At 45.1% G+C, this 122380-nt stretch overlaps 1 protein-coding gene across 1 annotated transcript; it reads left to right on the top strand.

Annotated features, from left to right (window-relative positions):
• Positions 1-34877: 34877 nt before the first annotated feature.
• LOC119436280 (nose resistant to fluoxetine protein 6-like) lies at positions 34878-116836 on the top strand. The gene is made up of 15 exons (XM_037703084.2): positions 34878-35304; positions 80045-80280; positions 83513-83621; positions 84488-84575; positions 86876-86979; positions 88257-88430; positions 89750-89846; positions 92634-92726; positions 96279-96444; positions 99171-99250; positions 102480-102599; positions 103661-103781; positions 104822-105005; positions 111372-111514; positions 116218-116836. Exons 1-15 carry the CDS (start codon positions 34878-34880, stop codon positions 116596-116598), a joined length of 2523 nt encoding a protein of 840 aa, XP_037559012.1. The 3' UTR covers positions 116599-116836.
• Positions 116837-122380: the final 5544 nt, after the last annotated feature.

The raw sequence follows: 122380 nt of genomic DNA, 5'->3' as shown, positions 1-122380 counted from the left end.
TAATTCCAAGTGTCCGATGCACTTTGTAACGAGAGGCAGCACGAAGCGTTCCCTCCCAGAGTCCGTCGCTCTTCATAACGCTACCGTTGTGACCGAGTGTTCGCGGTCATCGAATGAGATATGTTCACGTTTATGTTTGCCAGTGTGCGCGTGATACCATGCTTGTCAATTTAATTAAGAAGCGAATGTTTACTGCAGTTTACATGACTGACAAAACTACTAATCGTACTTCGTGTGGTTTTATAATAATTTGCTATCGCTAGGAATGCTTCGCCTTTCGGGAAAAAGTGCGACTTTTTCAGAACGCTGCATTCAATGTTGTCCGCTTTTGATGTCTCATAGTTTACAAAAGAGTGATATTTCTTTCAGGGGCCGTATTCACAAGGCGTTCTGTTTCGTGCGGTATTCTTAGCTACGAATTTACAATAGCCAGAAGATAATGCGATAGCGATGGTATGCATTAATGATGCGTGTTTGAGAGCAAGGGGGAAAGCCAAGTGTGAACAACCGATAAGAAAAGAAAAAAAAATGTCCCATGGCATTATGCTGGCGTTGTACACGTCCGGTTCTAGACAGCGAATCACCTTTCGCTGTAGCTTCACGCATCCCTCTTCGGGATGACTGCTACCGCTGACGTGCACGGCTTATCCCGCTCTCCGTGAGCAAACTAAGGGAACTGAAAAGGCAATGAACAGTGAATTCCACTATGTACAGGGGCACACCATAAAGTACTTAATTTATTTTATTGGGGGCTTGCAGACATCAACATTTCCACAATAGTGCTTACATTTGTATTGAACTGACCGCGATGCTCAGTATCTCAAAGATGATGAAAATGTATAGCATCTATGGATCTATCTATCTGCCGTGGGTCAAGAGGGTTTAAGAGGTCAGAAGAGCGCTTCCAATTAATTCTGACCACCTTGAGTAAACTCAAGGTGGTCAAAAATCGTTCGTTCACAGCGAAGCTGTATATGGCTAGGCGAAACCAATATCCGTCCATCCGGTGGGCGCAGAAATGTGGGCCGATTTGTGGTGATTGTGCAGAAATGGTACAAGCGCAATGGCACATACCCCTGTGGACTCCGGGTGGTAGGCTCCGGGATCGGTAACGCGCCCTTGAACGACCCTTGCCACACATAAGAGAGAAAGAGAGGCGCGCCATTGGCTGCGCCGTCAGTGACGTCGTTCTCTCCGTCGCAGCTGAGAGCGCTAGCAGCAATTTCTCTCCGACTTCAACATGGGTAGACCACGCATCGTACGAATTCCTGAGCAGCAGGCAGCTTACGATTATATTGTACCGCGAGAGAGATCGTGTTCGCCGTGCCGATGCTGCAGTCCGGGCACAAGAATAGGCCCGGGTGGCCGAGCGCAAGCAGCACAGCAACTGCGTACCGAGGATCCGGCAGCCAACCAAGCCATCGTTTAATGAACCGTCGGGATTAACCCAGTGATAAACACTGGGGCCGGAAGTTTCAGCTTCGCTGGTTAACCATCTGTGCGGAGTGCTGGGGCGGTGCTTTTTTCTTTTTATCGTGCACTCAAACCACTGTACATAGAAGCGTTTTCATTATCGCAATGTGGCCACAGGGACCCGATAAAAGCTATTCCCTGACATCGCCCTCAGCAGCGTAACAACACAGTTGCTGAGTCATTGCAAAAAAGTTCAATTTTATTTTTCATCGTTCACACGAAACGCAAGATAACTCGCTTGTACTGCTTTTACGTATTTGAAATACTCTACTGAAAATGCTGTATTTTAGATTTCTGTTCTTGTTTTTTTCTTCGAGTTGGGCTAGCTGGTATGACATCGTTCTGTTTACGGCGCTATACTGTTCACACAAAAGACAACATAAATGAAACTGACACAGATGTGCAATATCGTTCAACTCAGGCACAGAAAGCAGAACGATGTATTTTAGATACTTTTGTGAGTTTTTTGGTGCTTCACAAATACTTTTACGCAATTGTGTGTTTAGTACTGGGGCACAAACACTTATTTTGTGCACTTTCTCACGATAATTTTTAAGGTACTTCAATGAAAGTTGAATGGTTGCAGCTGTATCACTCATTTGAAGAGCCATTATCATGACATCATCGTGTGGCGAAAAAGGCATGCCTCCGCTGATCTTTACGATGGAAATGTGCGACAGTCTTGGCATGACCGCGTTGAGCGAGGCGGCAAGCTTTGCTCTGCAGTTGACTTGCTTCGCACTATAGTATAATATGGTGCAGCAAGGTCCGGCACAATACAATCAGTTTTCTTTCCACATCTCGCCGGCGAACTACATTGAAAGTTCAGCAGCGCAATAACTAAGCGGATACCTTAACACAATGAGGAGCAAGACGATGCGACATCGATATCGCAGTCTTGTACCAAATGAAAGACCTTTCACTTTTGTCCGTGAATTGCTTCCATGCAGTTGGTTTCCACCATGGCCTCGACCTTCATCAGCGCTTCGTGTCACAAGAGCAGTGCGGCACTTTTTGAAGACGTCCGAGCTTGTGCGACCGCCTTCGAGTGCGCGGTGAACGCTGTTGTGCGTGCGCATGCGTGTGCACTTGTTCTTCGTTTGCGTCTCTTTTTCTGCCCGCTTCCCCTGCTCCCAGTGTAGGGTAGCAAACCAGGTGAAACCTGGTTAACCTCCCTGCCGTGAATTTTCTCTCTCACTTTCGCCCTGGTTTCCACGTCGGTGGCTTCTACAAAAAGAAGAGGGAGAGGCTATTTAATGCAAATTCCGCAGCTTTTCCCGAAGGCGAACCAAAATATTCGGTAATTGTACCCTTTTCTTTGCTTGACAAAATAAAGCGGATCGATGATGCAAAATGTACTAAATTAAGTTTTTTTTCCCAATATTTTGTACTCTACTAAGATACTTTTGAAATTGGGATATTTAGAACTCTACTGAGTGAATTGTTTACCTTGTATACGTATTTGATCATAGATACTCAGTATCTTCCGTGCATTGTATTTTTTACCCACCGTGGTTGCTTAGGGGCTATGGTGTTGGGCTGCTAAGCTCGAGGTCGCGGGATCGAATCCCGGCCAGGGCGGCCACATTTTGATAGGGGCGAAATGCGAAAACAGCCGTGTGCTTAGATTTTGGTGCACGTTAAAGAACCCCAGGTGTCGAAATTTTCTAGAGACCCCTACTACGGCGTGCCTCATAGTCAGATCGCGGTTTGGTCACGTAAAACCCCATAATTTAATTTAATTTTTAATTGTATTTTGACACGTAAAACCCCAAAACATATTTTTGTTTTTAGACAAAGAGCTAGCACCACCTACTGTTCATATTTTCTAGCGCTTCTAAGTATGTTAAATCCGGGAGGTGCTATCCCGGCGTCATTCATGTCACTATGTAGCCATGTTTCTGTGACATGAACAATTTGAGGTAAAGGGGATGCGACCAAAGAAACAAGATCTGTAAATTTGTTATTAAGTCTTGTGCTTTAACATTCAGGATACAGAGGTCAGAGCTGGCATGATGCCGTTGTAGCGAGGGTTCGTTCGTCAATCCGTTGTAAGAAACCGAATAACGTGACTAGGGAACTTTATTGATTTTGTTAGAGATGGCATCGTAGATCATCCACAAACGCGTGGTCTCATCTCGGGCCTTCAAATGTAACCGGTAGCTTTGAATGCGGCGGTAGCAACCTATAGTTTGTTTTATTATTTTTTTTAGGAGAGAACGCACATGCTCAGAAATATTCTCGGATACACGAAATTCGATACCTTGTAACTTGAAACTATTCTGCCAAAATTTTGTTCTATCATTCTTATCATTTGCTTCTGGAAGCAAATGGTAAGCGCATGTTTAAAAATTTTTAACTAAATATCTACTGTGTGATCGTGATCGTATTTATCTGTTTTGTTTCTGATATAGTCAAGGCTCTAAATATAGTGAAAACTGTTTCCTCCGATACATGCATTACCGCAACGCGCGATAATGTTCACGTATTCACAGAGGAAGGAAGGGTCCTCCGCCGCAAGCGCCAGCACCTACTGCCGACCGGCGAAACCTTCCGAAGGCGCACGCGTTCCGACAGCGTGATGACTTCGGCGAATAAAATGCGAATTATGCTGATTGCAGTGGTGGAGCCGCCTATCCACATGCACCCAATGCGGCAAGCACCACAGCAGCATCGAGATGTTCGACAAGACGACGGCGGCCACCACAACGGTTGACCTATGACAGAAACGTTGTGCAGGTGTCGTGATCAGCGTCCAAGCAGCGTGCAATGATCGTTGCCGCTTCAGTACACTGTTCTATTCGTTAACCTTCTGATGGAAACTTTTAACTGCTCTGTTTTTTGTTTTCTCAAACGAAAGAGGATGTATAGGATGATATCGGCATGTACTACACGTGCCGATAAGCACAAGTTATATTTGTGTTGTCATCTCGCGATCCAGGCATGTATATAAAGCCTTGCGCAATAAACATGACATGATTTTTCCCGTTACGCTCGAACTGTCAAGATGGCCCAATGGTGCCTAACGATGCACCTTCCTGCACGCTCGCACCTTCTCCATTCGCCAGGCTGGCCACACAGCAGGTCAATTTGTCGCACATCGGGGTATCCCACAGGGATCTGTGCTCGCACCAGTCCTTTTCAATCACCCTCCTTCCTCTAGCTTGGAAGCTAGCGACGATATGTAACGCACAATACATAATGTATACAGATGACATCACCGTTTGTTCAGTTCATCCTGAAATCTGCCGCCAAGAACAAGCGCTTCAAGAGGCCCTGAACGTAACACACAACTGGAGTGCTCAGATAGGGCTTGAATGTTCCAAGGACAAGACAACGTACATGTCAGTAGCCAACAAGTATGGGCGCCGTCTACTGGCACTCCGGCCTCTTCAGTTAAATCTGGATCAGCAGCCACTACACGAGGCTTCAACTCTCCGTGTACTCAGCCTTGAAATGGATGCCTCCGGATCTGAGGGACCATGGGTCAAAAAGGCAAAGCAACAAACCTCAGAAACGATACAGTTGATACGTCGGATTGCGAAGAATTCCGGCGGAGCGCGCACCGACATGGCTCGCCTTCTTGTCCGTTCCATACTGCAACCACGACTCGTCTACAGAGCCCAGTTTCAACACTTCACGAAGACAGAATGGGCTTGCCTTGAGGCCATTAATCAGGAATCCATGTGGGCCATAACAGGACTACCACGTCTAACTCCACTGCCAACCTTACAGGCGGAGTCCCAACTCAACACTCTTGACGAACTGGTGCCCCAACGTCGATGCGCGCGCGCCCTTAAGCCATCGAAGCTATGCTCGGCTGCTGCACTGGCCCGGTACATGGGACATGAAATAGACAATCCAGCTTCTATGACACCCGATGTAGCTCCGTGGAACAGGCTACAATTAAGTGAAAATAAGCCTCTTGGTCGTCTGCATAGCCCGGTTCCTCGCCAGGCGAACGCTCAAGTTTCCCGACTTCGTCGTCCCGATGATAACCAAGACGATGCGACTTTCGTAGCATACACTGACGCCAGTGTTAATGGTACCACGATTCACACATCCCTCGTGTGCCCATTGATACCAGAGGCAGGCTAGACGTGCTCGTATGTTGCCGATCCTGCACCGCCGGTCTATCTTGCCGAGCTTGCCGCCATACGGGACGGCTTCGCCGCGTTGCTCCCTTTTGTCCAAGCTGCTCGATATTCTCAGCTCATCATACGCACGGACTCTACTCAAGCCATCCACGACATACGTAGGGTATCTCGATCCTCTCTTCTCTCGGATAGCATTCACTGTCTTGCTGCCACTACGAATTTAGCGATACGCGTCCAGTGGGTGCCTCGAGCATCCCTGCCGCGTCTACTTGAAGCAGATTTGGCAACCCACCCAGAGACCATAACGTACCCACTTCCGCATTTTCCTGAAAACGCCTGCGTGCAACTGTTCCAGGAAAAAGAAAACCTCCGACGTAGCACACGAGCCATACCATACCTCCGTGTGGGTCAGACCTCCTTGGTGGGTTAACCCGCCCAGAGGAGGTTACGTTACGGATGCTGCGTGTCGGCATCCGTAACGGCATCCGTGTCGGCATCCGTGACCGCTCTCTGGGCAAAAGAGTACCGCGGTCCCTATGATACATCATGCCCATTTTGTGACACTACAATTCAAAATGAGACAGTGACACACCTATTATGGACGTGCCTAGGACTTCACCTAAGCCGTCTCCGCCACCTACGGGCAACAGGCCTTCGGCCTGGCCGCCCATCCGACCTTGAACGTTGGATTCATGGACCATATCATCGTTCACTTCTATATTTTTTGCATGAGTCAAGTCTGTTCGTGTATTTTTGACATGCTTTGTATTATGCCTAAGGGCAAGCTTTCGAAATTAAAAAAAAGCAATGCATTTCTGTTTAAAAGTGAAGCCGATTTTAAGGGGATCGGTGTAAGCTTGGTCTTTGTAAGCTGGCTTTCCCACGTTAACTGTTGCAGTGAAGCCTACTCAAAGAAAAATGCGATGAGAACGGGGCCCGATAACGCTGTCGCGTTCCACTCTTAAAGGCGAAGCTTAAGCGTCCTCCAATTTTTTACCTCTATTTCGGCAAAATATTTTTTGCTGGCTAAGAAAGCCTCAGATAGGGCTGTAGGTACACATAAGAAATAAACATCACATTAACATTGTTATTATGCCTGCCGCTTTCTTTCTTTCAGTTTACAAAGATGATGAGGACCTCGTTCTCACAGTCAACACAATAGGAAATAAAATGGTGCAGTAAATTTCGGATCAAAACAATTTATCTATAGTATGAAGCTTTTGGGTGAAAAGAGGTCATTTATGCATAATTTTATTACAAATTAGAAAGTCAGTGGGAGGAAAAACAAAGCGACGAGGAGAATGGGAGCTCATCTGTAAACGAGATGAGCTGTATAATAAAGGTTGGGCAACCCTGAACATCAAACAGCGGTGGTTTCATCTTATGATAGCAGCAGCGGGTACCAGCTGAGCGTACAGAGAAATGAAAGCGTGGCGCAACCACCGGGCGCAGCATACGTGGGCAAGGTAGCAGCAGCAGATAGCGATCGTCAGAACGTACGTGCACAGACATCTTAGCATCGTGCCGGTGCTGCTGCCGCCTTGCCCACTGAATAGACGATCCGGTGGCAATGCTTTAGACCAAGCCGTCGACGCCACACCGGGAGGCTTCATGATGATTGGACGGTCCAGTGTAGCGTCATCGAACAATACGTTGTTCACATGGCCCGTTGGGTCACTGGACAAGCCACGACTGTCTCTCAGATGAAATAAAGTACAGTCTGCGCCGGCGCAGACCAAGATTTGTACGTGTTTGCCATGCAGGCGTGGATGACGGTGCCAGAGGCGCGGAACCGTATACTAACAGCAAGGCCCAGAAAAAAAAAAAAAACTGCACAAAGGATAGACAACGTCTAGCATTGTGCTGCTGCTTCCTGGCCCACTCATGTCATATATGAATAAGGTCATAGTATATTATACATGTTAATGTTGAATACTGTATCATACGGAAACGAAGTTGGGTGCAACATAAAGAATTAATCGTAGCATGATTTATCCAATCAACACTTTCTTTACTATCGCAACGTTTATAACTATCCGTATTTTTTTTCAAATATTTATTTTTTTCACAATCTTACTAATTATTCTCCCCCGCACGACATAAAACATCGCAACAAATACATAACGACATAAAACATGCACATATATAATGTCGACTCATGGGTATCTCTAAAGCACACGCGCACATCTTAATATGATATTCAAAGGCCTCTGATTTTTTAAATATTCATTATGTTTAGTCTTCCCCATTTGACTGCTGGTTATGTGTCAGTGATAAAGAAAGGAGCTTATTAATAAATCCTGGAGAGTTTCGGTTGTCATGGGCAGGTATGGCCTCATCGTCTCAGGTCACGGCCTTTATATGAATATGGCGAGCGCGAATGCAGGATTTATTATTAAGCTCCTTTCTCTATCACTGTTTCGTGCTTTAGCCTTTAATGGCTTACCAAGTTTATCCTGAATATATACGGTGCTTCCATGCTATAAAATTTCAAATTTGCATAATTGCTGCGCGTAAGTTCCGCTATACCTAGGGCTCAGTGTTTTCGGTGTTTATTTTTCTTGAAAATCGGCAGGTGTTTATCGGAGTTTATATTTCTGGCGGAAATTCGGCGTTTATCGGAGTTTATCCCCAATTCTCAGAAATTCTGAGTTTTGCATTATTCTCAAAACCCGAAAATCATAGATCAATTCATATCTGCATACTAAAATATCAAAACACACGAAGCACATTTTATTTTTCCTAGAACGTTTGAATGGACAAAAACGTGTACGCACAAGCGAAATACTTGAACACAGAACACCTTTAATTTTGCGTATAACAACCTTAGCTTAAAGCTTATTGTAAAACACGCAAGCATACTTTGCGAGATTGCTGTCAGTGATCGAAGCACGTTCCTTTCTATTGACGACTCTCAGCTTTGAAAACGCCCTTTCAACTTTAGCGCTAGAAACAGGAAACGCCAGAAGACGCAGCGCGCAGCGAGAATACACGGGCCACTCGACATTGTGAAGTCTCCAAAACGACAGGGGTTTAACAATGTTACGTATTTCATAGAACTGATAGTTCGCAAAATCACTCAGGAGCTGGCTCAAGTCGTCTGTTTCAAGAAGCAGTGCACGTTAAAGAACCCCAGGTGGTCAAAATTAATCCGGAGCCCTCCACTACGGCGTGCCTCATAATCAGAACTGGTTTTGGCACGTAAAACCCAAGAAAGAAGAAAAATGTTTCAAGAAGCACTAATTTAAAAATAGGCGCATAGTTTTCGAACGCGCAGGGAAGCTCATGCTTCACATTTGGGTTCACAATTTGAACACAGTACCAAAACGATTCTTTGGTGTACTGGAGTTGATCGCACAGGTTCCTCTCAGATGTCTGTCTACACTTTTCGGCGACAGCAGCTTAGTATGCGTTAAAGTCTGCGACAGTCGTTAAGCGTTAATTGATTCTCGTCAAGGAGGTCCAATATACTTGTGACATCTGATGCGAAGACCTCGGTTGGATCCCGCCATTGACTGATGAGTGCGTGCAAACGAACCCCCAGTATGGGACAAACTTGGTGTATCAGGGTACTCTCGATCTGCCTCAAGTTCCTTAATGATTGAGATCACGGCACACGCATTTGTCTTCAGAAACCTCATCTTAGCGAGCAAGTCGTGCACAGCTTCAGGCGATGAAACAAGACTCTTGAGCTTCTCACACTTCGTCCCCTTGGCTTCGTCGCTTCTCAAGAAAGACAAAATGGCGCGCCAGTAGTCCAAAATATCTTCTAGAGCTTCATAAAAAGAGAACCACCTCGACGGAAATACGGTTTTCAGTGACTTGATGGTCATACCCATGGCCAAACAAATCGGAGTTTATCGGATAAATCCAAATTGTCAAAAATTTTACCGGCGAATGTTTATCGGATTTTTTCGGATAAAACCGAAAACACGAAGCCCTATCTATACCTTTTTGTTTCCTTTTCCACGCGGCATATTGCTTGCGAGTACCGACATTTTTAGGTTGCAACTCAATTACCGTAAATAAATTTGAAGCATTGAAAAATTTTGATACTTTTCTTGTTTCTACCGAAAACTTCGAATTATACAGGCTCAGATTGACAGTGTTTTTAGGTTCTCAAAAAATTAATTTTTGCTCGCTGCCCCAACTGCGCCGTGACCGTCCTTGGCGTTGGCCACGAATGTTTAAGGTAGTTGAATCATTTCTGAATTTTCAGTATATATATTTTGAAATAAGTATTATCGCCAATCCGACTTTTTTTTTATTGTCGGCATCATGTATATCTCACGACAAAGGTGCGTTACGTGTGCGGATTTCTCGTATCCGAAGTGCACACGATATGGCGTCTTCAACGAAGGAACACTCGCTTCACGAGGGCCATCGCGCGAGAGCCGTCTATTCGGGCTACAAGCGCCGAGAACCGAAATGGAGGGAGAAGGTAAGTGAAAACAAACAAACGCGCTAACAAAAATAATCGAAGCAGTAAGTGGCCGCTTACCTTAGCGCCAAAGACAAGCAAAACGCGGGGTACCGGAACTGCGTGAAAGAGACAGATACAAATCATACGCGCGAGTTCCTGGATCCCACGGATTAACGAAAGGAGGCCGCCACACCGCGTTGCATCAATTTGCTTTGACAGGCGCTATTTTCGGACGGCAGAAGATGCCCGGGACGTCAACGGCACTGGCGCGCACGCGCGTGGCGTCTCTGCGTCTTCGCTCACCCGACTGGCTTGCTGCAGTGGCCGACCCTTGACTCACTGTTTGTTCTTTGCCCCTGGAAGCGATGCTCGCACCTAGAGATGCGAACAGTGGGATCAGCTCCTGTAGAATACGTAACCTTATGCATTTCTGGTTAACATCCCTGCCTTCTCTCTTCCGTTCCTCCTCCTATGCATATCAATGGAAAACAACGCTTCAGGGAGGAGCGTCCACAAATAAAGCAATTGCGGAATGCTGTAATGGCAAGTAGCAGTGGAGGTGTATACTTTGGCGTCACGAAATGAAACGTTGACAAATAAAAAAAAGAACAGAAAGAAAATACAGCGTGCCTTTGCATTTCTGTATACGTTGGTCACTGTGCGCGTGCTTGATATTGACACGACTTGGGCTGGGACGCGTGTCGTTTGGAGACTGTACAGCACATTTAGCGACCGCCTTTCGCATAAACGTATGTATTAGAATTGTGGCCTCACGTTCTTTTTTTTTTTTTTTTTTTTGAAGCTGAGAAAGTCACTGTGCACCTGCCGGGATGACGTAGTGGCTTTGGCATTGAGCTGTGCTACTGAACCCGAGGGCGTGGTATCAAATCCCGGTCGCGGCGGTCGGTCGCATTTCGATGGGAGCGAAAAGTAAAAACGCCTGTGTACAGCGCATTGACTGCACTTTAAAGAACCCCAGGTGCTGAAAATGAACACGGAGTTCCCACTACGGCGCGCCTCATATTCATACCTTGGTTTTGGCACGTAAAGACCCAGAATTTCATTTTATAAAGCCACCGTATAATGCGGCCACAATATTTAAAGTTAGATCTAAAGGCTTTGCTATAGGCGCCTATAATAGACAAGACATGCATGTGTTTTCTGACGTTCGAATGCCTTCTTTATACTCTCCGTCCTCTCGTCTGTATTTTGTTCCCTCGGGACCATCGGAAGTAGTAAGAAGGGGCATAGGGAATTGATACTGGTTTCTCAGAAAAAGAAAAAAAAAAGCTTCTAAGAAAAAAAGAAAATCCTAGTCCGGTGATTGACCTCAGCACTACCGCTCATAAAAACGAGTTTGAGTTTCAATTTGAGTTTATTCATCCACATGGTACACGAGAAATCTACCGTTTGAGTAACCGAGTCAGAACTACCAGATGACAAGGCGAGGACAAATTAATTGGCGGCGCTGGCGTATTATAGGCGCAAAGGAGTTGTTAGTTCTACGGAAATACGCAAAATCTGCGCAACGTGCAAGGCGGCATAAGTAGCCATAGCGTAGTTACCGTCCCTGCCCCTAGCTCTGCAACATCAAAGTCATGATCTTTATAAGTATTCTAATTATATGCCCGAGATGATAGCGCCCCACATTAGTCACAAAGACAGGCTGGCGTCGTTTTTTGACGAAAATTCCGCTACCACGTTACTTTGTGTCCACTCGCTTTGCAGTGTCGACTGGTGAAGTGCTGAATATTTACGAGAGTGACGATTTGAGCTTGTTGGTAATTTATCTAGGAAAGAGCGAACTGTAGTACAATAAAGGCGAAAGAACACGAGAAAGCACGCGGGACGTGAATCGCTAAGTGTGTGTCTTCCACGTGCCTTCCTTGGGGCTTTTTTTATTTATATATATTTTTATTTATTTATTTATTTATTTATTTATTTATTTATTTATTTATTTATTTATTTATTTATTTATTCATTCATTCATACACCCTAAAGGCCCACTCGGGCATTACATGGGGGGGGGGGGGGGGGGAGTCAGTTACAATTACAAAAGTGCAAAAAAAAAGAACATTAGTAAGATACACTGATATAATTATATACAGAAAGAATAACATAAACAAGTAAGCACTCAACACAGAAATAATCGCACATTCAGGAAAATCAATGGCAGATACAATATTCCTCGGTAGTTTATTCCAGTGATATATTGCCAAAAGTAATGGTGAATGACGATACAGATTAGTGCGAGCAAAAAAGGGTTGCACTTTAAATGGGTGATCGAAACGCTGAAAAATACTGTGAGCTGTATTGATGTGAGATTCGCGGAAGAGGACTTTACTATGATAAAGCGCGTGAAAATGTGATAACAACGTTATTAGTCGGCGGTTTTGAAGAGAGGGCACTGAAAGTGATTCCTTGATATCCCTAACACTGTAGCTGAACGAATATTTCTTTGTTATATAACTTGCTGCTTTATTTTGTATTGCTTCGAGTTGATCGATCAGATAGGTTTGATGCGGATTCCAAATATTGAATGAGTATTGTACCTTTGAACAAACAAGCGTAGTGTATGCTAATAATTTAGTAGCAGAGTTCGCCAAGTATAAGTTACGTTTGCTTGTCCCAAAACTTAGTATTTATGTCTTAAGTCGCCCATCGCGGTGGCACATTGGCTATGAAGTTCTGTGGCTGAGGGCAGGATTGCGGCTTCGATTCCCAGCCGTGGCGGCCGCATTTCGATGAGGGCTATGTGCAATGGCGCTCGTGTACTCAAATTTAGGTGCACGCTAATGAGCCCCAGGTGGTTAAAATTATTTTGAGCCCTCTACTACATCGTCTCTCATAGCGCAGTGTTGCTTTGGGACTTTAAACCCAATCAATCAATCAATCAATCAATCAATCAATCAATCAATCAATCAATCAATCAATCAATCAATCAATGAGGTATTATCTGGAAACTCCGAATAATTTCAGCCTGCGCGTGTAAAGTACTCCTGGTTCTCTATGTACTGCGAGGTTCCCAAATTTAGTCCAATAATTCCACACATTTTTTTGTACCCTTTCTGTACAAAACTTACGGAACTGATGTGTATTTTCCGTCGAAATAATAATGCGGGAATCGCGAGAAATTCCTCTGCTGCCTACAAGACGTATAAGTACCGTTTGCGGCTCCGTGAGCAGATAACGGTACTTAATGGCTTGTTTCTTACTTTCGATAAGATCATCTCTTGGTATTGGCATTATGTGGATGAACGGGCAAGGGAATATAGTGGGTTGTATTCTTGGGCAGCTGGAGAAATGGTGCGAGATGCGCAGTGCACGAATGTACCTCCAGCTTTTTTTAATTCGTTGGTATGCGGACATCTAAAGTCACTACAATCCGTGCATGGAATAATCAACAAGATGCGTTATATATTGAAAATATATTTGGAAAATTAAGTTTGGAGGGCGCTTAAGATTCGACTTTAAGAGTGGAACGCGATAGCATTCAAAGATCCCTGAATGCTTGTCAGGCTTTCCGGCAACTGCACCTTTCTTTTTTATCCACCTTAGCCTCTGCCATTTTACGCTCCCTACGCTGCCAAGGAGGCGAGCGCCGTCTGGATGGTGTTATTGCAAGTAGTCTACTCGGGCGCGCCGCTGTTGGTATGGTAGAAATGTTGGAAGAGAGGTTTGTGTTGGAGTTTCCTCGTAACAGAATTATGTTTTTCTCGTACATTCAAATCACAATCCTACGCTCTCATGTGTGTAGGTTGTGGTTAAATTGTACTTTAAGATTTTTTTGACGGCTTTTACTTTGAAAAATTCAATTTTGTTCACTAACGCCTCTGAGGCACCAGGAGGGCATTCGTGGTCGGGGTGGTTCGGGATGATTTTCTCAGCCGCGGACGCCGCACGCCGACACCGGATTTTCTGCGACACGGATCCCTAACCCTATGACGTCAATACATAACACCACCATTGCTAGTCACTTTAACATATTACTGACACATTACACAAATCACAGTTTTTGACAGAACACCATAACTGAAAAGTTAAGGCGTGCATTGAAGGCACGTTAAAGATCCCCAGGTGGTCAAAATTAGTCCGGAGTCCACCGCTACTGGTTGCCTCATAATCAAATCGCGGTTTTGGCTCGTAAGACCCCAGAATTCAATTCAATTCAAAGGTTAAGGTGTGCAAAACAAATGCGGCAACACTAGATGCTGGCATTTCTGACCATCGAACGGTGCCTGTGGCACTGCAGCCTAGCCTTGTATAGTATATACGTTGTAAATAGCCTACTGAGCTCAGGTGAATAGCTTTCACCTTAAAATTGAAGAAATAAACTTTCGCGACCATTCTGACTCATGAAAAACGACCAATATGGTCATTTCAGGCACAAATCTGGTTTTTGTCGGCAACAAAGCATGAACGACCTGGAATCAGGTCTCATCGCATCGCATGATTGGCACTTCAACCAGAAGCGTAAAACATGCGAAATATGCTCTATGGTATTGAGGCGACAAGTGTCATCATCATCTAGGAAGGTGTTGCTCGCACAGGGACAACTCAGTGAGCTGTTCCTTATTATTTTTTTTACTGGTACCAGCTGCAGGACAATAACGGATAGCCCCTACAGATACCTACTGGTATCAGCTAGGACAAACAGGATACTGCTACCCACTGAAACCCACTGGTCCCAATTGAGACGTACTGGCAATTGGTCGCAACTGGGAATTTATTCATAAACCAGTTCAACTGGTCCCTGCTGTTTCCAGTTGCAATATTTTCCACCTGAATTCACATTTGTTGGTTTGCGTCTCTCTGCAGGCCGCTTTCGTCTCCGTGGTCTTACAGAAAGTTCTTACCGTAGATCGACAGTGATATCACATTGCTTTAAAGCTGTGAAGCGTTGACAATGTGCAGCGAAATTAATTTGGAGCGCTCTGACGATCCACCGCACCTCGTAACGTTCACTATGTTGTACTGCATGAGGTCAGCCTCGAACGCGAGTGTTCGTGTTCCGTCGAAAGCTGCTCTCGCAGTGGTACAAGCATTCAAACGTATCCGTTCTCGGCCGTGTCATAAGCGATATTGGTTTCAGTTCGTTGCGGCCCTGCGAAAAGCTTTCATATATCATCGTCGTCGTCGTCGTCGTCATCATCATCATCATCATCATCATCATCATCATCATCAGCTTATATTTATGTCCACTGCAGGACGAAGGCCTCTTCCTGCGATCTCCAATTACCCCTGCCTTGCGCTAGCTGATTCCAATTTGCGCCTGCGAATTTCATAACTTCATCACTCCACGTAGTTTTCTGCCGTTCTCGACGGCGCTTCCCTTCTCTTGGTATCCTTTCTGTAACCCTAATGGTCCACCGGTTATCCATCCTACACATTACATGGCCTGCGCAGCTCCACTTTATCCGCTTAATGTGAACTAGAATATCGGGTATCCCCGTTTGTTCTCTGATCTACACCGCTCTCTTCCTGTCTCTTAACGTAAGGCATACCATTTTTTCCATCGCTCTTTGTACGGTCCCTAACTTGTTCCCGAGCTTCCGAGCTTCTTTGTTAACCTCCAAGTTTCTGTCCCATATGTTAGCACCGGTAGAATGCAATGATTGTACACTTTTCTTTTCAACGAAATATATACCCTAACGCAAAAAAAGAGAGAAAAGAAAAAGGAAGAAGACAAGAAGAGAAAAGAAAGCCTGCGCCTTTGGGATTAATGCGTAACCATTGTAGGGCTTCTCTCTGAAGTCTGTCCGTCCGTCTGTAAGACGTGACACGATGCGCTGCATTGGTATACATGGGTCTTAAGGGGGTGCATACGACAATGCCTTATGACTACATACGACTATAATTACGATGAAATTAGCCTAAATAAGACTCCTTAAGAGTAATGATAGGTAATAAAGCCTAATTAAGAATAATTAATTACGAAAGACTACTAATTATTGGTAAATAATGCAAGGCTAATTCAAATTATTGCGGTAAATAATTAGCCTAAACAAGAACAAATAATGCTAAATTAATTATAATCAAGAATAATTAGGGATCTTAGTATTATAAGCTTGATTTGGATTGTTTAATGTAAACTGGGTTAAGGCTAATTAAATAATTAATTGATTAGGCTTAAGAATACTTAAGCCTAATCAATAATAATTACATTAATATTACTTCAGCGTAATGACGATTAATTTCGGGTAAATAAGAATAGTGAGATTAAATAAAATTAGTCTAGGTTAAAATAATTAGCCTAGTCAAGAGTAATTAAGGTTAAATACATTACACATAATCATGATATAATAAGGGTGCTTAAGAATAATTACGCTTACTTTCGATTAAAAAACTAGATATAGGTTAATGCTAATAAGAAATAATTAGGAGAAATTAAGATGAATTAAGCTTAATTGTGATTATTTATGATTACATTACTTAAGCTCAATCAAGGTTAACAATGGTAATGGAGATTAATTCACATTATATTACCTAACCCTATTTCTAAATAATTACGATTACATTAATTTAGCCCAATAAGATTAATTATGGTCAGTTAGGTTCAGCAATTAGGTAATTGCAACAGGTCATTTCAGTACCTGCAGCACACTGTGTTATCCTAGACACAGTGAGCCACTGTATGCGTAACTCGGCCACTCAATAAATCGTTCCTTGCATGAATGCAAGATGAGCGACTGGAAATAATGCTCATGCATCATAGGACAAAATGAGTCCTACTAGGGAGTTTCTGCAGTAATATTTTGATGCAGCCCTGGTCTGCAGGCTGCGCGGAATTTTCGCCAATTGGCGTAAAGGTCATGCTGGTTCCGTCCTTTTGTATCTTGTCCCAATTTTGTAGTCTTAGCGTTCAATAGTCGTCACAGTAGCCTCAGGTTTAATGGGGCGAAATCTGATAACGGTTCGGAAAGCGAACGGTTCACTTGGCCTCATGTGAGTGGTAATAATTGTGCTTGCGTCAGCGGTTCTCAGAGACAGCGGGGCGGCACCGCAAACTATGAACACGTCACGTATCTGTCAATGATTTTCAAAGCGAACCCATCTCCGGCTAAGAGCGGAACCGGCGAAGATCTAGTTCGCTTTGGGTTCGGTTGCTGTGGCTTGGCTCTTGGCATGCGACCATGGCCGCGCTGTCCCGGAGACCCGCGGGCGTCGTGCGCACGTGCGTTGGTTGCCTCGGAGCCCATGACATGCCCTCGGCGCCTGCTTAGCGTTGCTCTCCCGCTGTCGACGATGCATGGAGGTGGCTGGAGGTATGCGTTCGAAGAGATGGCGGAACATCATTTGCGGCGTTACTGTAGGCTTTCAGAGCAGACCTTTTGCTGGCTGTTCTACGAACTCGAGGAGACTCGGCTACCAGTGACCATTGCACGGAGAAGAAGGAATTACGCGCTATGGTTCCTCGCCACCGGCCTGAAGCTCCCAGAGGTCTGTCGGAAGCGAAGATTCATTGGAATGGTCCGGATCTCTGTCGACGACACTCTTCACGACGCTGCTCTCGCAATTCCTGTCATTGGCCTGCAGAAGGGCTGGGGCAGCTTTCCTGTGACTCCGCCTGCCAAAGCCAAAGATACATTTCCATGGCGAGATCGAATTACGGGTGCTATCACCAGCGTCCACAGCACGCAGATCGCCATTTAGCAGCAAGAAAGATTTAACCCAGGCAGCTCCAGCACTTCCTTTGCTCCGCTGGTGAGACTGCGGAGTCATGACGGGAAGAGTGTAGAGATTTCGGATTTGGCTGCCCTTTTTTGCTCTAGTTTGTGAGTGCCGCGCTTTCGTTCTCAATTTCACAGTGCAGTGATTTTAATTCACGCAGGCAATGCAAGACCTGTATCTTGTAATGTTCGATTTGATTTTTCTTTGTTTTTAACAGCGGAGCTGTTTAAGCCGGCCGTAATGTGTGCCGCTTGATACTGCGTTGCCTAGCTCGGGAGAGAGGAAGAGAAAATGAGAGCGAGAGAGAGTGCGCGCGTCGCGCGCTATGCTCGGGAGAGAAAAAGAGAAAATGAGAGCTAGAGAGCGAGAAACAAATTGTAGCAGCACCAACGAGGCAACGCGCAGAGATGCTGCCGACGCCATCCGCGCTTCTCCGTTTCCCCGCATTAGCGCCGAACGCTCGCGGTGTCCGTGACTGCAGCAGGCACCTTTGGTGGCGGATCGGCCGAGCTCTCACCAGTTGCGTGCTACTGCGCATGCGTCGTGACGTCATTCCGGCGTGTCGTCTGCTGCGCCCCGCCCGTACACTGTGCATTGCTTTCGCCCCACTTCCCCTACGTGTGCTCGGACTGCAAGCTCTCTGGAAGTTATCTGGCTAGCAGACGACAAAAAGTGGCAATGAGCGTTCGCCGCCATCTTTGTGGGTACTTGACGGATTGCAACGCGGGCGCTTGAGGACTTTTACTTCGCTACTGGCTTGGGGTCGAACGCTAGCGCGTGCCGCCTCGGCTGATTTGGTTTTAGACTTGGTCTCAGTGAGCACTCGCGTACTCATCGGCGCGATTCCCGACGTAGGCGCGGTGCATAGATCCCTGATTGCATTACTGCTAGCGTTATCTTACTAGGGTTACAAAGCACCGTTCCGCCTTGCGGGGCGGTACGGCGGCGAACCATTTGAACCTTTCTTTTGTGCGAGTGTGTGTCCCGTGAAGGCTTCTTCCCGGTCGAGCAGCGCGCTGCGCTCTCGATCATGCTTGCATGGTATCCTCATCGTCTTCCGCGCAAGTTGTCCGCGAAGTTGTAGACGCTCATTCCCACACATTGTGGTGCCTTTTCGGTTCATCATTCTCTGGTGGTATCCGTTTTCATATCGCCCGCGTATATGCGGCGATATCTCTTTTTTTTCTGCAGTTAGCGAAGGCGTCGCAGCTAGCCCATGTTCGCTCCGTTTCTCCGTCGTATGCTTGGGTGGTAGCTCGAAATCGATATAGGCCGTTGATGTCAAACGAATGCACTGGTTGAGATGAGTAACGGCCACACGTACATTACCTTTATTAATATTTTCATGATCGACCAATACTACTTTTAGTGTGAAGCTTTTCACTGGTCAGAAGGGGCGTGTATTTTCATGCGCCATCCGCTGCCCCAGCCAAAACAAACATTCTGAAATCGAATTCAAACATGTCGGCACGAAATTTTATCCGTACAAGACGTATCCGATATCCTGCTTTTTCGTGTCTTGTCAAATGATTTCAAATGTCGCCGGTGGCCGACGTGATCGCCGCGAGCAGGCATCCTCGAGCGATCGCTTTCGCTATCACTTGCGTGTGATTTCGCGTCTTGGCATCGGACGCATCGCACGCCGTTTGTTGCGGTGTGCAAAGTGAGGTGTCAGTGCGCGTCCTGTGCCGAGTCACGTGAAATCTTGCAAAAGTGATCGTATTCCCGAATGCAACTATATATTTTCGAGCTGGCAACGCAGAAATAGGCCGACTACGCCGAGCGCGCGGCGCCCTCGCCGGCCGCTGCCATGCTGGTAGCGTGTTTACGTTTATCCCGCGGCCAGCTGTCCGGGTGTTCGATTTTGCAAACTTCGGGCAACTTCGAGTTGTCTTGGGATCCCAGCCCACGTGACTTCCTATCAGAACCGGAACTAGCTGGCTGCCGTCTGGCTGCCAGCGTGCTGCCAGAACTCCGAAAATCGAAGAAGCCCACTATCTGTCGGCTAAGAATGAAAAAGTTACAGTTTCGCGTTAAAAGGCGGAGCATCGGTTGCGATAGCAAATTAGTCGTCATCTATAGAAAGTAAGGATAGTAGTTTTATCGGCCGTGTAAGCTTGTAAACAGAGGCATACTAACTCAATGAACAAGCATGGTGTCATACGCACACAAGCAAACATGAACACATCTCCCTCGATGACCGCGTAAACTCGCTGTCAAAACGCTGGAGTGAGGAAGCGCGGCCGTGAGAGAATTTACCTTCGTGCTGCGTCTCGCATCAATGCGAATTAAGCCGTGAAAACAAAGCGCACGGCGGACTGTGTCCCCTACGCAGATGACTTTCAAGCTACGGTGGCGTCCGCCCGCCTGGACCGCCAGGCTCCGGGGGAAGGATAGGGAAGGGGGGTGGGAGGCGTTTTACACCGGGCGGCCCCGGCGGCCGCGCGGGCCGCTGTATCTTGAAAGCCATCTGTGTAGGGGACATAGTCCGCCGTGCGCTCTGTTTTCGCGGCCGTCTGAAGTAGAACGCCCGCCCCTCCCCCTCTCTACCCTCCCCGTGGCGCGCGACGGAAGACGGCGCGCTTCCTCCCTGCCTCCTTCCCCTCCCTCCCTTGATTGAGCGGCGATCGCTGGCTCACCCTCACACGCTTTCACTCGCACATACAGCATACGGCGCGCGGCGACGATTTTATCGCCCTTGGACTTTATACGCAACTTCACGGGGACGGCGATGGCAGAAATGCGCCTGGAGTGTCAATATAATTGATATCGCAATAAAAATGACATTAGTAAATTGCTTCAATCATTGTGTAAGCACCCGGCGCCGCGCATTTATACTTTAAAACTTGCAATATATTATTCAATTTATATTTGATATTTGATGAACTACCAGGAACATTCTGTAGTTCTTCGATTAACGCGCAATATGATGACGCGCACTTCAGAGGCGGCACCCTCTCGTTTATTGGCCGCGTCCTCCTCTTCTTCCACCTCCTGCTTGGTAGCGGCGCATTTAGTGACGCCAGCGGCGAAGTGAACCGTTCGCTCACCGAACAGTTATAAGATTCCACCCCTGAACGTCGTATTAACTTCCGGCAGTTGCCAACCAGCACATTGTGTTTTTGCTTCTCTAGCTTACACGGAAACTCAACACTACAGTGTGACAAACGTTTGTGATAGCGCTCAGCTTGCACTACGAATCTTCTGAAGACAAGAGAGCTGCAGCGCGAAAAATAAACATCAGCTGGTTCCTGCTTCCTGGCATTAGATACACAACAAGCGGAGCTGCATGTTTGCCTGCGCCACACAGCGGGGAAGCTGCGAGCTAACAGTGCGGACGCTTTGGAAGGGTGCACGTTCGTTGATCGCCGAAGCGTTCGATAATATTGCGAACATGTCTTGGCACGTAAGACCTCCGAATTTAATTTTTATATTGCGAGCAGGTGAATTGCTCCGTTTATAATGGCTGAACGACCTGCTATGGTTAGATGGACAAAGTAAATTGTCGTGTTCGAAACCACCGCTGAGGTGCCATGCTTATTCGCCTCATCTGTTGGCAAATTCGCTGGCAAATTCGCATGTAAGTCTCCGGGTCTTGCACATACACTATGCGTGGCTATCTGCGCCGTTTTGCTCCGACTGATTATGCCTCATGGCTTCATTAAATCGATGGAACGTCAGTCTCACCAGCCTCCACATTGACTAGTATAAAACTAAACATAGGAATAGTCGAGAAAAACAGAATACGTCGTGATGAAAAGACACTGAGAAGCAATAGAAAGGGTCGGTGGACCTTCCCGACTCGCCGAGCTACCAAAACATGATTTTAGAAAACAAATTGAATAAACACAAAGTTACCATTGCTGTGATGGCTTTTTTTTCTGGAGCGCCTTCAACAGAGGTATTTCTTTTATTCGCAATCAGCCAAGAATCGGGGATAATATTAGTTTTTATTTGTTCTTCATTGATGACATCACCGTTAAATGGCGCATAGCGTCTTCGTGACGTGCAATAGCTAGGTTGATGGAATCTGCTATCTGCAGGAACTAAAAACCGGCGCGCTTTATTATTCGGCGCCGTTTATTATTGAATGAATGTCAACTCGTCGCGCTAGCTCAGTGGCTATGGCGTCGCGCTGCTGAGCACGACGTCGTGGGTTCGGTCCCGGCCGCTGTGACCGCATTTCGACGGAGGCGAAATGCAAACGCACTCGTGTACCCGGTAATTATGTGTAAGTTAATTAACCCCGAGTGATCGAAGTTAACCAAGAGTCTCCCACTACTGCTTACCTCCTAATCATATCGTCGTTTTTGCACGTAAAACCTCATACTTTTTTTTAGATCACAGAATATCTGGAGAAAGTTTCCTGCGCAGCGTAGTGAAATAATACAGTGGTTGGGCGTTCACAAGTGCGCGCTGTCTTGTTCGCTCTCACGCAGACGGAAGTTCCAAGGTTGTATCTTGTGTTTCGTGCACGCGACGCTGTGTGGGACATCGGCATAGTTCGGATTACAAAGAAAACAATCAGTGAAGCGTAGCCACCCACCGGACACGCAGTGCCGAAAACGAGCATCCACGAACAAGGACTTTTCATGCACAGCGGTAGAAAGGGCATCTTCTCTTGGCGCGTAGTATATTTGCGGAGAGCCAGACTGGTGTGACGCCCGCGTACTGACGTCTCAGATAAGCGCCGTCTTCCTTGTTTACAGTGAATGCTGTATTCTAATTGGGCAGCGCACTTTTATCAGCGCTCGTCGAGCTTGAATGTCCGTGGACGGGAACTAGGTCCATGTGCTCTCAGCGTGGTTCAGGAAATATACTCCGTCTGCAATAGCAGAAATGATACTAGCTGAACCTTATGAATTATTATTGGTAACTGCACGTGTATGTCCTGTCCGGTACTGTGTTTCACAGTTTGTCTAGATTATGTCGCACGTGCCGCCATACATGTGTCCCGTATTGGCTTAGGTTACCATGATAGCTTCATTTGGACCGCGGCATGTGAGTGCAGTATGAAGATGCGACGCCTCTCTCATAGCGAGACGTAGGTTGTCCACATTTTTCACCAATGTATAGATCTACTTGTTGAAAAAGACATCAATGTCAACCGGATAATTAAGGAAAATATGTACATATGAAAATCCTAAATGCCGCTGCACAAATGGTCAAAAGTTAACACCATATAGAAATTGCAGGCGGCCAGTCGCACTCTAGCCGTGATTTGTTTGTGCGGCGCGATTGATCAGTTAATGCGTCCGACATATACACGCAGACAACGTGCACTGGTACAGCATCGTATGGCCAAGTACGATGCAGTGAGCGCATCAAGCGTCTGGTCTTGCCAATGTATGCGGACGTATTTCTCGGACCAACAAATCACCCGTTATGGTAGCCGATGACACATCAATAGGAATATTCGCATGTGTGTCATTTCTTCTGAGCGCGTTTGTGCGTGTGCGTTTGTGGACAGCTATCGATTGTCCTCCTCCTAAGCATGTTTGTAGAGGCCTTCGTTTTTTTTTCGTTTTTTTTCTTCTGCTTTCATGATGATCAGCCGTCGCGGGAGCTAAGGAACCGAGTCGACAACTTTATACTCAGCAGAAGAACGAAGCCGCTTAGTATACCGGAGTAAATACGAAAAAGTTGAAGGATGATAACGAAAATACGCAAAATCTAGACTCACAGATCTCTCGCCCTCTCGCGCCATTAAAAAAAAATTAAAAAAAAGAACAAAAACGTTCAGAGCCCTTCCAATACTGTGAAGATGGAAGCCAGTGAAGCTGTGACTATGGTGGGTCTGCTGTAGTGAAGATTGCTATAGTGAATTTATATATTCCCATTATTGACCATATTGAGCGTCTTTAGCATGTTCGTCAAAGAGCAAGGACACGGGCGTCTTGTTTTCGCGCGGCGCGATGGCTTAGTAGGGCATTTGCTGCGCCAAGTACGCCCCATCGTCATAGACTGGCGTATGAGCCACAGCGTTCATAGCTGCGGCACACTGCACGGCAGCGTCACGATCCTGTGAGATCTCTCCCGCTCATGCTCTTGGCGGCTCATGCTCACATATCCAACGCGGGTATGAGCCACACGTGATTTCTTTCTTACCTTCCATTCTTTCTTTCTTTCTTTCTTTCTTTCTTTCTTTCTTTCTTTCTTTCTTTCTTTCTTTCTTTCTTTCTTTCTTTCTTTCTTTCTTTCTTTCTTTCTTTCTTTTTTTTTTCTTTCTTTCTTTCTTTCTGTCTTTCCTTCCTGCTTTCTTTCTTTCTTTTTTGTCCCTGGCTCATACCCGCATATACAATGCGGGTATGCGCCACACGTGATTTTATTATCGTTAATCGTGACGTAACTGACGAGCATGGGATGTTATTGATGTCATGGCCTATCAGCCATGTTAGTCATCCGTATTGACACGTGTGCTAAGGCACAACTGGTGGAAAACCACCACGCACATGGAGCCGAAATTATTGTACACGCCGGTGCATTAGCGCAAGCTGTTGGGCCAGTTGGTGCATGATGAACTCTCCCACTCATGCGTAATTTTCAATAAAGCACAATTGAAAGTCCAGCGTCCATCCGTGTTTAACGCCTTTTCCTTGTGTACGCGTCCTTGTGTATTCGCTGGTACCCCCGTTTTCAAGTTCATTGCACACGCCGGTCGCTTTACGGTCGCGATCTGCGCGTGCCGAGCACGCGCTCCCAACGGCACGAGCGCAAACCGAGGGCCTGCTAACGAACCAGCTGTGGAAGACGACGACGCTCGAGCCAACGCTGATGATGACAGTTTTTTCTACTCGTGGACATGATCATGGGAAGCCTAGCCCTTAACAGCTTTGCTCTAAAAACAGAGAGAGAGAGAGAGAGAGAGAAAGAGAAGATCCTATGGCTATTTCACTGTAGATGTTGCATTGATCTGGACACTTCCGGATACATTCGGGTAGATTGGGACACCAGCTCGAAGGGTAAGTGCTTCCTAGAAAAATGGGCGTGAAATAAATACTTTTTTTCATGCCTTGCATGTTCTGCGCCCGTACTCCTGTACTCGTCTTTTTTCACTCCTGCCTGAAATGGCCAAAAAAGCGTGTCTGCGTGTGGGATCGATGTTTCAATGTTGCTCAAAGCACAGTCATCTCTTGCAAGAAAATTTTTTTCTGTTCGTTTATTCGGCTATCGTCTCCCATCTGTTATCTGTTGCGACCGGCTGATCATAAAGGGCAGAGTTAGGCATGCACAGCGAAGTGTGGCTTGTAGACACATGGAAGGTAGACGTTTGACATTCGTCTTGTTATCAAGCAAGATGACTAGAGAGGGCAAAAAAAGAGCATCAATGTTAGTTGTGCTCAAAGGATAGAATCAGACGATAAACACATAAAAAAGACGCAGTGGGCGTTGGGGGCAGCCGGGCATATAGAGCGCTGTCAAAGAACGTCAGTTCATTTCGAACGCCCGTCAAATGCTACGGTATACGTTTGCTAGCCTGCCCAAGTGACACAGTCCCGGAGCGCTGCACTGCGGAAGTGCTTTTCAGGGAAGACGGACGCTGACTTGTTTCCGACGCCTCTGTTATTGACACAGTCACCCGTCATCGTTTCTTGTTTTCCTCGATATCTCTTCTTTTCTTGCACAAAAGGCAACCAGAGTAAACATGCATCGCTGACAAAACGTTACGCACGTGTCAGTCCCACTACGCTGCACGTCAGCAAATGCTACAATAGTTAAAAGGGCACTCGTGTACAATGGAAACTTCAATGCCGCGTGGGCCTCTTAACGTTTACTTGCGAATGCTGATAGGACACGCTCGTCATTGCTTCCTGACAACAACCCTGACCGAATTTTTCGTAATTCCACATCACGTCACGAGGAAGTGATACGTTCAGTCCTCGTTCACAGTGACGTTTATAGAATACCTTCATTGCTGCTGTTTAATTAGACCGATCGTATATGGCTTCACACGATGTGTTCCATCACTTGGGCTTGAATAAGCTCACATTGTGTCATGTACAGTCAACCACAAAAGTTTGCGGACCACGCGAGCGCGTGGCCAAGAGCCTCTTCGCGACACTTCCGCTACGTCACCAGCGATCGACAGCAGCGCTACGTTGAAGACGCATCCCTCCTTAAATCTATGGCCTGTCTATTTTCGCACTGTGCGCAAATATTTTCTACCTATCTCTTTCAACGTGACGCGCTCTTTGTTAGCCAGGGCTACTTGCTTATATTTTGAGAGCAGAATATCAGTACAAGTAATCAGACAGCGTATTCTTCGGCTGTTATCAGTTCTATTTTCGCGTAGCCACGCTGTTTTTTTTTCGTGAGTGCGTGAGTGAGCGGTGAGGCAGCCATGGGACACAGATGCTTAGTCAGTAGGCAGAATTTTTCCGTTCCTCCCCCATCGCTAAGTGACAGTAGCGGCCGGGATTTGATCGCCTGCGCCCAGGTTTTGCTGCGCAAAGCCCGAACCACCGCGCTGCTATAGTGGTTACATTTAGAAAAATAAGAAATAATCGGGTGCGATGACTCTTTTTATAACCCTTTGCGACACGGCGTCCTCGTTTGGGGACTCGAACTTCGGAGGCGCGTCCCACGCCACGTGTTTCTTCGAATGACCTAAAACTCAGTGTGCACATTCGTGTCCGCTTCCTGATGGGACAACTAGCGGTCAGTTAACTTCATTGTCCTGCGTATTGCTGCAGATGATCACTTTGCTGGAGACACTACCATGTTAGACAATCGTTCGACGTGCCGCGTTCCAAGACCAACGTCAAGAGTATTTTTTTTTCTCCGGTCGACACGAATACAACCGAAAAAGCAAGTGTGCATGCGTTTCGGGCCTAATAGTTGATTCTTTTTATGCAAGCATTGAAGCTGACGGATTTCAGAATAATTAGATAATGAGTTATACGCTAATTAATTTTTTTTACTACAACTCGCACAAAACAGCACATTGCTTCGTCTTCTTTCTTGGAATGTAATAGTGAGCGTCTTGAAATGATGCCATGCGCATTTGACGCATTTGCAGACAGTGCATCATAATTCGTGTCTGAAGGGGATGAATTTATTCACAAGACATTTACAGAGGTGTCATGAAACATAGGTCTCTCAATGATCTAGTAGGAAGTGAAATGTCCGCCGTTTTCTAGCACCTTATTGATGCGTGTGGGCATCGACTCGTACAAAGATTCAGTAATCTCCGGTCGACCGCGCGGGCTTTCCCATTCTTGTGCGATCGCTTGCCACAGCGTATCGGCCGTGCGGCCGCGGTTGGCTCGTGTGGACAGCCGTTTCTTCAACATGCCCCAGACATTTTCTATGGGATTCAAGTCGGCGCCACATGGAGGCCACTCAAGCTGGCAAACAGCATGTTCTTCTAGCAATGACTGGACGATACGTGCTTTATGGATCGGGCTGCGGTCGTGTTGAAAAAAAATAGCAGCCATCGCTGAAGGGACCGTCCAGCGCATACGGAACGAGGTGTCTAGTGATGACGTCGCAGTACCGTGACGCAGTGAAGGGCCCTTCCAGACGCACAAGGGGACCAAGGCCATCTTTGCTGATTGCTCCCCACACGCTCACGGAACACCGTCCACTGGATAGAACACTCTGTGTGTAATTAGGCAGATATCTGCAAGGAATAGCATACAATTGGGTTCCAGCGGCGCGTCTAAAAATGTTGTGATTCCTCTTGCGTATGGACTTTATAATGCTGTTATAGAGTTGCAATAGAAAACGTGCAAACATCATTAGATAGTACTGAAAGACCCACTGGCAGCTTTTAATTAGCTTCAGAGTAAGTAGTACTATGAAACAATCGTTAGTGTTTTCAACATAATACCACTACAGAAAAATCTCGTAATGTCCAAAAGCTCATTTTACGTAAAACATGTTGTGATGCAGAATTAGCTTCGTGAATTAACTGCCAATACACTGTAAACACACCTGCAGTTTAGTGGACGCCAAACCCGCTTCCGTTGGTCCCAGCGCGTGTAAAAAGTTGACTCGTCGCTAAAGATGACATCGCCCCATTTCTCTGTTGTCCAATCTTTCATTGCTGTAGCGAACATGAGTCGTTCTTGTAGCTGGCTGTCTGAGAGGCAGGGCTTCTGTGCTGCTACGAAAGACTGCAGGCCAAGCTCACTCAGCCTTCTTCTTACAGTCTCAGACGATACCGTGAGCGAGAGCGCTTCTCGGATATCCTCTGCACTTTGAAAAGGATCAGCCACGATGGCGGCCGTAATCAGGCGGTCCTCTTCCTCAGTCGTGGCCCTTGGACGCCCACTGCGCTCCATATCTGTGAATCTGTCATCGTCGCGGAAAGCTTGAATAATCCTATTCACGGCAGTCCGGCTCCTGTTGGTTCGGCGGCAGATTTCGCGCTGAGGTATTCCCTCTATAAATAAACGCACAATGTGCCTTCTTTCGTCAAGTGGAACACGCAGCGGCATCTTTCCAAATAGGCAATCACCACGTGGCCTGAAGCAAGTCTACTACGTTTTCAGCGACTGATGCGAAGATGCGCCTATGTGTGAAAGAAAATTTTCTATGCATCCGCTTTTTCTTTATTTTTGATGACAGTGAAACACCTCCCTACCCTTTCTCTCAAGACGCAGAAGCAGCAACGCTCATTGGACCAAGATGCTGCCAACCAAAGTGCGCCAGTAAACGTCGCGTAAAAAAATCGTCGCAGCGCTTCGTGAAACTTATCTACCCACTGGCACACCAGTCGACAAAGGTTGCAGTGATTGCTCCGATACTGCTATCAAGCCAGATATGTGGCGGTCTTATCGCAGACAGCGCTCTGCGTCAACACAACGAACTAACAATGTCATGCACGTGAATAAAAAATTAACAGGCAGGCGAGTACCAAGAGGGCTCATATCCGGGAGAGCGCCCCTGTCGCCGCTAGGTGGCGTACCGCTAGGTGGCGCGGATAGGCAGTCTGGCACGCGCTCGCGTGGTGCGCAAACTTTTGTGGTTGACTGTACCTGCAATATGTGGGAGTGATGTAGGCGTCTATACTGATGGCTCAGCAAGGTCCTGTGCCTGAACAGCAGCATTCGTCATCCCACAACTAATTTATACAGCCAGCTGGACAATAAATCAGCATAACTGCAGTTACGACACAGATGGTAGTTGTGTGATTTGCGGCTAACCCCAGAGTTCATTCTTTGTGGCTGTATCCTATTTCCGCGCTTAGATTAACCTTTTCTTTAACGAAACGTTTTTAGACCGTTTAAAGTTCTAAATCAGAATACTATCGCATACTCCCTCTACCTCGTATCTTTTTTTTTTCGAAATGGCTAAATGAGTAAACAACTGGTGGTAAAAGTTCACTTATTTTTATTTATTTTTTTCGTTTGGGTTACCATGCGGCATATCGTCAGTATGAAACAAAATATAAGCATGCATGCCCGTTTCGTAGAGATACTGCAATAGTGACTTATAAAATGTGTTGTCCGTAATCTATCATTCATTATCTTCAGCTTGATCACTGTTCAATTTCGCACCTTTTAAATACACTTACGCGTATTGTCTTTGTTCCAAGGCACGTCCGAAGTAGATGGCGGGCATCCGTTGTAGACGCAGGAGCGGAGCACTTCAGGCACTGGACAATGTCTTCGTATTGTTGACCCCGAGCACAAGTGGTGGCTGGTGTAAGGGTCGCCCCGGCCCGAAGTCTCCGCAGGGAGACTTCCTCCACCCGAGAAAGATTGTGAGAAAGGGAGCAGACGCGCGGGGACCATGCGGGCACGCGTGTCACGCCGGAGGATGAATTTTCGGGCAATGAAAACAAAGCGGGAGTCAGAGGGAAAGGAAAGAGTAGGAGCTCCGGGTGTCGAGAAAGACTGAACAATGCAGTCCGCAAGGACACTGCGGTGGTCGTGACCATGTACCTGCACCCAGTGAACAGTAATGTTCACATGTGTAGAATTGTGAATTTTGTGTATCTGCTCACAAATACGCAACGTTTTTGTTAGTTGTTTGAGATACTTAACTGCGCCGAGGCTCTCAGTATAGATGTTGGCTTCGTAGATGCTAGGCAAGTTTACAAGTTTTTCTATCGCATCGTGTATAGCCTACAGCTCAAATAATAAGAGGTCTGAAACGTCCGTTGCATAGCTGAGGGTGTGTCGGACTTGAGAAGGCTATTTGTCCGTCTCTTGAGTTAACCGCCGCGTCCGTGTATATCACACAGCGTCCCTTACGTATAGTCGTTTCAATTGTTGCAATCGGTTGAACCCGCTGGCGGAGCTTTGTCGTCTTGTTAATAATTACTGATGTATAATTCCATGGTGAAATATTATACAAGTTCGTAGGCATGTCACAATCTCCATAGAATGAGGCGCCTATTGGCTGTCAATATTTCGGAGCTTCTCCACTATACACAGCGAGGAGGTCTGTCAGTGTATAAGCGCCGTGAGGTGTCTATAGATTGCCATGTGCGAACCTGTTTGTGTACACGAATTGCGCGCCGTAAAAGTAAAGGTACACAGTCAGCCCAGTTATTTGGGGAAACGGTAGTCGGCTAACTGAGCACTCAAGAGAACTGTCTCATTGCATTTTCTTGTCTCGACACTGACAAATCTTCCGCTGACAACGAATTTATGTTACACACGTGCGCGCGCTCGCACGAATTGCGAGCGCCAGTAGAGATTACAGTGTGTCAGTCGCTTATATCACCAATGAAAAATGCGAAGAGAACGGGCCTCCCCGTTGCAAAGAACTGTAGCAGCAGAGGGTGATACGAATTCACTCTAAACCACACTCCAGTGAATACAGCGTAAGCTCACATATCACCCTCGTTCAGACAGATATTAACAGCGATTGTTCATAAAACTATTCGCTCAAGGAAAATTAAAATAACAGTCAGTAAAAAGAACCTACAGCGCCTGCAGGCACATAGCTTCGAAAATAAGGCATTTATTGGCGCCCACTTAATCACTCCTGTGTGCATGCTGCGAGTTGTGTCAGCGTGTGTGCTTTGCACGTATTTTCTGGATCCGTACGTCAAGATGAAAATGCATTTGTTGGCTTGAGGGGATGAACTATTTCTTCAGTGGGTCAATTTTGAAAATTGTCGAGACATACCTACGGAGAGTGAATGGCACCTCTGACCCGAAAACGAGGTCGCGCATAGGAGTAGGTAAGAACAAAACAAAAACCAGCACAAAATACAAGTAGTTAGAGAGTAAGTGGGGGGCGGGGGGGGGGGGTAGCAAAGGAGGAGAAAAGATAAAGGGAAGCAAAGAAAAACATCTGTGCCAGGCGCTGTTGCGGCGTGACCTCACCCGGCACGATCGCGGTGGGGCTTGTCTGATCTGGTCCCCCAGCGTTGGCGGCCGTCACTTTCAACTCGCCCGTGCAAGTTTGCAATGAAAGTGGCTACAAGGAGGCTTCCCACGCACGCGTACGTACAGACGGCCGAGCATGGGGACTGCATCTGCACGGTTGGCACTTGGTGTGTCCTTGCAGTGCGTGTGTGTTGAAACGAGTGCCATTTTCTGATATCAGAAGTACAAAAACGCTGCTATACTTCAGGGCACTTGTTTAAAGCATACAACAGCACCTTTGAAAACTATGGTTGAAAATTATTTTCGCTCAAGCTCGAGACGCACGTGCTACGCCAAAAGCGAGGTGTTTCCCTGCAATTTAAAATTCTGGCCGAAACACGCGGGATATTCTGTATGAAACATGGACTTGTCTGACAAGCACGTGTTCTCAAAGCTACAAATCAAAGTGAAGAAACACAGCACAAACTGCAGCGCAGTGACCTTAACAACATCTGTTCGAAAGCAGAAAAGAGAAAAAGTATGCAGAAACTCCACTAAGTATGCGTGAGCATACCCCCTAATGTCAGTTGGCCCACCCCAAGTTTCAAGTTCACCCAACTCCAAATTTAAGTTTGCCCACTCCCAAATTTATGTTGATCCACCCCCAAATTTAAGCTGGCCCAATCCCAAATTTTAATTGGCCCACCCCGAAATTTCAAGTTGGCCCACCCCGAAATTTCAGTTTGCCCTCCCCTACTATAGGCTTCCCCATGCATTTTTTATGGAGTCCTATGTATACCTATGCGCATGCATAAATCCTATCATATGGGTATTCTTTCTGATAACTTTTTTGGTTTAAATTGTTTCTTATCACTTATAAAGCTACCAATCATCTACATTTACACTATTATAACGATTAAATTTCTTAACTTCGCAAATTACGCATTTTATACAGATACAAGACATTACACGTTTGGTGTGACAGACTGGGGTACCCGCCAAAGAATGCGTACGCATTAATATTGAGCAAAGAAGGCTGAAGGTGGCCGCAAAACAAGCACGAAGTGAGGAAGCTCGAAGTCGAAGTACGCTTAAGATTTCGCTGCAGCTATTAAGTTAACGCATGATTCCAAATATTTCTTCAAAGGGAATATTGCCATCCACTCGATAGTAACATAGGGAAATAGCGAACAAAATCTAGATGTTTCCTCGTAATATTTATATGGCCGTCACCGTAGGAGAATTGGTAGTGAAACGCACGCGTAATCTGGAAGTTGTGGGTTCGTCTCCCACCGGTGGCAAGTTATCTTTCCGTCCACTTTCATTCCACCCCCCCCCCCCCCCTTTTACGTATTATTTTGTACATGTCAATTTCAACCACAGCTTATACTTTCCCTGATGTTTTCCTTGTCTAATATATATATATATATATATATATATATATATATATATATATATATATGAAGGAAGTATTTATTTGGGTCCAGTGTTTAATAAGTTAGAAGAAGTGCAGGTGCACGTAGAAAAGCAAAAACATTTTAATTTCAACGTTTCGGCCGGGGTCCGGCCTTCATCAATAGTCATGATGAAGGCCTTGATGAAGGCCGGACCCCGGCCGAAACGTCTAAATTAAAATGTTGTTGATTTCTACGTGCGCCCGCCCTTCTTTTAACACACACACACACACACACACACACACACACACACACACACACACACACACACACACACACACACACACACACACACACACACACATATATATATATATATATATATATATATATATATATATATATATATGTATATATAAGACTAATTATGTAATTAGGCGGCATGAATATATATATATATATTCATGCCGCCTAATTACGTAATTAGTCTTACTTAACTAAGCAACTTCTGAAGTAATATAATTCGATGAAAAGCGTACTTGAGAATATTGTACAGCACAATGAAAAACTCCTGATACAGCTTTGTATTGCTCACTACGTGCTACATAAGAGTGTTTTCCCGAGCGTGAAACAAGCCCGCGTATACACGCAAAGGGCCTCGAGCGGGCAGTCGCGCGGCAATTTTGACAACGCAAGCGCTTATTCGCTACAGGTCACATTACCAGTGTTGCCATTATCAACAGCATCTGCCCATGCTGCCAGGACTTGCGGAAACAAGTAGCCGAATGTACTTCTGAAACAAAGAACGCCCCAAAAAGCACTTTCAGGTGATAAAAGCAACAACAACAACAACCACAAAAGAAAAATTAGGGCGATAAATGGGATTCATGCTGCAGTAATGCGTTAACATTATCTTCCCCCGTAGATGGCGCGGCGTTCATCGTTACTTTTAACTATGGAGCACAAAGAACACAAAAGCAGCCACTAGCGCGACTATTGGAACGTGCGACACGTGTCCATCTTTCTTACGAATGAATTTCTTATGAATGAGTTTTGGGGTTTTATGTGCCAAAACCCCGATTTGATTAGGAGGCACACCGTAGTGCTTCATTAGACCGTAGTCTGGATTAATTTTAGCCACCAGAAGATCTTTAACGTGCCCCCAGGACACGGGCGTTTTTGAATTTCGCCCCCATCGAAATGCAGCCACTGCGGGTGGGATTTGATCCGGCGACCTCGTGCTTAGCAGCGCGACACCATAGGCACTAATTAAGCCACCGCGGCGGGTACATTCCTTAATCCATAACTCGTGCTCGTACACCAAACGGGTAAGAGGACCTGAGCGCGCAGGATCAAGTAGGCATTTGCCTATAATCCGGTCCCTACAGATGACATGCTTCGGTGGACGGAAATGGTTTCGGCGAGTAAAATACACTATTAATGGTTTAGTAATGTTCAGTGCCGTTATACGTTCGCTATAGTCCGGGCGGTGATCTTCTCGAGATCCTCTTGGAGGGATCGGAAGTTCATGATTGTTAGAAATAGTGCAATGAACCACACAATCGCCCTATATGAACTGACGTATGCTAAGACATATAATAGTGGGAAGATCATTAATGTAAATTAGAAAAGGAAGGTTTCGAAAGACAGTGCATTGAGGCACTCCAGAGAAAACAGGACATCTAGCAGAGGAATAATTGCTAGCATACACGAACTGCCTGCCTATTACTCCTCAAATTACGGATCCAGCTTAAAGTAAGAGGTTTGCGACTTAAGCGAGAGAGATAAAACAAAGAAGCCGTTGATGCGAGACTTTGTCCAGCATCAGCAGTGATGTCTCGCATTAACGACTAAGAGGACTTAACAAATCAAGGTCATTCAGTTCGAAAAAAAAAAAGCAGTGCAAGTGAAAAGAGAAAGCTTCGGCGAGAAACGGCGTGACCTGGAAAACATTTGTACAAGACGGATGACGACGACAAACAAGCGCTCATTCTTGTCAGGCTCGCAGCCTCGTGTGCCATACAGGCGCCGGAGACGCGGACGATAGTCAGCAGGGTGAAGGAACTATAAAGAAACCAAAGGCGAACGGCATTTTCTTCTTCTTTTCTATTTGCGTTGCACGCCGTTTCTGCCAGAAACGATGAGCGCTGTCGCTTGGCGCGGCCAGAGTATGTACGCTGCAGCTGACGCCGCGTCCAGGTGACCGACTATAATGGCCCGCGCCGCCCTGTGGCCTGATTTCGCGCTCCTGCAGGCATCCCGCCATTGGCTGCAGGTCGGCAACGGACGACGGCAGCGGCGGGCATCGGCACGGCAGAAAGGGAGAGCCCGGGCGTCTTCTGTGATGCCGGTCTTCGCCGCCGCAGTGGACCGCGCGCGGAAAAAGCCTTCTTCGTACACTGGTTTTCTCCCACCTTCCCCTCCCACCGCGACGCGGTCGCCGCTTGCTGGGGGCCCCCCGCGAAAGTTGAACGAGACTCCTCGGCGCGCATCCTCCAGGCGCGATCGCTCTTCGCGAAGGTCCGCACGTTCTCCCAGCGGTTGAGCGGGCATGAACCGACGGTCGCCACAGCCCCAGCGGCCGCGCCGACGTCGCGCTGGCGTGACCGTCAGCAGTGCCACGGCCGGCGTCTTCGTTGTCTGCGTCGTCTTCGCGGTCGCCAGCTGCTGCGTCAGGGTCACGCTAGCCGAGGAAAACGTACCCCCATTGGGAGATGGGACGGAGGCCTCGACTTTCGGAGACGACGGCAGCGCGGCGAGAAATGATTCCGCCGACGACGCCACGCCGCAGCCGCCTCCCAAGCTCACCTGGGAAGGATTTATGCACAACATGACTACCAGCTTCGCGACCGTGCTGCACAAAATCTTTCCGCTCATGGTCAGGGCCAGCTCGGAAGTGGAAGTCGGCCCCGAATGCATGGCCAGCTACTTCAAGCTCTTCCTTGGACTCAGGAAACTCAAGGGCTGGGCCGTCCGACGTAAGTTCTGAGCTGGCAGTTTATTTTCTGCGCTTCGAGCAGCCTCGTTTATCGTTTATTTGGCTTTCGTATCGCTACACAGACTGTCTGTGGCATTTTAGTAGCACGTTCTGGCGGGCTAGTTGGTTCATAGCTTTTAGACGTTTATAAACTGCGCGAAAAAAAACGAGGACACAAGAAAGAAAACACGCACGTGTTGCGCTCGTGGTGTCGTGTGTGTTTTCTTTCTTGTGTCCTCGTTTTTTTCGTGCAGTTTATAAATGTCTGTAGCCATTCGAGAAGCGCACCTTGTCGCTTTCTTCGTGCCTCACTTTAGGCAAGTCTATGTGTAACGCGAATGTTCACAAACCACACGGTTAGACTCAACGGTCGCGTTAGTTGGACATAGAAGGTCCTGGTCATTTCTGTCAGTTCCTCGCATATGGTAGTAGATCATAATCGAAAACAAAGCTAAGAGGCAAAATTTATCTTGAGGTGACAGATATCATCTAGCCCCGTACCACACACATATAAACAAGAGCCAAAAATATAGCGAGCGAATATGGAAAGAGTCAACATTAGAGATGTTTCTATTGAGGATAGTAGCACAGCGTTTTAGGTTGATAGAGAGCCAGATGTATTTAGCGAGGGCAGGGATAAAAGAGAAGGGTCAACCATTCTAAACGTCCGGAAATCGGTGGGGGCATGCTTTCTTAGAGATTCAATTGTTTTAATTTCTTTTATTATTGTTATTATTTGGAGGATGAAACTCCATCGGCAAATCTTATCAGGCGCGAAGTTGAGCTTCACATGCTCCCGCTATCCAAACAATCTGCTTGGTTCACCAAGATATTTTCCACTGTTGCATTCTCACCTGGAAAGGCAATGCACCGTTTTTTATTCGTTTTTGTTTGCATCATGTTTTTGCCGATGCCTCTGGTGTTGTTGCGGTTGTAGTACCGTCTTAAAATGGCACTGCACTCGAGGATGAAGGTACGATTGCGTAAGATTCATGTTAGCTGTACATCTACCAAGGGGTGAAGTCGTGCAAGCGGGACTCGTGCCAAGTTCGCGCCAAAGCGTCAAACAGCCGAGAAACGTATTAAAATTCTTGCTCGCCGGGAAAATGTCCGAGGCCCTTGGACTCGAAATCGGCCAGGTCACTAGCCTTCTCGCAACGGTGAGATCATCGGTCGCTATTTAAAAGCTTGATGCGGAGGAAAGGAAAGTTGCGGACTTGGTGCATGGCTAAAAATACAACACGTGTCAATTCGTTTAGGCGCTAAAACGTCCGGGCTCGTCGAACAAAACGTGAGGGCACGGGTACGCCCAGGGCGCCGATATATGGCTAGACGGCTGCGAGCGGGCTCCTTTTTCCTTCTTTTATATAATAGCCGACGCACGGCGAACTGTCTGCTCTCGATCTCAAAGCAGCCAGAACGCTTTCGCTAACCTACAAGCTTACTTAATTCAACGCACCATATACATGCTGCAGGGGAAATGCGAATATGTCTGGACCTATTTTTTTTCTGCTTTGTTTCACGATTGCTGCAATTTTCTCCGTTCAACATTTCTTAATTCCAAACAGAACGCTACTTTGCAAGATTCCTTTGGGGCTATTGACATGGAGGGGCTATTCCCCAGCCTTTTCAATTAAACACACTGCAAAAAATCAAGGCGGTGATCTGTCATTTGCCACGTTCTTTTTTTCGCGGGCGGCTGTCGAGATATTTCTCTCGGTGGATGCCGTTATTAGCTGACCCCTCGTGAAGCACGTACAGGTAGTAAGGACCCTGCAAACCCAACTCGAAACATTTTGTATACCAAAAAGCGTTGCCTAAGAAGCCTTAGAGAGAAATGTGTTGGTACGCGATGTTCAATTAAATGTGCACGATTGGGTTAAGGTCGGTGCTTAGGGCTGTGAGGACTAATGTCCTCACAACCCTAAGCACCGACCTCCCTCTAAAATGGCAAATTAAGCTGTGATATCACAATAACAAAAAAAAAAGCTTGTGTAGGTGAAATGAGCCTCGGACCTGCTCCCACACTCAAAACAAAGTTGCAGAGGTCTAGGCACTTGGTCATCCGATAGTTGTTAGTCATCTGTTGGCATACGGCTCCGTTCCTTTTTATTAATAAATATGTGTGTAGGAGACATTGGTACCATTGCATGCTGATGCCGTACACTCCTTTCCGCTTAGCCATACATAAGTGATGGCAAACGTAGGCCCGTCCTAAAGGATACAAAAACAACAAAAATAACAGATCCCACGTACTGTGCAAATCGACTTTATGCGAAACATTTTGCAGTTTGGTTTGCCGCTGGCTATCCAGTATCGTTTGGGGTTCTACAAAGCGTTACCAGATGGACCAACATGTTTGTGTAAAGCGAGTATGTTCGTATGTGACGCGAGCGTGTGTGTGACAATATCTGCGAGACGACGGCCTGACGACTGATTTATTGTATCCCGGTGAAGAAACGTTACAATCAGTTCCGTCACGACCTGGTCTGATCCCTCGAAGGCGGTACAATGTCACGTAGCTTCTCAATGCGCTTGGTGCCACAGGGAAGGATGGGGGAAAGTGGCGCGCTCTGGCTTTTACAAGCAACTTCTTGCTCTGCGACCTGACGCACGCGAAGGACACGGCTAACTTTGATAATTATTCGCGCGTGCCATTCTTGCATCTGTGACCTAATGGAAAGTAGCACGCACGCGCCTGCAGTCGCTTTTCAAAGCAGATTGTTGCTACGTGACGGGACGCACTCTCTAATCGTCTCAAACCCTTAGCTGGTGTTGGTACAAGAGAATTAAGCACGCCTATAATAATCTTAGCACCGGGCTTTTGTGCTGGAGAGCCCTGATTAAAGCCTACTTCGATATTTTTGAGAAGCCGAGAGGATTCTACGTACCTACCGACCTACGTCAAAACACTAAAGTGTAAATAATATCGGAACTTGTTTACGAGCAGTTCGCAAAAATGTTCGAACGAGCGCATCGTACAGTGCAAAACGCACAATTTAAAGCACAATTCAGAACACATTCACTTAAATTTTATTAAAAAGTAATAAGAATTAGAACGACTTGACGCACATTTCACACGTATGTATAGTTCAAGAACGCGCAGTGCAATAGGCTTACATGATGCACCTATGGTGCTGGGTAATAGAACCCTGGACGCAATCATGCGATGCACGTTCGGTGCGCGCGTTCAGTGCGTTGCGCGCTCAAAGCAGACGTGTACCTGCTTTCTCCGATAATCGTTAAACGCGAATTCTTTGCTTTTGTCAGGAGTACCGAAAGTGGGGGTATAAGGGAACGTGCACCTCGTGCATTTCCATGGTCATGCAGTCTCCGTTTTCGAATGATGATCTGCACGACTGCCGCTGAAACCGCTTGTGCAACTCCTGCTGTTCGTTTCAACATTTGTTTTCGAGTATGAAAAAAGATCGTGAGAGTAGGCTCCCAGTGTTTGCAAAAGGATGCCTTTTCGAACGGCACAAGAAGGGTCTGGCTCATTGAGAGGTGTGTGTGCCTTGCCTTGACAGCCCCACGGTGCCTCCTCTTCTCTGTGTAAGAGCTTTTGAATGCATGTCGCAAAAAAAATTGCAGAGTTGAAGTCAGTCGATACTCAAAGCATAACATTTGTGTGCTTCTAACCAGTTTCGAGAACAACGCACTTAAATTTTGCCGTGACAATGTATGACTATTCTTGTTAACGATTTTCTGTACCACATTTCTCCACAGTGCGGCCACGTGGGACCTCAAACAACAATGATTTTAACTGCATGAAGACTTCGAGTACATATCTCTTGAAACTGGCTCGAGGCACAACGTTTCTAGCAAAAGGTTATGCTCTGATGACTTCAATTTTACAATTACAACATATTTCCCTAAGTTCACCAAGGTAATATGAATAAAATTTTGTAATTAATAATGGCATTGGCGATAATCGAGCAAATTCTGATATCCGCCACTAATTATGTCGCCCGAGCACAACCGTTACCTTTAAATCTTAGAACAGTACCAGCTTATTTCGTAACAACTCTTAAGCAGTTTAGCACCATAACTCTTTCGTTTTGTTACCAGGCTGCAATATGACTTTCACATGTCCTCCGAATCCAATTTTTTTCTGAATTGGTTCTTTTAATTTTTTTTCAAGTATTGGTGTCCGCATAAGAATATCCGTATTTACTTTTCTTTAAATGGCTTTAAACCGGCAATACCGTAGGAGCTTGACATTTTTTTTTATTTTCTTTGGATTTTGAGGGCCCAAAAAAAGCTATGAAGCTCGGTCAGTAAAAAGTACTTTTGGCTTGAATCCCTGATTCTTAGCAATCTAAGATAATAGTCGCAGAACTAGGCGATATAGCGAAAGCTTGACACGTCCGTTTTGAGTAGGAAGCGCATAGGGCACTCGGGTAATGCACAGGCAACTTTAAACCCGCTGTACTCTAGACCGCTTTTCAAGTCGAGAATACTTGGACCATGGCCGCATCCTTCGCTGGTGCAAAAATCTGTTCGCGCACTAAAGCAATTATTGAAATTCACCGGCCTGAGTGCGAAGTCCTCTTGCGCATCTACCGTCATGCGCGTAGTGCTCACACCCCATCTTTTCCTTTTTCTAATCCTCCTTTTCTTTATCCCAAATCGAGGGTAGAAAACCTGGCGCTCATCTGGGTGACCTCTTCCTTTCCTATTCTTGCTTTCTCTCTCTCTCGACGCAAAATAAAACGCGAATAATGCAAAACAAATGAGAAGGCGTCCTCGTGTTACCACAGTCGCCATTATGTGCAGCATCGGCGTAATTCTGACTGAGGCGCGCGGTTTGTGTATACATGTGTCGCGACCGGCTGTTTAGCGATGACACATCGCACTGTGAAGTAGTCCTTGATATGAAGTGTGCTAAGATATCGATTGCGAGCACTCATAGTTTTTGATTCCTGTCCTTTTAGCTTTCGCCAAAAATCTACGGAATCTACCGCTACGGAAGCGACAGAGAAACAGAAATTTGTACCCGACTTGTCTGGCGAGGCAATGGGATCCCAATCGCTGAAGTGATGTCGTGGCTAGGTGAAACTTTTTGACGCGTTAACCATTGTACTATTGCGCATTTTTTATCTATACACAGAGAACATGAAACCGGTCAGATTTAATTATGGCGTTGACAAATTGGTATACACACTTTTGAAACATTCACGCGTCCGACAAATATAAGCTGACTGGCAATAGATCCTACGTCATGCACGCATTAGCTTCATCTCCTGCAGGGATACACGGTTGAAAATGCTCGGTCAATCAAGCATTTTCGTGGTATCAATGAAAGAACATGTTATTTGATCACAGAATGGCATCGTATTGTTTAACCGGACGCACCCGTTGTTCGTCGAGTTGACTCCATCCTATGTCTAGAAATTTTATAATCTCCTGATTCCACCTTCAGCCTTCACCGCTCCCCACTTCATTTCTTTTCTTTTGGCAACCATTGTTACTCTACCCGCCGCGGTGGCTCAGTCAGCTAAGGCGTTGCGATGCTGAGCACGAGACCGCGGGATCGAATCCCGGCCGCGGCGGCCGCATTTCGATGGAGGCGAAATGCAAAAACGCCCGTGTGCTTGCATTGTAGTGCACGTTAAAGAACCCCAGGTGGTCAAAATTAATCCGGATCCCTCCACTACGGCGTGCCTCATAATCAGAACTGGTTTTGGTACGTAAAACCCCAGAAAGAAGAAGAAGAACCATTGTCACTCTAATAGACCTATGTACTACTCGACTTGTCGAAATCCACTTTTTTCCGTTAACCTCAACTAGAATATCAACTACACGAGTTCATTCTGTATTTCAAAGAAGTATTTCTGCATCTGAACGTTGCTTCCATCATTTTTCTTTCCACCGCCTTCTGAGCAGTTCCTAATTTTCTCTCTAATTTCCTTGTTATCCTCCAAGTTTCGGCCCAATAGACTAGTACAGGTAGAATGCACATACTTAAGCTTCTGGTAAAGACTCGCTAGTGCTTGCCACACGCGTTCCAGCCCACTTTTACATGTCGCCAGGTTTCTTTCTTCCAACCTACGACTGCTTGGACAAGATTAACATACTCCATCACTACTTCAAGAGGCTGACACGAACTTCGCACTTTTGTTTCCTTGCAAGGCTATTGAACGTTAGATTTCGCAGTATTAATCTCTCAAATTACGCGTAGCCATTCCCAGTTCAGGTCTTAAATTATTTGTTGTAAGACATCTGCAGTGTTGTTGTTTTTTTTTAGCAGGACAATGTCAGCTGAAATTCGAAGGCTGCTGGTATATATTCCTCGTTAATCTTACACTTATTGCTTCAATAGCTCACATCTTGAATACTTCTTGCAATGATGCATTAAGTAATAATAGTGAGATTGTGGCTTCTTGCCTGGTCGTCCTTCTCATCTGGTAATGTTTCAATTGCAACAAATTATGGAATCTATGAACTTGCTTGCTTATGTTATCTCTGAGTTTGCTTCCTCAACGCCATCACTACGCAATGCTCCATTGTCATTTGTTACCTCTACTGAACTGAATGCACTTTCGTAATCTATAAATGCCATTTCAAGGATTTGTAATGTTCTGCACACTTCCAGATAATCAAATTAATAGCGTGGATATGATCTGTTGGAAGTAACTTCTCATGAAACCAACCTGTTTCCTTGGTTTTTGAAGTGTTGCTCTGATTCTATTCGACATCACCTTAGTGAATATATTTTACAATAAAAGCAGCAGACTAATTAATTTTTGATTGTTCAATTTTTGAATGTCTCTTTACTTATGGATTAATATTATATTGGCATTAATCGAAGCCTCTCGTACATTTGATGCCATGAGGCGCTGTGGTTAAAGGGTCGCATTCTTTTTGAGTACAATATCAGCGCCTTCTTTGATGAGATCTACTGTTACTGCATCGTATTCTGGTGCTTATCTCTTAGACATATTTGGAAAAGCCATTATAGCTAGATCCGTAGCTAGAATTGAAACTTCCATATATTTTCAGGAATGTTGTCTAATGACAGGTACTGTTGTATTGTACTGTACTATTGTTCAGGGTACTCAAAAATTACCATTATGTCTCCTCAGCCACCTCTATCATGGCCTTGAAATTACGAACGACATTGCCGTATTTATCTTTGACAACATGCATCTTGTTGCTGCCAATGGCAAGTCTCCTTCTTGCCGATTTCATGCTTCCTTAGTCATTTACTGCTTCTTCAATGTTTCATATGTTATAATTTTGAATGTCATTTATTTTCCGCTTATTGATCAATTTTGAAACTCCTTTGCTGTGTGGTAAAGCTTGCCTGTTTCATACCTGTGTGCCTGACCTCTGACTTCAGTAGCACCCTGTGGTGTTATTTTAGCTGCGGTATTATTTATTACCTCTATCATGTACTCAAATTAATGCTGCAAAACATCATATTTGTTAGAGAGCTACAGCTCGAATTTTTACGGTTTCCCCCTGATTGCTAGAGCTTGGTCTGCCTTTTCCCGACAACTTTCCTAATTCCTTTCCACAAGTCGAGGAAAGCGTCAGACCTCACTAATCAATGATCATGACAATTTACCGTACCTAAAATATGAACATGAACTGATCAGTTTTGATCAGTTCATTGTGTAAAGTCGGCATAATTTCTTGTTTCATGGTTTGGAATTTTCCATGTCGACTTCCGTTCACTTCCGTTCATTTCTGGAATAGAACATTCATTTTGAGCGCACGATTATTTTCCTCAAACTCTGCCGACATATCACTTCTACTTTATCTGGAGTCAAGGACATAGTTCGCAATATGTTGTTATCCAGCCTGCGTCTCCCGAACTTTCGCATATTGTAGCCACCCATAACTACACTATTCCGAGTTTTAACGTTTCCCATCTTTAATTCTGTTTCCTCACAGAATTTTTGAAATTTTTAGCATTACGATTGGACGTTGGTGCCAAGTGTACTACGTTTCATTTGTACCGCTTGCTCCTTTATATTACAATGACCACTGCTCTTTCGCAAATGCTCAAGAATTCATTGATTCACCTGCCCAGCACCGCGTACTCGTAAAGTCAAGCAATGCATTGCACCGACACACTAGCATCTAGTGCCGAATGTATTGTGACCATTCACCGGCCAATACAATCATGTCTTTCAGACAATAGACTAGTGTTTTCGCGAAAACAGTACAACTATCTTTATCGGGTTTCAGTGTTTATTTACAGTGAAGTAGTCTGCATGCTTTTCGCTGTTCGACAATCTACATCTGTCGAACTGAGGATATCTTAACGTATCTTTATAACGCCCCCATTCCTCAAAATTGTAAATTGTATATTTAAGTATATTCGGAACTCACGAATGTTATAAAGATGAGTAATATCGAGACGTAAACAAATCAAAAGTGAAAAAAAAAACTACTAGAATATTTTAACCCTCTGTGAGCGTGTACCAAAAACTTCGTCAGCTGTTAGGCGTTGAAAGCGCACCAGGAGCATTGAAAATTTTTGAAGTGTGTTTATAAAACACAGGGAGTGGGCAAAGAGCTGGAACAAGCAACGAATGAAACCAAGATGTACTTTTTTTAAATAATTTTTTTAAGCGCGAGCCAGGATGAGTGAGTGGCGGCTGAATAACCTGCGAATAACTTCTTGGTCCAATTAGTAGCGGCCGAAAAAAAACAAAAAAAAACCCATTGACATGGAAAGCGGCGACCGACTATACAAAAAATAAATAAATAAATGAAGTAGCGGCCAAAAGGGCACCATTTCACCGTCAATAATGGCGCGGATGTCTGAGTGCCCCATTTTGATACAGCGTCAAACGTTCCTTGACGAATCTGTTGGTCAGTGTTTCATGTAAAACACAATGTCCCCTGCTGTTGGTCCCGTAGTAAAGAAACACGTTATTCTGCACGCACATATTCTTTCAAGTGCGTTGGGTACCTTCATGTGGATGAGTTTTTCGAAAACCGCTGGTCGGGACCCCGTAACAAGGTGCCGTGTCTTGGGAGAGACCTCAGCCCGACACACCACACCGATTGTTCATAGGCCTGTCTGACCGACTGTTCATAGACATTGTTTTGACCAGGAGCACTTGGTCAGAGCAATGAAATTTCAGATTAGTACATACTTATTTTACAGAATTACCGTCTCTGAGATTGTCCTAGAACTGAGATTTTAGATTTTGAGTTGTTTTCCGCATGGGCTTGTAGCGGGGATAGAGAGCTGAAAGCTTCGTGGATAAGCAAATATGGGCCTTCATATGACGGCGTTCACAGCTGCTAAGTTAAACATAGACATACATTCGAAATCCCATTTTCACCGGCATACGCTTGAATGCTTTGATTGGAGCATTGTTCTCCTCTCTGCTCGCGACCATCTTCCAAGCTGCACATCTCTTGATGACAAGCGCACATCGCGCAACCCAATCCGTGCAAACGCAGCTGAAGGGAACCATCGAAAATTAATCATTGACACACGCAGAGGCAGATGACATTTACTGCTTTTGTGGATAATATTATGATTCATAGGGGTCCGTTGCAGAAATGGCGCTGTAGAGTCTAAAACGTTTGAATAAGAATACGGACATGTTACCACCCACGCAAGGATTTCGTGGTGTCGAGCTGATGCTTTATGGGGTGAATCTTCCGCGGTGACCCACATTAATTCACACGAGGGAGACCCGCGTGCTCGTAAACTCCTCGTCTTCCCGAATCCAAATAGGACGAACGCTGCTTCTCACGAGTATGCTGTTCCAAAATCATTCAACTTTAGGGGGCGCGTGGGATGCAATAATGTCGCATTCTTGCTGTATCTTTCGTAGTTTCACAATCTTCGGTGTGTATTGCGCGGCGCCAGTCGTAAGAAGAAAGTGAGCTTCAAATGGCGCGACGGTATTGCATGAATCTCGACAAGCATATAAGTTATCCACCGATTACACAATTTTTCTTCAATTAGTGTTGCATCCACCGACAGAATGAATGAATAAAGCAATAATGAATTTACGTCCTGAAGACCTAAAAGGAGGGCTATACAATGTACCATAGTTGAATGCTTCGGAAAAATTATCACCTATTCTGGTCATTGTGTTCATCACTGAAACGTGATCAGTGGCCGTCATTTCTGTAACGATACACTTAATGGTCCTTTTGGCTCGGCCGTCACCGCACCTTCGTTGTGGAATGAACCACTAAATACGATGTATGATCGTAAAAAAGAAGGAAATATGAAACGAAATGGTCCCTGATCTGCAAGGTGGAATTTGTACTTTGAGATTTGAAGATTTACTTCTATTCATGGGGATGGTGGGCCATGAAAGGAGGTATTACGGAAACATCGGCAGGGCCAAAATTAAACGCTTCATGATCAGTAGAGTTGAACTAGCCATAAAAGTTTAACATATGTCGTCTTGGCGGTGAATATGCTACAAAAATGGGACTCCTCAAGGCATGACAGTAATTTGATGCGTACCTACAGAAAACTTTCGTAGCCTTCTGGAAGCGTGCATAAGAGACGGAATAGTTGCTAAAGATTAATAGTGAAAGCGTAAAAATCAACAGAACAGATTAACATAGCGCGATACACGATTCGCTACAATTGACGCTCCGGCATGATACCATCTATACGCACGCGCAGCAGCCTGGCGCATGCGTATACTTGACCCATTTGGGCCGCGTAACGCTGTGCGCAAAACATTTTAATAGCGTGACCTAATCAAGTTCGTGTATAGCAAGGTCAAATGAGATTGTTGTCCGTGCCCCATTTCACTATGCTGTTACTGCGTCCATGCTCGAGTGTTGTCCATTTATCCCATTAACCTTTCAGCCTCCGTGCAGCCATGAGCTGCACGGAGCCTGACCAAAATGGCGGAACTGAACTGCATGGCTTGGCCTTGAATCTCGAGAAATTTCACTCACCCCACAATTTTCTGAAGGGCGAACTTTTATTGTGCAAATTAAAGTCAGTTTGTTTTGTATGGTCAGTTGGTGTCGTGCTGCCGTCGCTCTTGAAACACGTTCACCGAGTTCTTTGGTCAATTTTATTGCTCGTAGGAACGTTTTTCTTGCGCCAAAATAAAATTCGCCTGTCGTGATGCAGCCAGCGAGTGAACAAAACGCATGCAAGGGTGCAACCCGTCCTTTTTTGTTTGAAAAAGAGGCCACGAAACGAAAACGCAAGGGCAGTGAGCTCACTTCAAGAAAGCAAGAACAAGCGCTTAGCCTGTTCACAGCGCGAACGGACTCGCAGTATTGCCACTAAGACGGCGGATTACGGAGAATCGCACGAACACTTATATACGGACGTGCCAGCGCTCAGAAAATACCTGCTCAAGCACGGGGCTGCATAGGACGAGCAGCACTAAGATCGGCAACGTCGCCCGCACTCCTCCCAGAGACGCCTCCGCCAGCAACTCTTGTCCCACGCCCAAGCAGCCACCCTTCACGCCGGCTATATAGACAAAAAACCGTCAGCTCTCACGGCTGGCCCTTCCGAAGAAGCTACAGCAGTTTAGTGTACACAGCGAAGGCCGTGTCCTTTTACTGGCCGTTCTCTTGTCCAGGGAGATAGCCCATAGCTTTACTCTGAGTGTACAAACGCAAAACTCTGTTTCGCATGCTGGCATTGTCGCCCGTAGAGCACACGACACATCCGCGTACGTATGCGGCTCGCACGCACGTCGCGAGCATCACAAGCTAGCTGTGCACGTGGTAGTGTCCTTCCTACGCACTCGACAGCGGCGCTAGATACCTCTCGTGAGGCATTGAGGTTACACGGAGGTCGTGTAGACACTAAGGTTAGCGATGTGCTAAAACCAGCTTCTAACTTGTCCAGGTGATGGGTGGACTGCTGGAGTCCAACTGACTGAACTAGGTGATGTGTTGTGCGTGAGAAAAGACAAGTGGCTCAACAGATAAATTGGGAGTGCGAAACAAACAAACATATGCTCAAGTTGCCATATCTGCTCTGCCTTGCTTCTTGGCGAAGTGTTCCTGCGCAAAAAAAAAAAAAAAAAAAAAAAAAACTGAGATAAAGCAAGAGAAGGTAGCTTCAGTCGGCTACCTGTAATATGCTTGAATGATCCTAGATGGAATCACACTGGTCGAGAGCGTGGTATGCGAGATTACAAGAAAATACTTAGTCAACACTTCTCCATTCGACCTACAGTAGCCTTCATTTTTTTTTTTTTTTTTGCCGGTGCCTCTGATAGCGACGACATTTTCTTATTCATTTTTTATCCAACTATGGTTCGAAATTGAGGTCTGCGCTATCTTTTAAAAGAAACGCAAAAAGGCGCTCTAGCTCGGTGTCCCTTAACTTTGACAGTATAATTCATATCGCTAAACGTTCTGTTAGGTTAAAAAGGCCTTCTCCCCGGAAAGCTGTTGTTTACGTATGATCACAGGCTTCACAACCAACCCATGTCCTTGACAATATGAAAAAAAAATGTTTTGGTTTAGGACACAGCGCATGAAGGCACATTATGCGTCTTTAGAGGACGTTAAATAACAACAATAAATCCGTTTATAGGGGTAGTATCTTACAACCACATTTTCATTAATTTGACTTTAAAAGGTAGATTATAACTAAGAGTCAGAACGTTAATTGAGTTCATGAAACGTTACAAGGTAGCATAGTCGTCGACTGTAACGGGGCCCTTGCTTATTCAGTAAAACAGGCATAAAATACAAACAGCAAAGAAGCAATAAAACGCAATAATAATACACAAACATACAGTCAGAAGAACAATATATACAGTGTAACTAACTATACAACGCTAGAAAAAAAAAAGAAATATTGGAAAGAAATAGGCAACTCAGTAGTAAATATAGACTAATGTACATGTAAGTTTATGCATAAATAAAATATGCAAGCGGTAAGCATTTCTAGAAGACAATGCCAAATAATTTAAGATACCCAATCTTTTAGAAATTAGAACAGGAACAACAACAACAAAGAACAAATTTAAATGGCAATAACAAAAAATTAGCTACCTGGAAGACATTTTTAAGGACACTTTTGGATACAGAAAAGGATGGCGACAGTTTCAATGAAATTGGGAAAGTATTTGTGAACTTAATAAGAGAGACGTCATTTTCCCCTAATGGCTGGCTGTTTACTTTGGGTCGTAGGAAAAATAATTTGATGCGCAAATCTCATGCAAATATTGTTCTTTAGCAAACTGAGATTAATAAACTGATGACGTAAGTCCTTTCTTCCTAAAGAACACAATTGCTAGACTTGAATAGTACGCGAATAGGTAAAATATTATTACACAGAAGTACACTGGCGTTAGAAGTGTAGGAGTGGCCATGAATAATATGAAAGGCTTGGTTCTGGATGTGTAGTGCAGATGAGAGATGACTTTCATACGTATTTGACCATGCAGCAATGCGATATCTAATATGAATTTGTATGAATGCAAAAAAAAAGCATTATGAGAGTGACTTTCGGAAAGAAAGAGCAAGTTTTAATGAACGCCCTAGTACCATAAGCTGTTGTTTAGCCGTGTGCATTATAATCACAATACTTAAGGTGCGGATCGAACTGACCACCAAGAAAGTTTAGACTGTCAAAAAGCAAGAATAGAATGACCTCCTAAAATTACCTCAGGAAGAACAGGTAGCGGTCTCTGACTCGTCCTGAAAACCATAAATTTAGTTTATGTAGGATTGATAAATAAGTACTTTACTTGGCACCAGCTTAATACGTGGTCCAGAAGATCATTTATTTCAAAAACTAAAGCAAATTTATCTTTATAGAAAAGCGTTAGTGTAGTATCGTCAGTAAATAAAACACAATGAGATTAGTGACTACAATTAGTAATATCGTTAACGTATATAATGGATAGTTAAGGGCCTAAAGTTGAACATAAAGGCGCACCTTGGTTTGGTTATTTGAGTAGCAGAAAGTAAATTTTTAGCATGCATAGTTTCTTCCCGGTCACATAAAAAACTTCGCAGCAGATTTAACGTATAGACCGGTTAGCCCATACGCCTCAATTTTGTTAAGTAACCTGTCATGCTTAATGATATCGAATGCCATCCTCTGCGACTGACTCTGTGAATGACTGACTCTTTATCATTTTTCTTCTCGCTCCTTCTTATCTATTCTTCCCCTTTCCCTCTCTCCAACCGTAGGTAGCCAACCGGGAACGTCTTTGTTTAACCTCCCTACCTTTCCCTTCTAGTTTCTCTCTCTTTCATGAAATCTAAAAAAAGCGAACCCGCACAATATCCCGGAACACTACCTTGCTTAACATAGTCTGTTAAGGAAGGAAGGACCAAAGTGGTTGAAGAACCCAAAATAATACCAAACTAGCCTGCTAAATATCAAACTGAACTTGGACAAGTAAGCATCAAGCCACTCCACAAGAAGCCATTCAAACGGTTTACTTAAAAAAGAGGAAATGAAGGCGAAACTTCAATTTCATTGAATTCCAGTGCTATGTCACAGAATCCAAAGTATTTGGGCCATATTGGCGAACGACATTTTCTCGAAACTTGATAGGTCAATTCTTTGGTTCTTTTATAATGCAATCTAGTCCTTCATTAGCCATGAACAATTACCTATAGACTTGAGCAGCCGCTACAACAATGCGCGATGCCAGGTCGAGCTATAGTGCTGGAATTCATGACAGCGTCAGCGCCTGTCTTTCTTTTTTGCCTGTTTTCTGTTTTACTAAGTGTGTTCTCAAATAATAGTCGCCGTTTTACTATTGCTAAACGTTAATTTACTACTACGTCTTAACTTAGTATTCCACTTCAGTATGTGGAGCTTTAACTTTGTATGTGAACTGTCGGACCCTCAACGTGTTGGTTCTGCACTTCCGTTTTATCAAAAAGAAAGGTGTTTATACGTTGCGATTTCAGGAGAAAATTACCTCGAAGAGCCTCAATGTTTAAACATGACTACGGTCTGCTATTTTCTTCTTTTTTTAAAGTTTTCATTTCGTGGTTCTTTCTCTGTTTTTTGTATGAGGCGGAAGTAAGCAAGTCTGTTGTAAATCGACGGTGTAAATCAACGCATACAGAGCTCGCTTATAGAGTCTTGCATGGGTGCGCGCGCTCACTCACACAATCGAACCAGCGCTTACCGCTTAGGGATAAACCGCGAAACTGGAGATCGCATGGATGGGCCCACGTGCTTGCGCGTTCGTTCTCTACAGGGGCCGCCGGCGAGCTTCCAAACCGGTCTCGGCGCTGCCACGGTGCGCTGACAGATCTGGGCCGCGCGGTCTCGTCGCCAGCCTCATCCCTATACGTGTATATATACGCCAAAGGCGGCGGCGGTAGCTGCCGAAGATTTAAGGAGGCGTGCAGCCCGGATTTCGTTTTGTGCCCGTTGCACCAGTGTCCACAATCGCTCTCCTCCGCAAAACGCCAACTCGTTGAATTATAAGGTGCTGGCAGCACCGAGTGATTGATTGGACGCCGGAGAATGCCTGGCACTGAAAGCTGAACTTCGGGATGTAATGAAGGCTCGGGAGCATGTCCTTCGCCTGTTCTTGTCAAGAAGGAAGAGGAAGCACTCGCACATTGTGTAAGGTTGTCGTCGGTTCTTGGGAGGTTTGCTGCTTGCTCGCTGACCACTGGCCCCACTCATTGTCGCACAAAACGACGCTCTGCTCTACAGTCCGACGATACAATCGTTCGTCATTACGTCAAATGAGTCGGGAGGTGGCTATGCGCAGGGCTCCTTGTCCTTCTGTTCGCACTTCGCAAGTGTCTTATATTTGCCGGAAGGCTCGCCAGAGTATTCAGAAAGAAAGAAAGAAAGAAAGAAAGAAAGAAAGAAAGAAAGAAAGAAAGAAAGAAAGAAAGAAAGAAAGAAAGAAAGAAAGAAAGAAAGAAAGAAAGAAAGAAAGAAAGAAAGAAAGAAAGAAAGGGAAGCAGTATGACGATGTTTCACTGCGACCAGTTGCCGTGATCGCCAATCACTCTCTGTCTCTCGGTTGCGGTTGTGTGCGCATATTGGGTTTCTCCTCTACCATGAACTAGCATGCCCACTCATGTTCGCGGCCAATGTCTCCCCAATCACATGTCGATTAAGAGTGTGGCTGAGCGCGAACAAGGGTACCAGTATTCCATTATACTTGCGTGATTTTTTTTTTTGCTCCTAATTACGCTCGTCATTTCACAAAATGCATAACCGTTTCGCGTAACAGTTCATCATCTAAAAGGAACCAAAAATAATGCACAATAAAGAAAAAACGTTCCGCCAGAATTTTTTTGTGTGTAGGTGTTCATAAATGTTTTTTTTTATGTTTAGAGAAAACATCCAGACAAGAAAAATGATAGGTGGCCCAAAGATGAAAGAGACCTGGGGTGCTATTCTGGACACTGTAAAATTTCGCCATATTGTCGAACTTGCAATCTGGTCAGCTCTCATTGGTACACAGGGCTGCTACGGCCTCTCTGATTTGCTCAAAATGTCGCCGTTACCGAATTTGACAATATTGCGGAATTTGACCATGTCCAGAATAGCAACCCGGGAGACAAAAGAAAAGAGCAAAGCAAGAAAGAAAAACTGTCGTTGCAGTTCCCGCTTAAAGACAAAAGCTGCAGGAGCTCACGGACAACACGAAGCACGTTTTCAAGCGAATACGTTTATTTTGCTCTTTAGCCTGTTTTCAGGGCATTGCTCTCGCGCAAACGAGTTGCACGCCTTGCGCGTTCTTCGCCGAGCACAAACTAGCTCGTTGTCTACACCTGCTGTCACGCGAGAGCTTTGTGGCGTCTGAAAGTTTACTACATGGTTTGGCCGGTGGTGGGGCTGTGTCGCGTTTTTCCGCCGTCTGGGCTGATGGCTGCGGGACGCCTTCGTCGCCGAAGTCCGCTGCGCGTCTCTAGTGTCGATTTTCGCATGGACTGACTCCCAACGTGAGTGGGACCTGCATGATTCTGGAGCGAATGGTCGGAGGAGCATGTCATGCTGCCGTCGTCGTACGTCGCACCGTAATCATTTCCATTGTCGTTATTCCATCATCAGTCGCACCGTCACGCTTTCGTGGCATCCACCAAAACATGTCGCGGATAAGTTGCGCCGCCATCAGCAAACGCCGTTATCGACGTCAGCAGTATACTTCGGCTTACTGCTAGTGAGACATTTTTTATTTCGGTGGTCCGCATCAGGGCTATCCGCTTACTTTGCATTTTCTGCCCGCTTTCCCCTCTGGCAATGTAGGGTAGCAAGCCAGGTGCAACCTGGTTAACATCAATGCGTTCCTGCGAAATTTGATCTTCTTCTCCTTCCTCCTCCTCCTAGCTGCTTTCTTCTGGTTCCAATTCCCCTCCTCTACTACTTCCTGCTCCTTCCCTTCTTCTTCTTCTATTTCTTCTCCCCTTCTCCTCCCTACATCTTTTTCTTATTTCTTCTCTCCTTCCTTCACCTCTTCCTTTCTTTTTCTGCTTATTTCTCCTTCTTCTTCTTCATCCAGCGTTCTTCTACTTATTATTTATTATCCTCCTATTCTTCCCCTCCTCCTCCTCCTCCTCTTCTCCTTCTACTTCTTCAATTTTAGTGAATCATGGCAAGGCATATAGAGAAGGCATCGTAGGAATAAGGGTGCAGAAATTTGGCGTACATATACTGCAATGTTATTTAACAACACTTTTTCCCCTCCAACTAAGAAGCGTAGTTCTGAAATAAACAGTTCTATAATTTGGTCTCAAGTGTGTCTTGTGGTGAATGATGAATCGTAGCATCCCAGCGCGAGCTAAATGAGGGGGTTGGAGTTATAGGGACGAGAGTGCTGTGTACAAATTCCATAGTTTCTGTGTGTCGGACCCCGGGCTCAGGTGAAAGATTGAGCATCGCGAAGGAGGGAAATAAAGTTAGACTTAATTTCACATGGAATGCTCGACTCGCTGATCCTCCCTTTTCAAGTTGAGGTCCGTTCAACAGCCATGTAAATATGTACAGATATTTGTAACCTACTTCTCGGTCATTCGTCAGTTAAAGGGGGCGCGGGAGGCTCCGAGAATCGATCGCACTGCCCACTGCTTCTTGACCTGATCGGAAAAGAAACAGCATTTATTTTCCTTTTTCCTTATATTTGCCTAAGCGTAAAGCGTCCATTTGCGGCTTTTTCACGCATGCACTCGCACCGGCGCGCAGAGAGTATCGAAATGCGCAACCCATCGTGCCACAATTCAGGGACCCGACAGAAACTTCAGCTAACGGCATCCTACAGCACCGCCTTCGCAACGGTGAACGATTCGAGGCCGTAATGCACGCTTCTCACTTGCAAACTCACGAAAGCCTCACTAGCATTTCGAGAAGCTGCGGGCTGTCAGGAGCTTGTTTGCACAGTCGACTTATGATATGCGGGGTGCGTTGGTCGATTCACATCGTCGCTACACGTACGTCCGTGTAGGCTTTTTTTTTTAATTTTTCTCTCTCACGTTCGTATACATGGTCTATTCAGGACGAAATAGCTCAATGAAGTTGCGGTCATCATCGAGTTCGATGACCCCACAAAGGCCGCGTTTGCGTTCTCTCGTCAGGCGTACATTCCAAGAAAGAAAAATACCGAAAGAAAGTCTAATGAACTCTCTTTCAGCTGAATTAATCCTCGTATGCAACAGCTGTCATTCGCCGAGCTCATGCTACAGGACGCCGCATTATCACGCGACTCTAGGGAGCCTTTCATAATGCGACAACAAGCCAGACCAATTTATTGCAGCTTGCTGTTCAATACAGGCGAACGAAGCAAATTCGGAGCTTATACGGTGTCGATGAGACATCATAGGAGATACATAGATATCCTGAAACTGTTTGCTAGATTTAACCGCATAACGTAACTCAAAAGATTTTTTTTTAACTCGTTGGCCCTTCCACTCCATGAAGATGGTTAACCAGTGAAGCTGAAACGTGCGGTCCCGGTGTTTATCACTTAGTTAATACCGAGGTTTCATTGAAGTATTTCTCAATTATGAGGTTACACACACGTTCGGCTGCGACGGAGAGAAAGCCGTCACTGACGGTATGCCCACAGTCCGCCGTTGTCGCTTGCGTTCGATGTCTCGAGTTTGCTCGGCGGCGGGGTTAACAGCATTCGCCGGCCACTGCCGCTTGCGATTCTTCGAAGTTAAATTGCTTCAAAATTAAATCTGTCCATCACGGTAAGACAATGAATGGCTCATACCCGCTCATACCCTCGTAAACGCGGCCGCCCCATTACGACGACAGAAAAGAAGTGAAATTCTACGCTAGAATGATGAAGGGCAGCAACGCAGCCAGCTGTGGAAGAAGACGACGACGACGAACGCGGGAGCAGTGGCACGAGCGCGTGCCGAGCGCGAGCACGAGCGCAACTCGAGGGGCGCCAAAGAGTCCAGCTGCGGAAGAAGACAACGACGCTAGAGCCAGTGCTGATGATGATAGTTTTCTGTACACAGGCGATTTCGCCTAGCCATATACGATTTCGCCTAGACAGATATAGCTTCGCTTGAAAGAAGGTAAATATTTGTAATGTGCATGGAGACGACGCGGATCCACACCGAGATGCGGACACCGCAAATGAAGACACAGCGACAGGAACGTCGGCTATATTCATACGGCAACAAATCGGCAAGGAATATTCAATGCAGTAGACGTCCAGAGCGTGGTACTCGCGATAATAAAGTGTAAAAAGGGATGAAAACAATGGCGAGAGCATATATGTATTCAAACAGCACTGTCTGCGCACACTCACGAACACACTATTTGTACGCTGGAACACTCTCAAGACGGTGCACATGCCTCCTGTTTATTTTTTTTTTCAGAGAAGTACGAATGAACTTTTTTTTCTTGCATATGGCCTGTGACAGATAGCACTGTTCCACCATTTCAGATAGGTGCATTTATGATGGAGGCGTACGTTACTTGCGTGGCAAATCCCAATGTCCAGATATCTCATTAAAAAAGTTAATTCAGTTTTCATTGCCCACTTTAGGACATACGTTGCAACAGTTGCCGCACATCCGCACACAGTTGCCGAGCCATCAGTGTAAATCTGAATGTGGTCCTTGTATGTCTCATGCAGCATGAGTATATATAGCTGCTTGAGAGCTGGCGACGAGAATCGGGCTTTCTTATAACTGCTGGTACCGAGAATAGAACTTGTGGTCCAGCCAAACACCAAGAAGGGGCCAGCAGCCTCTCGGCAGGCGTAATCTCTAGGGCGGTAGTCGCGGGACGCCGATATCTTCTGGAAAAAGGAGGCACTGGGCTGGTCTTCTGGCAGCGTGGCGAAGGGGTGGAAAAGGGCTCGGGCAATGTACCTGGTGCCTGTGATCACTTCCAATGCCATATCATTTGTGACTGGGTAACCCTGCTCTATCGCAATGGATTCCGTTGTTGATGTGCAGCGCGGCAATCCGAGACAAAGCCGGGCTGCCTGCACCTGAGCACTCTCGATTGTGCGAATGTTACTTCTGCAAGTATTGGCTATTGCAGGTAAGCTGTGTCTCAGATATCCGAGAAACCGCGTCCAGTAGAGTTGTAACATCGCGTGTACTGACATACCCCACGTTTTTCCTCCAAGAAATTTGAAAAGGTATGAAATGGCTGTTAGGCGTTCCTTCAGGCAGGCCACATGGAGACTCCAGCTGAGATCTCGATTAATGATGACCCCTAAATATCGGTGCGTTCTGACGTTACAGAGCTTTTGCCCATTGATAGATATGGCGTACGACGTCATTGGCTTCCGCATAAACGCGACCAGCGAACATTTCTCAGGTGAAATTTGGAGGCTTTGTTCGCCAAGATACGCCGATGTTGAAGTAACGGCTTTTTGAAGCCTTGCGGAGCACCTGTGGACGTATTACACCAGATGTCATCGGCGTTCATTGTTATCTGGACAGCACTTGCTATGCGCTCCACGAGACCAAGAAGAACAAGGTTGAACAGCGTAGGACTCAGGATGCTACCTTTGGGAACACCATTGTGTGTAGTGTTGAGAAGTCGAACTGTCATTGGTCTGCACAAAAAAAAAAAAAAAAAAAAAACGAAGACCTCATGTGTAAGGTCGAGTGTACCAGCGGCACACTTTACCGCTAAGGCCAACCGATTCAAGAGCATCAAGTATGGTGCCGTAAGCAACTCTACCATCATAAGCTGTTTAAGAACCGGCGATGACATCTTTTTTTCCGGCCGCAATGTATTGTCAGGTTGATCTTTGGTGGAAGGAGGCACCAAGTAGGTGTGTAAGGTCTCGCGGCAGGTGTGAAGCAAGTCTGTATAGACTCACGATGTGCGCATACCATGCGGCACAACGAGGCACGTGGTCTCTCCGCAGGTAGGTATACTAGATGGCAGATATGTCAATGTTATATATATATATATATATATATATATATATATATATATATATATATAATCATTAGCCTATATTTATGTCCACTGCAGGACGAAGGCCTCTCCCTGCGTTCTCCAATTACCCCTGTCTTGCGCTAGCTGATTCCAACTTGCGCCTGCAAATTTCCTAACTTCATCACCCCACCTAGTTTTCTGCCGTCCTCGACTTCGCTTCCCTTCTCTTGGTATCCATTCTGTAACTCTAATGGTCCACCGGTTATCCATCCCACGCATTTAATGGCCTGCCCAGCTCCATTTTTTCCTCTTAATGTCAACTAGTATATGGGCTATACCCGTTTGCTCTCTGATCCACACCGCTCTCTTCCAGTCTCTTAACGTGAGGCCTAACATTTTTCGTTCCATCGCTCTTTGCGCGGTCATTAACTTGTTCTCGAGATTTTTTGTTAACCTCCAAGTTTCTGTCCCATATGTTAGCACCCTTAGAATGCAATGATTCTACACTTTTCTTTTCAACGACAGTGGTAAACTCCCAGTCAGGATTTGGCAATGCCTGCCGTAAGCACTCCAACCCAATTTTATTCTTCTGTAAATTTCCTTCTTATGATCAGGGTCCCCTGTCAGTAATTGACCTAGATAAACGTACTTCTTTACACAATTGTCATAGGCTCCTTTAATGTCCAGAAACGTAGCAATGGATGACCGTTTACATCTCTTCTGATGAACCTATGATAATCCTATGATAATCCATGACCAGGTGTTGCTGTTAAGATGTCTTCTAGTCCCTTGCTGTCAAATTGGTTGATGGGGATAACTAGAAGTACCCACCAGTTTAAAGGCTAGCTTTTTCTTCTTAACAGTCAAGCAAACATAATAGTTCTCATCATGAGGCGGCACAGGCTGAACGACATAGGTAAGCTCCCGACGAATAATACAAAGACCTTGCTGCTTTCACTGTAGTTGGAGGACATTATTGATTCGTATCCGGATAGCCGGATTTGGTTCGATAATTTTGGTTCACTTATTACGATGATTGGCAAACGATTGAAGAATGCATAATGACGAAAATCCGAGATCTAAGTCCTCTGTAATTCTACTGGATGATCGATGCTTCTCTGACCTCTCCGCGTAAAGATTGGTGATTTTCAGCCATGGCTCTACTCGGCGTTTGCTAGGACTCGGCTCTGCGCATCCAGCAATTGCAGGCCACTTCGAGTGGTTGGAGTTGCGATACTTGTCAGTAGTTTTTTGATGACATTCAGAAGGCACCCGCAGCATCGGAATGAATTGTCGGCCAACTCTTAGTGCTTCATCTACCGAAGTAGGCGTAGAAGTAAACATCAGGTGGGGAGGCTCTTTGGCAGGCTGTGTGCGCGGATGCGCTGGCCATTCACATGCGGTGTTTGACTTCTCCGTCTTATTCCTCTTCGTGCTCGAAGGTGTTGAGTTAGGCATAATCTGCGTTTGAAAAACACCCCGTCTTGTACACTTGCGTCGACGATTATGCCGGCGTCGTACAGTTTTAGCAGCTTCTCTGTGGGATGAGCTATCTCTAGCTATTTGCCCGAGGACGGCAATTTCTTTCTTAATTTGTGGGCAATCTTTGGATGCGGCATCATGGGAGCCATCACAGTATAGCCGCACTTTAGATTTGTTGCGCGGCACGCGTCCGCGGTGCGTGACTCAGAGCAGCGAGAACGCACTATAAAGCGTCGGTGGCACACTCCGAAGGCTGTCCACCCAACAATATTGCAAGTTTACCGGGTGACTGCTGGATGACGATGGTTCCTTCGGGTCAGACAGAATCAAGGTCCGAAAGGGGGGCGGTGAGCTCTTTGCTCATTACGCACGTCTTCGTCAATTGGACTGCCAACGCAGCGCTAAGGAAAGCTCCTCATAAGTGGTAGCTGCTGGCCTTCTTTAATCCTTTCAGGTTAACGATCGAAAATAACTTTCTCCGAGGTGGATGAACTCCTGGCAGTTGCACTGTCGCATAATCTATTGCACGCATGCAGAGGAAAGATACAAGAATCAGGCTTGCCAAAGCCGCTTTGGGCTTGACTGGCAGAGCCTGACAGATAGCAACAAACTATTATAGATACAAAGCAACAGGCAGGAAAAAGAAATTCACTCAATAATATAAATGACTTACAGATAAATGAAGGCAAAAGCAAACAAGCATAAATTAATGTGGCTACTTTCAATAAAACCAAATGCAACTTCAAATGTAAAATAGGTTTCAATGTGTTGAGCTATTCTACAAGGCAAACTAACAGTTGTCCCAAGAAGGGCTGAAAAGAAGAATAAGAAAAAAAAAAGAAATGATAACACACGTATGGTTCCTACATCAATTAGTCATCGTAAATTTTACAGGTAGTGAACAGACACCGATAAGTCTATCAAGAAAGGGATCTGCAGAGCACACGAAAAGTTGTCACAAGGAGCACAAACAACAACAACAACAACAACGGAAAGAAAGAGAGAGAGAGAGAAAAAACGATAAGATATGGTCACTATGTGAGTTATTCGCGCATTTTGTAGGGCATGAAGGAAAACGGACGACGCTGTTAAAGAAGTTTGTTTAGATGTCTGCAAAAACTTCTCCAAGCAGCTCAAGCCATTGAACGGATTCGACGTGTTTCATCATTGACTGTGAGAGGTCTGTCACGAGGCGTTGAGAGAGTGAATCTCTGACCGCTAATTTCACTCTCCCAACGTTACGGGGGGGGGGGGGGAGAGGGAGATAGACAAGAGAGAGGACTTTTCTCCCTTGCCTTTCTCCTACTCCATGAGGTGGAGAGTGAAATACGACTGCGAGCAAAATGGCGGAAAACAAAACACACGGAAATGAATTGACATTATCCTATTAGTTCGTTAGCCTGCGCTGTCGGCTAGCAAAAACGCTTATTTACGAAAAATTATTTTGTAAGTGCTTCTTTAGCTTCCGTCAAACATTCTGCCAACTATGGGAGGGGAAGACGCTTGCAGTAACTACTAGAGGCAAGTAATTTGTGACGTACGGCGCTTCTGCAGAAGAAAGACAATAGATACTAACCACATTCGCCGCTTATGTGCAAAAGTTTCACATCGCAGATGACGACAGACACTTAGTGTCCGGCCAGTCAAGAATGCTACATTTCGACGACAAGATCTTCTTTGGAGACGTCACAAGGGTTTGACGTACATGGGATCAGCGTATCTGTCTGATCTCTAGGTCAAAAAACGGCCATATCGCGACTCCAGAGCATTGTAACGACGCAAAAGGTGTCAAAATTAAGTTATAATGAAAAAAAAGCGATAATTAGTCGCAGAGTAGGTCAAAATAACGGTACGGATGTAATTAGTGCCAATATAGTTTAATATTAACTACATTGCACTATAGACTGCGCTATGTCCGGGACCAGCCCACCTAACCTCCTTGTAAAAAAAAAAAAAAAAAAAAAAAAAAAAAAACAAGAAAAAGAAAAAAAAAAAAGAAAAAGAGAGGCGTGTCAAACAAAAGTGCCGCGAAAAAAGACAACGTCGACGTATGTGCGCGTAAGAAAAGAAGCGAATGAAAAAAACCTCGACATGAATAAAAGAAATAGAGGGTCCGGAAAAGAAAATGTTAGGTCTGACAATGGAAGGAAGAAAATAATGCAATTACTGCAAAAATACCTTGCAATTGTGCAACATTTCATGATCTTTGATGCCCCTATTCCAGTACATATATACATACATATGCCAAGTACGTCGACCTTGTTTGCTTTCGCGTCGACTTTGGTTGGCACCCCTTTCTTTTTTGTTGACCAGACGTATTCCTAGAAAAAAAGAGTGCAACAATATAGCACCCGTGTGAAACATGTGCACTAACTTTGTCTTATTTTAAAAATACAATAATGTTTTCAGGAATATATAGCTGTAATGCTTTGACTGCGAATGCGGCAGTCTACAGCCCCATAAGCAAAACTGCACTACTACGACATTGCTACGAGGCCGCTACGCAGTGTACTCACGTATCACCACCAGTGATTACGCGCCTAGACGATATTTGCAGAAAGCACGCAGATACGTAGCCACATTTTCCCTTCTGTATGTTCAGACTCTCAAGCAAGTGAATAAAAAGAATATAGCATGAGGAAAGCAATGCGCTAGCTTAAAATATTGTTATGGGTCTTAGTGGCCTCGTTGATGCACATTGCTCCTACCCCTATGCTGTTACAAAAAATAAATTCTTAACGGGAATAAAATACCACACGGCTAAACCTTTCTAGCTAGTCAAACAATTTTCCGTAATAGAAACTTACGTTTTTGCAGCACCGTTGCAAATTTTAAATACATAAATTATTTTGAAAAATTCACCTATTTTTAGCTGGCATTCTATTCGGTCCACAATTTGTTCTTGTGCCGTACTTTGTCATCGATTGCTCGTAATCTTCGATTAACAAAGCAGGAAAAATTGTAATACCAGCTGCCAAAATGTGTTACGAAAACTAGTTTTTTCAGTTCGTAGACAGACGGCCAGATGAACTTTGGAATGTGTCATTTTGCACCTTCTCGCATTCCCACTCACCTTATTGTGCATAATTCTTTTTTGGAGGTAACTTAATACTAAAAAAAAAAATTGATGCGGCAACTTCGCACTTCCGTGATAGAAATGGAGTGGTCAGGAAATAGTCGTCGGCACGTTTTCGACCTGGTCTGGCCAAACCGTGGATGTCTCGGTCCGCCATGCAGGAAACTCTGGCTAGTTTCCTTTGGCTGCTCTTTTCCGCCTCGCACGTACAGCCTCTAACCGTCAGAATTTGTCTCCACCTCGTTGTGCTTCCGCCTCACATCTATCTATGCAGATTTGCAATCACGTGCATGGAACCACGTCCCAGTGCCTTGAATTATTCGCCAGCCAGGCGTGAAAGGGTTAGCTCTAGTAGACAGACATAAATACCCCAAAAAAATGGATGGGAAAACGGTGCCGCGGTACCTTAGTTAGTAAGAGCATCGCACGCGTAATGCGAAGACGTGGGTTTCGTATCCCACCTGCAGCCATTTGTTCTTTCATCTATATTCATTTCCATTCATTTACAATTTCTTTAATTCTATTAGGAACTGCAAGTAATTTCACCTGTGCTGTCGATCCTTCGTGTCATTGTCTATTGGCTTCTTATGATTTGACTAAGAAAAATCGGGCCCCTCGGTTTCCTGTCTTCTCCATCGTATCTCATCACCATCCTATATTTATGTCCACTGCAGGACGAAGGTGTCTCCCAGCGATATCCAGTTACCCCTGTTTTGCACTAGCTGATTCTAACGTGCGCTTGCAAACTTTCTTATATTACCTCCTTATATTACCTTTATTACCTCCTTATAAACTTTCTTATATTACCTAATTGTCTGGCGTCCTCGACGGCACTTGTCTTGGTTTGACACCCATTCTGTAACTCTAATGGTACACTGGTTATCCGCCTTACGCATTACATGGCCTGTCCAGCTCCATTGTTATCTTTTAATATCAGCTAGAATACCAGCGATCGTATATATATATATATATATAGCGACTGAATTTTTCAATGGGCCAAGCGTAATTAGAAGAGAACCTCAGCATCGCGGTTATCTTCGGTTTATTTTCCCAACAGTTTCGGTCGATGGACGGACGTCTTTCAAGGTAGCCCTTGAATACATACATGCATGCATACATACATACATACATACATACATACATACATACATACATACATGCATGCATGCATACATACATGCATGCATACATACATACATGCATACATGCATACATGCATGCATGCATACATGCATGCATACATACATACATACATACATACATGCATGCATACATGCATACATGCATGCATACATATATACATACTACTTTGTTTAAATAAATGTTTAGTTGTGAGACTGCGCCGGTGTGTGTCTATTCTTTTTTCGGCCGTGTAAAGTTGCGCTAGTTTTCCTCCATGCTCGCATTGTTTTACAAAAGAATAGTTCACAAGAACGGGCACTGACATATCTTAATAGGCAGTGAGGTGTTAACGAAAAGCCGTCGAATAATAAATAAATAAATAAATAAATAAATAAATAAATAAATAAATAAATAAATAAATAAATAAATAAATAAATAAATAAAATATAAATAAATAAATAAATAAATAAATAAATTAGACGATCGTTTCTTTAACGTAATAAGGAACAACCCTATGGTCTGAATACGGCCGCACGGATATACTGCAGAAAAAACTATAAGTTAAAACTGCAACGAAATGTAAGCAAACCGAAGAAAATGACGCAGGGGCAAATAATAAAATAAAATAAGCAAAGCCTGCTTTCACAACATGAAAGCATCGTGAGTTCGGTTACTCTAACTAACGTTTGCAGATGAGTGCGCGCGTGACACTTGGTAGTTCAGCTAAATATAGCGCCGCTTTAGAGCTATTCCTTCGCTCAGTTATTCGTTCCTGCTCGAACGACGGAAAAAATTGAAAAGGTGGGGTGGGGGGAGGATTCTAAGGCACCGTCAGTTCTTAGTGAGTGCTTATGTGGGTCTTGTGCCTGTCAGTTTTTACGCTCAATCCCATACTTGGAGACAGATTGACGTACGTCGCGGCTTCCTTCCTGGCTGCAACAGGGGGCGGGAGATCAGCACAACTCCCTCTGACCGGTCGCTCTGGCCGTGCTCTCTCTTCTGCTCGCTTTGATAAGTGCAGCTTGGGTGACCGCATATGATGGACGCGAAAGCAAAATGGATGGTCACCTTTCGCGTTCTGGGGTTTATAGGCTTTGCATAAAAGTTTCGCAGGTGCTATGGGCTTATCTGTGATGACTTCCGCTACAAGCTTCCTCACAGTCCGTCTTCGATAGGTCAGCCGGACTGCGAGGGTAAGTCAGCTTGGATAGCTAAAGTGCGCTTTAGCGATAACGAGTATAAAATAAATAAATAAATCCCACTTCTCCAGACGAGAGAGTTGTCGGTAGTTTAAATATTTGTTGATTGGTTTAATTTCCCAAAGAATCACTTAGGGTGGCGGTATAGAAGGCACTAAAACCTACCGCGCTGTTGTTTATTGCATGTACACTTTAACGTACACCCATCGCTCAGTACAGTAGCATTTTTTGCGTTGGCTGTGGATGATAATGATATGTCCGACGTATCCTTTGAAATTTATTAGAGGTACGTTGCAATGACTCGATAATGTTTTTTAAAGTGAAGCTTTATATGTTTAGTCGAAATCGTATATGGCTAGGCCTGTGCACAGCCTGTGTCAATCGTATATAGGAAATCGACTGTGTACAGAGAACTATCATCATCAGCATTGGCTCGAGCGTCGTCGTCTTCTTCCGCAGCTGGCTCGTTGGCGCCCCTCGGGCTGCGCTCGTGCTGGCGCTCGGCACGCGCTCCTGCCATTGCTCCCGCGTTCGTCGTTGTCGTCTGCTTCCACAGCTGGCTGCGTTGCCGCTCATCATTCCAGCGTAAAATTTCACTTCTGTCGTTTTGCTGGGGAGGCCGCGTTTACGGGAGTATGAGCCATTGCTTAAGGGAGTATGAGCCGTTCATTGTTTTACGTAACGGACATATTTAGTTTTGAAGCAATTTAATTTCGAAGAATCGCAAGCGACAATGGGCGGGCGAATGCTGCTAACCACGCCGCCGAGCAAACTCGAGACATTGAGCGCAAGCGACAACGGCAGGGCTGTGGGCATACCGTCAGTGACGTCGTTCTCTTCGTCGCAGCCGAACGTGTGCGTAACCTCATAATTAAGAAATACTTCAATGAACCCTCGATCGGGACTAACCCAGTGATAAACACCGGGGCCGGATGTTTCAGCTTCGCTGGTTAACCATCTTCACGGAGTAGAAGGGCCTACGAATTTTTTTTCTAAGGAAGTGCACCCGCCATACGTGGTTAATTTCGGCATGTTTCATGACAAGGTACGTCTGATGTATGCTGTCTAAGTTGTTAGAGGTACTTACTTTCTGGGTAAGCCCGACTATATTGGCTCCCATTTATTTCTGGAAAGATATCCGTCACATGAATAGTTAATATTTGTTTTGCAGTATATACAAGACAGAAAGTGCAAGACACAGGATCATGCAAACGGTGGACCGAGATGATGTTAATATAAGCCCGTTTGTTGGAGCTTGCATTCGGCGCACACCTAACTTTTATAGTTATATTCTAAGATGCCGTGAACTGCCGCCATGATCCATGACATTGAGGCTAGTGCTAGACGAGAAAACATCAATAAACACGCGAGCGGGGGCTGGATGCTGCTGGCTATAGACTGCGGGGCCGCGCCATCCCCCAAAACTGGCGCCCAACGTGGGGCTCCAGCTGCGTTCAGGGACGGATCATGGCCGTGGGGGAAGCCGTAGCGCCCGTTCCACGGCAGGTGGCGACTCCTGCCCCGTTCTGCAGGATAACCTCTCCAGTGTGAGCTGCGCGTCTGGCTAGCTACAAAAGCGCTCCTCTTCCACCTACTCCTCCTCCGTCATCGTCATTGGGCCCAGCGCGGAATCTGCGGGCGTCGTCTTTGACGCGCTGCTATGGCTTCCAGTCGGCCATTGTGAAAAGGGCACCGCCGGCACGTAGGACGTCATCAACACCAGCTCGAGGCGCAGCTGCGTCTCTCAACGGCGCAGTGTCGACTGGGGGTCTGGTGGCGCTCTTGGTGGGCAGTGCTCAATTCTCCTGCTAGGTAGCGTTCCTGGAGCTCAAGAGCTCATTGTCAGGGGCAGCGGCGGCTAGCAACGTCACGCCAAGGGTCGTTTTCATCAAGGGTGCGAGCCGACGTCGTACCCTGGCCGCATTATTCTTAGGACCCGCTGCTCTCGACATGGATTCCGTGCTAGGAGAGATTCACCCTGACTCGGCCATGATCGTCTGCATTTTATTTGAGTTTTCTTTTTATAGCGCGAATAAGACTGGACACAAGAAGACACACAGGGCCCACACGACGCTAATTTCCAACAATGTTTTATTATCTAAAACCAAGTTGTGCTTATATACTCAGTCAGATGAGTCAGAGCACAACTTAAGTTGTGTTCAATCTTGCATAGATGAATTTGGAGTCGTAAGGTTTAGCGCGTCAGCAGGCGCAACCGCCGAAGGTTTTTTAGAACTTTTGGAAATGTATTTAGAGTCAACTTTTGTGCAAAAAATGGCAGTCCCTACCTAAAAAAGCAAGTGGTTGGTATGGGATCCTGTTTAGCACCCATTCTGAGCAACCATCACGTAGCCAAACTACACAGAGTCTTGTCTGCATGAACACCTCAAAGAGTCAAAAAGTCAAAAGTTCTTTGAATTTTTAGATTTGTTGATGATTTTAGTACTTTCTTTACTGCACGTTACAAAACTTTGAGAATTGGTGTTCCTTTGCTGTTTTTACTGTTACACGTGGGTGCCTTAGTCCGCTACAAGTTACCTTCGAACGGAGTAAAAAAAATTATTGATGTTACATTTACCTTCAGTGATGGCATGGCGGGCTGTTGCTACAGCCATAGGGCAAATAAACCGTTATTATCAAATATTTCTGTCCATTCCAAATTGATAAAAATGGGAGTAGCAAAAATGTGCTTCACTAATGCACTTAAAAAATCGTGCCCGCGTTGCATCGATGAGAGGTTCAGAATTGAGGACATGTGCCTACGTGATGCAGGTTATCCCAGTCAAGTTCTTGTATCAGTCGCAGAAGGGCAGCTAAAGCAAGTGCAAAAAACAGGAACCACCAATCTGGAGCTAAAGAAAGTAGTAACCGCAACAAAAAGAAACCAGCAGTCATACCATTTATTCACCGTTTATCAAAAAGCCTGAAGAAAATTGCAAACTGCAGTAACACAGATGTGGTTTCCTGGGCACCTAATAAACTAATTAGCCTTTGCAAAAAAGCAAGACCGGATAAGAAACAGAGTGAGGAGTGCTGTTAAGTAAAACACAAGAACAAGTTTTTGGAACGGAAAACTTCAATTATCTATCTCATCCTTCTAACGCGTGGAAAGTGTTACGTCGGCAGTCAGGCAGATGTGTAAACGAACACAAAATTAAGATTGACCGTGACGTCAGATGGTTTTCTCCCCCTTCATTGCAAACAGCATCAGCGCTCTCGTCTCTTTCACTCAACTATGATTACTGGTAGAAGTAAGTGCGAACTTACTAGAGTGATAATAGAAGCTGAACAGATTGCTGCTCTCGGGGAAGTATGCGTCAGTAAGCCGTCGCTAACTTTGTCAGAGAAAGAATTGAGGTTTTTGAGCACGCCATGAGCTATCACTAAACATTTCGTTGTCCTGACTTGTGTGACGTGTACACGTGACTGACTCATCTCACTGAGTGTATGAGTGCAACCTGGTTCTCGATAATAAAATATTGTTAGAAGTTAGCGCCGTGTGTATGCTGTGTGTCTTCTTGTGTCCAGTCTTATTAGCGATAAAGAAAAGACAAAAGAAAAGAAAGCTCAGATCAAAATGTCATACCAACAAGCCCACATCTCTAATACTTTGATCGTCTGCGGTCTTGCCCGCTCATTACCTTCGCACCTGAAGTCTTCTTGCGGTGGCATGGGAGTGAGTAGGCGGCTGCACCTTTACTGGCTGCGTGCGCCCTTCAGAACAAGGGCGGGGAGAGAGACCAGGTGTGCATCCGGGAAGCCAGCCGGGTTTAGGACCTTCGGGATCCCTCAAGGCCTTGCAAACTCGGAGGCTGTACTGCCTGGTCTCCAGCATCTTTTCCAGGTGTACGTTCAGAAAGCCAGCCACGTTTTTGACCTTCGGGCTCCTGGAAGATCTTGGTGACCTTGTTGTTAGATTGCCTGATCCACCGCATCCACCTTTGGGGCACCAATACTGAAAGTTTCACCCGCCGGTGGGGCGTCATATCATCGCTTTAAGTCCCCGCGGGCCAGTGCCATCGCCTTCACAGGTGAAGGGGCACTGTGACTCGCGACATCAAGGCTAGTGCTATAGAAGAGGACGATAAACATGCAAGTGGTGGTGCGAGCCGTGGTTTGACGCTTCTGGCTTAGATTGAGCGCTACTGGATAGGAATGTGGGGCAGTGCTGTCCCCCACAATATATATCCATATATATATGCGACCAGATACATTAGACAGTTTGCTTTGCGTTTCGCCACCGTCGAAACGCGGCCGACGGAGCCGTGAATCGAGCTCGAAACTGATACTTTGCCGCAGAACACCTATAGCTTGCAGTCAATGAGCCACCACGGCGCGTTGGAGCCGGAAAAATGAAAGCGACAGGGTTTTGTAAGAAGTGGTACCGGACGATCGAGGAAACGAACATAACATTAGCCATAGCCAAGAATTTGGAACATCTAATTTAGTTCGCCTGTACCACCGCTCATTGTCACTAGAACGCCGTTTTCGCCTGGTTAGTAGTCAGTGCATCTGTTCGATGTGTAGATATTGCTTGATATATTTCCTAAATTTCTATTTTCATAAACTAAATTAGGCTTGACTATATCCCTAGAAACTAATTTCACAACGTTAGTTCGTGGGTGGCTCCTATGCGTTTGCTTTCACTGCATTGGTTATGTGCTTCGCGCTTCAGTGGCAAGGTTGTGGTTTGGTCGGGAGTCGACGTTATTTTTCGTTACTGGCTTCGAAACTCACATTTCGTGACTGATTTTTTTTTTCATGTGGTGCATAAGAGTACCTTTCTTAGTGTAAGACCTTCAATGTCTCACTGTAAAGAGCTCCTGATATTTGTCTTTCAATGATCGTTACAGGAAATGTATTTTTATCAGAAAGACACCGTTTCTGGGGTTTTCTTATAATTCACAGTGAAAAAATAGGTCACTCAGATCCTAGATATTTCTAAACTGAGCTGATAAATATTTCTAAGTGACCCAGCTGATGATCCTTTTCCCCATAATTCTTGAGCTCTGTGTCATTGCCCGATTACAAAGTCTACTACACACTCCGTACTCGTATTTTTCTGGCTTCGCTCAAAAATGACCTTTTGTTGCCCGTTTCATTTTAATTTTTTTCACCAGGGGTGAGGGAGGGTGGGGTCATTCTTAGGCCACGGTTACTGCGGCTTCTTGGAACCGTCTTATCTAACTTTATACGTTCAACGGGCGCGAAGTTTTCGAGAAAACAGTTTCCGTGCAAACACGACATGCGATGGAGCGGCTTTGATGCGGAATCTCGCCTGAAAAATTTTTTTTCCTCGCAGCGGTCTGAACTATAGGCTGCCTGCTCTTTCCCCTCTTCTAAAAAAAGCTAGATCATCAGTTCTCGGACAACCGATAGTCACATAAAGGGTTATACCCATGTAATACAGCTTCACTGGAGAGGTTTTCTAACAATGTAATTCGAGCCTCGGCCACTTTCCAGTATGAAGCGAAACTCGACATGTAACCAACAGCTTTAAACAGCGCGACACAGAACACAGCAAGAGAAAGACATGACAGAGCCAGACTAGCAGCCAAATGCTTTATTTCCAGGAACGGTATACAGGGTATCCCAGCTATCATGCACCAAGATTTACAATATGCAAGTGCCACGTAGCTGGACAGAACCGAGGTAATGTTGTTTGCCGTCGCTTGGAGAGATACTCGGATTATTTTTTTTTGCATTCTGCCTAATTGCATAATTAGTCTTAATTATTTAGGGGAAACAAGTATAACGTCATGCAGAAAGAATACGCATGGATTTATATACAAGAATGTCTATTCTTTCCGCACAGAGGTATATACCGCTCTTGGAAATAAAGCATTTAGTTGTTGTCAGCGCTCTGTCCGGTGTTTTTATTGATGTGTTCTGTTTCGCGCTGTTTCAAGCTGTTATTTTCAAAATGTATCAACCAGCCCAAATGAACACGCTGTTAAACTTGACATCTACCGACAGTGGGTCGTAGTGGTTACGCTAGTAGAACTATTTGGGCGGATGAATGCGAATTACACTTATATGAGCTCTATAAACATTTCGATGTGGAGTTTCAATAAGTAGTGCAAGAAATTGGCCATAGAAGCTAGGAGAATTCAGAGAAAAAACAATTGTTGCGCTACATGAGAAACTGTCCTACAGATTACGTCAGTGGAGCGATTTAAGTCGATCAGTAAGTGTTGTGGTTGCGTTGTAGTTCACGTCAAAGAACCACAGGGGGTCAGAATCAATCCGGAGCCCTCCACTACAGCGTGCCTCATAAACAGAACTGGTTTTGGCACGTAAAACCCCAGAAAGAAGAGGTTGTGCTGTAGTAACTTTTTAAAAGCCGTTCCCTGTTGAGTAACTTCGGCTGCTGACATATGGCGCAAGAGGTCGATATTGTAAATTCTCGGAGATGCAAGGCCAGCTGGACAATGGCATACAATAGTTAGCGTTGAAAAACTTTGTTAATTCAACACCATGGCCAGTATTCAAAATAAGGTCACGACGCTAGAACTGTTCGTAACAGCAGTTCTCGCTATAATACAAGTAATATATTAACGAAAGCGCTCGGCTAATGCGAAACAGTGCTTACAGCTGAAAAGCTTTGTGAACTCGCACCAGATAAATCATTTTTCTTTTAACAGAGGAAAGCACGTTCAGACGGAATACGTGAAGAGTCGCGACTTTTTCTATTGGTTTCAGATCATTCACTGTACGAGTAGTAAGTTCAACGTCCACAAATCCTTCATATAACTTTGAACATACTATGTCCTCGACGGTATTACTAAAGAGTAATCATCAAATTACCTTTCTTCGCCTAAAATTTCTTTGCCTAATTTCTCGGATTTGGCATGGCCACCTGGTTGTTAGGTTGGTCGCAATCTCGCCGCATATATTTGTGGATATAAATACAAAGAGTACATAAAAGTGCATGACAAGTGGCCTGTATATATCTGTATGCTGACCAAGTATGCCTACTTTTCTCCAGCGTAACCAACAAAAACATTGTCTGCATAAAAACCTGAAAATATAATGGCTGCTCATAGGCATATCTAAAGAACAATGATCTGTTAATCGAACGGTGAATTATACATGATGGATTCTTTGATTTACTTTATTCTTTGATTTAGCCGCTTATTATGTGGCACTGAATGTGTGCCAGTAGTTGACCAATCCTCCAGATTGGGCATGTCCCACTACGATTCCAACAAAAAACTCATCAATCCAAACCAAACTAAACCAAACCAGTCTTTGTATAGCATCAAATAGGCAGCACCAATCACCGAAGCTTCACTTCACATAGATCTGCATAATTTTCATAAGCGGACGAAGTTGAATGTTCAGCTTACAAGGTGCTTGCACGTCACACACTTAAAGTGAACGCGGAAACAGTTGTTAGCCTGTAGCGACAGTAATTACGAAGGACAACTGCACGGAAGGTCTCAGGAGAGAGAGAGGTATGAACAGGGGATGAAATACAGGTGGTTAACCAGAATAAAGTTCCTGTTGGCCACCTTGTAGTAGAAAAATGTACATGGTAGAAAAGGTGAGGAGAAAGAAAGCGAACATTTGAAAAGGAACTGCCCACGCACACGCTGCGAGGCATCCGACAATGATCAGTCTTACATGCAGTACCGACGCACGCAGCGGTACTTTAAAGCCACTCGGGGCCCGGGCTGACGTCAGCTTACACCAGGGGTGCAAGGTTCTTGTTTACCGTTAGGGGACCGTCGGTCGCCGATCTGCAATCACCTCGCAAAAGTTGCTGTCTTAAAACGACGTCTATGATGCTATCTGGTGAATAAATAGGGTCGCATCGCTGTGTGAAACCGCGACGTATGCCTCGCAGCGGGGCTAAACACCGCGAACGAAGCTGGTCCGTGGGACAGTATCGAAGACCTCGTGTACGTCAGACATAGTATTCGATTGATGGCGCACACCGACGTTATAAGCGTGCAAGGTCGAAAATGAGCCTACAAGGCGACCACCTACCACGCGGCCATGTTTTCACCACGTCGCCTCACGAATGCCCACGCCCGAATGGTCTCGCGAAAAGCCGGCCCTCTCAAAACAGCTCGGAGTAGCCCAGCGCTCGAGGTAACGAGGCACGTGCGGCGGTGGCGGCGATCGTCCTCTTCACGGATTCTGCGCTATCTTGTTTGCCACTGCACGCACAGCTCCAGGCATGCTTCCTTCTTTCCACGAAAAGAGGCGAATAGCGAGACTCTGTGCTGCCTGTTGAAACAAAACAAGACCAGCTGAGGAGGACAAGCTGGGTGAGGATGCGCAGAGGTGAACGATAACCAGAATGAGGACAGCCACCCTCGAGGCTTTTGGCTTGCATCGCAGGGTACTGTCGATTGCACAAGGCGTCAATTTTTGGGGACGATGGTCTCCAAGGGCCGCTGCGTGAACAGAGAGAGAGAGCGGTAGAGGGTGGAACAAAACGGTAAGTCAGAGGGAGAGAAGCGAGCTGGAGCTATCGAAACAAAGTGGAAGCGCGGGCGCGCATGTAGCAGACGCGCACGCGTCTGTTATACAGCGCCGTAATTTGTTGTTTTCCTCGAACGGCTCATTGTTTCTTGGGCTTCGTGTGCGAGTCGACCCGAATACAAACGTGGAAATGTAGGCATCCGTCTGCTCCTTTGTCGGCCGCAAGCGTGCTTGCCACTTTAGACACGTTTTTCACTTGTCCGCACACTTTAAGCAGCGTATATATACTTGCGGAACCTGCGTCTTGCTTGTTCGCATTATTTCACGATAGTTCTTTTTTTTTAATGTTCCTTCAGTATGTACCCTCATTCGGTTTCACGAACAAAAAAGGGCACATGGGATTTTCGTGACTGAGCCTGAAGCCCACATCACCGCCACTTAATGCATTTGATAAAGATTCTTATCGGCAATATAAGGCGTGTTTCTTTGGTAGCATGTTGCAGTTGTGCGAAAGTAGTTTTCGGTTCCAAGGTAAGGATGTAATCATTAACCGACCTGCCGTTATGGCGTAGTGGTTATACGGCTTTGTGCTGCTAAGCCCGAGGGCGCGGTATCAAATCCCGGCCACGGTGGCCACATTTCGATGGGGGTGAAATGCAAGCACGCCCGTGTACCGTGCATTTCGCGCACGGTAAAGAACCCTAGGTGATCAAAACTAATCCGGAGTACCCCGCTACGGTGTGCCTCATAATCACATGGTAATTTTGGCTGGTAAAAGCCCAGAAAATAACTTAACTTAATCATTAACCATGCTGAGCAAAGCACCTGTCACGCAACAGCTTTGCCGGATAGGGCGCACGTGCTCCTAAGGGCCTCGTCACGCGGTGGAAACCCGCCGTGGTTGCTCAGTGGCTATGGTGTTGGGCTGCTGAGCACGAGGTCGCGGGATCGAATCCCGGCCACGGCGGCCGCATTTCGATGGGGGCGAAATGCGAAAACACCCGTGTACTTAGATTTAGGTGCACGTTAAAGAAACCACTCCGGTGGTTAAAATTTCCGGAGTCTCCCACTACGGCGTGCCTCATAATCAGATCGTGGTTTTGGCACGTAAAAACCCATAATTTAATTTTTCACGCGGTGCAACATGTTTCCCAAAAGCTGGCCAATCTGTTGACCAACATGTGTTGCGAAACATTATGTCATACTACACAAAAACATTAGCGATATACGCTGGTTGTGATACGGTGTGACAGCACCAGAAAGAAGAACGAAGGATGGCGTTGGACGACACGGGCAGCCCTGCTTATTGCTTGGTAGATCTTTTCTAGCGCAAACCTTGCGGCGCGCTCTATGACGCATCGGGAGCACTCTTCGCGGCGAGTCCCCCCCCCCCCCCCCCCCTTCCCACCCCCCCCCCCCCCAAAAAAAAAAAAGAAAATGCAGTTCCAACTTTTAAAATCTATGCGGCTCCGACGTTTGTAACAACGTTCAGATTATTCGGCAAAACGAAACTGTGACGCTGCAAGGCGTCCTGACATGTTGGCGGTCATTCTTGCATGACGTGTTGGTCCATCATCACATTTTTAACGAGACGCAGAACCCACTCAGACCAATCTAGATTCAGCATTTGGCGTCCGTGGCCACGTTTGGCGCTTCCAAGCTTATTTTGATAGATGTGAAATTCACGCGGGTTTCAAGGGTTTTAAATTTGGAAGCACTGTTTTTATTCGGTCCCTTATAACATTATTCATTTGTATACTGAAGCACCCAAGTGTTCTTTTGGTGTGAGAGGATGTTGCCCAAATGTTGACTAACGAGCTTTCAGTGCTTGTTGAGAACGTGTCTTCGTGCATTTGCTCGTCGTCCGTTGTGACAGAATCGCCGAACTAGTGCACATTTCTCGTGCTGCCGCGAACAGTGTTGACGAACTTGTTGACCAGTGGGATTATCGGCGAACTGTCGAACAAAAACATGACCTGTTTCATTCACACGTGTTTTGCAGGCGTAAAACACCTGAAAACGTATAGGCATGGAAAGCCGCAACTCGTAGAGTAATATTACTATTATCAATAGCCGTAAAACACCTGAAAACGTATAGGCATGGAAAGCCGCAACTCGTAGAGTAATATTACTATTATCAATAGCCGTGTAAGCCTTGGGAAAACTTCAAACAAAAACTTAAAGGGGCACTAAAGAGAGAGAAAAAATAGGTTGAGCTTTCTTTCCCTCCCCCATCCCACTCCCCATGTATAGGGTAGCAAACTGAGCTATGTCTATTTAACCTCCCTGCCTTTCCTTGACCCTTTCTCTCTCTCTCTCTGTCTCTACTATGCCTCCCCCCCCCCCCCCCCTCGACAAAAGTAAACTACTTTTATTGTGAAAGGAGGCTTGGTAAGCAAGACAAGGATGCTAAAATGAAAGACGGGTGACGACGCCGCCTGGAATTTTCTTCACCAGCAAGCCAAAATCTATGACGTCATAGATTTTGACGGCGTCTGCTTCGGGCCTAGTTAATTTTTTATAGGTAACAGAAGACTGTATTGTATTCTAAAAGAGCCAAAGACTGCACCTGGCAAGGTTCCGGAAGACTTAATGAATCACAGTGGCCCAACTACAAAAAAAAAAAAAAAAAAGAAGAAAGAAAGAAAGAAAGAAAGAAAGAAAGAAAGAAAGAAAGAAAGAAAACACTGATTTCTTGACGTCACGCCGACGCACCGGCGCTGGGGTTTCGGTGCACACTTCAAAAAAATATAACTTGGGCCTCTATTTTCTGTTCAACTAATCAATCTATTACCTCGAAAATAACGAAAGTAAAGTTTTGAAAGAATTCTTTATCAGTCTAATTTAATTTAGCGTTTCTCTTTAGTGCTCCCTTAAGCTTTGCTCGACACCAGCCGCCAGATACCAAGATCGTGCAATCTTCAGAACAACTGCACTGGTGACATCAAAGTAGTGATAAAAAGAAGGGGACAATTAAAAAAAAATATTGAATTGCAATTCGATATCGGCCTTGATTTTATACATAGTCACTTCCTGGCACGTCGCGTTCGCAACGCCTATATCCGTCAGGTTGTCACCCATCTCATCGGAGTAAATTAGAGCCTATAAACAAACCCAGGCAGGGTACGGACGCCGCCGCCAACATATATGACGAACCGGCTCGTCAGGAGGACATACTCCTACAACGCAGGGCCCTCCAGCGCCAAGATGCGTATGTAGCACGGATGGGCGGCGGGTGCCGGCTGTTACTCCCCCGGCGCAGCGGGAGATGGAGTGGGCGAACGGGCTGCGACGCTTTCCAACCAGGAAATCCGCGGGACGAGGTGTGTCACGAGGGATACGCGAAACATTGCTGTGTCAATACAGCTCCGTCAACCAGAAAAGGGTCATCGCGAAATAGGAGCCAGCGGGCGCTCAAGGGGAAAAAAAGAAAAAGAAATAAGAAGAATGCATTGAGGCAGAGCACGAAGGAATAGACAAGTCAAAGAAAGTGTAACACGAATACGTTACTCGCCGATGGGAAACTTTGTGAAAGGTGTCGTGTCAACGCGGCAGATGCAGGACACTCTGGCCTCTGTCAAGTTCTTGTGTCCGACCGATGATGAAACACACCTTCCTCCTTTTAGTTTTCTTAGCAAGTCACCAAAAATAAAAGGAAATGCAGTGTGTTGTGAACACTGCACTCCCCTTATACCCACTTATTCGCTTTCATCCCGAGGACTCCTTTCCCTGAAGCATAGGTCGATGTTCCTACTATCGTCAGCACTGCATTGATTGATTGATTGATTGATTGATTGATTGATTGATTCATTCATTCATTCATTCATTCATTCATTCATTCATTCATTCATTCATTCATTCATTGTGCCAATAACAAAATGAAGAAAGCATAGCCATCTTCTCTACGGCTTTTCAGCGCGGGCAAGCACGTTTGATTCCCGACCATGTTTCAACAGGGCAGTATGCAAAACTGCTACAGTGTAGCGATTTGATTTGAGCTGCAACAAGGCGTGGGAACGGCATCTCGAAATTAACCACGGAGTTCATGAACTTGAATTGCCATCTAGGCAATAAACCCGGTTGCACATCACACATCAAGTAGTTTTTGTGACTGAACTTTTGTCTGAATGCTTGCGAAGTTTGAACAAAGTAAACCTGTGCAAAACTTCCAATTTTAAACAAATGGAAGAAGAAGAAAGAGTGGAGAAGGAAAGGCAGGGAGGTTAACCAGTTCAGCACAACCGGTTTGCTACCCTACACTTGGGAGCGGGATGGGGGAGAATGAAGGATGAGGAGGAGAGTGAGAGCACATAGCACAGCACATACATCGTCAGTTACAGTTCGTCATTCTTGCGTGGTACGTGACATTACTGTAAATGCCGCTTGTCCAAGCCCGTTTCCTTCAAAAAGAAAATAAAGTTTTGAAAGAATACTTTATCGGTCTAATCTAATTGGTCGGCAAAGTACGCGGAACTCACTCTAACTCACATAACATATAGTTAGCTTAGGGCTTCCCAGACTCAGTCTCGCCAAAATCGAACAGCCGGGATCATTCAGACAGATTCACGAACATTTACCCAGTCGGTATGGCTCAAACACACTCGGACTTAGAACAAATGAAATCCAGCCCGGCTGACTTAACTCAGACAACCAAATTCGGACACAGGCAGGTTCACTTAGACTAACGAGCTTGCGGGCTCAGACTCATAATCAATCGGACGCACTCGGATGCACGTATAGACAACTATACCATACACACGACATCCTGGGCGCGCTGAACTGCACACGTAAAGTTTTCGGCAATGGTTTGCCACACACGCTTCGAACGACATGTACGCCTTCCAATCTGGATCGAACGTGGACAATTATTTTCAGGGTTCAAACACCGTGAAAGCACAGCTCCTGCATCGTCACGTCGACGACGCGGAGCAAGCCACTGAAAAAAGAATTGGTGCGAAAGAAATGTCTGCCCATTTCGTATATGTGTCTAACGTAAACGATGTTCCGATGCAGTAATTTTTCTCCCGAAAGTACCTCAGCACGAAGTTAGTTATTCGTTCAGCTAATGAAACAATTGAAATTGTGGCTTAAATGAAGAAGAGCATGAACAATTTCGGGTATTTATTGCGTCATAATGGAACCCGATAAGTCAGTATAGGAGACGCGTTCAATGTCGGGAGCCTGCAGAGAATGTGAATATTTATTGATCTTATGTCCAATCTAATTTACGTGCAGCACTTAGGTGTCAGAAGGCAGGGATTTCATTATTCTCACTCTGTATACAGCGCTTATTTGTGCGATATTGCATGTGTCAAAAGAAAATGAACAGATATTTCTTTACAGTATTTTTTGTACCGTCCTGTCTCTGCATGGGATAAATATCAATAAAGCTGTGTTGTAGTTTGAGTGCAAAGTAGTGGAACAGTGTTCGGTTAAATTATATAGTGGGGCTTAACGTCCGACTGCAAAGTGGGCTATGAGGGACGCCATAGTGGAAGGCTGCGGACTGCGGACTTTAGGCTGCGGACTTTAACGCGCACCCAAAGCACGGTACACGTGTTTCTCCATTCCGCCTCCATCGGATTGCTACCGCGGGAATCGAACCCACGAACTGGTGCTCAACAGCGAAACGCCATAGCCACTGAGCCACCGTGGCAGATTGAGTAAGTAGTGCAATTGGGAAATTAAAGCAACGAGTACAAATACACGTCTACTCGATACACGCCTAATTATACAACTTAGATTTTGCTTACCTTTTTATTTATTCCTAATTTATTTATTGCTCGTTTTTCAACTGTTCAAACCACATCTCATCTAACATTTGTTTCCCGAGAAAATGAGGCCCCCAGGGTTCACAACTTCTACTTACGCGTAAAGATTCGTATTCGTCTTCGCTATCACTCGAAAGCATTGGCAGCACTCCCCTGCCCTCCCTTCCTTTATTTCGCTAGCACAACTAACTAAGCATCCTACTTTTTGAACACTGCCACTTCCGTCATCCTACTCCAATTTCCCACTTATTCTATTTTGCCATTGTGGTTGGGGTAGAGTAAGCTATTTAATCTCTGTGAAGGAACGCAATTTCACGGCCGCGTGTTTCCATCGAGTGGTCGTAGCACTTGTTGCCTCGACAAAGACAACTGCCATTGTCGAAACGCTGGCTCCAGAGACATCCCTTGTTCGACCAGTATTGATGACTTCAACTGCGCTCAATAAATAAGCTGCCACGTGCAACGCGAGCGTGGTACAGCTAGTGAAGCGGGGAAGGCAGTGAGTGCGCACAGCTTTAGGGCACTTAGATGACAGGTATTTTACAGAAGAGAACATCCACGGGACCGTGGCCTCATGCGGCGGCGATGTGCAAAGCCGCAAAAGCACTACTGCGCTTCTTTAGATGCACCAGCCTGTATGAGCGCTTGTGATGATCTGAACGATGAACGCTGATTGCGTGCGTGTCCGTGGAAATTGCGACCTTCTCTCCTCCTTCTCATCTTTCAGTCTCCTTTCCCTCTTCCCCAGTACAGGGTAGCCTACCGAGCTCAGCCTGCTTAACGTCCCTGCCTTTGCCTTATGACTTCTCTCTCTCTCTCCCTTTACAGAACAACATCATTAAATGTCATGATCTAAAACCGTAAGCCATCGCTAGCGTCATCACTTTAAAATTATTCCAAGGTAATTGATTTTTGGACACCTTGCCATTATTTCAATGCGCACTTGCGTGCTTTGCACATAGCAGATAATACCCTCCCTGAATTACTCCCGTGCTTGTCGTGCGTTAATGTCCGCTTGTTTAACGGACATTCTAGATATTCATATGCTATGTAGAGCAAATAATGTACGTTCAAGAGGAATAATTGTTTGTGTCTTGGGAAAAATAAAGCTGATTTCCTGAGATTAAAGTGGGACTTCTTTTTTACTCACATACGCTGCAGCGATTCCAGAATCTAAAGAACAGGTGCCCAGTCGTTTCATCTTTCTTGTAGATTGAACAATGCACAAGCCATGGAACGAAGAATCTTTTATCTGCCAGCTTTGACTTGACAGCTCCCTGTGAAAGAGCCATTCTACTTCATTCTTTTTTAAGGACACGCTTTTCTGAACCTAAACAGCATACGTTGATCGGTACATTATGTCTGGTAGAATTGAGTCATAGATGCCCCTGTGCAAGCTTTCGTGACACCACGGCCTCTCTTAATAAAGGGAACAGATAATTTTTGCATTAGAAGTTGACGGTTTTTGGCGGGTTTACCTCGTGCACGGTACCCAAGCGTGCTGTTCTGCATAGTCTTGATCGAGACGTGGTGGCTGCAGCCACCACGTGTTATTCCTCCTCTCCACCGGAGCTCACACAACACTGCGCTTGATTTCTTCAAGATCACATGGACTCAGCTTCGGATGTATGTATCCTGGACTCAAGAAAAAGAAAAAAAAAAGACTGGAAACACTTGGAATTGCATGCATGCATACTTGCTAGAATTTATTCAGACTCCCGAAAGCGCTGATTCACTTGCACTCACTCTGTGACTCAAGTTCACGCCAATTTCTACCCTATGGCTCACTCACAACAACTCGAACTTAGAACTCAGACTCGGAGCCACTGGTGTGACTCACAGTGAGTGTTAGTCAGTCCAAGACTTAGACTTTTTCGACTTATATATCACCGGCTCATCTAGACTTTCTGTAGTGCATTCAAATCTCAATATGTGCCCCAACTTTAGCATCTACGAGTGTCTAAACTTTAGCCGCCACGACAGGCATAACGCTCCGAAGCGACTCACTGGTGTCATACTTCCGGTGTCAGAACTGCCGTTGGCTTTGTGCGCTTTGCTCGACATTTTAACGAGAGAGCACTCAAAATGTATGTGTGCTTTTACAACTGCGTGTTCGTGTTTGTTTTGTTGAAGTGCTGTTCTAGGTCTTATTTTTCGTTTGACTGTACTACTACGGGCGATAAAAGATGGACGGCACCGCCTTGAGGCGACAGCATGTCTTTATTTTGTGTATCAATCAATCAATCAATCAATCAATCAATCAATCAATCAATCAATCAATCAATCAATCAATCAAAGAGACGTTGTGTTCTCTCCCTATTTACATCTATTTGCACACATTTTTGTCTTTTGTCTGACATATCTCGATTCCGATTGCGCAGTGGTCGACGCGACCGGCAAGCCAGCCGACGGCCTTCTGGAGGGCACATTGGCCTTCGTTGGCGCCTTCGACGAATGCCTGGACACAGCCGTCTGGGACGAGCAGGACAGCTCGCGGCTCCTGTTTCAGGGTCGCTACTGCACCGCACAGGTGGCGCCCAAGTTCACTCTCCGGGACCTATTTCACAACGAGTCCCAAGCCCACAAGGAGCTGGCCTCGTACCTGCCGAAGAAGGCCGTAAGTGTCGCCAGATAGGCAGGGGAAATGATGGAATGTTGCCGGCAACATCCGCGGCAGGAGAGAGAGAGAGACAAACAATAACAATAGCCATACATGCGAAATGGGTAGAGGTGCCCAGAACGTTAAGTGCGCTTTGCTACCTTACAAGTGAGAGAAAGATGAGGTAGAGAGTGAGATGACTCCCAGAGAAGGCCTGAACTCTGCAAGTACATTCGTAGGAGAGGGCAAATCATCACACGAACTTGATTTGAACCATGAATGATCTATTATAATTGTTTGGCTTAACATCACTGCAGTTTTTTTCTTCTGTTACCGATGCGTTACGCTTCAAAGAAGTAGAGGCCACGCAAAAGTGGATTATTTTTAGTGGTTCTCAAGCCACTAGTGATGTCACGGAAGAATAGAAGCGCACATGCGCTGACTACCCATCTAGTGCGTGAAACTCTGAAGAAAGAGACAATACCCAGCTTAGCGAATGTTTTCGTGCATGGCAGTGTATGGCATTTCACTGGATACCAAGTAACTGATGTGTTCCAGGAGACACTTCAGCCATTGCAACTGCAAGACAAGCGCACGAAAATGACAAAAAATTACACCTCCCTCTTTCTCATGGCCAAGTCAGCCTGCTGCTGTGAAAGTTTTCGCGTCAACTTAGCGTGAATAGTTTGACCAGGAGTCGGCCTGATCAAAATTATTCTTGATCGACCATTACATTAAACTGGTTATACGGAGAGCAACCATGCGGAGAACAAAAATTACGTAGCCCTATTACATCAACTGCTTTAGGTACAGCACGTACACGGCACTTTTTGTACGGGTACAAGGTGTTTTCAGTCCGCAGTGCAATTGCTGGCGCGAACACGAGGATGCTCACACCTCAATATCGAGCGCCCACGACACCATAATGCGATACGATGAGGAGTAGTATAATGATGTTAGGTCGTCGTTCATTCACCATAAACAACAATAAACAAAAAAAAACATGACCTATGGCTAACAACGCTGTTATGTAAAGATCGCTTCTCGCTTGAAAAGTCTTGAAAAAAAAAGCAAGATAATAGGTTTATTTGAAATCATTGTGTCCGATCCCACTGCTATATACGAGTATCTCAGACTGTAGCAGATTACCATGTGGCACGCATGTTTCTTGTGCGTTGCCATCCACAATTATGAATGGCAACATACCATACAGTTCCTTTGGTCCACTCCACTGCGAAATTGCATGTCTGTGCTGGTTTTGGGAATCTTCTTCACACTTTAATTGCTTTGCATAACTTTGAGCGTATGTTTATGCTCCTAAGCTGTCTTCAATGTCTCTTTTTTTTCGGGGGGGGGGATAGGGGGGATTTTGGTGTCTTGCTATTTTTTTTTTTGGTCACGAGGAATAACCGGTGCCAAAAGTGCCAACTTTTGCTTTAAATTCCAATAATAAGACAAAATAGACGACAACGACGCAATGTTTAGCCACGATTAGGTCATAAGCACTTTCCGCACTAAGCTACTAGGCGTGATACGCTAAAATTTTACGTGAGATATCAGTGTACCTCGCTCCTCTTGCCGCGGAGGCAGCATTATGCTGGAGGTTGAATGCAAAAACGCGCCTGCACACCAAACGTTTTCTGCATGTTAATTTTGATGGTCAAAACTAGTGTGGAGGCCTCACTCCAAACGAAGGTCAATATCAATCAATCAATCCTTGCCCGGGACGAAAGTGGATCAGAACGCACTTTGCCGCAGCTTCGTCTCCATATTTCACATATTTTCCTGTCTTTTTAAGTTTATGAACGCTATTACCGAAAATGTTCACTCTTTGAATAATAAAGTCACAGTACCAATGCACTCGCAGGAAAGTTAATTTTTTAAAATTTAATGAGTCAGACATATTGTCTGTTTTAATTATTCTTTAGGGCAAGTAAATTCCTTTATTTCTCATTTAGTGCATTATACGTCGAAATAGAATGACAAAAATTTGCAAGGGAAAATTTTCGAAAGAAATGGAGAAGGAAATGGATTGTTCTCAATTTTTGTAGAATTGCGAGTTTATAACCATTGGGTGCATTGGGCAACAAGATGTTTTGTTTTTGTTTTCAGAATAAAAATTCTAGTGAACCACTACTCACGTTTGCTCTTGTCGCAGACAACTCACACAATGTTTCTCGTAAAGATCGTCAGTGGTCGACAGCACCTGCCAGCTATCAATTCTTATCCACATCTCCACAGGGCGTTAAAGTGTTCGTCTATGGGCAATGTCGCCTTGAAAATGGCGTGCTTTTACGATGACGACTTTCTCGCTGTGACACGCTGTGGTGCCGAGTTAGCCCACTGTAGAGTAACCATAACCGTATGCAAAGATATTTCGCCATTTTCAGGCTGGCCCCATGGACTTCTTTTTGAAGTACTGTCGCACTGCCTTCATATTTGTAGCCCAACATGTTGGCAGTGCATGTCTTCAATTTACTTTGTCTTGCTTGAAGTGGAGCAGCAAGTGTTGTCTTGGGGAATTAAGTCCGGTTGGAGGAAGATAACATGCATTTGTCTTAAGCGCATTCTTTGGCGTGCATGTATGATTTTTGGGATGCATTCATTTCACATCTAGGACTCCTAGGCTGCTTTGACAAATATTTGCACCGCACTCGTAAAACTCCCACATGTAGGTCTTTTTATCAACACACCAGATTATCCCTGGCCGCGCATGTCATTAGGAACATCGTAAAGTAAAACCTGCTAGCAATATCTCCACCTCGGTGCCAGGCATGCTCACGGGCTTGGGGGATTAGCTATCTTATCCGCCTCGGTAGCTCGCCTAATGCATCGAAAAAATAAATTCTGAACCCGTGTTCAGAAAAAGCTATTCTATGTCACGGGTATTCACAAAAATACCCGCGACATCGAATTTAGCAGTGCAACGCCACAACCAATAGACTATCATGGCTGGTGCCTTATACATTCGCTTGCGAAAGTCTAAGGGTCTGCATGGTTATGTTGCCACCTAGCCAGCCATGTTTTTGCAAAACGTAAAATGCAAGGCGCCCCTCGACTCGTATCTCGACGCACATTAAGGAACGCGAGAAAGTATAAATCACTCCGCAATCGCTCCTAAGACTCTCTTTGAGTCAGAACACACAATGATAGAAACCTGTCGACGTCTAGGGCCCATGCGAGCATCTGCTTTTCGAAGCATTTAAAGAAACTTCACGAGGGATTTTTTTTTATTCTTTCCTGCACGCAGATGCTGAAAAATGCGCTTCGGATTCCGGGAAACCATGTTATTTTTCGGGTCGGCCTCTGCGTTCCTTCAACGTGCTCCAAGGACGACATTGAACGAATGGTAAAATACAGTGAGTATGCGAGCATAAATTCTTGATTGTTCGAATGCAGAAAGTGTTTAAACGTTTGTATGGAGGTACTATTTGATCTTCGTATGAATTCAGTCAGATACTTGCTAGACACTTCTGAAACAGACAGAACCAACGCTATCGTAGTGCCATCGTTTAGAAAAGCGTGTTACCTTCTGCCTAACTTATGGTCAGCGCAGGTGCATTTATTTCACGCCCAATGCGTGTTGCTACTGGATCGCGAACAGGCTATAACAGCGATTATATTCAGATAGACAAGCGAGATAAAAAAACAAAAATAAACAATGAATGGAGGCTAACCCAAGAAAACCCGGTAAGCCACTTAGTTCGAGGGCCGCATATTACAAAGATTGAAATATGGAAAAGCAGAGGTAAAAAAAAAGAAACTAGAGGAATCCGTTGCGTGCTGCGTTTACACAACGATCCTGTCTGTTCTGAAGCCTTACATCTGCAGCACTGCCCTGAAATTTGTTATAACAACATAAATGATTACATTTTCAATCCAAAACTATTCGATATTGTCCGAAACAAAGAATCCAGTGATAATGCTGCAGGAAGGAAGATTCCGACTCAGAGGAGACGGTACAGTTAAGTGACAGTGACTTTGTGGTTTTAAAGAGTCAATGTTTCAATGTCACCATCAGGGTTTGCTTTTATGATGCCGGATTTGATTTTTGCCCCAGCTATGATGTCTTGCATTGGTATCTTGGGTTGCGGGGCATCTTGTTAAGGGACGCAGGAGTTCTTGGCGCGGTTGATGTATTTTTTTTACGTAGACACTTGGGGCTGAGCGTGTATAATTTCTTTTCTTTTGCGCCACCTAATTATTGTTTTCTTGTATTTGGCAGCCGTAAAACACATGGACATGAAAGCCGAGGTGACCGAGTGTTTGCAGAAGGAGAAAACGCCGCTATCTGTTATCCAGATCACTGTCATGTGAGTAGTCGCCGGCCGGCCCTACAAAGCCTTGTTGTCATTTCGTTGGTATTACATTAGCTTGATATCAACTCGTGCACAGCTCTTAAAGTGCGACTTCCATTAGTGCGCCTGGTTTCAGCACGGGGATACAGCCGTGAACTTGTGAAAATATTGCGGTTTGTGGTGGAGAAAAAGTTTATTTCAACCTTCCACAGACCGATCACGATCAATGCAACAGAGAATACAGTACACTTTTTGTAGAACGACAGAAAAATTATAGATAGTAGATAGCTCGAAGGTTGTTCGTACTGTATAAACAACGAGAGAACGTTCCCGAAGAAAACTGAGTGGATAAAATGCAGTTTATAAAATGGTTGATGGCAGCACAGTAGACAGCAATTTCTGTGATGTTGTTGAAGTAAGAGATGGCCGACGGTAAAAAAGGAGCACACGCTATCGCAAAAGAACAAACAAATATGGGTTTTACGTGCCAAAACCGCGATATGATTATGAGGCACGCCGTAGTGAGGGACTCTCGATTAATTTTGACCTGTGGGAGCTCTTTAACCTGCACCTTAATCTAAGCACATGTCGCCCCCATCGAAGTGCAGCCAGGAATCGCACCCGCGACCTAGTGCTTATAGCAGCGAAACGCCATAGCCACTAAGGCGCCACGGCGGATCGTTGACAACTGCGCGAGACATGAGGTTCCCATTTAAAGTTATGTGTAAGACTTGAGTGCCAAAAGTTTTACCGGATCACATTTGCTTATATCTGTGTTTCGGAGCGTATGCGAAAATTTAATTACTTTTTTTCTGTATAAAAAAATGGTGATCCACTTGATTTTTGTTACGTATATCTGCGTCCATCGAGTCTTACACCAGGAAGCAGACAGATTACAGTGAACAAGAAGTATCTGATTGTCTAATGTATCACTCTGGCAACCTGAAAAACAGAATAATAGAATGTATGGTTATTTGCACTTAGCATGTATTGTTAATATATTTAGCGGAGGCCTACAGGCCAGGCTGTTGACTAAATAGCGCCATCTGCAAGGCAGAGAACTGAAGGTAGAGAGCGCTGCATGGTCATTAAAATTAAAACAGCCATCAATTTGAATCAAATGCCCACGGCGCTTGAGCAAGAAGAATAAGGGGGACTGCGAGGGGCCTGAAGTTTCGTAGGCAACATATGAAGTCGGTAGACAATGATGCCGACGAAAGTATAAGGGATTTCAAAATAATACCTACATTTACGATAAAATTCGTGCGCTTAATAAAGTATAAGAAAAACTACGAGTGAAATAAAGGACAGCTTTGCCGCCGGTGGGAACTGAACCCACATACTCCTCAAGATGCGCGCGGGGCCGAACTACGGCGCGACGGCTGTCTACGCGTCCACTTTCTCGATATTTTTGTAATGTCTTTGTAACCAAACCCTGTGAAAGTTTAGCCAGCCCCACTCGCAGTGATGGCGGCGGTTGTGGCACGCTCGGTAAACCATATGCTTCACGTAGTAAATCTTAGAAGCAGGAAACGCACTTCCCTCGTGTGCTCGTACCTATCGTGTATGCACCTCGTATGCATATCTACCTAGCTCGACCCACCTCGTATGCACAATGCATTGTCACACAAGGTGTGATGGTGCCCTCAGATGTAGGCAGGCAGGGACGGAATAAATTAAAAAGTTTATTGCGACAAGTTGTGGGCCTCTAAACTAAAATACAGCTCGAGGGCGGCGATAGCACACAAGTGCGGTTGGCAATACTCGAATCATCTGCTTGCGTCTGGCGGCTTTTATACATGTCTGGAGATGCGGTAGCGGCGGCGAGGTAAATTCTAGAACGTCCCACATTCATCTGCTAGCGCGCCTAGAAACTTCTAAACGACGGGCCTGTCTTTCCGGAAACGTTCTAGAATAACGCCAGATCTGATATCGAGAGCTCGCGCTCGCGTGGCACCAGAAATGTGATAAGTTAACAATGCCGCGTAGCGAGAGTGAATTAAACTCGCGTGGTAATGTGTAATATCCCTTGCGTGCTACTTAGAGGATTCAAGATTCCCAGAGTCGAGTCGTTTCGCTGTTCATATCTCAGGAACCAAAAACAATCTGTTACGGTAGTCCAAGAGGTAGCCAAAGACGCCCCGAGGCCACCGTGACAACGGCGATTTGTCGGCCTGCATCTATACCTACCGCAAAGCGCAGTTTAGAAGGTCATTGAAGCACGTTTCCCCCCAATTTACCGATAAATTGTACAACATCCTTCCTGTTGCATGAACTGAATAGGGGAAATAATGATACTGTTATCTTTTCTACAGCACGTTACTTGCCGCTTTCCTGTCGCTGACGATCATAGGCACCGTTACGGACATCACACTCAAGGAGCGACGTCATCCCAAGGCACCGGCATCTGAGAAACATGGTGAAGCTTTCATTACCGTACCGGTGCATGTAGAAATTTGCGAGGTGGAATGTAGATGCTTTAGCTTGCACCTGGAGCACTTTATTGTTGTTGTAACTTCATAAGGTCTGCAGCTGAGAAGCAGCCAATGAAAAATTAAGGTAGCTGCATATTCAAACATTTCGGGACGAGCGGTTAACTTCGCCACAAGACATCGTACAGTAACGGCCCATCACCAAAGAAAGCATCAATGGTATAGGAAGATGTTAGCTTATGTTGTGAGGCTCTTGCATTTTCAGTCGCCAGAATGTTTCTTCTTTTTTTCGACTATTTTATATAAAGAAAGGTACTCTTTCTCGAGCCACAGCCTGTTTCAAGAATTGAAAAAAAAAAAAACCAACAGAGCCGTTCATTGCCATTAAAAAAGTTTCAATCGGCTCGGACATGTGTTGAAAGTAGTATAGTATAGCATGTATGGGGATTGTGACTTGCGTTTGTTTGTTGTTCAGTTACTTTTGTTAATTCCACACGGCTCACTATACTCACTCGTTGTTTAAGTATTTCACCGTTTCTTATTCTTTTCTTGCCTCCACGTATTAATTTTCTCTAGCTGTAACTCGCACTATTTATTACCATTTTCCCCTTAAAAAATGTAGTAGCCGGAATACTACATCTCACTTTATTGGCATTCACTTGTGCCGCATTGTTATTTACTCATTATGTGCGGTAGAAGGGACACTATTGGCTTAGGGTGTAAAATATATTGCACCTCTGAGAAGACGAATACATTAGCGTGTATTACACGGTACACATTCTTGCAGCACCAATTTCCGGCATCGTTACTTCTCGACAGAACATCCTCGTGAAGGGACGTTCGAATCTTTTTTCGCGTGTGTGTGCGTGTGTATGTGGAGTAGCTACAGCGCACAGACACGGGCGCACTACACAAACGCTCACGAAAACAAGTGTTCGTGCTTACTTGCACCACAGTTGTTATTTCTGGGGTGTAACTCAAATTGGTGGGATGCATACCTGGTACTGAAGTCGGCATGGTAGCAGTTGTGAGGAAAGCACGAAGCGGACTTAACACACGTCTTAAGGTTATTTTATTGGGTGATATCCAAAAGTCGAGGCAATAACAGAATTTTGGCGACGCCAAATTCGCCTCTTTTTCTTTGCGAATCCTCGACAGAGATTTTTCTTAGGTGTTTATCGAGGCTTGTCTTGATTACAAGCCGTGCCGCGTACATTCGTGCAGCGCTTGGTCTTATTTAGAGCGTCCTGTGTCGCCGCTGCAGGCAGATCCCTGGAGGCACTGCTCTGCTTCTCGGCGTACAGCAACGCGCGCAAGCTTTTTGCGCCGCAGGACAAGCCGGACAGCCTGCGGGCGCTCCACGGCATCCGCTTCCTGTCCATGACGTGGATCATCTTCGGCCACAGCTACTTCTTCATCGAGCACGTGCAGCCCTTCCGTAAGCGAGCCCACACTCGGTTTCATCATTCAACCATTGGCGGGTAATCGTAGCGATGCACGAGACTAAGCGGGCTCTTTAGCAACGAAGAGCTGCTGCCGGCATTTGCCGACTTAAACGCTGAGACAAAGAGCCTCCTCAGCTGGCTGGGAAAGCTGGCATGCTTGTTTAACTTCAAGTGGAGCAGCTCGAGGTACACGTGAAAGGACAACGTCTTCGGCGTGGCCTACTGTCAGTCTTTTGTGGTCTTAAGCCTTATAGCAAGGAGTGACGCTGCGTTTAGCAAAACGGGCCTTCCTTGCACAAAGTGGGCCAGCAACGGTTTGGTCGTGGACCGTACAATAGAACACCTGCTGAGTAAAACTGGTATTGTGAATCCACCTTGCTAGGTGGCTCAGTGGCTAGAAAATTTTGCTGATGAGCCCGAGGCATTTAAATATGCACTGTCTTTACGGCGGCAGCAAATCGCGAGTTTCATAAAACGTTCTTAGAAGCCTATAGTTGTGCCTTTATGTTCACATCGTATGTATGCCGAAATATTCTTGATCTAACACGGACGTGTCTGGACGTTTTCGTCTAAAACACGGGGCGCAGGAGTCCACCACTGACTCAAAAGAGGCTGTTATATTGTCTCCGCGAAAATTAGGATATAAGGCAAATATACTTAAGTCAGTTGCATAAGCTAAGCACCAAAATATGTGACTCCGTGAGCCAGGAATATTAAGACAGTGGCATGCAGTCTAATTCATCAGCTAAAAGACAATCTCGAGTGCGACGCGGCGAGTAGAATTCTTCGTCATGATGATCAAATTATTTGCGGGTCTTGAATGATCATGCTATGTGGTTCTAAGCACTGCAAATCGGCGGGATGAGCGTGACGGCCCGGAAATCCCGACCGCACTGTGTGCTCTAATTAAAATGCACGTGATTTAACGTTTACATCATAAACGACCCGCGTGCATGCTACTGTTGACATATTAAAAAAAAACATTACTTCTCGTATACTATTTCTACTGTACAAAGTGCCATAATGTAAGTGGATGAATGGGCACACGCCGAGACGCTAGCTCGGTCGACTGCTGCTAATTCTTCTCTTCTTTCTTTCCTTTTTTTTTCGTTTTCAAAAAGGGCAAGTGCTCACAAGAGATTCAAAAATATACGAGTGTTCATGCTGGGGGAACAACCTTCTTCCTCACACACACAAGAAAAAATAAATCTTTTGACGCTTGATATACCGAAATGACTGTGTTTAATTTGGGTGCATATGAAGTGAATGGAAATTTATTAGAACATCAGGTCATAACGCCGGTTTTACGCAGGTGGGCTCTTCAACGGCCACGAGATGTACTCGGAAAATTTCTTCTTCTCCGGAGTCATCAACTTCACGCTGGCCGTGGACTCATTCTTTTTCATTAGGTAGGAGCAAACCTGTGCGCCTTATCCCTTGACCAAAGGCAGTCTCCTACTCTACCAGTCGAACGTTAGAGGCCCCTAAAAAAAAAAAAAAAAAAAAAATAGCGCAGTGAAATAGCGCGTCTCCTCAATAAAGAAGGGAAATGTTAGCGGGAAATCAAACGAAAAGCTTGCCGCCGGTGGGAAGCAACTGGTGACAAGTTGTTTTCTTCCATTATCCAGAACGCTAAAAGAATAGCACTTTCTTCGAGAGCGTTAAAAAAATTAGTCAAATTACTTTAGTCACATATAATTAGGGTCCTTCGTTTTCGGGTAAAACCCGACGTTCCCCATTTTTGCAACCCGAACAACATTTATAAAGATAGGGCTAAACCTAATTTCTCCCCGAAGTTTGCCCTTTCGCAAAGAATATTAATAAGTACAGGTGTTACAATACTAATGAACGCTGCCCAATTTTCGTTAGCAAGTAGTCATGAATATACCACATTGTTAATATAATTATTATGCGAATATGCTATAAGCCTAGTTTTTACCTAACAAGCGAGAACTGGCGTGTATAAAAATACATGTTCAGCACCTGCCGGCTCTAACTGAACAAAAGCTTGTTGCTTTTTAGCAGTCACATTTACAATAATACGACGATGGCACATTGCATTGAATTGCAAATGGTAGCTGTGGTAATTAAAGGATGTTTACCCAAATACGTTATGTTCAAAATGTGCCTGATTCGTCTAGTTGGTATTCCATTAATGTTGTCGCAACATTAACGTATAGAGGAAATCAGTAGAACGGTACGACAGCAGACAACGACTAAAGGCCGAACAAGTCCCCCCCCCCCCCCCCCCGCTCCCGCCTCCCCCCCCCCCCCCCCCTCCCTTAGGATGGACGCAAAAAAAAGTAATGGTGGTCACTTGTTGGCCGGAACAGAAATGACACCGCAAAACTGGTGAAGGTGTCGCGCGTGCGCTTTCGAGTGCGTTTCGATGACAGTGTCTCAGTTCGCCTTCTATTTTAGGCATGCAAGACTACGTTTTCCTTCGTGCAGGTGTTAGTATTGTACATCTACTTGCGATGATGCACAAACAACTCGCTGCTGGGTCAGCAGTTAACTAAAATACGTTCACCAAAGCTGGCTTCTCCACAACAAGAGCATTTATGCGGAGAAGTGGGCTTCACAGATGCGTCTCGCTTTACCGGTGGTTTCGTGTTAGTACATTAGAAGTCTTTCCGCGTGTGAATTCGAAAACCATATCCACAGGTCTTGTCTGCTCAAGCAAGGGGTACCATGGCGACATTCGTTGTAGTAGATAAGTAGGGATGCGCGAATATTCGAATACAAATCGAATAGTTCTTGCTATTAGATTCGTATTCGATTCGTATGCGATCGGAGAATGCACTATTCGCAATTGTCGAATATGCATTTCTTTCGAATATATAAAGAATAGAAACACTTATCGGAGTCACAAATGAGAGAGAAGGATGGATATGAGGACTGTTCCGAATGATTCTTGTGCAAGGAAACTGCGGTTGCTGCGCAGGTGTACCAGTTTCTGAGCGAACGCACGGAGCAGATAACTTTTGCTCAATTATTTTCGGCTCATTAATTATGAATGCCTAGCTTTTAGGCAGCCTATATTTGAATTTGCTGTCTAGCTTTAGGCAAAGCAATATATTATTTGGCCATTCACACCTTGTTTCCATACCTTTAAAACAATGTGCGGTGCTGTAGCATCACACTTGTCTCCTTGAACGAAATCAACCCTCTACGTGCACCTGGTGACACGCGATTCCTTTTTTTTCTTCATTACTGTCATTATCACGGTGCACTATATAACTGCTGTAAGCCGTTGTTTCTCCTCTACAAGCTTCTCCAAGTTTGTGTTCATTGGGACGTCCATTGTGAACAGCAATACATGCATTTAAATATGCCTGCAAATAAGCAATGTAAACCATGTCAATAAATTTCTTTTTTTTTACCGAGAGGGCTCTACAAAAACTTACCATTTCTCTGTGTTTCTAAATAAAAAAATCGATATTCGCTTCGGTTAGGAAGTTTCTCTATCCAAACCTCTAGAGATAAGCTTTTTGTGTACACAAGCTCCCGTATATTCCTCTCTCGCACCCAGTTTAAGAAAAACTTACAACGTCTTTGAATGATAATGCGTCAGCTTTTTCAGAAAATCAACACTTGTGCTGCATCACTTGCGGACAGTAGCAAACAGGACAAGGGACGTAGGTGAACGCCTGCGTTGTGGTTTGATGGACGCTCACAAAATGAGTATACCCTATTTCAACTAAGACGTAAGAACTAGGACTAAACCTGAGCCTTGAGGAGAACCGCACCTCCCCTACTGTGTACTTCAAAGTGATCCTTTATCTGCATGCGACAAGGCGATTTATTTCACGTATCATATCGTAATGACACACACGTCACATGCTAAATGCTGATAACAGTTGCAACATCCAGTAGAATCGTAAGGTTGGTACAAAACGGGCGTGGCTGTAGTGGTGGAGGAGGGCGCACTTAATTTAACATGACGGGCCATGCAAAGTGAAGTCCGGAAGTATTTCACCACGTCAGCTGTTTTGCTCAATATATATAGACGCCATATCAAGCCCTATCTTTTTATTTCTTTTAACTAATGAAATGTATAAATAATAGCGTTTTAGTCGTTGACAATGATTTCTCATTTCAAAGCTGAAAGTGCTGGGTCTCATGATCGGCAGGTATGTAGTTGTCCTTGATTTTTTGTCCCACTCCCGCCTTTAACAGTCTGTCACATATTCCAGTGGTTTGCTCGTCGTTTACACCAACTGGAAAGAGCTCACGGAGTCCAACGGCCGCCTCAATGTAATCAGGTTCCTGTTCAACAAGTACTGGAGGTAAGAACAGCTTTTTTTTTCCCATTTCGCATTGCACGAATTACCGGCTGAGCATTAATTTACCGTTTGAGCATTATTTCCCCGTAACCACACTTTCCCGTAATATAAAAACAAATAGTTCATAAAGCTTCATTCATGTTAGTGTCACTGCAAGAAAGTGTCGCAAAATAATTTTTGTTTACTAACCTGCCTCTAATAGATTTCGTGGTGCAAGCATGGGAATACTTGAGCACGAATTGAATGATTGAAGAAATGTTATATTTTGGTAGGGGTGGATTTTTGGGCTATGGGAAAGAATAAATGATATGGGAAGGGTATATGGGAAGGAATAAAAGACAAAGAAAGCTTCGCTTTAAAATTGTCTACCTCATCACTGCGGGAATTCATGAATTTACTCCTTGTATGTGCCACGGGTTACAATACGCTTGCTAAAAGGGGTACGATGCTGACACGACGTATTACTGTAGTGTATAGCGTACCACTCGATGCATCTAAAAGTACAATCCTCACTTCAGCAAAATAAGTTTTACAGAAAAAAAACTCGCTGCGAGTTTAAATGTTTTTGAGTTTAATAGTTTAATAACACTTACATGGTATAAAATATATGTGTGGTCATGAACATGCCTTCTAAGGCATGGCCGAAACCGTTGCATGCGTTCGCTCCAAAGCTATCCACCTTTTTTCACATCGCTCTAATCAAGTACTCTCATCAGTTAACATGGCGAACGTCTCCTTGCCTGTCATTTGTACTAGTGCATATGGACCTTTCACCTTTTCCGAGGCACCAGTTTCTCATAAACAACATTAGTAAGGAGTGCTTCACGCGCTGTCATGACGGACTAAAAGAAGTCACCTGTCCTTACAGTCGGTCAAGCCTGTTCTTGAATAGTCAAGTTTTTGGTTGCCGTAATTTGTAGTGCATAAGCATCCCCGGAGTAGATAAATCGGACTCGGCAACAACACATGTTGAAGGTAGTGCCGTTGCTCAAACCAGGCGAGACCTCGATGAGTTTGGAGCCCTTCCGACCGGCAAGCTTGGCTAGTTGTGTCTTAATAATATATTAGAAAAAAATTGTCAATGACAGATTTTTGCGTTTGCAAGACAAGAATGATCTGTTGCCAGAAAGTATAGCAGGCTTCAGAACGGGACGAGACACTAAGGACTGTGTTTTGGATTTACTCACTACTGTATATAGATCCGAAGAGCGTGAGGCAACATCACAGCTGCTATATTTCTTGACGTCAAACGAATATATTGTAACGCCTTGATTGAGTACCCAGCCCACAAAACTGTTACGGATGAGGCGTGTTTATTTACATATGATAGGATGAGAGAATAGGAAAACAGTCCAGCACCGGTTTCGTTCTGCGCTCCACACCCAAAAAGATCCGTTTTCCTCCTCTTCTTTTCGCCTCAACCGATATGATCTGCTACAATATGATGGTTTAAGCCACATCCACGTTTTAAAATGTCTGAACCATCAGGAATTCAAGGGAAATATGTTGAATTCTGATTTCCTGAACAACAGGCGTATCTTTATGCTCACTCACGTTGGTCCCACATCAGAGCACGTTTTCAAATAAGGAGCGCTACAAGGTAGCGTATTAGGTCCAACGTTCTCCAAAGCTGTCGTTATACAGCCTTAGTTCCACCGTACATCGAACAGGATGCGTTCAGTATACGCAGACAATATTTGCATATGGCACCGAGCCCGTAACTTTTTTATATACAAGAACCTTACAGGAAGGAATGGGGAATGACTCTTTGTCTGGCAAAGACGACCGTAGTGTCACCTACTCTAAATTAAAGAGACCGGACAATTTTCATAATATTCTTAAACCCATTCAAGTAGTGTAGACTTGTAGAGACAAACAGATCCATTGAATCCTCTCCGAATTCGCGGGTTCCATCGCAAGGTACGGGTTCCCAGGAGACGAGGAAGACGGTGCGAGATTAGAGTATGGGGTTTTACGTGCCAAAACCACGATCTGATTATGAAGCACGCCGTAGTGGGGGGACTCCGGAATTACAGCCGCACCGTTGCTTAGCAGATCGAGTTCTGTGCGCTTGACTAGTGTTCTGTCTCGAGCAGGCGGCAATATGGCTGCTACAGAACTATTGCTTCATGGGTGTTGTGCTGGACTGGAGACTGATATGGTCTTACCACGTCCGGTCACTAGAACTAAAAATGAGCCATGTTATTTGTATAGTCCACTACCTTTTCGGGCCTAAGTGGGACGATTATATGGTGTCTTTGTTAGCCTTACACGTCGTTCGGCTTCGGGCCATTCTGTGTTACTCATTACCGCTGCATCATGGCCCTCCATCCTCCACTGAAGAGCAGATCCAGCTACTCGTGGCACGGAGCCTACGGTTCTGCTTGGGGGTACCATGATTTACATCGAGCGACTTTGTGTACGCAGGATACCACCGACCACCTTTAGCAGTGCTACAAGCAAGAAAAACACCCAGACATTTCTTTAGATTCTTCATGCAGCACGATAATCACCGTATTTATGTCGAGTTGCTGCGGTGGACTGGCACTCGCCTACAGGAAATCTAATAGTTTAGAGCAACAGTACCAGTATAAAAACGATGTTCATCATCCTGGCCACTTTTGCCACTGCCGTGACTGAACTTTATTGTTGATATCGACGGCTTGCACAAGAAAGCCTAAATACTGCCTCTTGTAACTGTACACTTGGTTCTTTGTCACTCATATATAAGATACAATATAAAAATACAAATATATACGGATGACTCCGTTGCTGAAAGAATTAACCAAATGTTCATTGCCCTATGTACCGCTGCACGCGAAGCTATTTGGAATTAATTCTACACGGTTCTCTGAAGGAGAGAAGTGTGATTCTACAGCATCGCACATGGTTTTGAAGCTATACAAACATGATGAAACTGTCCAAATAAAAAATCGAAACGAATTGGTATATGAGCTCCTTGAGAGCGAGAATTTCTTATTGAATGACTTGAAGTTCTTGAGCCGAAATTATCTGCCCCATGCGTTCGCTCATGAACTTGTGCCCCTACGCAACAACCGCAGCTATCCTGAAGGAGAATCATCCGAAACAGTTCTAACATCAATCGTTATGTCTCCCTCGAGACTCCAATGAGCGCTTTTATCACTTATATGTTCGAAATAAACTAATATTCGACCACTCCGAATAGTAACTTGCCAAATCCAATGCGGAAACGAATAGCAGGAACTACTCGATTCGTATTCGAAATTTTGAATGATCTTAAACCCATAATTATTTGTTTATCGTTTGCTGTAGAGCAGATAGCAATGATGTAGCCGACGTACTTTTTCTACCTTAAACTCTTCACAGGAATTGATTTATGACAGAACAGAACTGAACAGACAAGACACGTGCTTCCCGCGCAGTTCTGCCGCCAGTAATCAGATGTGGCTATTCCATTACCGTGTGTCAGCAGGCTCAGAAGCGCCATTCTGATGAATCGATTCCAAATAGCTTCGCGTGGAGCCGACAGCGGGCAATGAATATTTGGTAAAATCAGGCGTGGTGCTCTCGCAGGATGGTGCCGCCCCTTCTTCTATCCCTTGGCCTGCTGTTCCTGATGCCCGTACTGGGAGACGGCCCTTTCTGGAACGACATCATGGGCACCGAAATAAGACTCTGCGAGAAGTCCTGGTGGTCAAACCTTCTCCTCATAAACAACTTCTGGGAGTCCAAGGAAATGGTCAGTGACCATACCCTCGCCTCAGAAGCGAGAGCAAATACCCGAGATATTACGAGCTATCTTCAAATAAAATAAGCCTTACAAATGTGGACCCGTATTCCCACATACATTCTTAGGCTAGAGCTGTTCGTAAAAGCGGGGGCCAGTCAGTCGTCATACATTGGAGATATTATTAACAATCCTACAGACCATTGGCAAACAGCTCTTACAGGCGAAAAGTTGATTAAATTCATCCGCCGGCAACACATTATGGCAAGAAGTATTATTTCGCGTTATTTTTGTGCCTTTATCAAGATGTCCGCTTCATATGTGTATGTTTTATTGTAGCTGGTTATGCATGTGTGCATTATTCAACTGTGGAAAACAAACCGTATACCTATATAACTGCCTGAAAGCAGAATATAGTTTTTTCAAGCAAAGCTTAGTATAAGGCACAGATTACGGTGGCGTCCGTGTACGCAAAAAACTATCATCATCAGCATTGGCTCAAGCGTCGTCGTCGTCGTCTTCCGCAGCTGGCTCGTTGGCTCGTGCTCGTGCTCGGCACGCGCTCGTGCCACTGCTCCCGCGTTCGTCGTCATCGTCGCCTTCCATAGGCGGCTCCGTTGCCGCTCATCATTCCAGTGTAGAATTTCACTTCTTTTCTGCCGTCGTAATGGGGAGGTGGCGTTTACAGGGGTATGAGCCATTGCTTAAGGGGGTATGAGCCATTCACTGTCTTACGGGACGGATAGATTTAATTTTGAAGCAATTTAATTTCGAAGAATCACAAGCGGCAGTGGCGGGCGAATGCTGCTAACGACGCCACCGAGCAAACTGCGGGCATGCTGTCAGTGACGTCGTTCTCGTTGCAGCCGTCGCATCATGGTTAGTTTAGGTCCACCCAAGACAAGCTTCGCCTACCCCCATTTCCGGTAGGAGAAGGTGTGGTTAATTTTTTGCAATATATTTTCACTGCTTTTAGTTTTTTAACTTAGCATGCGCACAAAACACAGTGAAGGCGGAAAATATTTTTTTAAATGTTTGATCAAGCAGTGACTATATCTTTAAATATATTTATCTATTTTTTATGAATATAACATTTTCTTTGTATTCATTCACTTGTGTTCTTACTGGATGTAGGTGAAAAAAGAAACGTTAGGAGACAATTTGTGTAACTGAAAAAAAAAATTATTTTGCGCATCTTTAGCCCATCAAAACGGTTACGATTAGGAACGCAGGAAAAGCAACAAAACCGATACAAATTACGGTTTACTCTGCTGCAGCTGTAACCTTGAGAACTGCACATCCCCTTGGCGTTTAAATTTGCTGCAATTATCTTAACATAGTTTTGCTAGTCGCATAGTCACATAACTGTTTTTCTTATTTCCGGATATTGCATTTGAGTGTAAACTCAAAGAACAGAAAGACAGATGAGTTAAGGTGGGCATCATTGCAAACTTAAAGAGCGAGCCGATATTCCACGGATCACTCCGAATGATTTTCCATGTACTTAGATTCGAGGGGACACTGAATTTTTTCGAAACCAATGCACTTTTCCTAGAACGTGAAACAATTTCAGTGGCTAATTGTTTGTAGGACTTCAAATTGTACGCAGAAATCTTTGGCTAAGTTGCGATCCACTAGGAAATTATTTTTTCGCAACATAAGTGTTTAAAAAAAAGTTAAGTGGTTAGCGGCATTATCACCGCAAAAGGGAAACTGACGTCCTAAAGAAAGAATTGCTACAGGCTATTGTAAATACGGAAGGGGAGAATGTCAATATTAATCACTATACCTTTACATCTGTCTATAGGAATTGCTACGTTAGTGCGGGGAGTTTGCACTTTTTCTTGTGATAGAAGTTATTGTCATTATGAAAAGCTATTACGGACTCCAGTAAGTAAATCCACAATTTAAAGTCGTGGAAGTCTTCTTTATTGACGCCTTCACCACGAAGGGTAAGCCTTAAGTGCGGAAGCGTCTTCCGATGCAGTATATGAAGACAAACCATTACAAATAAGGTCTGCGATTGTATGAAGGCATGCTTGATTTGAAAAAAAAAATGTGTAAAAGCATTTTCCCCCCTTTCTTTTGTTTCTTTTTAAAGAGCGCGTGTGGATGGGCGTTGTCCGCTCTCTTTTTTTTTTTTTTTTTCCCTGTTCCTGCGCTGTTCCTCCCATTCGAGTATCTACCAACCAGCCCAAATAAGAGGTCTCTTAGATGTCTTTTTTATCGCCTTTATGCTTTTCCGAGTAGAACCTCACTGTGCGTGGCATGTCTAGTGTCGTCACACAAAAATATATATCTAAGAAAAACAAAGAATACGACTCGGTGGTGCATGGCCGCCCATGCATAGCCGATACATATGCTGTTTATGTGCTTAGGCATCTTTTTTTAGACTTAATATTACTGAGATTTCATGACCAGATATCATTTGCGGTGTCACTGACACACTGCGCCATTTATTGCCGGCACCAGAAAGCACCATGCGCAGTGTACTATTGCAGCCTTCAGCTTGATTACATCTGGTTTCGGCCGCATAATATATATATATATATATATATATATATATATATATATATATATATTCAACCCTGTCATGTTAGTGTACAGGTGCATAGCGGAAGTATGTAATTTGAGTAAAGTTTATTTCAAAGACGAGATTCACTGCTTGTCTTTAGAGTGCCGCGCACTAGTGCTATTTTCTCCATCAATGACGTTGTCTTTCAATTTTCATTCTGCAGTGTCTCGTCGCCACGTGGTACCTGGCGTGCAACTTCCAGTTTTTCATCCTCTCTATATTCATCCTAATACCATTATACAAGTAAGTACAGCAGCGCTGACGGCATTGCAAGCAGTTTATTCGTTGGAAGGTGCTGAAGTTGCGGCTGAACAGAAATCAAAATTTAAGCCTAGAATTTGATAGTTATAGGCTACGAAACTGCCTTCTACGCATTATTCGGTTAAGGCTATTGAAAGATTCCTTTAAACTGGACGGAAATTTGTTCATTCGAAGAATTAAGAAAAAAAAAACGAACTTTCGTATGAGTTTTACGACGATAGCGATACCGGGTTCTTCCGTGGTTCAAAATCATAAGTAGTAATCGATGACCACATAACTGATATCATCCGCAGGTGGAAAAGAAACAAAAATCTCAGCCCTGCCAGAATTCGACCTCAATTCACCGGGTGCCAGCTGAGCATACCACCACAGAGCAACGCCAGCTGCATTTTTAATGCATATTAAATTTTAAAAAGGAGCTTTTTAGACCGCACACAATGGTACCGGCTACTTCTTTTCTTCTATCAGTAATAAAACGACAATAATATGAAATAAGAAGAAACGACGCAGGTCCAGGATGTCAAGTCCGAAGAGAGCTAAAAGTAAACACCTCCGTGTGCGTAATCCCAGGTATTCAGGAGCATATAAGTAGATATAAAATGCGAAAGTACGCTGCACTATGCAATGATTCCTCAGAAAGAGAAATATAGATGAAAGAGATGAAAAGCAGATAGCTTAAACAGAGTAACTGCCTTGTTGGCTACTCTGCACTGGGGAAATGATAGCCGTGGCCCAGTCAATAGAACGCCCGGCTCGGCTTCGGGAAGTACATGGTTCGATCCCCACCGCCGGACTCTCACTGGTTTATAAGACGGGTACAAGCATCTCCGCGCGCAGGCGTCCGACTTTTCCGGTGTGCGTTGCTTGCGAGTGGTTTTTGTTAGGACCGCTATGCTTGCTGTGCAAAAATCAAGACAAAAAAAAAAAAAAAATAGCAACACCCTTAAGAAAAAAAAAAAAAAGTCTGGCAGTCCCATACCTCCAACTTCCCAAAGGTGCCCTTCCAAGCGCCTGGAACTCTCATAGTTACCGAGCACCAGCCCGGAAGCGCACTTGGACCTTATATTATTGGTAGGCACCCGGCGACAGCACCTGTCTGCCTCCCACAGCAGCGGTGGATGCTCGACTATTTCCCCGAAGCTGTGGTGGGAGAAGGGGCTCCCAGAGACCCTCGCAAATCTAAATCATCTCGCCCCTTTTCGAGATGATAACCCATATAACGAACCGAGTGCCTGGTCGGGGTACATCACTCCCCATTAGGAAAAATCGGTGGATTTCCGGTGGCACCGCGATTCAAATCCAGTTCCTCCCGCATACGAGACGTACGTTATTACCTTTTCACCACCGCTGCACCACCCTGGCTGGCAATGACTACAGTTTTTCATTCAGTCCCTGTGCCTTAAAACACACACACGCGCGCGCGCACTGTGTCATAGAGCTCTTTCACCAAATTCTTAGTACGTAGTGTAAACACACATCAGTGCAGCACCTAGTACATGTTGAGTATTTCGGTGTTCCCAATAAAATATAAACACGTTCTCCGGTTTCCGCTGCGCTGCTTTTGACGAGCATGGGCCTAGACGTTTGGCGAGCGCCAAAGGTATATCGTGGCTCGTATAACGTATAACGTGCTTGAAGTGCTCGAGAAGTGCACTGTCTTTGGGCAGCGTGTCTGAGGCGTTAGGGGAAAGGATAGTAGCTGTTTCAAGCATACCACCTAAAACAGCACATTAAACGACGTTTCCAGTATCATGGGCGGCCTGGTGCGCTGAATGAGGAAGACATCAACTGAGGAAAAGAGGCCGTTGTCGGCGCAGTTGACTTGCTTCTCATGCTACGCGTAGTCTGCACGAACGCTAACCGCATCTGTCCTTGACTTATGGTTCTGATACCCCTCCCAGTGACCGAAGTGCCCTCTATGAGGGCAAGCAAACGCGATTAACTCGCAGCGAGAGGCTTACGTTCGGACCATCATGACTGCAGCTACGCGTATATCGCTGTGAATGTACTGCGTATTTGAGCAGGGCTCGAATAATTTATTGTGGTGTTATGACTTCGCACGCGGCCGTCAGTCCTTTCACTACAACGAGTGGCCGATCGCCTTATCAAGCCCGTCTTTAGTACGCATTTCAAACCACGTCTCCGCATTAAAGCTGTCAGTCGCCATTGGCAAAGCACTGCCAGTATCCCAGACTCTGAATATTAGTTTCGGACACCTCACTTGCTTAAGTGCTAGGCTACTCGCACTTCAGAATACGGGCCGAAATTCAACACAATTGTAGAATAAATATGGCTCGCATGAACATTTGGTATACCTTTCTGCATCAATTTAATATGCCCAGCATGGTTTGTGCTGTATAAATAATGCCCATCAGCGGTTCTAAATGCACCACACTAGTAAACAATTATATACATTATCAGTCACTTATTGGTCATAAGTGAACTTTTGTTTACGAATTGTTACGCCACTTCCTTAGCATTGTATGCCTTGTGTGCACTTAACCAGAAGGTTTTTCAATAAATGCGCTGCTCTGAATTAAGCGGTGAAAGCCCGCTACGTAAGAAAATGTCATTTGCAAGAGACACTGGTCGTTTTCTTAGTAAGATATTGGTGTGTTACGCATTACGACACTGAAGAAACGTACTGAGGAAACGCACTGAAAAACGTACTGAAAAAAAGGGCAAAATAATTTTTATTTTAATAAGAAATATTTCAATCTATGCAGAACGCTTCGAAGTCGGTACACTAATCTCATCTCGCATGCAAATGTAAAATAAAAAAATCTGGGGTTTTATGTGCCAAAACTACGATAGTGGATTTATTTTGACCACCTGGGGTTCTTTAACGTGCACTCAATGCACGGTACGCGGCCCTTTTTGCATTTCACCCCATCGAAATGCGGCCGCCGCAGACCGGGATTCGATCCCGCGACCTCGGGCTCAGTAGTGCAACGCCATATATAGCCTCTACGCCACCACGGCGGATGCTAATGTACCGAACTGTGATTCATTCGAATCTAAAAAAAGTTTAATTCCTCTTTGAGGAAAAAAGAATATTTCTCTCTTTGGAAAATGAATTCAGGCAAGCACGCCACCATTATTTATGTTTTGCAGTTGGAGCTTATCATTGTCAACACCGGCCAAAAATCCATTGCTGCGCCTAAAGCAGCGAGCCTCTATATTTGTTTAATACTATATGTAACTTTTCTAGTTGGCCAATCGTGGGGTTGAGTGCAACTTTCTTGCTGCTGCTGGCCGGGAGCATCATATCCGGCGTGATCACGTTCATGGCCGATCTTCCACCGGGGCTCATCTTCTACCCAGACCTCGAGTACGTATTCTTCAATCGCACGTCTAACAACACTAATTGTTTGTTAGTGTTTCTTTTTTTTTGACGTTTGATTTATTGTTTTCGGTTTACTAATTTTTCGAAGCAGCGTTTCTCACTTGTATTTGTTCCTGGGTTGTCGGAATGTTTTAAAATAAGGAGGGGGTGGGAAAAGCATGGGGAGGAGTTGAACAATAATACCTAAATCCCTGTAGTGTCCTGATTTAAACTCTGCTGCGGAGATCATTCTGTATTAAGTTATGCGATATGATCATTCTGTCATTATGTTACACAGGATGTTACACAGGTGTTCGTGTGTTCTTTCGTCTTTTCGTCTTTCCTTGTTGCGCCGTTCTGAAGCCATGCATCCGTACCAACTCGCCCAATCGTCAGTGCTACACAGGATATGTTCCGTGCCTGATAAACGAATACAGTGCAAGAGGAATAGATATATAGCGAAAATAAATATTAGGAATTTAGCTACGCTATTTGTGACGTAACGTGTTAGATTTTTTTCTCTCTCTTCTTTTTATTAAGCACGGGTATTTTCTGCTGCTCTCAGTGGATAAACGGGGACGTAGGTTCTCTGAAACCACCATCGAGCGACTTTCCCTATGGCTCCTTTGACATTGTTGTGCGTTAAAGAAAATGCAGAAACAGAAATCGAATCATAGTAATGAAATCAGAAAAATCAAATCAGTTTAATGATACGCACTGTCTTCCTCTGCCCCTATACTTTAATGAGTGGGAACCCGCCTTGCGCAGCGCCTACGATACGTGCTACTGCTATCCTACTCATGAGGAAGGTGACAAGTGGTGGTTGAAGAGAAGGAGTGAGAAAGAAATGAGAGAGCGAGAGAGAGACCACTAAATGCGAGCACATTCAGAGCTGCACATCACGGGGCCGAAGACGCGTAATTTTTCACTGATAACACTCAAGGCACACCTCGTCTGTCCTGCGTATTTCCTGCAAAAATTATCGGCATGTTCGCTGAACGGAATAATCAGTGGCAGCGTGCCTGCTCAGAAATAATTCCTTGCTTCAATGTCTGACACTTTTTTAGCACTGTGTCTAACCTGGTGACCTACGTGTACCACAAGCCTTACAACCACATTGGCTCCTACTGTGTCGGCGTATTTCTGGGATACGTCATTGTGAGACATCGAGACATCAAACTCAAACCGGTAAGTGAACTTGAACGGATGTCGCATGTGCAAATAAAGCTTTAGCTGAGCGCGAAAAATTTGGCGTTTCTCCTGGATTTTCGTGCGCTGCAAGCGTGCTTGTGTAAAAGACGTGTGTCAAAATTTAACTTCTTAGATCGAACTTTTTCATCCGTGTTTTCACGAAAATCATCTATGGCATAAGCGCGAAGCTCTTAGCAAACCGATAGCTTCAACTGCAAAATCAAACGTTACTTTTCAGCCTTTTAGAAACCGGCTGCCTCGGCAACTTTCGATAGATTAGGGCGAACTTCACGGCTACCGTTAATAGACGCTGCACTAGAAGGTATTGCCTACAAAGGCAACATTTTTTACTTGGATTAGATGCTAGATATAGACACTACTCTTGTCATTGGCATAACCTCCGCATAAGCTTTTTATAATTAAATACTTTCAGATTGCTGTACGGTAACTCACTAATTAGCGGTTATTTTGTCGTTAAACGAACAGATGTGAGAACAGAAAGCTAAACATAAATCAAAGAGAATTATCTTCGTGTTTTAAATTAAATGAACCATTATATTGTTTTATCGTGGCTGAAACGCTGTAGCTAGAGGCCCAACCTGAACCCCGCCAGTCACGCGAATCCAGGTCTGAAAGTGATCGGCTTTCGTCCCGTTTGATCAGATCCTTCGACTAAATCCTACCGTTCCAAGGCTATTCCTGGGCATTGATGGCTCCCTATTGCACGGCTATAGTGCAAAATTTCCTCTTTTCTGCTTCCGTGTCATCATTTAGAGAGCAGGTAGCAGAATTTTTCACACGCTTGAGCGATAAAGACGACGTACTTTCGGTACCTCTGTACTTTCTGAGCGTACTGTGTTAGAAAGCAAAACGTAACGAAAATGTGCTAATTTACACCTAGAAGAAAAAAAAATGTTTCTATCGATTTTCACGATACACAAGGGGAAGAAGGAGACGCTCCTTACACGTGTAACAGGGAGTCTGTGCGTTTGTCGTTATCTCTGTCCGTTTTCTTCCTGTTGTCCGGGGGCGCACAGCTCACGCAGGTGATCGGATGGTGCACGTCATTCTCGGTGGGCGTGGCCGTGCTGTGGGCAGCTTACCGCTGGAACGCCGAGTTGCCCGGCCCTCAGGTAGCCGCGCTGTACGCCGCCACCCATCGCGTCGCCTGGTGCGTCGCGCTCGCCTGGCTCACGTTCGCCTGCGTCGCGGGACACGGAGGTGGGCTAGTGGTCATATGTAGTTCTTGATGAACTTTCCTTCTCACAGGGCGTTCCCCAAAGCGCGCGGTTTTCTTTTGTCATAGTTTTATTGTATAAAGTACAGTTACGAAATCAGGCAAAACAGTTCGTCCATGCCAAGAAACTCTCAGACACGCGGGGGCCGAGTTGCTTGTTTCGCTATACGGCGAACCTGACTTCGCGGGTTGATTACAGCGTCGGTCTGTTTACCTATAGTCGCGGGAATTCAAAATTGAAGAGTCTTAACTTTGTTGTGGACGGATAAACAGATTTTACGAGTAACCCGTTTGAAACGAGGCAGCGGCTGGTGCCATCAAGGTCGTTCTTTCTGCATGCTACGTCTGTTTGAGCCCTTAAGATCCGTGGTTCGGGCTAAAAATGATCCGATCTGTAGGTATGGCTCCACCAATTAAAAGTAGTGGGGCTAAAAATTGAGCTGCGCCAAGGGATGGCGAAACTAAATATCTAGAAATTCTGCGTTCACTTTTAAGCATAGTCGGGTACGCAGTGACACATATCATTACGTGAATACGTAATAATACAGGGCAGGGCATGTCTAAATAATAATAATAATAATAATAATAATAATAATAATAATAATAATAATAATAATAATAATAATAATAATAATAATAATAATAATAATAATAATAATAATAATAATAATAATAATAATAATAATAATAATACAGGGAATGCACTGACAATTTTCGAATCTTCTAAAATATAGCTCGACGCACACATTACAGACATTTGCGGCCCCATTTCGATGGGGGCGAAATACAGAAATGCTTGTGTACTTACATTTAGGTGCACGTTAAAGAATTCCAGGTGCTGAAAGTGAACTGGGAGCGCTCCACTCATAACCCAATGTGCAGTTTTCGGAAGTTAAACATCAGAATTAAATTTAATTCTTGCAGCACACTTGTTGGCCACGGAAGCAACATTTTTCTATATGACAGCAGCCTTCTGTCCAGAGAACATATTTCGTTGCTCAGTTTTCTCTTTCTTTCTTTCTTTTTTGAAAGGGGAAACACTAGGCAACGCTTACTTTAAAATAGAAGACATTGAATGTTTTCTACACAAAATGCAGGCGCACAACGCCACTCCCGGTTCTGCCTCTTCTGCGCGGTACCTAGTTGCCGTTTATGTCATAATGCTTCGACAGAACGGTTGACCGCCAGCGGAACAACTAAGTGTATGCGTGTTTAAGGATATATCTGAAGCAGCATAGAGTTGTGACCGCTCGGTTCAAACGAGGTAGCTCTCCAAATCACTGCACACATTTGACGTAAGGTGTGGCGTGCATCGAAAAAATAATGAGGAGGATTGCATATCTGTCATGCGCCTCCCATGTGCAAGATTGTTGACCGCTGTGTTTTGCGGAAAGATCACAGTGGCTAGGGATCCATAATTTTTTTGTCACTTTTGTGTGCATTAAGCGTTAAATGGGGCCTAACTGGGGAGGTTGGAAGCAGTGCACTAAGGCATGGTTGTATTTGTTTATAAATGATGGCAGTTTTCTCTTTTGTAATCTGCGTTCATGTCTAAAAATAATTTTACTACTTTATTTTTTCTTGGTTTTCTTTCCTTTGTTTGTTTTGCTCAGTCTCTGCTTGTTCTTTGCGGTATCCACTAGTGTGTGAGACATTTACCGTATATAGCTTCCCTCCTTTTATAGCCACTTCATCCGTCCTTTGTGAGCATCAGTTAGAAGGGGAAACCAAGGCTGATGTGTCTGGCCCTGCCACGCGTCTAGCCGATGTGTTTTACCCAGACGTGAGGGAGGGAGACAGTGCTAGCGTTCCTATAGATCATGTGGCGGCATTAAAAAGAAAAGATAGAAATAAACGTGATTCGCGTGCCCGTCATGCGAATTTTTCATTCGTCAAGGGACGGCCTCGTCTTGCTATGTTGCAGAGTGAGAACATCACGCGTTTAAGGCCTAAAGCGATTTAACGTGAGAATGCGTGTACAGGGGAACGAAAAACTGGGGGCGAGCGTCGTGCGTCGCTCAAGAGTGAAAGTATACAGGAAGCACAGGCTTTTGCTGGTGCTACGGAGAATGCTATTTTTTTTTTCGGTTGCGCGAGCTTGTGCCCATTTGCACGAATAAAATGACCTCGCGGGTCGTTAACCCCGATGCGGGAAGTTGAGCACTTCGAAACGCCTCTATCGCGAATAATGATGTCGCGCGTTTAACCTCCTCAGTGCAACACTCGCAATTGCAATACTCGAATGACTGTCGCAACGCAGTCGTTTTGCGTCCGCAATTACTTCAGGTTATTGCCTTTTAACCTGCTAAAGAAGCGTCCCGCGTAAATAGTGTTTTCTTTTTTGCTTTCTTTTTTCACGGCGAGCAACCGGTTGCGCCATGTATTCACGAAAGGTAATGGACAAGTACGCTTGCCCCATCAATAGGGCCCATAATTACCGTTCTTAATTGAGAAACGCGAGAAATTGATAGTGAGAAGGACACCACTTGACCAATATTTATGGCACTAAAAAGCGGAAGTTATTCTAAAAAGGTAAATAGAGCCGGTTCGCCAAAGTACATGTGCAGTGACGAAGTGGAGGACTCCTCATTACTTCCGATAAACTATCGCTCTTAAACGCTAGGCGTAAAGTAAAGCGACAACACCTCCTAAGCACTATAGAATAAAAAAAGTACACGTGAGTTCTCGCATTTCGACACTATCGCAATGCGGCCGCCGTGGGCGGGTATCGAACTTGTGGCCAGAAGCCCATTTAACCACCGCGACGGATGTGTTCAAAGCAATTGAAAGCATGTGTACAGAAAGAGCGGCACGCTTTCCACATACACATGGTGAAAACAGGAACATTTACACAGTGCTACCAGCACTCTGGCAGCACGCTGTGCAACGGAATATTAGCAACAAGAAAAAAACTTGGAATTTAAACGATAATAGAGACGTCAGAAAACTCGCTCAGAAAGAGGGAACAATATGAAGCTAATAAAAAACAGTCTGCAGGAAAGATAAAACACACGGGTAGATAGTTAGCTTACAGTTCTTGTAATATTCGAACGCAAAAACAAAATTCTCCCCCTCCTCCCCGCCCCCCTCCAATAAAAGGAGACACAAACAAACGCTAAATTAATCCTATGTAAGCGCGGAACACAGATTTCAAAGATGTTAATGAGGTGGCGTTTTTAAGTGCAGTGGGTAAAGTGTTCCAAAGTTTAATACGTACGAAACTAATTCGTTGCTTACCATATTGTGTGGGCACCTTGGGTGCAAGAAAATCGTTATCAAAAAGAAATCGGACATATACCGAGTTACTAAATTATCTTAAGTTAATGACATATTGAAGGAAGGGATTTTACACTAGATGGTACATCAGAATGCCACGATCACATTGACTGTGGTACAAAGGTTAGGAACAGGGATAAGGTGCCTCAGAAAGGCTGGCCAACGTTACGATAGGAGGACCGTTGGCCAGCCTTTCTGAGGCAATTTACCCCTGTTTATAATCTTTATCCCAGTGTGCTACTCCATCTGTCAGCCCCCTTCTTGATTTTAGACCACATTGAATAAGTTCACTGAATGGCAGCAGCCCAATTATGTTGTCGGAACAGCCCAGTCACGTGGGCAATGCGTAAACTGAAAGTAATTATTTGAACGACCTGATTTTGGATGTGCTGTAACGAAGCAATATGGAAATGGCAGATTAGACTCCAGGTTTCTGTACAGTAGTTGGAGTGTTCAAAAATTTTTTTTCACCAGTAACGCGAAGCAGTGACGCAATAGCTGGCGAAATATAATGCTCAGTAAGGCTTAGACTTTCTCGCAAATTGTTTCTTAGCGTGAACATTCGCAGCTGCGAGCGAGCAATATCCTTTCGAGAAGTAAAAGTAAGGGAGAGAGAGAGAGAGAGAGAGAAATAATGTTTATTAGTCCCAAAGGCACTAAGGCCCCAGTCCGGGCCTCCTGGACCAGCACGTCCTTGACGTGCTGCACCAAAGGCGCCCACCCGTCTTTCCAACTCACCTCAGTGCCATCGAGTAAGCATGAGCAGAAGCCGACCGATAGAAGAAGACTAATGAAGACAATGCAGACGCGCTAAATCACTGTCATTATACAGAAGAAGAAAACTTAATTTAGCACCGTCTCTCCGACACTGGGAAGGTGACGTGCTATAACACAAAGGCACGGACGCCAGCTCTATTCAGTACACAGATGTTGAGCGGGCGTTAGCTAATCATGGGAGCCACTGGCGCGATCGCGCTTGGCAGAATTAGAATTCACTACTGCTGTAGCATCGGCAGACTGGCTGGGAGGTAGAATTCTGGATTGCCACAATCTGTTGGTCGTAAGTTCGAATCCTTGCGGCACAATGGAAATTTTTGTTTCTTTGTAATGTTCTCGCAAATAATTTTGGGATTCGAGCAATGAGTAAGCCCATAGCAGCTGTCTCTGTAAAATGGAGCCACATATTTGGAATTAATATGCGATGTTTAGTTGCTATATGAGATACCTTTCTCCTATATAAATGGCATTACTATGGGCACATCACATTTTTTCTGTTTTTTATTTAATTGTGCATGCGTGCATGCACAATTTCGTTCGTTATGCTGACCACGTATATTCAGATTTTCTCCAGCGACAGTCCTATTAAGAATGCACATTGCCGTGTGTCCGTGAACATTTCCTTACTTCACCTCTTTTTTTTTTTTTCGTCATACCCTTTCCTGTTCCACTTTCCTTTATTACTTCTTACTATTTTCTTCCTCTGATAACTTTGGTAGTAAGCAGAATTTAGTTTTTTTTACGGCGTAAAGGAAGTCATTCTGTGACTTTTGCAGGTACCTCACAATAGCATACCTTGATATTACATTTCCATATAATGGCTTCCTTCCCTTCCTAGTGTGTTGTCGGTACTCGAGCTGTGTTGTATCAAGTCCGACCGACCAACGTTGTCAAGTTTTTGTTACTTGCCTATAAGCAAATTTACTCCCCCCCCCCCCCCCCCCCCCCTTTAGAGCACTGTTCGACACAAGGACATCTGCTACTGCAAAGACACCAAAAGTTCATGCGCCAAAGAAAGAAAGAGAGAGGTTGGAGGATAGGTGGCCATTAAAGGCCAAAGGCCACGAGCTTGCGTAGTGCCAAGCGAATGGTAGCGCTAAGCGGCAACAACACCGACGAGCACGAAACCGTGAACGCCTGTGAACCGTGAACGGTGAACCGCGAAACCGTGAATGCCTTACTAAAGCAACACACATAAAATTATCTTTGTGAAAAGGAGGTGTTCTAAGCACGCTGCAGTTATCTGCTCGAAATCGACTGGACTCCTTGATTTACTCTACATTGTAGCTATACAGACATGTAAGGGAGTGCGCATAATGTTATTCTTTTTTTTTTACTTTCTTTCTGCCGTAAGATTCACTAACTCTACTTATATTTTAATATAAGTAGAGTTAGTGAATAATATAATATTTCCACTTATTTTTTTATGCCAGCTATCCCAAAGTAATAGGAATGGAAAAACAACAACACCAACAAAAGGTAACCAAAACACAAAGCCCTGCCAAGTCTATAACAAAGTGGCAGAACCCTAGCAGAGCAAGTCCGTAGATCACGATCAAAATGAAGGGACAAAATCTTCTAAGACTACTGGAATAACGCAAGCATGTATATACATATAATGTGAACATAGAGGAAATTAAGATTGCACATTACCTGTCGTTCACAAGGAATTTATCAATTTTCGGTCTACGAGAAAATGTTATCGAGCATTGAAAGCCACTCTCTCTTCGTTGGGGCACGGCCAGGGTCTAAGCACTTTCTGCACGGTGAAGGGGCGTTCTGCACATCACTTTTCTACTATAGTACCTGCGTGTAAGTGAAACCATGTCTGTGTGCACGTTACTGTGCTTGAAGCTGTTGTTAGGATGACTTGTTCCCATATGTAGACCTTATTTTTCCATTAGTGCTGTACGGCTGTGCGTGTTCTGTCGAATTTTTGTTACGACACAAAGCTGGAGCTATATGAATGTGCTAACATCTCTTACGTATTGTCTTATTACCTTGAAAAAATGTATCTCCCTCTCTCTCGCTCTGACGCAGAAGAACTAGAACTGCATGCGAACTTCATTTACTTTTTTTAGCAAAGTCTGCTGTAGATTTCGATCTCATGACGTTGTCTGTTCCTATCTTACAATAATTTTCGATTGTCACTTCTATGTGAAAAGGCGTAACCGTCATCATTGCAGGGTGACTAAAGCTCTTTCTTTTATTTTCATTTCAATTATCAAAAAACAAAAGCACAAAACAACGAGATTAGCAAAGTGCGCTTCCCAAGCTTGTGCTCGCGTACTGCGCAGGCTTCCTGGACTCCCTGTTATCGTGGCCACCATTCAACGCGCTGGGTAACCTGGCCTTCATGGCATACCTGATGCATCCACTGGTCATTCTCTACCACTCCAGCAGGACCAGGGATCTCATCTATTATAGTCAGTACGAAAAGGTACGCACTTTCCCACCTGCGCGAACATGTGGCTTGGAACCTGCCGTTTCAAATTGAGCCATCTCATCTATAACAAATTACTCTAAAAGGCAGCTACCTATGCTAAGAATACTTCACATTCTGGTGTCTAGGATGTTATCATTCCTTACAGCGGTCGGGGGAGGGCGATTGTGATATTCAGCCCTGAATACTCTGCATATGACATGATGGTGTCTGCTTTTTTTTTTTTTTTTTTTTTTTTTTTTTTTTTTGCTTGTGACCCTGAGGAGATCGTAGCGCAGGACGTAAAAAATAGTAGCGCAGGACGCTAAATTGTTGGAAGTAATTGGAAAGATCGATAACTTGTCCGTCGGATGGCATGCGGTGCTACATTGTACTTTTCGCTGTGGTGGTAACGGACTCAGAAGCAATTCACTGTGTGACTGACGTCCCACATAAAAACAATGAGAAGGGCCGGTACTTTGTAGCGATGCGTTATGCTTTATTCTATGCTAGTCTTATCATCCACCGATCATGGCCGGCTGATCCCGTTGATAACGTAAGCGGACCGTCGCTCTGACCACTCTCCGAGCGCGAAAAGCGCGAGAAGCCATTAGCATCGGAAAGGCATCGCTACAAAACACCAGCCCAGGAGCTCGATTGGTCTGAAGAGTTTCGCCTGTCCACTTTGTCCGCTTTGTCTGCTTACTGTAAGAATACACTCCACATAACTTCTTTCTTTTAGTGAGGCTGGGGGCGTGTATGAGGCACACATGAAAGCTTTTATAATGGCTGTTATTAAATAATTTTCATGTTTATTTTCCTATACTATCTTTTACGTCCATACTAGCTTGACGACTAAGGCTGTGTTCCAATAATCACCGTAGACGGCTAAATAGGCCCCTAGGTGCACAGCGGCCATCCTGAGTCTTGTTCCAATTCAGACCAGTACGGAAAAAAATAAAGAAAAAAAATAGGAATGTTTTATTTCTGAACCAAAATAGGTTATCGCATAAGCTGCGACCACTGTGTGGCGTTGGCGAGTATGTGGCAATCAAATGTCTATTACCCACGGAAGCTGAGCACACTTAGGGAGAATGAACTAGAAGGCAAGAAAATACTTAGCGGCGGAGAAACGCGACAAAGTGCCCTCTACCGACCACAGTACTTAAACCTTCAGACGCCACAAACGTCTTGCTCGACAGCACGCGCGTCTCAAAGAGCTATTTGGCGTTCGGCGACAAAAATTGCAGAAAAAGCTTTGTAAATGCATTTGGTTCATTGAAGAAACTGGCACTTGATCGCGTATATTTTGTTGCACTCAGAACTTTAAGCTACAGTTTGTTTTTCGTTGCGTAATTGCGCAGAGAACAGAGAGCCGGCAACCGGCATATCTGCAGGAGTAGTACAGATGGCTATACGAATATGCCGCCTCGATGTATGTGCACTGTTTTGTGTGGAGCCGTGTTGGGCGAGGACGTAGCTTCCGTGAAACGGAAGCCTGCGGGAGACCTCGAGAAAAACGCATCTGTGGTAAACGACAGCTTCGAGAAGACAGTACCTAAGTAATGAACAATGCAGGCTACTTGGCTGTCCAAACAAGGTGGCGGCTGAGCGGAATGCTTGGAAACTTGACTAGAAGGTCGCCTGCGCCCAAGAAAACGTATACATTCTTTATTATACGCCTAATGTAAGCTACGTTGTTTTTCATGTTTGCACAAACAAACAAACAAACAAACAAACAAAAAAACAAATTAGAACGACAGCGATAGTATGTGCTTTTCCGACGCGATGGGGCGTCAAGTCGCATAGACGTTCCTGATGTGTTTCATCATTTGGGCTCGAAGCTGTCTTAGATATTAACGTAGGTTGTCTCCAATGCTGGCGACAATAAAAACACACCTTCAGTTGCACAAAGGGAACAAAAATTTTGGCATTAATTTCACTACGTAATGGAGCCAGACTTATTGCGCCGATGAGTGTATTTTGTTGCTCTTCATATTTTTTTATTTGTTATTTTATTTTTTATTTTTCGTGGGGGGCGGGGGTCGGAAAGCTGTGTGAATGGTGTACGATGTTGCATAAATATGGCCGTGCGTGTATGACCAATGCGTGGATATACATACTGCTGCCCTTAAATGTAATCCCGAAAAAAAAATAACTTGAAGAGGCGCGCACACGATGTTGCACTTCGCCGGATTCTTCAGTATCGGTGAGCTGACACATATATTCAACACTAGGTGACGCAAGCTCACTTTCAATTTGCAGTAACGCCCGGAGTCCATGCATGCATGAGTACTGTTTTTCTAATTGTAGAGAAATCAAGGACTGTCGTTTTTACTTCCTTGACGACTGATTTGAAAGAAAATGTGCCTTGTAGTGTTTGAGGGTCGATGTCACACTCTCTGCTAGATTCGAGGCAGTGATGCGTGAGGATAAACCAGAACACGAGAGATTAGCACCCATGAATTGTACTCAGAATCAAACGTGTGATCTTTCGAATTTTGTCAGATTACACACACAGCTGTCAGAAATAATTGCTGCAAGACTAAAGTGGAAGTATGCAATGACCATATGTAGCACATACTATAGTTAGCCCATTGTCAGCACCACTCTGGCTCGGGCATACGTCTCCTATTCACGATTTCCGTCACGAACAGAGGATGATATATTCTTTTCTTTTCTTTAAACACTGTCTTTCAGGCACTGTGAATATTTCAAAATAAACCAGCACCTATGTCATCTTGTAGCAGCTAAACTATATGATATCGCCGTTTCGGCTTCCAGCTGCGGGTACTGCAGATAATATTTAGCACTATGGAAAAGCACCACTGTGCACATGTTTGCTGTTGCGCAGAAAGAAACAGCCACATGGAAGGCTGTTGTAACAATTAAAACATTGCCTGCAGGCGCTAAGCTTGGTTGCCTGGAAGGTTTGGGTAGTTTACCTTTGCGCGTTGTAAATTTGAGCTTAATTAAGCTCACCGCTTATTGTGGTGGAATCAGCGTTTCATTGTTATCAGTGCTACTCTCGCTTTCGATTTCCCGCGCGTAGCAAATCAAACGTCCTTTGTGTTTCACTGGGGCGTCTAAATCGTGAAGCTTTGTGCTGGTTGGCACGCCTGTTTATTTATTTGTTTTTCTGACAGCTTTCCTGTACCTCTCTACAGTGCAATAAATAACCTTACCCGCAAACTGTTCTGCTTTGAGGAAGAGCGCACGAAACGTGAGCCACGTACCCTCTGCATGACGAGTTCGGCCTCGCTACCGTGTTCACGACAGTTTTTGGAGGTAGTTGTACATTCGTTCTGTCGGGAACGCTAGTTGTTAAAGGCGCTGAAGGAACCGCAGCTCGAGGAAAATGTTGCACCTTTTAGCGCACTGAAGCGTCTCGCTGCTAGGCATGCAATAAGGCAACGAACCGCATCCACGCATTCGGCGCGGAATTCACGCCGCTTAAGTGCCGCGCCTCGCCGCCATTCGCAAAGGAAGCCACCGCGTTTGTGTATCGAGCCGTGCTCGCGTTTGAATGTACTTGTACGCGTGATTCGTGGTTCGATAAACATTCCCACGGTTTTGTTCTCTCCATGAGACCTGACGTGCTATCTTTTTTTTTCTTCCTCTTCCTTTGTCCGCTCCATCGTCTTAGTCACGAACCGAACCTGCGCTTTTAGACTCGCTTGCGCGGCGCAGCACGATGCTACAAGCCGGCGGATGGAATCGTCAGACACGACTCTCGACTCGCGAATAAACTGTAGTATACGCCGAGCGGGAGAAAGGCCAGCATGGTTCCTTCATCGACGGACTTGTCGAACTTGCGAATGGAGTCAGGAAATATAGTGAATTAAGAGTTGAGCGCCATTCGAATACGTACGTTACAGAATAAATTCGCAGATATTTTATGCACAGTCAGCGGACTACCTCTGGCCGTCAGCAGCTGTTCTCGCCATTTAGCTGGAATTAACTCTTTATGAGCAATTTTCAGTTAATGGCATGCTTATATACCTATGAAATTGCACTTCAAAATGTTTTGGTGCGACATTACCAAACGCATGTCGAACGGGAGCCCATCAGTTAAAATTGGATCGTGTCCAACATAAGTGGCGCCCGTCAATCCTAGCCGATTTATCTTCGTTTGGAGCGGCGATTAGGGCTTATTTTTTTTATTGATATGATATAAGGAGATGTTGACGCACAAATAAGGCGCCGGTTAATCCTTAGCTCTTGAATGGGTCTAACCTAGAACATTTTGAAGCACTGAGTAACACGTACTACTCTAAATCTACTAGTACGCTCCTATACACATGCTGTGGATCATCTGGGAAAACCAATGCTTATTGACTTCCGGCCACCCTTACCGCGCTCCGTGTTAAAATTAACATTAAATTCTGGGGTTTTACCTGCCAAAACTAAGATATAATTATGAGGCACACCGTAATGGGTGGCTCCGGATTAATTTTGACCACCTGAGGATAATTAACGTGCCCCCAATGCATCGCTCCGTGTTGGCAGCAGTTCTGCTGCATGACGTGCGCTGCGTCAGGAAGAGATGAGTGAGCAAGTGCTCACTGTTCCTCTGCTTCTGTTGGTGACAGGAGTGAACGCCGAAACGTGAACGGGCCAAGCGAGAGTCTCGTCTCCCTATATAGACCGGCACTTGTCGTGGGCCTTGTAGCATCGTCTCTCAGTCACTTTCAATTTCCCGGCCCGCACGCTTTGCGCAGGTGTACGCCTTCTGCGGCCACTTCCTCATCACGCTGGTGTTGTCGACGTTCTTCTACGTGGTCGTCGAGATGCCGTTCACCCGGCTCGGAGCGATGCTGCTCCGGACGCGCGTCTTCCGCAAGCCGTCGCGGCGCTCGGGCGCTGCCAGCGCTGCCGGGACCGAGAGCGGCGCGGGAGTGCGGAGGCCGCCCAGGCCGGCTTCGGCCATCGTGGCCGACATTGCTCGCGGCGTGACACCGTTGGCCTTCATCAAGGCCAGGGCCCACGGCACCGCGAGGCGCAGCGGTTCCGCGCAGGCCGCCGAGCTCAGCGCCAGCACCGACGGCGGCAGGCCCACCAACGGCCGCTTCCGGAAGACCGGAGACTCGAGCCACCTATGATGAGCACGAAGCGAGCCGAGGCACGACGCGCCCTTTTTGTGACACGACGCATGGTCAGCGGTACATCCGGTGGCGCCCTTCTCCGTGGAAGAGTGCAAGACGCGGAGAATGCAGTGTGGTTTGCGCGCCAAATTGTGAAAATGTGGATATTGGTATAGCTTTGACTTTACGATCCTACACGTAGCTGACGCAAGAGGATGACCTTACGCTGAGTTGAACTCTGAAATTGCTTAAACCATTGGGCTGGTTATTTTCTAAATGTCAAAAAAAAATGAATGAAATGCACTATATCCGGGGAAGAGAACTTAAATTGACTGCAAACAGGATTACATGTGAATTCAGTTTAGTGGTAATGGCAGTAATGGTGCCTTCCAGGTGCAAATACATGCTGAGTGGTGGCTTCTTATTATCTACGAGAAATACATCGTGGCTTATTACTCTAGGGCATTTGTTTAACTAAGATGCCCTGTATCGCAGGCTGGTTTGCAAGACACTGGATATGCGCATTATGCCTTTCTTGTTCTTTTTCTTGAAGTGCTTGAGTTTATCCTTGTCGGTGCGGCAATATTTTCGTGAAGGTGAAACTGGAGACTCCTTCCTATAACTATGAAATTGCACTCCAAAATGTTTTTGTACGACATTACCAAAAGCATGTCGAACGGGAGCCCATCAGTTAAAATTGGATCGTGTCCAACATAAGTGGCGCTCGCCAATCCTAGCCGATTCGTTTGGAGCGGCGATTAGTGCTTGACATTTTAGAAGCACTGAGTAACACGTACTACTCTAAATCTACTGGTACGTTCCTATACACACGCTGCGTATTATTCAGGGAATGCCAATGCTTCTTGGCTTCCGGCCGCCCTTACCGCGCTCCGTGTTAAAATTGAAATTAAATTCTGGGGTTAGTCTCTGCATGGGTGTGAGAAATCCTGGCTCCGTCCTATTCATCAAGCTGTTCGCGAGCTTCTTAATGACCGTCATGGCCGTTTCACCGGCAAAAGGAACCGCGAACTAGATTATTGTTATGGAGCTCGCCAGTGACAATTTTTTTTTTTTTTTTACGAACTAAATGCTTTGTGAACCCGGCCCATGTATTCTAAAGAGCTTAGAGAGTTCATATAGTCTCTCTTTTCTCTTACACGGATAGTTTAAGGGATCGCATAGGGCGCAGTATTCTTTGTGATCGACGGCTTAAGCAGTTACTTTCATTGCTCGGCATATGTGATGGCACACTTGGCTGAGGTAAATAGGATTTCGTCCTATATTCGTTGGTTTCTCGACAGGGTGAAACTGCTCTTTAAACCTCGTGCTGTGGAATACCAACCATGTTTTCCTCAAATCGCCTTCTGTCCCATGCTTATTCATTCGTGATTACAGCATTTAAAGCGCTTTACTCCAAACTGCAGTGTAATTTTAAAGAAAAATACGAACTTTATAACACTTCTAAGTCCGCTGGAGCGGCATCCGCGATTCTGCCTTGTGACAAGTATTTTGCGGGTACTTGCCCTCCGATTGCACATACTTTATGTCTTTAGTAGAAGAAGATGTGTTACACCTTTGTAGTTACCTCTTATGGCGGCTGTTGTGCGGTCGCCATTTCATCCTAACGTAACCGAAAGCGGTGCGTGCAGTCACCGAGCCCCTGTAGGGGTTTCAGGGGTTTAATATCACACCGAACATTACTGTGGGAGATGTTCTGTGCTAGTGTCCTTGACACTGATTCACTACACAGGGTCTATTATGTTATGGACGAATTCGATGAATTCTTTTCATTATCATTTATCTCTGACGAAGTGCTCTTATATTTAGCTCAGTGTGTGTGTTTATCTGACGTCGTTCCAAGAACGGAGCAGCGTGCGTGCGGATAAGTTCCGATATTTAGTCTAAATGTGTGCCACTTTTACAGCGTTGCCGGAGCATTAACATTTCTCGTTAACAGCTTCACTAAGCGCTATAGATATTTGTGTATAAGATAGCTGCTTCAGTAATACGCAGGTGCAAAAAAATTTAAAGCCATTTCCTCACGGTCATACTAAGGAAGATAAACGTGTCATGCGCCTTATTAATATAATGTGTTAAATATTTCACGCCTGTGTAGAACATGATAAAAATAGATTTGGCCTTATATTATATAATGCTAGCCATGCATGATACAAGTTTCGAGGTTTTCGCAGAATGATGGCGCGGCAGTATTTCTTCTTTTTTTTTCCCATGGAAAGATTTATATTTGTTTTATGTTTGTGATCTTTCTGTGAATAAATGTTTTGTTCTTTACCACTGACTCACGTCTTCTATTTCACAGTCCCCAATTTGGATGTGAATTGTGAAATGTGTGAAATAGGAATTGGTTTATGAGTGCAAGTGACGCTGCCAGCGCGTAACAATACCGCAGAATTATATTTCAGCCTAGAGCTCAGCAACGATACTATGCGTTACTGAACACAGAACAGACAGCGTTGAGATGGTTTAGGCGCTTCGGGCGTCGTCCTCAACCAGACATCTCTCTGCAACTGTCGTTTTGTTAAATGGGGCCTAAAACGCTTTTGGGTGAAGTTGAAAAAAAATTTCCCGTGGTTGAACGCTGTTAAACCAAGTTTGTCGACTGATAGCATGGTCTTGCTTGCTTTGGGACTCAGACGGTGCTCGGCGCCGTCAGCTACTACCGCATCTACAATTGCACCACAAGACAACACACAGACGCTGCTCGGTGCGGTAGCAGCAGCGAGCGAATTCACCTTCATGCTGCGTCTCGCTTCAACCCGAACTAAGCGTCGAAAGCACAGCGCATACGAAGCTACCAGCACTCGACACACTTTGTACACATCGCAGATCGCTTTCAATATACGGGCGCCCACGTGGTGTACGCAGCAGCCGCCGGTAGTGGCAGCCGGCTAGGTCCCAGTTTGACCTTGGCTGAGCTTAAAGGTCAGATTTACGGAACCAGACATTTTCTGGGTTTGTACCTGAAGTAGTAGAGCTATCGCTCTAAAACGTAACGGCTCTTCTGGTTGTAGCTTTACTAAAGTATGCGTAGGTTTCGTGCACGTAATACCAGTGGTCCTTGTTTTACAAACGGTCAGTGTTACGTCATAAACGAAACTCCAAAATTATGATTTCTTAGGAGATGAACTGGCTTAATTAAGTTAAACATGCTGCACAGGCGCGATGTAGTCGTTTCAGGTGTGTTTCATTTCTTCAGATGAAAGTGGCGGCATGCGGGCATCAGCCGAAGGGCGTAGGCACTCCCCCTCCCTACCATCTCCGCAATGAAAAAAAAAAAAAAAAAATCAACGTGGCTTTTGCTGGCTGCCGCAACAGGCACGCTGATATTATGAGCGACGCGATGTAAGAGCATCGTGAAAATTGTAACTGGGAACTAGATTGTCAAATCAATAATGGCTTACACTGGTAATTTATAACCGCCAACGTTTGAGCAGAAGAAAAAATGGGGGCATCAATGAGGGGCTTCTATTTCTGGCCAGAGACATTAAGCGACAACACCGCGCCATTATTGTTTATTCCAGGCATCAAGCTCTATAGCACATTCGTCCCTTAAGAAACTAAAATGGTTCTGAGTATAGTCACTTGCGATCAAGCGAAATTCGAGAAGGCCTTCCTGCTCACCCGTAAGTATACCAGCTCAACGCTTGAGTGCGAGTACACTGTACCTCCTAATCTCCCGACGTCACGCGCAGAGCACTTGGATTACAAATACCTGCTACGTTTACTTTTGATGCGCGTAATGCCGTAGTTTTGAGGGCTCTCCCAACGAGCTCACTTATACATCGCGCTACGAGGAGAGAGAGCGAGAGAGAGACATGACGATAGGAAACACTGAGAGGTTACCCAGAAGATATCCATTGTTGGCTACCCTGAGCTGAGGAAAAGAAAAACGGATGTAGAAAAAAATGAGAAAAGAAAAGCTCAACTTGTCTCAGACAACGCCAGCAAGCATCACTTCAACATTCGCTCGTGCATCTGGGGCTTTGTACACACCCGACAAGCGCAACGTGCGGCTCGTGCATAGCATACAGGGGTGTCATAGTGCAGTTAGACGCCTACTCTGGTGACTGTGAGTGACTATGTAAGGCAAAATGATCAGTGAAAATGTAGGAGAGACGATATGTGACGGATGCGACATGCGCGTGGATGCAGAATTGCAAGTACACATTTCCTTTTACTTTTTGTTGTGGTGGTTTGTAGTTGTCTTGCTTTGGGAGGCAGTATGTGTACTTCAGTGATTATGCTGACGGGCGCCTGGTCGACTTGTCTACCTTTCCTACCCCTACTCCTCCTCCTCCTTTACAAGTCGAGCAATGGTAGACATTCCTCAGCTAGCCCGTAGCCATCTCTGCGAATCTTCCTCAAGGCGCAGGCATGGCGACAATAGACTCATTGAGCAACTGACACTGGTTATCAATGAATACCCGAGAGCAAATGGCTATATCACGAAGGACGTGGTGCAGAAGCCATCACCTGTTCCTGTATCCATAGCTCTGCAGTTTGAAGGGATCGCTGTAAATGCAGGAGAATCTCGGTAAAGGGAAATCGCCCAAACGAATTGCCAGTCAGATGGAGCAACCGGATCTTAATTGTTTGGCTTTGTATTTGAACAATGTAAAAAATACTTCCGTTAATCGTAACCAAAATGTTCGCAACTGCCTAGAAACTGAACTAAAAACCAATCTCTAAAAGATTTAAGAAAGTCATTCTTGCTGAAGTGCGGCATGCGCCGGGCGTCCAGAGTGTCCCTTTATGTGTGAAATAGCGACGCAGTCGTGGTTGACTTTATTCGCTACTGTTACAAACTTCTCTCGCTCAGAATCACGCAGCTTCAAACAGCGCCAATTCCTCTTTCGATGTTTGTGCCAACGAAAGCGGAAATGAAGTGACGGAAGTGCCGCAAAATAACTGTTGCGAAAAACCCCGCAATTATTCGGTTATCGGAGTGCTGCCAACCTCTATTCAAGTTGACAGAAGATGCAGATTTGGTGCATACATTAACCATACTTTCGTCTATCTGTAGTGGCAGCATGACGATGCTTGAAGCACAGACTGACCAGGTCGCATATTTCTGCCTCTTTTTTGTATATATTGTCGCCATCTCAACATCGACGAGCGGCGACACGGGGAACCGCGACAAGTCATCGGCGTGCGAGCGGCGCGCCGCAGCTCGAAGCGAATTTCGACCACCAGCCGCGAGCTGTGTGCCCGCGGATAATTTTGCGTACCAGACTTTAAGGCGTTGACTTTTCAGCGCGGGCAACGACCTCGCAGTCGGTTGCTGTTTTCACTCGACGCACAATCGACGCGTTTCTCTTCTTGCGCTGGAATGGCACGCAGCTTATCTCACTGGGGCGCGCGAGTCGCGAGCGCCGTGCGATTCTTGCTCGCGCAACGACCATATCGCTCCGGGACGCCGAGTGGGTTCTGCATTATACTGCGCTGCTCCAGTACACGTGCTGCGTGCACCGAAGCAACGCTAAGAGAAAACGACCCTTTTGTGTACGCGGCGTTCCGCCGATTGGGAACAAGGATAGTCTGCTTGATCGGGAAGAGGAGAACAAAGTAAAAACAAAGTCAGCCACGGCGTGTACTCGGCCACATGGCGGCCCTTTGTGCGCCGAAAGGAGACATCAAGGAAGTGAAAAGCCGCACGAAAAAGTAGCTCTCCACAAAGCGAAATGAAAAGTCGGCGAAGGTTTAGCAGTGAATGAAAAATATATGGGACGACTAGTATCGGACGACGTCACTGGCAAAGGGTGCAGTTTGTCGGCACAGA

The sequence above is a fragment of the Dermacentor silvarum genome, chromosome 1 (genome assembly GCF_013339745.2).
Source record: "Dermacentor silvarum isolate Dsil-2018 chromosome 1, BIME_Dsil_1.4, whole genome shotgun sequence".
NCBI classification, from domain to species: domain Eukaryota; kingdom Metazoa; phylum Arthropoda; class Arachnida; order Ixodida; family Ixodidae; genus Dermacentor; species Dermacentor silvarum.
The sequence above is the reverse complement of the archived record's forward strand: the minus strand, read 5'-3'. Positions and strand labels throughout refer to the sequence as shown.

Excerpts from the sequence above, each read along its gene's own strand:
- LOC119436280 (XM_037703084.2), top strand. The coding sequence starts at position 34,878 with ATGAACCGACGGTCGCCACAGCCCCAGCGGCCGCGCCGACGTCGCGCT. Across the intron at positions 89,847-92,633 it reads GACTCATTCTTTTTCATTAG|TGGTTTGCTCGTCGTTTACA; the intron begins GTAGGAGCAAAC and ends CACATATTCCAG. Across the intron at positions 105,006-111,371 it reads CTGCGTCGCGGGACACGGAG|GCTTCCTGGACTCCCTGTTA; the intron begins GTGGGCTAGTGG and ends CGTACTGCGCAG.